General features: G+C 40.7%; 1 protein-coding gene and 1 non-coding gene across 5 annotated transcripts; one reads left to right on the forward strand and one right to left on the reverse strand.

Annotated features, from left to right (window-relative positions):
* Positions 1 to 11,480: 11,480 nt before the first annotated feature.
* Positions 11,481 to 88,102, reverse strand: ATF7IP2 (activating transcription factor 7 interacting protein 2). 4 transcript variants are annotated; one of them, XM_070363174.1, is made up of 11 exons: positions 87,999 to 88,102; positions 63,775 to 64,628; positions 62,656 to 62,780; positions 56,732 to 56,866; positions 56,088 to 56,183; positions 53,022 to 53,179; positions 25,848 to 25,918; positions 24,612 to 24,673; positions 24,106 to 24,175; positions 13,598 to 13,683; positions 11,481 to 12,986 (listed from the first exon to the last, which is right to left on the reverse strand). In XM_070363174.1, exons 2-11 carry the CDS (start codon positions 64,616 to 64,618, stop codon positions 12,573 to 12,575), a joined length of 2,061 nt encoding a protein of 686 aa, XP_070219275.1. In that variant the 5' UTR covers positions 64,619 to 64,628; positions 87,999 to 88,102; the 3' UTR covers positions 11,481 to 12,572. The 4 variants fall into 4 exon arrangements, with proteins under 4 accessions (XP_070219275.1, XP_070219279.1, XP_070219276.1 ...); XM_070363178.1 differs by having other exon boundaries at positions 64,562 to 64,628; positions 87,999 to 88,064; XM_070363175.1 differs by lacking the exon at positions 56,088 to 56,183.
* On the forward strand, positions 48,164 to 48,269 carry LOC138985653 (U6 spliceosomal RNA). The gene has a single exon (XR_011462699.1). It is a non-coding gene; the product is annotated as a U6 spliceosomal RNA (small nuclear RNA).
* Positions 88,103 to 144,179: the final 56,077 nt, after the last annotated feature.

A 144,179-nucleotide genomic window follows, 5' to 3' on the forward strand; every position in this document is an offset into this window, starting at 1 on the left:
GGTTGGTGAGGTAACAGGGAGATGTTTAGGGAATCTTAGCCATCAATCTTCTGACTCCAACCAGTCTGGCGTCTACGTGCTGGTGGTCAGCAGTTTCTATCCAGTGAGGCCCTGGTTTCTGTGAACAGCTTGACATACATGCCAGATTGTTATCTATATCCCTGGAGGATGAACCGCGGTGCTGTGACTGTTTTATGGCTGACCTGTTGTTCAAGCTATCACTAGCTTTCTGGCTTGACTGCCTTTGCCTTATTTTTGCATTCCCTCTCTTCTCTAATTAGCAACTGCTTGAGTCTGCTCTTTGGATTCTTGGGAAGACCTGTGAGGTTAAAACCTTTCTCCTGCAAACAAAAAAAAAAAACATGGGACATAGAAGAATCTGCCACCAGGAAGTACCCACGGGGTCCTGTTCAGTTTCAATCTCACGAATCTTTGGCCCTAATTTCAAAATTCCTGTTGCCGGCCAAAATCATTGGCCTTCTCTGCCCACTGAAGCCAAATGAAAAATATGGAGACAGAGTTCGGAGGACACAGAAAGTTGGCTGCAATTCTCAGCCAGCGGAGAGCGGGAGACAGTAGGCTCGTGCCTCAAGAACTGCACCCCCCAACACCCTTAAGGAGTCTAGGGGCTTATATAAGGCAAGGGCTCACCGTCAGGAGTTGGTGATGAGGAACAAGGTGGTGGGATCTTGGTTTCTTCTTGCATTGTTTCAAAGACAGTCATAAAATGGCACCAGTAACCCAGTGATTGAGTCTGGTGGTTTGATGGCTCCACAGCCTTCCTTCTGATGTGTAACTGCAAGGGGAAGAGTGTTGTAGGCGTAAACATCAGATAGGGGATGTATTTAGCATTGAGTCAAAGGAGAAGATGTGAATTGTAGCTCCTGCAGAGTTAGGGGGCAGAAAAGCAAACTTAGTTACATGCAGAGTTAGGAGTGTTACAGAAGTCGTATCGTTGAGAAACCAAGCACCACACTTGGAGAGTTGGAGAACTCAGGTTTATTACGCCGGTGGGCCCAGAGGAGTTAGCACGCCAAGCTCTGAGTCCCCGAACAAAGGGGTTACAGAGTTTTTATAGGCAGTGCGTGACATCAGGCTATAGTGGGCAATGCTAACTGTTAATAGGCTAGTTTGAACTAGGGGTTTCGCGCACAGGAACACTGGTTAGGATCGGGGCGGCGGGTGGGGAGGGTGGGGGTGTGGAATGCCTGACCTTTTACACAGACCAAGCATGGTTAAGGAGGATTACAGGGGCTGGGTAATTGCAAAAGGGGGGCAAAGGTGAGTGAGAGAGAAGTTTCAGTTCCTAGCATTGTTATAAGTCCCCATTTTCCCGAGACTACGTGACCTACGTGATCCAGACTTTGCAAGGAGCAAACTAAATTACAGAAGCAGAAAGAGCAGGAAGTTACTGTAAATTTTAACTTTTCCTCTTCATGAGCAGTTAAAGTAAAAAAAAAAAAAAAATAACTAGGAATGCTCAGCCCTGCTCACTGTTCTCTTTATCTTCTTTGTTCTCAGGAAAGGGACAGAAAACTCATTTCTCTTTTCGCCTTTTCACTGCAACATTCCTTTCAACGAAATTTGAGAAAAACATCCTAGTGTCTGGAGTATTATTTGTTGTGTGTAAGAGCTGTTGTTGTTGACTAGTGATGGTTTGAGTTTTAACTAATTTTTGTCCTTTTCCACCATCTAAAGAGCCAACCTGTCAAGATCTTCCACCACCCATAATTCCTGTGGTCTCTATCGCCAGGTGGCACGAGTGGTAAAGAATCCACCAGCCAGTGCAAGAGACACGGGTTCAATCCCTGGGTCAAGAGGATCCCCTGGAGGAGGAAATGGCAACCCACTCTAGTATTCTTGCCTGGAGAATCCCATGGACAGAGGAGCCTGGCAGGCGACAGTCCATGGGGCCCAAAGAGTCGGACATGACTTAGCACATACACACTGTTGTCTTAGAATTTACCTGTGCCTTTGGAGGCTTAGATTCTGGTGTGTGAGTTATTGCAAATGTGTATATCTGATGCACAGTAAGGCCAAACTGAAACACTGGAATTTGAGCAGAGCAAGATTTATTGCAGGGCCAGGCAAGGAGATGGGGTTTGGCTCATGACCTAAAAAGCCCCAAGCTCCTTGAAGGGTTTCAGCAAAGCACTTTTAATAGCCAGGTTGTGGTGGAGATGGGGATGGGATGTCCCAGGGTCTGTGGTTAGCTCACACACAAGTCTCTGACTGGCTAATGGTGAGATAGCAAGGTGATGTCAGAGTGAGGTAGAAACTGCTAGGCACTCAGCATAAGACACTGAGACCTCGGTCTTTTTTTTCCATAAACATCTCGCTCCATTAACCTAAATCTATATACCCTTTATTCCAATTTCCTGGCATTCTGAAGAATGCCTCCCTGGTCTGGCGGCTCATAAAATATCCAGAACCAGGACAGGACATCTATTAGCTGCTGTCCAGCTTATCAGGAAGAAAAATACCAGGTGGACCATTAACTCTTAGCCCCTACATCTGGTCCCTAAATAATGGCCTGGGATCATGAGAAAGGGTCACAGGATGGCGACTCAGTGTCTGAGGAAACTTAGGAACTGGGGACCAAAAGAAGCCATAAAGATGTCAAACTGGATATGGTGGCCTTTAAACTGATTGCTTAGAAATTACGTACGTTAAGGGCTTCCTAGGTGGCGTTAGTGGTAAAGAACCTGCCTGCCAATGCAGGAGACATAATAGATGTGAGTTCAATCCTCGGGTTGGGAAGATCCCTTGGAGAAGGGAATGACAACCCATTCCAGTATTCTTGCCTGGAGAATCCCAAGGACAGAGGAGCCTGGCGGGCTATGGCCCGGGGGGGCACAAAAGAGTTGGACACGACAGTTACTAACACACACAGACTAGGAAATATATAGTAAATAAGGCAGTCCATGGGGTCGCAAAGAGTCAGATGCGATTTAGGGACTGAACAAAAACAACAAAGGATTTGCTTAGTAGGGTCTGTTATGCAGATTGATCTCAGGTCTTCTAGGTACTGGAGAGGGAAATTTCCATCTTTACAAATGGAAATTTATGCCCTGATTTTAGGCAGATGGGGGAAGGCAGTGAGTTCTTCCCGTGTCTTCGGTTTTCTCTAATGCCTTCTGCTCAACATAATCCATTCTATGGTGAAGTGGCATATTTGTTGTAGCAAATGCTGATCCCTTTCAACATGGGATTAGCATTAAAAAAAAATCAAGTAGCTACAATCCTCCGCCTGAGAAAAATCTCAGGAGGCTAAAAGGTAGGAAGTGACTGAATTAGATTCGTCTGCGTTACAGGACTCCTGTTTTTTAAAATTCAATGATTTAACTCCATCCTCTGGATTTGTGGTAATAGCTAACATAAGAGTATGTCTAAGAAGGCAATGGCACCCCACTCCAGTACTCTTGCCTGGAAAATTCCATGGACAGAGGAGCCTGGAAGGCTGCAGTCCATGGGGTCGCTGAGGGTCAGACACAACCGAGCAACTTCACTTTCACTTTTCACTTTCATGCATTGGAGAAGGAAATGGCAACCCACTCGTGTTCTTGCCTGGAGAATCCCAGGGATGGGGGAGCCTAGTGGGCTGCCATCTATGGGGTCACACAGAGTTGGACACGACTGAAGTGACTTAGCAGCAGCAGCAAGCTTTATCCACTTCAGCTCTGTCAAAGGGACATCAAGATGGAGGGAGGAGCTTCCCAGGCGGCTCAGAGATAAAGAATCTGCCTGCCGATGCAGGAGACACGGGTTTGATCCCTGATCTGGGAAGATCCTACATGACGCAGAGCAACTAAGGACACGAGCACAGCTATTGAGCCTGTGCGTGGGAGCCCAGGAGCTGCAGCCACTGAAGCCTGGGTCCCCCCCTGCTCCACAACGAGAGAGCAACCCCCCCGCTCGCTGCAACTAGAGAAAAGCCCGCACAGCAGCGAAGACCCTGCACAGCCAAAACCAAAAATAAATAAAATTGTATTTAAAAAAAGATGGACTGAGCATTGCTAAGAAAGCACTGCTCTCTGATGGAGCCGGGAGGCCATCGGGGGAGTGGGACTCATGCACGTCTCATTCTGGTTGGAATCTGACCTTTTGCTCACTTACTCTCTTAATGCAGGCACCCAGGGCATCTGCACGATGCTCCAGAAACTCTAGATAACTGCCAGCCCTGGAGCCGGAATAACCTTGTGACTTTTGTCTTTCTAAGGCCCCGATGCCCTCTTCCCCAGAACACTTCTGATTTTACCTGAATCTGTGTCTCCTGAATTGCAGTTCTTAGGACCCTAAATAAGGCTCTTTGTTCTTTGAAGCCTTGATGGGAATTATTGTTCAATAGCTGCTGCCAACTAAAAAAAGAGGCACAATGTGAGAGTTGTGAGTTAAGTTTTATTTGGGGCAAAACGAGGACCACAGCCCAGGAGGCAGCACCTCAGACAGCTCTGAGAGATGGCTCCAAAAAGGCAGTGGGGGAAGGTCAATATATAAGGTTTTGGTGAAGGGGAAGTTCAATACCATTAAGCACTCATTTTACAAAAGATTTTCTGCTGGTCACAAGGATCTGACGTCACCATGAAGGGATATAGCGCTTTTCTAGATATGAGGAGATGCAAGAATTGGGAGCATAAAATCAATTCCTGAAAATATCTGACTATCTAAAGACTTGTCCCACTGGATACCCTGGAGCACCGAGTGTCTCAGTCCACCCTGAACTCCCTCAGGGGCTGCTGAAGGTCAACAGCTACAGTAGCACAGTGCTCAGTCTCCCCAGAGGCAGACAGCAAATGCCCTTGCTTTTCAGTTGCTAGCAATGCTCTTGGCAAGTGCCAATTTGTAGTTGACATTGCCATCTACTAGTTGAAGATAAAACCACCACCTGACTTCATGGTGTTAGACATATCTCAGTGATGGGAAGACATTGTGAAATGATTGACAGGGGCTTTGAGTCTTCCAAGTTTAGGACATAACACCACCTCATTGACTACGCTAAAGCCTTTGACTGTGTGGATCACAACAAACTGGGGGATATTCTTCAAGAGGGGAGAATACCAGACCACCTTACCTGCTTTCTGAAAAATCTGTATGTAGGACATGAAGCAACAGTTAGAACTGGACATGGAACAACAGTGGTTCCAAATTGGGAAAGAAGTAAATCAAGGCTGTATATTGTCACCTTGTTTATTTAACTTATTGGCAGAGTACATCATGAGAAATGCTGGGCTGCATGATTCACAAGCTGGAATCAAGATTGCCAGGAGAAATATCAACAACCTCAGATATGCAGATGATATAGCTCTAATGGCAGAAGTTGAAAAGGAACTAAAGAGCCTCTTGAGTGAAGGAGAGAGTGAAAAAGCTGTCTTAAATCTTAACATTCATCATGGCATCCAGTCCCATCACTTTATGGCAAACAGCTGGGAAAAAGTGGAAACAGTGTCAGATTTCATTTTCTTGGGCTCCAAAATCACTGTGGATGGTGACTTGTAGCCATGAAATTAAAAGACACTTGCTCCTTGGAAGAAGAGCTATGACAAATGTAGACAGTGTACTAAAAAGCAGAGACATATAGTCAAACCTATGGTTTTTCCATTAGTCATGTATGAATTGGACCATAAAGAAGGCTGAGCACCAAAGAACTGATGCTTTCAAACTGTGGTGCTGCAGAAGACTCTTGAGAGTCCCTTGAAGAGCAGGGAGATCAGTTCAGTTCAGTTCAGTGCTCAGTCGTTTCCAACTCTTTGTGACCTCATGAATCGCAGCACGCCAGGCCTCCCTGTCCATCACCAATTCCCGGAGTTCACCCAAACTCATGTGCATTGAGTCGGTGATGCCATCCAGCCATCTCATCCTCTGTCGTCCCCTTCTCCTCCTGCCCCCAATCCCTCCCAGCATCAGGGTCTTTTCCAATGAGTCAACTCTTCACATGAGGTGGCCAAAGTATTGGAGTTTTGGCCTCAGCATCAGTGCTTCCAATGAATACCCAGGACTCGTCTCCTTTGGGATGGACTGGTTGGATCTTCTTGCAGTCCAAAGACTCACCAGAGTCTTCTCCAGCACCACAGTTCAAAAGCATCAATTCTTTGGCACTCAGCTGTCTTCACCATCCAACTCTCACATCCATATATGGCCACTGGAAGAACCATAGCCTTGACTAGATGGATCTTTATTGGCAAAATAATGTTTCTGCTTTTTAATATGCTATCTAGGTTCTTTTCTTCCAAGGAGTAAGCGTCTTTTAATTTCATGGCTGCAATCACCATCTGCAGTGATTTTGGAGCCCAAAAAATAAAGTCTGACACTGTTTCCCCATCTATTTCCCATGAAGTGGTGGGACCAGATGCCATGATCTTCCATTTCTGAATGTTGAGCTTTAAGCCAACTTTTTCACTCTCCTCTTTCACTTTCATCAGGAGGCTTTTGAGTTCCTCCTCACTTTCTGCCATAAGGGTGGTGTCATCTGCATATCTGAGGTTGTTGATATTTCTCCCAGCAATCTTGATTCCAGCTTGTTCTTCTTCCAGCTCAGCATTTCTCATGATGTACTCTGCATAGACGTTAAATAAGCACAATATACAGCCTTGACGTACTCCTTTTCCTATTTGGAACCAGTCTGTTGTTCCATGTCCAGTTCTAACTGTTGCTTCTGACCTGCACATAGGTTTCTCAAGAGGCAGGTCAGGTGGCCTGGTATTCCCATCTCTTTCAGAATTATCCACAGTTTATTGTGATCCACACAAAGGCTTTGGCATAGTCAATAAAGCAGAAATAGATGTTTTTCTGAAACTCTCTTGCTTTTTCCATGATCCAGAGGATGTTGGCAATTTGATCTCTGGTTCCTCTGCCTTTTCTGAAACCAGCTTGAGTATCAGGAAGTTCACGGTTCACATATTGCTGAAGCCTGGCTTGGAGAATTTTGAGCATTACTTTACTAGCGTGTGAGATGAGTGCAATTGTGTGGTAGTTTGAGCATTCTTTGGCATTGCCTTTCTTTGGGATTGGAATGAAAACTGACCTTTTCCAGTCCTGTGGCCACTGCTGAGTTTTCCAAATTTGCTGGCATATTGAGTGCAGCTCTTTCACAGCATTATCTTTCAGGATTTGAAATAGCTCCACTGGAATTCCATCACCTCCACTAGCTTTGTTTGTAGTGATGCTTTCTAAGGCCCACTTGACTTCACATTCCAGGATGTCTGGCTCTAGGTGAGTGATCACACCATCGTGATTATCTTGGTCATGAAAATCTTTTTTGTACAGTTCTTCTTGCCACGTCTTCTTAATATCTTCTGCTTCTGCTAGGTCCATACCATTTTTGTCCTTTATTGAGCCCATCTTTGCATGAAATGTTCCCCTGGTCTCTCAAATTTTCTTGAAGAGATCTCTAGTCTTTCCCATTCTATTGTTTTCCTCTATTTCTTAGGATTGATTGCTGAGGAAGGCACGGAGATCAAACCAGATCAAGCCAGATCCTGATGCTGGGAAAGACTGAGGGCAAGAGGAGAAGGGGGTGACAGAGGATGAGATGGGTGGATGGCATCACTGACTCAATGGACATGAATTTGAGCAAACTCTGGAAAATAGTGAAGGATGGAAGCCTGGCATGCTGCAGTTCATGGAGTCACAAAGAGTCAGACATGACTTAGCGACTGAACAACAGCTAATGAGAGTGTCTTACGGGCACTTGTTATGGGAAACACTGACTGAGACCACTCACCTTGGCCAGGCTGCACAGTGACCATTTAGGTGAGTTATTTCACAACAGGAGCTCCAGATAAGGAACATAGAACTAACAAGCCAACATCAATGGAAAAATTCAGGAAAGGTCAAAAGGAGATGCCACGTGTCCTGCTACCTCCCAGAATCCTTCTCACTGGCATCCATCTTGGCTCAGTGATGTGTATGCTACCAGAAGGACCCTGAATCAGAATGAATTAGAATGATTGGCTTAAGGCAACCTGGAAACTAATCCCATCACCATGAAACCCTAGAGCCACGAGGCGGGGCAGGCCTCCTGTGTTCCCTCCTCCTCCTGCTCTCCAGCTGGGCACCACTTCCCTATAAAGTCTCTTGCTTTGTGTACACATGTGTCTACTTAGACAATTCATTTCTGAGTTTTAGACAAATGCTCCCTTTGGAGCCGTGGAAGGGGTCCTCCTTCCTGCAACACACCTTGGAAGTCCCAGCTCTACAAATTATAAGGCCAGGCGTCATTGTTTTAAACAAATCGTGGTCCCCAGTGATGAGTGACTGGATTAATTTTCCTAAGGCTGCTTAACAAATTACCACAAACTCGGTGGCTTGGAACAACAGAAATGGATTTTCTCACAGCTTGAGAGGCTGGAAATCTGAAATCAAGAGGCTGGCAGGGCTATGCTCCCTCTGAAGTCTCTGGAGGACCATCCCTCCTCCCCTCTTCCAGCTTCTGGTGGCTCCACAGTTCCTTGGCTTGTGACTGCCTCACTCCAGGCTCTGCCTCTGTCTCCGCTCCTGTCTCCATACTAGAAACATGTTCACACTGTTGTTGTTGTTCAGTCACTCAGCTGTGTCTGACTCTGCAACCGCATGGACCACAGCACGCCAGGCTTCCCTGTCCTCCACTATCTCCCGAAGTTTGCTCAAACTCATGTCCATTGACTTGGTGATGCCACCTGACCATCTTGTCCTGTTGTCCTCTTCTCCTCCTGGCATCAGTCTTTCCCAGCATCAGGGTCTTTTCCAATGAGTTGACTCTGCACTGACTGGCAGAGTATTAGAGCTTCAGTTTCAGCATCAGTCCTCCTAATGAATATTCAGGGTTGATTTCTGTTAAGATTGACTGGTTTGATCTCCTCGCAGTGCAAGGGACTCTCAAGAGTCTTCCTGAGAATCTTTAAAAGGATTTAAAAATCTTTAAAAGGATTTTCTTCTATGTCCACAGCCACCTCTGAGTGACATGCCATCTCCTGCTGACCCTTGCACCCCAGTAAATTAGTGGTTACCTCAGAAACAAGGTATTTCTAATTTCCCTAGCCCCTAGCATAGACTTAAATGTTTTTGATTTCAACTATTTGCTAATAAAGGACTTGCTTTATCCAAGGTATTCTATGTTACATTGTTAACTCCTTACAATGACCCTGAATCTCTCACAGTTCTTGAGCTCAGGCAGCAGAGCCCCAGTTAAATAATGAAAGAGGAAGAAAGAGGGAGAGGAAGGAGTCAACATGTTGAGAAACAGGAGGCTCAGATGCTAACCTCACAGTGAAGAAGGCTGGAACTGGCTTTCAGACTCAAGGGTCTTTTTGTGAATTCCTAATTCCACAAGAACAACATATAAGACACTCCGTTTCTAGGACAGTTGGACAAGCTACTGCCCTACTCAGCTCCTGGGGTGAGAATGCGCCTCTGCTGTGTGGGGGCCTCATGGTCTCAGTGAGGGAGCCGTCAAAGCTGTACAACTGGCTAGACCTGGCCCGCTGTGGGAGAGCTCATGGAGAAGTCTATGCAAGCTGTTCCCTCCAAGTCTACTCGAGTCTGGCATCGCCAGAGGTCAGCCAGGTGGTCGACAGGAAGGAAGGACATGGACAAGAGCAAGTACAAACTGGAAGCACGTCTCTGTGTCACCACCTCCAGCCTTGAAGCCACAGGAAACACGCCCAGTAAGAAGGGCCCAGGGCAGCACACAGACGTGCCCTGTACTTGGACAGGCGCTGGTGGAAGTGGCGGGAGCTGAGAGTCTGTAGCCAGCAGAGCCTGGGAGCCACCACACCCTGATGCCCTGCATCCATTTTTAGAACTTACAGTAGGGAACTGATGCTGTGCTTCTGCTCTGAGTCTCATGCAGTGTCTCGTGACACTAAACCAGGACCAGCCAGGGAAGGACATCCTGGGAAGGCAGTTCCAGCCTAGAGATGCAGACAGGACCCAAAGCCAGCACATCTACCCTATTAAGAGCAGCAGAGTGCACCTCTCATGGACTGCAAATGCCAGAGGAGATGTGTGTCTGGGGTTTTGACTCTGGAGCCATAAGGCAGCAAGGACAGTGTGGAAGGTTTCGTTTCACCTGTTGTCCCCTCTGGGCAGCACAACCGGTGTGTATAGGCGGAACCCAGGACCAGAGCACCGCGTGTAAATGGGCTGGGTCTCCATGCCTTGGGCAAGCCAACGTAGCTCCCAGGGGCTGTTTCCACATCTTTAAAATGGGCAGAAAATGTCTTCATGTCAACTACAAATTGGCACTTGTCACCTATAAGGATTAAATCATGTGCTGCTGCAGCTGCTGACCTTCAACCCCCCTGAGAGTTCAGGGTGGAGATGAGAAATGAGTCCCTCTGTGCTTTGAGGGGTTGGGGAACTGGCAGAACAGGTCTTCACATAGGTATTTTCAGCAGGTGATTTTATGAGCCCAATTCTTGTATCTTCTCGCATCTAGAAAACCACTAAAATCTTTCATGGTGACTGTTCTTCATGACTAGCAAAATCTTCATAAGACTATAGAAACCTTTTGGAAGTGTAGTGCTTGGTTGCATGTATTTCCCCTTCACCCAAATCACACCCCCTGCCTCTTTGGGGCAGTTTCGCAGAGCTACCTGAGATGCTGTCTCCTGGGCTGCAGTTCTCATTTTACCCCAAATAAGACTTAACTCACAACTCTCACATCGTGCATTTTTTTGAAGTTGACGTATCACAGTTGTGCATTTTTAAAAGTCAACATATTATTATGTGGTAGAATATAAATTGCATAAACCATCTCAAGTCTGAAACCTCACGGGAATTTGTTGCAAAGTTATCTTTTCCCCTTTCCTGTTTTCCAAGCCAGAGTCTTTCAGCTCCCTGGAATTCCATAAACTACCCACAGCCTTTTCTCAATATAGTCAATTTTAGCCTGTCAATCAGTTTGGTTGGTTCTGTGGCTTAAGAGGCATAAAGATTTCCCACAAAAAGAACATGAGACTTTTCCTGGGTGGGGGTGGGGTGTTTACTTTGTACTGTGTAACTGTACACGTCCTGGTCTTGTCCCCAGGCCGGGTCTGTTCTGGTGTCCCTGCTGGATAACAGTTGAGAATCTTGCCCTTGATCCAGAAAAACGCAACAAACACTAATGCTTTTTGAGCCAGCAGTTTGAGGATGCTTGCCATCTGCATGCCTCCTCTTCCTGTTATTGTGAACAGTTCTCTTCCTGAAGGCTTGTTTACCTATTAGCAGGCCAGAAGATCCGCTGGGTGGGGCGCAGTTTCACTCTGCTGATGCACACGGAAGTCCTGCTATGGGGTCAGGGCGCTGGGCCTCGCTTGGTGAAGTCAAACTCCAGCTGATGCCAACCCAAAGGTGCCCTAGGTGAAGTCCTTGTCCTCTGCTGCAGCATGCCCTCCACCGCTCTGGGCCGGAAACAGGACCTCACAGGGGGCGCTCATCTCTTCAAATTCAGTTCAGAATCTGGCTCTCCCAGTCATACTGTTTGAAAAGGTAAAGACACAGGAGACTGAAAAACAACATCTTTATTTATGACTGAAGATGTGACAGCATTCACAAAATGCCAAGGAAAGCCATTCCCTGGTTCAGTTTTTTAAGTCTCAGAGCCTCTGACATCTGAACTTTCACTACATACCAGCCAGGAATGCCTCTTTGTGGGAACAGAGTTTCCCACTAACAGCTATTTTTCTGTTTTCTTAACATACTAGTGTTACTAATTCAGTTTTTCCCCTTGGGTCCTGACTGACACTTGTCCACTGTGCTCACCTGTTGTGTTTCTTAGGCTATCTGTAGGAGCTGCAACATCACAGCAGTGATCCCTAAGACAGAGGTAAGCAGGATACATCTATGGGAGCCCTCTGTGTTATATTCTTTTTCTGAGTAATGATGGCAGCCAGGAAATGAACAAAGGGGTTCAGCAAATTAAAGCCTTAAATTTAAGGCACACAACTTCATTTTCCTCAATTCAAATAGCTGGTTGGATTTTTTATTTTACAAAAGCTATTTTATTTTTTGTGTACACAGCACACAACGTTTAACTAGCTTTATTACACGTTAAAGTATACAAACTGATTTAGGGAAAACCTCTAAACTGTTTCCCCAAATGATTGACATGGCCCAAAACAAAAGGGGGGAGTTGAGGGGGTACAAATTCATAGCCCTTCAAATATGAACAGAATGGGAAGACATCTAGTCTCATAAAACCTTGGTGGAGATGCACCCTAGCGGATGATCTGGCCTCAGTAAACAGCTGAATTTCCCTGTGCCTGTATGGGAACACAAAAAGTCACCAAAAGTGGACTGTCAACAGAGAAAATGGGGGCTGCTTGCATCCTAGGGTTTCTCATAGAAGCAACAGCTCCATAGTACCAAAGTTATTGTACCTACGGCTGAGTGGCATGGGTCCATGATATCTATTGAAGTACTTCCTGAACGTCAATCAGAATTCATTAAACAAGAGGCCACTTACAACATGGGAAAAAGGACTGTCCCGGTATGAAGGGTTCACAATCTGAACTGGCCCTTTAAGACAATGAATAGTGTTACAGAAACATTGTAAACAAATAATTCAAATATGAAAACGCAAAATGTACAATTAGCAAATACATTTTTTTCTTTTAGGTAAGATTTTCAGAAAACCCAGGAATGGATTTTATATCACAAAATGGTCCATATCGCCCAAAAATGTCTTTCGATTGGACAGTAAAATAATACTTGCTGGAAGCTAAAAACTTAGATAAAGTACAGGCCATTGGGAGTGGTAAAGCTTTAATTTCTCCAATTTTCTTCCAGATCAGCTTATTACTAGGGTTCTCATGGCACAGGAAGAGGTGGTAGCTTTCCACGGGGGCACACTTGGGGTTGATTTTGGTGATGTTCCACGTCAGGGCGATGCCCCTGGGCCGCAGCACCCGTTTTACTTTGAGCTCAGGCTTCTGAGGAGGAAGCGTGTCGCGGACTTTGTCTGCCAGCTCCGACAGCGGTAGCGGTGGCTCCGGGAGAGGTGGCAGGTGCTCAAAGGACTCACAAACCTGAAACACGTTCACACAAAGTTCAGCAAGCGGGGCGGGTGGGTTCTGATTGTTTTTAAAGTGGTCAACCACAGTTCTACAATATGTTTCCCATTCCTCAATCCATTTATCAAAATCATAAGAGCAAAAGGATGCTTCAGGGATTTGTGAGGCTGGTTCCAGATTTTTCAAACATTAGCTTCTTTTCGAGTTAAGATCTGTACACTTTGGAATATCACTAATCTAGAATGGGTTAGGTCCCAGACCTTCTGGAGAAATATTCCATCTCATTGCCAAACTGTGTTCCCAAACACTGTGCCAATTTACATGAAAAGTACAAGTGTAGGAGAACACCCATTTCCCTCCACCCTCATTAACAATGGCAACTACTCTTAAAAATCTTTTCCAATTGGTTGGATTAAAAAATGGACTTGTTTTAATTCTGTAGCTTCTGGAAAATTCAACTACATTATTTTAATTGAGTAAGTAAGTAGATTCATAACAGCACACTTAAAAAGCACACTAAAGTGCTTTCGAAGCTGAAACATGACCCAATGTTTCTTCATTAGTGAAATGGGTGCTTTCATTCAACTTGGAACAAATAACCCTTACAGAACATTTTGTATCAGTACCTGGGCTGCATTTTGTGACACTGGAGTGGTCTCTTTTGAGACTGAAACAGCTTTCACAGGTGACTCAAGGGTGGATACTGGGCTTTCTGTGAACAACACAAAGTTTAAAAGTAAAATTTATCTGCAATAATCAATCCCATAACCTTTAAAGCCAACAGTTTACATCTTGTGTAATAAATAAATGTAAATTAAAATTATAAAACTGTGAAATAAGAAGATAAACTTTTGCTAAAAGTTCGAGACCCAAAGGTATCAAATATAGATAATTTTTCTTTTATATGACAAAAAGTCCCCCTTTAAGGTAAACATGCACATCGTGGTGCAGTTGGGAACTAGGAAACATTACCCACAGAAGAGGGATTCCTGCTTAGCAGTCTTAGGGGCGGATGCTGCCGTCAGGTCAGCACGATTGTCTGTAAACACAGAACGGTTCACAGTCCTGTATGAAGGTGCGATACAACCAAGATCTGCGAATTCAGACTAGAACTCACGCAGACCTGGGTTGCAAGTATATCTACTGCTGAGGGCCATGTAGCCCAGGGGGGAATAAGACATAAACTGTGTGCTGTTGAAAGGGAGGGGAGGAAGAAGAGACAGAACAGAGAATGGAAGAAAGAGAGATGGTTAGAAGAAGAAAGAAAAGGAGAAAAATAGAGAAAATGTGGGTGTGAGGGAGAGAAAGTTTAGTAGGTACAAGAATAGTTTGAGGACAACCAGGGAGAGTATTAAGAGGATAGTAAGAAAAAGGGCTTCACGTTGGAAAGCAGGGTCCGACAGCTAGAAATTTCAGAAATTTGAACATAAATAAGCAGCAAAAACCATTTTAGATTCATTGTGTGTGCTGTGATATATTAATAACTTTAATATATTTTATGAATCTCCTCAAATAAAATTTCTTTCATTTGTGTTTTCCTTTCAACTGACAAGGATAATTAAGATTCTACATAGTGTTTCAAAGATACCTTATTAGTCACATTATTTACTGGTATTAAAAAGTCTTTCTAGAAGAGGTAATGATTTTATGCTTTTAATTCTAAGATAATCTGCACAGCCTTTTTAATGGGTTTGTTAATTAGAACTAGACTTGTGAAATCATAATCTGCAGGTTTATCGACGCACAAGAGCTGATACAAATAACCTTCTTTATATTTTCAAGTGAATAGTTTCATACAAAAAAAAAATTCCAACAGATAATAGCTTTCCATAACTAACATTCCTTCTTTCAAGGTGGTAGGTCAACAAGCCCTTAGCAAATTTAAACAGGTTAGAAACAAAGCAGGACTTTTATCCCAAATCAGTTAATGTTTAGATCCTCCGCACCATCAATGTCAATGTCTTGTGAATACTCTGCAGCTTTTATCCTTATCTACATAAAAATGCGTAATGGTTACTTTAGAACTTTGTATTCTCAAAACAACAGTAGCAAGCACCCCATTATTTTAACATTCTTTCTCATTAAATTGCTAGGGGAGAATTGTGGCTTCCAGTTTCAACTTAATCCTTTGGTGTTTGACCTTCCAGACCCTTTGCTGCATGTATTCACTTGTAAATATTTATATTATAGACATGATTTTTAAAGTTTGCATTTAAAAGACAAAGTGGAAGTCGCTCAGTCGTGTCTGACTCTTTGTGACTCCATGACAATAACCCCACCAGGCTACTCTGTCCATGGAATTCTCCAAAAAAGGATACTGAAGTGGGTAGCCATTCCCTTCTCCAGGGGATCTTCCTGACCCAAGGATCAAACCTGGGTCTTCTGCACTGAAGGCAGATTCTTTACCATCTGAGCTACCAGGGAAGCCCATCAGATCAGATCAGATCAGTCACTCAGTCGTGTCCGACTCTTTGCGACCCCATGAATCCCAGCACGCCAGGCCTCCCCGTCCATCACCAACTCCTGGAGTTCACTCAGACTCACGCCCATCAAGTCAGTGATGCCATCCAGCCATCTCATCCTCTGTCATCCCCTTCTCCTCCTGCCCCCAATCCCTCCCAGCATCAGAGTCTTTTCCAATGAGTCAACTCTTCACATGAGGTGGCCAAAGTACTGGAGTTTCAGCTTTAGCATCATTCCTTCCAAAGAAATCCCAGGGCTGATCTCCTTCAGAATGGACTGGTTGGATCTCCTTGCAGTCCAAGGGACTCTCAAGAGCCTTCTCCAACACCACAGTTCAAAAGCATCAATTCTTCGGCGCTCAGCCTTCTTCACAGTCCAACTTTCACATCCATACATGACCACTGGAAAAATCATAGCCTTGACTAGACAAACCTTTGCTGGCAAAGTAATGTCTCTGCTTTTGAATATGCTATCTAGGTTGGTCATAACTTTCCTTCCAAGGAGTAAGCGTCTTTTAATTTCATGGCTGCAATCACCATCTGCAGTGATTTTGGAGCCCAAAAAATAAAGTCTGTCACTGTTTCCACTGTTTTCCCATCTATTTCCCTTGAAGTGGTGGGACCGGATGCCATGATCTTCGTTTTCTGAATGTTGAGCTTTAAGCCAACTTTTTCACTCTCCACTTTCACTTTCAGCAAGAGGCTTTTGAGTTCCTCTTCACTTTCTGCCATAAGGGTGGTGTCATCTGCATATCTGAGGTTGTTGATATTTCTCCCGGCAGTCTTGATTCCAGCTTGTGTTTCTTCCAGTCCAGCGTTTCTCATGATGTACTCTGCATATAAGTTAAATAAACAGGGTGACAATATACAGCCTTGATGTACTCTTTTTCCTATTTCGAACCAGTCTGTTGTTCCATGTCCAGTTCTAACTGTTGCTTCCTGACCTGCATACAAATTTGTCAAGAGGCAGATCAGGTGGTCTGGTATTCCCATCTCTTGAAGAATTTTCCACAGTTTATTGTGATGCACACAGTCAAAGGCTTTGGCATAGTCAATAAAGCAGAAATAGATGTTTTTCTGGAACTCTCTTGCTTTTTCCATGATCCAGCGGATGTTGGCAATTTGATCTTTGGTTCCTCTGCCTTTTCTGAAACCAGCTTGAGTATCAGGAAGTTCACGGTTCACATATTGCTGAAGCCTGGCTTGGAGAATTTTGAGCATTACTTTACTAGCGTGTGAGATGAGTGCAATTGTGCGGTAGTTTGAGCATTCTTTGGCATTGCCTTTCTTTGGGATTGGAATGAAAACTGACCTTTTCGAGTCCTGTGGCCACTGCTGAGTTTTCCAAATGTGCTGGCATATTGAGTGTAGCACTTTCACAGCATCATCTTTCAGGATTTGGAATAGCTCAGCTGGAATTCCATCACCTCCACTAGCTTTGCCATAAAAGTGAACTATTCAGATACAATTTACATACAGTATAATGTACCCATTTAAAATGTGCAAAAACTCTTTTTGAGTTTTGACAAATGTATTATTGTGAAACCCTCACCAAATTCAAGATACAATGTTTATATTACACCAAATAGTGTCCCTTTTGATAATACAAATGAATCTGAGTCCATATTGGATCTATTTTACTTGAACCTTTGTATGCTACTGCTTTTGCTATAAGTTAAAAATGTTGCTGATGGCCTGAAATATACAGGAGCCCTCATTCTCAAGGGCTGACCTTTAAAGTTATATAACACTTTCCATTTACATAGAGATTAAAAAGTTGCAGAACAGAGGATAACATTTGTCTTGCTGGAGGTTTATAGGAACACTGTGAAGGGACCTATATGAACAAATAGCTGCCAAGAACAAAGGATTCTGACACCAAGAAGTCTGTAGCAACCAACCACATTCCCTCCCCTTTTAGTATAAAAGAAGCCTGAATTCTAACCCAGAGGAGATGGTTCTTTGGGACACTAGTCAACCATCTTCTTAAGTTTCCTGGCTTTCTGAAGGAAGTTGCCACTCCTTGCCCTAACAACTCATCTCTCGATTTACTGTCCTGTCATGCGGTGAGCAGTACAAACTTAAACTCAGTAATATTCACAATCCCTCTCTCATCACTGGCCCCATGAAACCACAGGTCTGTTGTCACTAACAATTAGATAGCTTTTTCTAGAATTTGTTAATTCTAATAAACCATGTTAATTCTAATAAACCGAATTAACATGGTTTTTGTTCAACATTTTGTTTCTGAGATTCATCAACGTTGTTGTATATAATAATATATTTCATTCATTTTTATTGTTGAGTAGTATTTAGCTCTATAGACAGTTATGTCACAACCTACTTATCTATTCATGGACATTTGGGTTGTTTCTAGTTTGGGACTATTATGAACAAAGTTGCTATGAACATTTGTGTAAAAGTCTTTGTGTAGATGGGCTTCCCCAATGCCTCAGTGGTAAAGAATCCACCTGCAGTAGAGGAGACAGGTGAGATGCAGGTTTGATCCCTGGGTTGGAAGATCCCCTGCACAAGGAAATGGCAACCTATTGCAATATTCTTGCCTGAAAAACCCCATGGACAGAGGAGCCTGATGGGCTACAGTCCACAGGGTTGCAGAGTCTGAACGACAGAGCATTTTGTGTAGATGTAGGTTTTCATCTCTCTTGATAAATACCTAAAGGTGGAATAATAGTGTCAATTGCTAGTGTGTTTAGAAACTGCAAAACCACTTCCAAAGTGGTTTTACCATTTTACATTCCTACCAGCAAAACAAGAGAATTCCAGGTTGTTCCACATCCTTATCAGCACTTTGTATATTTTCAGTTGTTTTCATTTCAGCCATTTTAGTGGCGTGTTGTAGTATCTCATTATGGTCTTAACTTCCCTAGTGATGAAAAATGTTGAGAATGTCTTCTTCTGTTTATTTGTGATCCCCTTATCTTCTCTAGTGATGGGTCACCTACTTGCTTTGGGTTTAATTTGTTCTTTTTGTACTAACATCTTAAGGCAGTTGCTGTTGTTCAGTTGCTCAGTTGTGTTCAACTCTTTGCAACACCATGGACTGCAGCACGCCAGGCTTCCCTGTCCATCACCATCTCCAGGAACTTGCTCAAACTCATGTCCATTGAATCGATACCATCCACCCATCTCGTCCTCTGTCATCCCCTTCTCCTTCTGCCTTCAATCTTTTCCAGCATCAGGGTCCTTTCTAATGAGTCAGCTCTTTGCATTAGGTGGCCAAAGTATTAGAGCTACAGTTTCAGCATCAGTCCTTCCAATGACTTCCAATTCAGGGTTGATCTCCTTTAGGATTGACTGGCTTGATCTTCTTGCAGTCCATGGGACTCTCTCAAGAGTCTTCTCCAACACCACAGCTCAAAAACATAAATTCTTTGGCACTTAGCCTTCTTTACGGTCCAACTCTCATATCCATACATGACTACTGGAAAAACCATAGCTTTGACTAGCAGACCTTTGTTGGCAAAGCAGTGTTTTAAGGCAGAATCTTATGTTATTCACGTTAGACTTTCATTTTACTTTCTACCTTTCCTAATATAAATATTTAATGCTAGTAATTTCCTCTAAGCACTGTTTAGTTGCATTTCTTCAGATTTTGATATGCTGTTTTTTCATTCAGTTCAAAATATTTTTGAACTTCCCTTTTGATTTCTTTGACTCATGGGTTATTTAGAAATGTAATCTTTAGTTTCCAAATATCCAGGTATTACCCAAATAGCTGTTACTGATTACTTGTTGTATCGTATCTGTAATCATAGAATATGTTCTCTATCCTTTTAAATATACTGAGATTAGTTTTATGGTCCAGAACCAGTTTTATGGTATGTTTCATATGCACTTAAAAAGAACGCATTTTCTTCTGTGACTGCGTTTGAGTGTTCTATAAATGTCAAGTAGATTATTAAGTTGGTTGATAGTGTTGCTCAGGGTTCTATAACTTCACTGACTATATATTGTATCAACTACTGAGAAGGGAGTGTTGGAATCTCAAATTATAATTATTTTTCTATTTATAACTTCAGTCCAATTAGTTTTTATATTAGGAATCTTGAAGTTCTACCATAATGTGCATTAAGTGTAGATTTGTTTTTTGCATGCACTGGGTCAGCCAAAACAACTGCTTTGTTTTTTGGTTGCAGCGTGTGGGCTTCCTCTAGTTGTGGTGTGGATGGACTTTTCCTGTTGTAGTGCAAGGGCTCAGTAGCTGTGGTGCACAGGCTCGTAATTGTGGCATGTGGGCTTAGTTGCTCCACAAGTTCCCCTACCCAGGACTGAACCCACATCCCCTGCATTGGAAGGCAGATTCTAACCACTGGACCACCAACGAAGTCCCATAAACACAGGTTTAGTGTGCCTTTCTGATGAAATGAGTGTTGCACTGTTATGAAACAGCCTTTTTTTCCCCTGGTAATATTCCTTGTTCTTAAGTCTGTCTGATAATAATATAGCCACTCTAACTTTCTTATGATTAGTGTCTGCATGGCTTACCTTCTTACAGCCTTTTAATTTTAACCTAACCATATATTTATATTTAATGCACATCATGTAGCTGTTATAGTTGGGTCTTGTTTTGTTATCCAGTCCAACAGTGTGGTTGCTTAATATGCTCTTTATTCTATCCACTGAACTTTGAGTAGTTTCTTTTTACTTCATTTGATTTTCTGTCTTTTATTTCTCTTATTTATTCATGTTTTCCTTGAAAACTTTGAGTATATTTCTATCAATTCTTTTAAGGTCTTAGTCTGTTAATTCTGTTATCTGTCAAAAGTCTTTCTTTTGACAAATTTTTCTCCTGGTTTTGGATTCCATTTTTCTTCCTCATATCTCAAGTGACTTTAAAATCTGATGATGAATATTATGAATTTTACATGGTTGTGTGTTAAATTCTATTGTCTTCTTTGAAAAAAAGTAGGCTTTGTGTGATTAGCCACTTATTTTGGTTTTATTAGGGCAAAGCTAGAGTTGCCTTTGCTCTAAGATGAGTTTAGACCCATATATTCAGTGAGAATCTGCCACTGTGGTGTGTAAGATCTGAAACATTTCAAACCACTGCTGTTTGAGCTCTGGAAAATGTTTAGTGTAAAGCTCGTTGGCCTCTCTTTGCCCAGTTTCATGCAATTTCACTCATTCATGTGTGACTTGATATTTCAGCAGACTCAAGAGGACTCTTATGCTACCCTCTTGGAACTCTTTCTCTGAGTGGCTTCCTCATCTGATAGTATTCTTCATCTCATTCCAGCTGCCTCAGCCTCTCTGAATGTCAATCTCTGCCTCTGCCTGAGCAAGACAGCCTCTCTCTGCTTGGGATTTCCATCAGAGGACGGCAATCTAGGAAGAAAGCTGGGGCAACTCATAGGGCTCATCTCATTCATTTCCTTCTCTCAGAGACTGCAGTCCTGTACTGTAATATGTGAAAAAAATTTTCCTATATCTTGTTTAGTTTTCTACTAGTTTAAGTCTGATCCCATTAACTCCACCCTGAGTCTACATATGTACTTTCATAACTTTTTTCTCTTGATATATTATTAACATGTTTATGTAAATATATATACTTCTTTGATATTATTTTTAGTGGCTGAATATGGTTGTACCACATAAATCTAATTTTTGCAATGAATCTCTTATTTCTAGAAATTTAAGGGTTTCCAGTTTTATTTTTCATGAATAGCACTGCAATGAACATTTTCATATTTCCTCTATACTTTAGGCTTTTCAGATAATTATCCAAAGAACTGAGTCATAAGGCTTGCATTTTTGTAAAGTTTTGATGTAACAAAATGTCTTCCAGAAAAATTAATTTACAATCCTGTTCACAGTATATAAACTTACATTTCTTTTAAAACTATTTAATGCAAAATCTGCATTAATTCAACATTTTTTTGGGAAAAGTACACTGTGTGCCAAGCACTGTGCTAAAAAGATGAAAATGGTAGATTAATAAAAACATTAAAGTTGCTGCAAAGAACGTTAAGTCTTTTTAGGAAGACAGGTATGTGCAGAAACAATTATAGAACAGAAAAATAAAGGTATAATATAGGCATGCACAAAATACCACGGTAAGGAGAGCCAATATTGCCAATTTCTGCCTGGAAGGGATCAGATCAGATCAGATCAGTCATTCAGTCGTGTCCGACTCTTTGTGACCCCATGAATCACAGCACGTCAGGCCTCCCTGTCCATCACCAACTCCTGGAATTCACTGAGACTCACGTCCATCGAGTCAGTGATGCCATCCAGCCATCTCATCCTCTGTCGTCCCCTTCTCCTCCTGCCCCCAATCCCTCCCAGCATCAGGGTCTTTTCCAATGAGTCAACTCTTCGCATGAGGTGGCCAAAGTACTGGAGTTTCAGCTTTAGCATCATTCCTTCCAAAGAAATCCCAGGGCTGATCTCCTTCAGAATGGACTGGTTGGATCTCCTTGCAGTCCAAGGGACTCTCAAGAGTCTTCTCCAACACCACAGTTCAAAAGCATCAATTCTTCGGTGCTCAGCCTTCTTCACAGTCCAACTCTCACATCCATACATGACCACTGGAAAAACCATAGCCTTGACTAGACGAACCTTTGTTGGCAAAGTAATGTCTCTGCTTTTCAATATGCTATCTAGGTTGGTCATAACTTTTCTTCCAAGGAGTAAGCATCTTTTAATTTCATGGCTGCAATCACCATCTGTAGTGATTTTGGAGCCCCCAAAAATAAAGTCTGACACCATTTCCACTGTTTCCCCATGTATTTCCCATGAAGTGATGGGACCAGATGCCATGATCTTTGTTTTCTGAATGTTGAGCTTTAAGCCAACTTTTTCACTTTCCTCTTTCACTTTCATCAAGAGGCTTTTGAGTTCCTCTTCACTTTCTGCCATAAGGGTGGTGTCATCTGCATATCTGAGGTTATTGATATTTCTCCCGGCAATCTTGATTCCAGCTTGTGTTTCTTCCAGTCCAGCGTTTCTCATGATGTACTCTGCATATAAGTTAAATAAACAGGGTGACAATATACAGCCTTGACAAACTCCTTTTCCTATTTGGAACCAGTCTGTTGTTTCATGTCCAGTTCTAACTGTTGCTTCCTGACCTGCATACAAATTTCTCAAGAGGCAGATCAGGTGGTCTGGTATTCCCATCTCTTTCAGAATTTTCCACAGTTTATTGTGATGCACACAGTCAAAGGCTTTGGCATAGTCAATAAAGCAGAAATAGATGTTTTTCTGGAACTCTCTTGCTTTTTCTATGATCCAGCGGATGAACAGTTCAGCACAAGTGTCTAAACTGAATATATTAAAGTATGATAAGTGGGGTCATCAGACAAGCCTGGGGAGGCACAGAGCAGAGAGCATTCCTGGCAGAGAGAACAGCATATGCAGTGATGGCAAGGAGAGGAGCAGCACTGCCTATTGAGATGCTATTAAGGCAGAGGGAAGGAATTTGTAGAAGATAAAGCTAAAAAAGTTTTCAACATTTAAGTCATTAAAAATTCTGTTATAGGGTGAGAGGAACTTTCAAGAGGGAGGGGACATATGCATACTTATGGCTGATTTATGCTGCTGTATGGCAGAAACCAACACAGCACTGTAAAGCAATTATCTACCATTTAAAATTTTTAAAAATATTTAAAGATATTTAATAAAAGAATTCTGTATATCTTGTTAAGGAATTTGGATTTTACTCTAAAGACAAAAATATAACCAGATTCATTATGGACTCCAATTCATTTTAATCTTTTTGAAATTGGAAACTGAAGGGTTTTTGATTCTATCATGAAGTTCCTGAAGATTTCAATGGTTCCAACCTTTGTCTGGATCCACAGTTGTGATGGGAGAATGAACTGGACTGTATAGTTCCTATAGTAATCTCTGTTTTTAAGTATTACATAATTTCCCAATCCTAATAAGTGGAATTTAAATATTTAAAGCAGTACCATAAACACACAAGTGCAATTAAGAGATGAAACCTTGTAATTTATTAGCAGCCCTGCTGCTGCTACTGCTGCTAACTCACTTCAGTCTTGTCCGACTCTGTGCAACCCCATAGATGGCAGCCCACCAGGCTCCCCCGTCCCTGGGATTCTCCAGGCAAGAACACTGTATTTTACTTCTTTTTGTTTTAATCTGAGAAAGAGGGCACTGCTGTCACATTTTCATATTATGCCCTAGCATCCCCTCATAGCCACTATTGTTTAAGGAACAGGTGTGTCTCACAGGTAAAACAGAGATTTCCAATAGCCCCAGGCAACCCAGATAAGTGAATGGATAAATTACTGTACATTCACACCATGGAATACTACTCAGCAATAAAAAGGAATACTTGCTCAAAAACTTAAATGACCCTTGGGAGAAATTATGCTGAGTGAAAGAAGGATACATATTATATCATATTTATAAAACATTCACACAATAATATAATAGTGAGGAACAGATTAGCGGTTGCCAGGGTTTAGGGACTGGGGGAAAACCCTAAAAAAATCCTTACGGGTAGTATGAGGGAAACTTGGAGTGATGTAACAGCTGTGTAATTTGATTGTAGTGGCAGCCCCATAAATCTACACGTGATAAAATTAATGTACACTAACACACACAAAAAACTTCATAAATGGGTCAAATGTATTTTGAGTTGTTACCCTTTCCCACTTTCTTGAAAAAGTAAAACCCTTTACCTGTGCTGCAGTTTGACAGGTCGTCTTTCGTCAGATCAATCACAGAATCATGTTTCTTCTTCTCTATAGCCTGGAAAGTTGTTAAAAAATAAGATTTTGCCTCAACAGAAAATGTTTTTTTAAAAATAAAACATGTTATTTCAAATTACCATTTATAAGCTAGAGATTGAACATTCTTTAAGTTTTACAGTTTAGTTCAACTCTACTATGAAAGAGAAGCTCGTAAAATACTATCCAGTTTCTGTGAGGATGACAGGAGAGTCTAAATGAATTAATCTGGTAATAAACACAGTTGTGAAACATGTTTATCATTAGCTACTTGCTTTTTAATGTTTAAACTTTACTGGAACCTGGTCATACTAACTAATCAGATATTAATTTCTCAGAGAATGACTCTCCCAAAGAATGAATGACATAGATGAGTCATCCAACATGTAGCAACACTAAAGTTCCTAGAACTAACATATTCAAATAAATAATATTCAGAGACAATGTTTACTACCTACCATAGCTCTCTTTTCAGCATCAGCTGAATTGTTAGAATTTCCTGATGCAATTTTTCCAGTAGCTGAAAGAAAATTATTAAAATATGAACATTTTACAAGTTTACTAACTATTCAATATTTATGGACTTTATAAGATACAAATGCTGAAACAATAATAATGGGGATGCTAACTAACCATTATATAATCATAAAAATTTGTAACTCAACTGACGTATTCCAAAGACCAATGGACCAGTCCAAAAAAAGCACAATCTAATTTTGGTTCAAAAGGTTTTGGTACCTTTACAACTGTATTAGTAACTCTTTTTTGAGTATCTGTCTCTAAACTACTGTAGCATTTGAGGAAATAAACTTGGAAATGTACACATTTTTAAAATTTATAGTATCTTTAGACCACCTGGAATGGCTGAAGAGGATTCTTCATACAACCAGTAAAGGCATCAGATAAATGCATAATATCCCTTAACTATCTGATTTACAATCTTAACAGCCCAAATCATGAGGGCAATTAAGTAGTTATGTAAGTGGAGATAAAGTTTTCTGAAAATAAGATGCAAATTAAATTCTCTTAATATATACTAAAAATGAAAACGAAATGGGGAATTTTGAAGAAGAAATTATGAGCCAACAGATAGCTATTTTAAGGGAAAGGAAATTGATTGGGAATCTAAGGTTAAAGATTTTTACCTAAGTATAATGAGAAACTCTAAAAAGTAACATAGGTGTTATTTTTTTTAAGTTAAAAGAAATCAAAGATTAACTAAACATTAGCCAAACTTTATTTTTTGCTTTTTTGGCTGTGCTGTGCAGCATGTGGGACCTTAGTTCCCCAGCCAGAAATCAAACCTGTTCCCTCTGCATTGGGAGACCAGTCTTGACCATTTAACTGCCAGGGAAGTCCCAGATTAGCCAAACTTTAAATCCAAAAGTACATCACTACCACCACCAAGATCAGAGCAAACAAGTACAAATAACAGATATGAAAGTATTTTTATAATTTATAAAGCCACTCAACACAAGTAAACAAAGAAACAACAAGTAAAGAAAGAAAAGGCCATAGATTGATTAACACAAGGTTAAAAAGAACCTCAACTTTATTAAACAATCAACTGATTTATTCAGGTTAATCACAGATATAAATTAAACATTTTTAAGAGTAGAATTTTCAATTCTGTTTTAAATACTGTTTTGAGGCTTTCTGATTTGACAGATCATATTTTAATCAACTTAACATACCTGTTGGATTTGATGCAACTGGAGTTGTCAAATTAGGACTTTCCACAGAAATCAACAGGACGTCATTATTACTAAAATGAAACAAATATGTATTATTATGTTGAGACATGTAATCAATGGTTATAATTATTCTATTTTACCATTTCATAACTGATATGTTTAATCTAAGAACTGGTGGGGGGAGTCAGAATGATGATTAACCAAGTACCGAAGAAACCCTGGGTATAACCAATTATTTATATAATCAAAAGTTCACGATACACAATGAATTCAGTAGAGATCCTTAAAATTTAGTAGAGATTCATTTACAATAAAGCCAAATGTACAATCTATAAGTATACAAGATCTATACATGTACAAAATATACAAATGTCACTCTAGCACACATATGTGCCTTCGTGAAAATGAAACAATGTATAAAAGAAACAAACTCTTTGTTACAGATGAAGAAGTATAAAAATATACTTAAAAATTAATTCTGCCACTACTTTACATTGTATTACAATAGTAGCAACATTTACCACAGGTAAGAAACTGAGGAAAGGATGATAAATGATGCTGATTATGGTTACAGAATATTCTGAGTCAGAAGACTGTCTTCTGCTCCATTTTACTCTGACTGCATTTTTTTGAATCTGACATTTAAAATCGGAATTTTTGTTAAGAAAAATCTTAACACAAAGTTTAGTAAGCCAATTTAATTTGCTACATTAATTTCACGTGACTGGTACACAAGGTTGTGCCATTTTCTTATAGATGCTCTTAATTCTTAGCTTTGCTATTTGGTCTATGATTCATTTCAAGTTATTTTTGTATATGTTGTAAGAGGTTCACTTTCCCTCTCTGGTTACTCCAGCAACATTTGTTGAAAAGACTACCTCTTCCTTATTAAATTATTTTGGCAACTTCATTGAAAACCAATGGACTCTCTGTATACTTTAATTTGTCCACTGATTTATATTTCTTTCCTCATGCCAATACCATTCTCTTAATTCTTATAGCCTCACAGTTAAGTCGAACTCAGGTAGTATATGTCTTCCAACGTTATTCTTTTATAACACTGTTTTCACCTTCTAGGTCTTTTGCATTTCACACAAGTTTTTTTTTGTTGTTGTTGTTTTTGTTAGTTTATTTTCGGTTGTGCTGGGTCTTCAGTGCTGTACAGGCTTTTCTATAGTTGTGGTGCATGGGCGTCTCATTGCTGTGGAGCACAGGCTCTACGATATGAGGGCTTCACAAGCTATAGCACATGGGCATAGTAGTTGTGGGTCTTGGGCTCCAGAGCACAGGCTCAATATTTGTGGTGTATGTATGGGCTTAGTTGCTCTGTGGCATGTGTGATCTTCCTGGACAAGGGATTGAAACCATTGTCTCCTGCACTGGCAGGCAGATTCTTTACCACTGAGGCACCAAGGAAACACTTCACACAAGTTTTGGATCCGTTTGTTACTTTCTACAGAAAAGGATGCCAAGATTTTAAGAGTGCACTAAATATATAGAACAATCCGGGTGAAGTGACATCAACAATGAATTTTCTGATTTGTAAACATGGCATCTCACTATATATTTATACCTCCTTCGTCTCAGTAATATTTTGTACATTTAAAAATTACTAAATAACTTTTCCAATAGCAGTTTTACGTTTATAGTAAAGTTGAGTAGAATGTACAGTGTTTTCCCATATACCTCCTAACCCCTCCCACACACCCTCCCACAAAATCCTGTACCACAGTGGTACTCTTGTTACAACTGATGAAACTATGCTAACATTACCATTATTGCCAAAGTTCATAGTTTACAACAGCATTCACTCTCTTTTACAACTATTTGGCTGTATGGGGTCTTAGTTGTGGCACGGGGATCTTTAGTTGTGGCAGGCAGGATATCCAGCTGTGGCATAGGCACTGCACTCTTCGTTGTGGGATCTGGTTCCTTGACCAGGGATTGAACCCGGGGTCCCTGCATTGTGAGCACAGAGTCAGCCACTGGACCACCAGGGAAGTCCCACAGTAGCATTTATTCTTAGTGTTAGGATGTTCTATGGATTTTGACAAATGTATAATGACAAGTATCCACCATTACAGTATAATATAAAATAGTTACACTGCCCCAAAATCCCCAGTGCTTTGCCTGCCTATTCATCTCTCCCTACTAACTTCTGACAACATTTGATTTCTTACTATCTCCATTCAGTTCAGTTGCTCAGTCGTGTCCAACTCTTTGTGACCCCATGAATCGCAGCATGCCAGGCCTCCCTGTACATCACCAACTCCTGGAGTTCACTCAGACTCACGCCCATCGAGTCAGTGATGCCATCCAGCCATCTCATCCTCTGTCGTCCCCTTCTCCTCCTGCCCCCAATCCCTCCCAGCATCAGAGTCTTTTCCAATGAGTCAACTCTTCACATGAGGTGGCCAAAGTACTGGAGTTTCAGCTTTAGCATCATTCCTTCCAAAGAAATCCCAGGGCTGATCTCCTTCGGACTGGACTGGTTGGATCTCCTTGCAGTCCAAGGGACTCTCAAGAGTCTTCTCCAACACCACAGTTCAAAAGCATCAGTTCTTCAGCGCTCAGCTTTCTTCACAGTCCAACCCTCACATCCATACATGACAACTGGAAAAACCATAGCCTGACTAGACGGACCTTTGTTGGCAAAGTAATGTCTCTGCTTTTGAATATGCTATCTAGGTTGGTCATCACTTTTCTTCCAAGGATAAGCACCTTTTAATTTCATGGCTGCAGTCACCATCTGCAGTGATTTTGGAGCCCCAAAAAATAAAGTCTGACACTGTTTCCACTGTTTCCCCATCTATTTCCCATGAAGTGATGGGACCAGATGCCATGATCTTCATTTTCTGAATGTTGAGCTTTAAGCCAACTTTTTCACTCTCCTCTTTCACTTTCATCAAGAGGCTTTTGAGTTCCTCTTCACTTTCTGCCATAAGGGTGGTGTCATCTGCATATCTGAGGTTGTTGATATTTCTCCCGGCAATCTTGATTCCAGCCTGTGCTTCTTCTAGCACAGCATTTCTCATGATGTACTCTGCATAGAAGTTAAATAAGCAGGGTGACAATATACAGCCTTGACGTACTCTTTTTCCTACTTGGAACCAGTCTGTTGTTCCATGTCCAGTTCTAACTGTTGCTTCCTGACCTGCATATAGGTTTCTCAAGAGGCAGGTCAGGTGGTCTGGTATTCCTATCTCTTGAAGAATTTTCCACAGTTTATTGTGATCCACACAGTCAAAGGCTTTGGCATAGTCAATAAAGCAGAAATAGATGTTTTTCTGGAACTCTCTTCCTTTTTCCATGATCTAGCGGATGTTGGTAATTTGATCTCTGATTCCTCTGCCTTTCCTAAAACCTGCTTGAACATCTGGAAGTTCACGGTTCACATATTGCTGAAGCCTGGCTTGGAGAATTTTGAGCATTACTTTACTAGCACGTGAGATGAGTGCAATTGTGCGGTAGTTTGAGCATTCTTTGGCATTGCCTTTCTTTGGGATTGGAATGAAAACTGACCTTTTCCAGTCCTGTGGCCACTGCTGAGTTTTCCAAATGTGCTGGCATATTGAGTGCAGCACTTTCACAGCATCATCTTTCAGGATTTGAAATAGCTCCACTGGAATTTCATCACCTCTACTAGCTTTGTTTGTAGTGATACTTTCTAAGGCCCACTTGACTTCATATTCCAGGATGTCTGGGTCTAGGTGAGTGATCACACCATCATGATTACCTGGGTCGTGAAGATCTTTTTTGTACAGTTCTTCTGTGTATTCCTGCCACCTCTTCTTAATATCTTCTGCTTCTGTTAGGTCCATACCATTTCTGTCCTTTATCCAGCCCATCTTCGCATGAATTGTTCCCTTGGTATCTCTAATTTTCTTGAAGAGATCCCTAGTCTTTCCCATTCTGTTGTTTTCCTCTATTTCTTTCCATTGATCACTGAGGAAGGCCTTATCTCTTCTTGCTATTCTTTGGAACTCTGCATTCAGATGCTTATGTCTCCATAGTTTTACCTTTTCTAGAATGTCATGTAGTTGAAATCACCAGTATATGGCTTTCTCATATTGGCTTCTTTTCACTTAATAATACACATTTAAGTTTCCTCCAGGTCTTTTCATAGCTTGATAGCTCATTTCTTTTCTTTTTTTTTTTTAAGCACTAAATAGTATTCTATTGTCTGAATGTACCACATTTGTTTATCCCTTCACTTACGGAAGGACATCCTGGGGCAAGTTTTGGCAGTTATGAACAAAACACATTTTATATTATTCTATTTTCTCTCCTTTTTTAGCATATTATACTATTTTAATTAGTAGCTTCCCTAGAGTTTGCAATATACATTGACAACTACTCCAAGTCAGTTGTCAAATAAATTCTACACTGCTTCAAAAGGAGTACCTTCGTTCTCAGTTACATCCGACTCTTTGTGATCCCATTAACTGTAGCCCATCAGGCTCCTCTGTCCATAGAATTTCCCAAGAATATTGGAGTGAGTTGCCATTTCCTCTTCCAGGGGATCTTCCCCACCCAGAAATTGAACCTGCGTCTCCTGCATGGCAGGCAAATTCTTTTCTGTTGTGTCACTGATAAAAGCCCCTACAAGTACCTTATAATAATAAAATATTCCTAATTCCTCTTTCTGTTCCTTGAATCAGTGCTGCCATTCATTTCACTTATAGTAAGTGTGTTAACAAGCACACACATGCATACACAATCAAATACACTGTTGCTATTAATTTGAACAAACTCTTATCAGTTAAATCAACTAAGAAGAAAAATAAAAGGTTCTACTTTATGTTCATGCATTCCTTTTCTTTATGTAGATCTGATTTTCTGACATACCATTTTCCTTCTCTATGAAGAATTTTTAACATTTCCTGTAAGGCAGATCTATTGGCACCTAATACCCTAAATTTTTGTTTGTCTGAGAAAGACTATTTCTCCTTCAACTTTGAAGGATGTCCACAGTGCAAAGCATTTTAGGTTGGTAAATTTTGTTCTCATAACACTTGAAAAACTTCACTCTACTTTCTTATTGTTTGTATAGTTTAAAGAAGTTGATGTAACTCTTACCTTAGCTCCTCCATAGATAAGGTGCTTTTTCCTTGGCTTTCAAGATAGCTTCAATTTTCTGAAGTTTAAACTATATTTAGGTGTATGTGTTTGGTATTTATCCTGCTTGGTGTTCTCTGAGCTCCCTGGATTGTGGTTTGGTCTCTAATGTTTATTTGGGAGAAATTCTTAGTCACTGTTACTTCAAACATTGCTTTTGTTCCTTTCTTTCTTCCTTCTGGAATTCCCATTATGCATATGTAATTCCCTTTGTAGTAGGCGACCTGAGCTCTTGGATATTCTGGGTTGTTATTGTCATTTTTTTCCCCTCTTAGTCATATTATTAAAGTCAGTCATCGCTTTTCTTAGCAATGTCTAACTAATAAACCCATAAACAGCTTTCTTCAATTCTGTCAGTAGTTTTTATCTCAAGCATTTTTCTTAGAATTTCCATCTCTCTGTTTACATTACCAACCAGTTCTTGGATTTTGTCTCTTTCCATTAAAGTACATTAATCATAGTTTCTAAAAAATTCCTGGTTTGATAATTTCAACATTCCTGCCATATCTGACTCTGGTTCTGATGCTCGTTTGGTATCTTCAAATTGTTGTTTTTGATTTTTAGTCGGGTCATTTTTTTGTTGAAAGGTAGACATGATGTACTGGTTAAAAGGAACTATGGTAAACAGGCCTTCAGTAATGCAGTGGTAAAATGTGCGGAAGGAGGAGGCACTCTACTTTTCTTATGATTAGGCCTTTTAGTGAGCCTGTGCCCCTAGAATGTGAAATTCACTAGTTCGTCTCTGTCCCCACAGCCCTCTTAGGTGGGACAGGATGGCGAGAAGGGGCTGGAGTTGTCTATTTCTCTTCCTCCATGTGTAATGCTAAAGGGAGCACATGTTGGATGTTTTCTTTCCCCCAGGTAGGTTAATCTCTGGTAATAGTTTCTCCTGAGGGTTCAGTTCAGCTCAGTTCAGTCACTCAGTTGTGTCCAACTCTTTGCGACCCCATGAATCGCAGCACGCCAGGCCTCCCTGTCCATCACCAACTCCCGGAGTTCACTGAGACTCACGTCCATCGAGTCAGTGATGTCATCCAGACATCTCATCCTCTGTCGTCCCCTTCTCCTCTTGCCCCTAATCCCTCCCAGCATCAGAGTCTTTTCCAATGAGTCAACTCTTTGCATGAGGTGGCCAAAGTACTGGAGTTTCAGCTTTAGCATCATTCCTTCCAAAGAAATCCCAGGGCTGATCTCCTTCAGAATGGACTGGTTGGATCTCCTTGCAGTCCAAGGGACTCTCAAGAGTCTTCTCCAACACCACAGTTCAAAAGCATCAATTCTTCGGCACTCAGCCTTCTTCACAGTCCAACTCTCACATCCATATATGACCAGTGGAAAAACCATAGCCTTGACTAGACGAATCTTTGTTGGCAAAGTAATGTCTCTGCTTTTCAATATGCTATCTAGGTTGGTCATAACTTTTCTTCCAAGGGGTAAGCATCTTTTAATTTCATGGCTGCAGTCACCATCTGTAGTGATTTTGGAGCCCAGAAAAATAAAGTCTGACACTGTTTCCACTGTTTCCCCATGTATTTCCCATGAAGTGGTGGGACCGGATGCCATGATCTTCCTTTTCTGAATGTTGAGCTTTAAGCCAACTTTTTCACTCTCCACTTTCACTTTCATCAAGAGGCTTTTGAGTTCCTCTTCACTTTCTGCCATAAGGGTGGTGTTGTAGGGTATTCAAAAGCTTTTTTACCTTGCCCATTGCTGGAAACATGAAAGAATTTTTTTCCAGTGAAGATCAGTAGAGCTCATATAGGTAAAACTCACAAAACTGTGCCTTCTCCAATACCAGGACACTGCCCCCCTTCTGCCTTCCTCCTGCCTTGGAGTTTTTAACTCTGAGATTTATCTACTCTGAGCCTTCAGCAATTACAATTTGGGATTCCCTACCCCAGCAGTGGTTGCCGTGGAGGTTTCTGATCCTGTTCCAGGATGTTTTGATTCTCCATTTTTGCCTGATTCTATCTCCAATTTGAGGGGCAGTAGTTTGCTCAATGACCTTACTTCTATGGTGGATCAGAGATGAGTGGTTGATTTTTTTCAGTTTGTTCAGCTTTTTACTTGTTAGTATGGAGTGATGACACCTCACATGCTAGATCAGAAATCTGAAGTCTACTTTGTAGTTCTGAAATTAGGTCTTATATATATATTCTGGTAATTTACTCCTATGAATACCACATTCTTTGATGATATTATGTTCATAAGTGGCATTAATTTAAAATTTTAAATTGTTTATTGCCTGTATATAGAAATACTATAAGAAAACAGTATTATATATAACATATATACACACAGCACATAGTACAGAGGAAGGGTGTGATATATACACAGACATAGACCCTATACGGGTCTTCCCAGATGGAGCAGTGGTAAAGAATCTGTCCACCAATGCAGGAGATGCAAGAGATGTGGGTTTGATGCCTGGGTCAGGAAGATCCCCTAAAGCAGGAAACGACAATCCACTACAGTATTCTTGTCTGGAAAATTTCATGGACAGAGAAGTCTGGCAGGCTACAGTCCATGACTGAGCACACACAGATACCCTATACAGAAACACAATAAAATATTTTATATTTATCCACATAGTTATAACTTCTAGCACTCTTCATTACTTTACCTTTGCATAGATCCAATTTTCCATCTGGTATTATTTTCCTTCTACCTGATGAAGCTCCTTTGTATTCCTGTAGTTCAGGTCTGCTGCTGAGGTATTTTCACTTTTTTTTTTAGTGTGAAAAAGTCTGTTTTTCTTGTACACGTCTGAAAGATATTTTCACTGAGTGTAGAACTGCAGAAACTGAGACAGTTTCTCTTTTAATCAATTAGAGATGTCGCTCCACTTCAGTACTTTAGAGACGTCTTGCTTTCAACATCTTTAAAGTTTGAATAGTTTACAGTGAGAATCCACATTCTATTTTTGTTCCTTTCCATGTAATGTGTCTTTTCTCTGGCTGCTTTTAAGATTTCCTTGTCAACACTGATTTTTAGCAATCTGGTTTGATGTGCTTTCCTTTTGCTTCTTCTTCTTAGGTTTGTCAACCTTTGTTCTTTTCTACTTATGGGTTTAGAATTTTCATCAAATTTGGAAAAATTTTAGATATATTTTCCTGCCCCCCACCTAGTGATGACTACAATGATATATATATTAGACTGATTGATACTATTCTTCAAGTTTCTCATGCTCTGTGCTTTTTCTCCTCATGCTTTTGTTTGAACAGTTTCTGATGATATTTCACTGATTCTTAAAAAGTCAGTAGTTATCTATTTTGTTATTAATCCTATCCAATGTATTTTTCAATTTAGTCCGTTTCATCTCTAGAAGTACATTTGCTTTTTTTTATATCTTCCATTTCTCCTCTCATGGTGACATTTTGCTCCATATTGTTGGATATGAAGAATATATATTGACAATTGCTATTTTATGTTGTTATCTGGTAAGCCCGTCAACCATGCTAATTCTAGGTTTGTTTCTATCATTTTGGTTTCTCCTTGTTATGGGTTATCTTTCATATTTTGCATGCCTAGTAATTTTCTAGCAGATGTCAGACAGTGTAAAATTCACACTGTTGTATGATGTTTCATTCCATCAGAGTGTATTGGACTTTATTCTCACATAAAGTTAAATTACTGAGGATTAGTTTCACTCCTCTGAGGCCTTTTAGCTTCTTGGGATAGGTCCACTGCAGTCTTTTAGTCTAGGACTAATTTAGCCCACTACAGCTATACACGTCCAAGAACTCGACCTGTTGTTCCATTTAAGTCTCTTCATTATAGCCAGTGAGAAAGAAAAAATGTTCCCAGCTCTGTGCAATCACCAGAAAATGTCTGGCCCTCTTCCTTACATTAGTACTTACCTAACCCTCTCATTTTTCTATTCTTTGCTTGTATAGATCTGTGATCAGTCAATGATTTAATGGGTTCCCTTTGGAGACTGAATTCTGCCTTTATGTAATTACCTCTTCTTCATTATTCTGCTTCAAAACTTCTAGGTAATTCAGATTCTCCAATATCTGATCTAAATGTACTAAGACCAGGCAGGCTGTTTGGGCTCCTCCCACCCCTGTTTTTCAACTTGGAAAATCCCTCCAGGCAGAGTTGGCATAATTGTTTAGTGCATTTCATTTGTTTCCTTTCTCACAGGAATCAAGTCTTGTATTCCTTGTTGAACAATGTCTGAACACAATTTTTTTATTTGGTCTAGTCTTCTGGATGTTTACAACAAAAGAACAATTCCTTTAGCAGTTAATACTTCATGAACAGGAGACATTTCCCCATACAGTGACTTCCACTTCTGTGAAATCAACTGTTTTTTAAGTACACTTTTGAACTCAGATTTAATTGAATAATTTTTATATCAAAATTATCAATAAGATATTCTGACAAAAGCTATTATTCCTAAGTTCAATAAATAAAAGTGTTCAGATCCAAATTTTTTATCAATGATATTTTACTCTTCTATTCATTTTTGGCCTCGAACAAAACTTACAAAGTTTATTTTGTATATATTTTTTTCTACTAGTCATATAGTATATGGAAGACTAATAGCTGTATTTAACTCTGTTGCTTAACTACAAAAAACTATAAGCAACTCTTTTCAGATATTCATTACACTACAGACAAAACTCTCTTTTCAAGCTCAAAATGCTTAATTTGATATCTCTACTGTTTTTAATATTTGCTGCTATAGTAGATCAAACATAATGTTATTTAAGAGTCTAAGACATTAAGCAGAAAGACTTTAAAAAGCAGAGTAAAATTTTTGTCAGTCTCATTGAAATTTTGGTTTGGGGAGGTAAGGTAAAGATTTAGAAGCCACCAAAGAGGAGAGGCCCTGGTGAACACTACAAGCTTTCAGCTGGAGAAGCCACTGAGGGCTACATCTCCAAAGTCAGAGTGAACTAGATGTAGAAGCAGACTAACCAAAGTAACAGGCCTGAATTTATACCATTCTCTGAGCAGATTAGGTGACCAGGCCCTACTCTATCTGCCAGAAGACAGAATAAATCTTGTCTATAGGAAGATATTATCCAGAGCCTCACCAATTCTTCAGAAATTATCAAGTACACTGACAGAATCAAATGACTGGAAACTGAGAGAAAAACATATACACAGATGATTGTGATACTAGAGTTATAAAACAAGAACATAAAAAAAAAAACAAACTATGAAAGTTAGTTTTTAAAATATTGAGGAAAGATAGAGAAAATAGTTAAAACCAGATGGAAATTTATCAGAAAAATAATAATCTGCCTGCAATGCAGGAGATCCAGGTTTGATCTCTGGGTCAGGAAAATCTGAAAAGCTGAAAACCCAGGAAAATCTCTAAGCCTAGAGAAGGGAATGGCTACCCATTCCAGTATTCTTGCCTGGAGAAGTGGAAAGACTTGGAAAGGGAAAAGATATTCTTGGTAAATAAATCTGACAAAAATTTAAGACAGGCAACTCAAAAGGAAAACACACAAAAGTCTTAGAGAAACTTAATGAAGGAAGTTAACCAAATTACTATCAAACATAAAGTATTTAATTTCATTATTAGAAAGAAACAATTAAAACAAATACAGGCATACCACAGAGACATAGCATGTCTGATTCCAGATCATAGTAATATTAAGTAAATACTTCAATAAAGTGGATCACATGAATTTTTTTTGATTTTCCAGTGCATATAAAAGCTATGTTTACTATACTATACTGTGCTGTATACTACACAGTAGTCTATAAAGTGTGAAAAAGCATTATGTCTAAAAAAATAATGTACATGCCTTTATTTAAAAATATTTAATTGCTAAAAGATTCTAACCCATCATGTGAGCCTTCAGTAAGTTGTAATCTTTTTGCTGATGGATGATCTTGTGTCAATGTTGATGGCTGCTGACCGATCAGGGTGGTGGTGGTTGCTGAAGGCTGGGGTGTCTATGGCAATTTCTTAAGATAATAGTTAAATCTGCTGCATGAATTAACTCATCCCATCACAAAGCAACTGGTGTTTCTGTAGCATTTTATTAGCATTTTATCCACAGAAAAACTTCTTTAAAAATTGAGTCAAACTTCTCAGACTTAGTCACTGCTTTATCAACTAAGTTTATGTAATATTCTAAATCCTTTGTTGTCCCTTCAACAGTCTTCACAGGATCTCCAACAAGAATAGATCCATCTCAAGAAACCAATTTATTTGTTTGTCCATCAAAGGTTATCATGAGATTGCAGCAATTCAGGCTCTGCTTCTAGTTCTCTTGCTATTCCACCACATTTACTCTTACTTCCTCCACTGAAGTCCTGAACCCCTCAAAGCCATCCATGAAATTTAAAATCAACCTCCTCCAAACTTTTGTTAATGCTGACCTTTTGATTTCTTGTCATGAGTCATGAGTGTTCTTAATGTATCTAGAATGGTAATTCCTTTCCAGAAAGTTTTCAAATTACTTTGCTCAGATCCATTGCAGGAATCACTATCTATAGCAGCAATAGCTAAACAAAATATGTAAAATAATAAAAGTTGAAATTACTTCTTGATCCATGGGCTGCAGAAAAGATGTTCTGTTAGCAGGCATGAAAACAACATTAATCCCATTGTAGATCACCATCAGAGCTCTTGGGTGGCCAGGTGCATTGTCAATACGCAGTAAATTTCAAGAGGAAACTTTTTTCTGAGTAGTAGATCTCAAACATGCAGTTCAGTAAAACTTTCAGTAATTTAAGCCTGGGTATGCTGTCAGCCAGGCATTGTTGCTCTACTTATACAGCACAAGCAAAGTAGATTTAGCCTAATTCTTAGGAGCCCTGAGATTTTTGGAAGGGTAAATGAGCACTGGCTTCAATTTAAAAGTCACTAGCTACATTAGGCTTCAAAAAGAGAGTCAGCTTGTTCTTTGAATTTTTTTTTCTTTTAAAAGTCAGGGCCCAAGGAGGTCAGACTTTTAAAAATTAATTAATTAGGCTGCACTGGGTTTTAGTAGCAGAACTCGGGATCTTCAATCTTCATTGCAGCATGCAGGATCTTTTAGTTGCAACATGCAAACTTAGTTGTGGCATGTGGGATCTAGTTCCCTGACCAGGGATCAAACCTGGACCACCTGCATTGGGAGGTTGGAGTTTCAGCCCCTGGACCAGCAAGGATGTCCCAATGTCCTTTGAAATTTTGAAGCCAGACATTAACTTCTCTGTTATGAAAGTCCTAGATGTCATCTTCTTGCAAAATAAGATTGCTTCATCTACACTTTTGTTTAATGTTACCATCTTTGTTAATTATCTTTGGCAGATCTTCTGGATAGTTTACTGCAACATCTACATCAGCACTTGCTGCTTAACCTCACACTTTATGTTATGGATATGGTTTTTTTCCCTTAAACCTCATGAACCAACCTCTGAAACATTTTTTCTGCAGCTTCCTCATCATCACTCTAATCCTTCATAGAACTGAAGTTAGAGCCTTGCTCTGGGTTAGGCTTTGGCTTAAGCTAATGTTCTGGTTGATCTTATCCAGGCCTTTAAAACTTTCTCTATATCAGCAATAAGGTCGCTTCTTTCTTGTCATTTACGTGCTCTGGAGTAGCACGGTTAATCTCCTTAGAGAACTTCTCCTTGGCACTCATCATTCACAGCTTGGCCAACCATTTGGTGCAAGAGGCCTAGTTTTCTGCCCATCTCAAAGCTTCTAACATGCCCTACTCACTAAGCTTAATCATTTCTAGCCTTTGACTTACAAGTGAGAGATATGTGGGTCTTCTTTTCACTTCAACACTTAGAAGGCCATTGTAGGGTTATTATTCATTAGCCTAATTTCAATATTGTTAAATCTCAGGCAGAAGGAAGGCCCAAGGAGAGGGAGACAGATGGGGTCAGTGCAGCAGTCAGAATGCACATATTTATTAAGTTTGATGTCTTATATGAGTATGGTTTGTGGCAACTGAAAACAAATAGAATAGTAATATCAAAGATCACTGATTACAAATCACGATGACAATATAATAATAATGGGAAAGTATGAAATATTGTGAGAACTGCCAAAATATGACACAGACACAAAGTGAGCAAATGCTATTAGAAAAATAGTGCTAACAGACTTGTCTGATGCAGGGCTGCCATGAACTTTCAATGTGTAAAAAAAAAAAACAATATCTGTGAAGCAAAATAAAGCAAAGCATGATGAAACAAGGCATGCTCATAAGTGACACTATAAACATACTGTGAGGCTAAAGTGAAAAGGGCAGATAATACCAGTGTTGGCAAGGACATGGAATAACAAATACCTCATATACTCTCATTGGGAGAGTAACTTGATACAACTTCTTTGGCAAAGTGTTTAGTAGAATCAAATCTGAGAATACACATATTCTATGACCTACCAGTTCCACTTCTAGTCAAACGTCCAACAGAAATGTGTATATATATATACACACATTCACCAACAGACATGCAAAAGAATGTTCAGAGCAGCACTAATCATAATTTTCCCATCTGCAAATAACTTAGATGTCCATCAAGAGTTGTGAATGGAGTAAGTTGTGGTATATTCATATGATGGACATTATACAGCAATAAAAATGATCAAATCATTGTTGCTAAGCAACAGCATGGATGAATCTCTCAACACACAAATCTGGGTAAAAGAGGCAAGAAACCAAAGTTCATTAAGTATGATTCCATTTACATAAAGATGAAAAGGAAATAAAAGCAATCCAGGGGGTCAGAAGTTAGGATGGTGTTTACTGGTATCAGTGTGGTAAGAGTGGGGCTGGTGACTGGCATGAAGCAGAACAGATGTCACTGTTGTTTTTTTCATCTGGGTGATATTTCAACATGTGTTTACTTTGTCAAAGCTATACATTTACTATTTGTGCACTTTTCAGTAGGCATTATATGTCAATGTTATTTTAAAATTTGTGAGTACATGTGAAGTTGCTAATGCTTATCTTGAGAAATTCATTTATACATCTAAATGAATTCCACTAAAGACTACAATTCCACAAGCATTTAATGATATGTAACTTTCATATGTAACTGTTCCACTGACTGGTTCCAATGATGGCTCTTTTTTTAAGAAACCATACCTGGGAGGAAAACTGAGGACACTGATGATTTTCATGGTCTTCTAGACGCACCTATGTTTCTACTTATACTCTACCTTGGAGAAAAACTTCTGTGTCTAAAATTAGTAATTAAAGTTCTCCAGGTAATGTTACAATAAAGTAGCCTAATAGCAGGGATCTGGAGACAAAATTGGGTCTAAATCCTGGCTCTGCCATTTATTTAACTAGCTGAGTGTTTTGGGGGCAGGAAACTTGGTTAAAGAGAGATATGTAAGATTAAATAAGTATTAATCATGAATAGGAAGGAGCACATGCAAAATAGCGGAAAGTTTTATACTATGGCTGGTAACTACTATTTTCTCCTTTGTATCTCTGCAAACATTTCTTCACATGAAGTTCAATGTAAGGCTTATTTTTTAGACTATAGTAATGTTTCATTGCATCAACACTGGTGAAGTGGTCTGTTTTTGAGTGCCTTAGACCGTGATGCTTTTCATCTTTGGAAATGATTGCATATAAAGGCATTTTCTTTCATTTACACAAGTTCCTTTTGCATCAGATACATATTCTGGTTCACAAGCCTTCTCTTCTATGAGTTTTCTGGCTCAGCTGTTACTGCCTTTTTTTTTTTTTTCACACTCTAAAAAGAAAATACTTAAACCATTACTATAAACACAGAAAGTTAGAAGTGGCACTAATTCCTTCAACACCTGAGGTATCAGAAGAAACAAATATAAAGTTTCATAGCTTTCTCTAGAGTTATAAAAAAGAAAGAATATTTTCCCTTTACTTTTTAAAAAGCTCCTTTATTTCTCAAATATTCTAAAAATTTTTAAATAAATTACTATGTATAGAAAATTTACATACATAAATTGCTACGTAGAATAGCTACGATGGAGGGAGGCCCCACATTTGAACAATTTAAGAAGCTATATTAAAAAATTTTTTTAAGAAAGAAAAATTAAAATATCTGTTTGAAGACATCAGAAAGCTCTGATGAAAGCCAGGATATAAGGAACTATAAAGATCCCAGAAAGAAGTGAGCTAGACACTTGCCACTGATGTCTTCTCAAGGCATCTGCCAACTAAACCACACAGGAATACAAAGATGCCAAGAACAAAGTGACTGATATCAAAGTGAACTGTACTGGGGAGACAATATTGGAATACCAAGATCAGCTTAAAAAAAAACAACAGCTAGACCACAGGAATGGAGGAAAATCAGAATAAGTTGAGTCCAAAAACTGGAAACCAGCCTCAGTTCTGCTCAATTCCCAACTGGATTGAAATGTTGTACTATTTACCTATTGCTATATAACAATTTATCCCCAAACATAATGGCTATAAAAAATAACATTTATTACCTCACAGTTTCTGCAGGAAAAGTACAGAACTGTATAGTTGCGGGGTTTAGGCTCAGGATATCTCACGAGCTCACAGTCAGCATGCTGGCAGGGGCTACAGTCACTGGAAGACATGACTGGGGTGGCACGTCCAAAGGGCTTACTCACATGGTTGTTGGCAAGGTGCTTCACCATGTGTGACAGCACAGGCTGCTTGACGTCCTCAAGAAACCTATCTTGTCCCCATATCATTATGGTATTTAACCTGCCCCAGAGCAAGCAATCCAAGAGAGAGAAACCTACAATGTCTTTAGTGATTTAGTTACATAGTGTCACTTTGCCACTTTTGTATCCTACTTGCTGTCACTACTAAGTACAGCCCAAGCCAGGAATTAGGCTCTACCTTATAATGGGAAAGTTCAAGTATTAGACGCTCAGTCATGTCTGACTTTTTTGGACCCCATGGACTGTAGCCTGCCAGGCTCCTCTGTCCATGGGATCCTCCAGGCATGAATACTGTGGTGGGTTATTGTCTGAGCCACCAGGACTATCAAAGAATTTATGGGTACATTTTAAAACCAGTAAAAGAGGCTGTGTCCCTGTCTCTGCCTCCTGCCAGAATATAGGGTGAATTCACTCTGATAAAAGATAATATCATTTAGAGCCTCCATAATTTTTAATACATAATGTCCAAGATTCAAACAACAAAAATCAGTAAGTATAATAAGAAATAGAGCGGACTTCCCTGGTGGCACAGTGGATGAGAATCCACTTCTCAGTGCAAGGGACAAAAGTTCGACCCCTGCCTGGTCCAGGAAGATTCTACATGCTGCAGAACAACTACACCTGTGTACCACAACTACTGAGCCTCCATGCTGCAACTACTGGAGTCCGTGGGCCTAGAGCCATAAGAGAAGCCATCACAATGAGAAGCCAGGGGACCACAGCAAAGAACAGCTACCGCTTGCCACAACTAGAGAAAGCGTGCGCAAAGCAATGAAGACCCAGTGCAGCCGTAAAAGAAACAAGGCAAAGACGACATTCACCAAACAGAAAGAGCTCAGAGTGACCCAGATACGAGTAATAAAAAATAAATCAGAAAATAATAGCAATTAAATGTTCAACATGTGATGACAAGATGAAGAATTTTACCACAGGACTTACTTGAATCTATTAAAAATGGATCCAATGGGAAGAGGAGATTGGAAAATTAAACTGAAACTAAGAACTAAATACATGAGTACTTAACAGCCACTTGGATACAGTTGAAGAGAGAATAAATAAATTAGAAAATAGTGGAACTAGCACAGAGAACAAAAAAGATGGAGTGTACAGAGAAGAATATAACTGGAATACCAGAAGGGGAGAAGAGACAGGATGGTGCAAAACCAGTATCTAAAAGGAAAATAGCCAAGAAGTTTTCAAAGATAATGAAAAGACATGAAGTTACAGATTCAAGAACTTTGAGCTCCAATCAGGATAAACTATTCTCCCTCCACATGACAGAATATGACTGATGAAAATCAAAGATATATACAGACTATCTTGAAAACAGCTACAGAAATACACACTATCCTCAAAGAATGAACAATAAGATGGATATCTAACTATTCAATAGCAATTATAAAAGTCTGAAAACAAGGTAATGACATCTTGAAAGTGCTAAAAATAACTGCCAACTTACAATTCAATAATACCAGGTTAAAACATTTAAAAATAAAGACATATGAAATTTTCTCCAGACAAATAAAATGTCCTGGGCAGAATTTTAAAAATAAATTTTAAATGGAATTTAAAATTAAAATTTAAATTAAATGGAATTCTTGAGGCAGAAGAAAAAGTATCCTTGATGGAAATACAGGAAGAAATGAAGAGCAACAGAAAAGGTCAATACAGTTCACTCTTACACAATGAGGGTGTTAGGGGTGCCAGTCCCCCTTGCAGTTGCAATCCAAGTATAAACTTCTGACTCCCCCCAAAACTAGTAATGGGCCTCGTAGGTGGCTCAGTAGTAAAGAATCTGCCTGCCAAGCAGGAGACCTACGTTCGAGCCCCAGGTTGGAAAGATCCTCTGAGGAAGGATATGGCAACCTACTCCAGTATTCTTGCCTGGGAAATTCCATAGACAGAGGAGCTTGGTGGGCTACTGTCCATGGTGTTGAAAGACCTGACTTTCGACTTTATGATGAAACATGGACATGACTTTTTGACTGCTGCTGCTGCTGCTAAGTCGCTACAGTCATGTCGGACTCTGTGCGACCCCAGAGACGGCAGCTCACCAGGCTCCCCCGTCCCTGGGATTCTCCAGGCAAGAACACTGGAGCAGGGTGCCATTTCCTTCTCTAATGCATGAAACTGAAAAGTGAGTGTGAAGTCGCTCAGCCGTGTCCGACTCCTAGTGACCCCATGGACTGCAGCCTACCAGGCTCCTCCATCCATGGGATTTTCCAGGCAAGAGTACTGGAGTGGGGTGCCATTGCCTTCTCCAGACTTTATGACTAAACAACAACAAAAACAAAAGCTAGTAATAGACTACTATTGACAAGAAGCCTTACTGGTAACATAAATAGTTAACATATATTTTGTATGTTATATTATATACTGTATTCTTTCAATAAAGCAAGTTATAGAAAATATTAAGAAAATCATAAGGAAAATACAGTTATAGTACTCTTCTGTATTTACTGATAGTGTAAATTTACATAGTCTGTTTACAAGATGAATTGTCTGTCAGTACCTACATCAATATTTGTCCTATAAGATACAAAATACCATAGATAGTATATGTATTATTAACAATAGACATCAAAAATGAAACTGAGAGATTCATATTTGCTTACAGGTATAATTTTTACTGGGAAAAAATCCATTATATCCACGTATATAAGAACACTGAGCAGTTCAAACCGTTATTGTTCAAGAGTCAATCATATTTGAGGAACTCTTTAAGTGAATGACCTACCTCTTGAGAAACATATATGCAGGTCAGGAAGCAACAGTTAAAACTGGACATGGAACAACAGACTGGTTCCCAATAGGAAAAGGCTGTATATTGTCACCCTGCTTATTTAACTTATATGCAGAGTACATCATGAGAAACACTGGGCTGGAAGAAGCACAAGCTGGAATCAACATTGCCGGGAGAAATATCAATAACCTCAGATATGCAGATGACACCACTCTTATGGCAGAAAGTGAAGAGGAACTAAAAAGCCTCTTGATGAAAGTGAAAGAGGAGAGTGAAAAAGTTGGCTTAAAGCTCAACATTCAGAAAACGAAGATCATGGCATCTGGTCCCACAACTTCATGGGAAATAGATGGGAAACAGTGGAAACAGTGTCAGACTTTATGTTTTGGGGCTCAAAGATCACTGCAGATGGTGATTGCAGCCATGAAATGAAAAGATGCTTACTCCTTGGAAGAAAAGTTGTGACCAACCTAGACAGCATATTAAAAAGCAGAGACATTACTTTGCCAACAAAGGTCCATCTAGTCAAGGCTATGGTTTTTCCAGTGGTCATGTATGGATGTGAGAGTTGGACTGTGAAGAAAGTTGAGTGCCGAAGAATTGATGCTTTTGAACTGTGGTGTTGGAGAAGACTCGAGAGTCCCTTGGACTGCAAGGAGATCCAACCAGTCCATTCTGAAGGAGATCAGCCCTGGGATTTCTTTGAAAGGAATGATGCTAAAGCTGAAACTCCAGTACTTTGGCCACCTCATGGGAAGAGTTGACTCACTGGAAAAGACCCTGATGCTGGGAGGGATTGGGGCCAGGAGGAGAAGTGGATGACAGAGAATGAGATGGCTGGATGGCATCACTGACTCGATGGACATGAGTTTGGGTAAACAACGGGAGTTGGAGATGGACCGGGAGGCCTGGTGTGCTGCAATTCATGGGGTCGTAAAGAGTCGGATACGACTGAGCGACTGAACTGAACTGAACGACTGTACAAAGTAATGATATTGTCTTATGAGATTTAAAATAATGTAAAACTCAAATGCATGAAACAAACAAGGGAAGGAAGCAGTGAATGGAGTTAAAATGTGTTCTAAGGTCATGCACTGTCTATAAAATGGTAAAAGTAGCAATTCATATTAGACTCTAATGTTAGAGTCAAGAATACATATCATGATCTTCAGGAAAACTTCTAAAGGTTATCCTTTAGGTTGAAAGATGTGTAATTAATGAGGAAATGTGGAATGGAAAAAAAAAGAAATCTAAAAGAAGAGTCATGTAAGTAGAGAAAAAGACATAGATAAGGGAAAAGTATCAAAAATAATGGACAAATAGAAAACAAGTATTAAAGATTACAGTTATGAGCTAACATAAAGCAGTAATATTACGTTAAACATAATCTAAAATTTCTAATTAATAATTATATTCAGGTTGGATTAAAAATATATGCTCAGGTTAATAATTATAAAGCTAGTATTCACATAGCCCCTACTCAGATAAATATATTTGAAACTATTAGCACTGCAGAAATCCACATGCCTCTATCCTGAATCATAAATCTCCTCCATAAATAGCATTTGTGGTACTAATCCCGTTTTTTACTCTTTGGATTCACTATCTACCTCTGAATCCATAAATAACATAGTTTTTGCTGGATGAACTTCATTTGAATTGGAATCACACTACTCCTTGTATACTCTTTTCAATCATGTTTGTTGTGCAAGTATTCATGTGGTTACATGTGACTGTAGTTCATTTTTGTTAATGTACAGAATTCCACTGTATAGATTTATAGCAATTATTCTTCTGTTATACTGTAGATGGACTTTTTTCCTTCTGGTTTTTAGTTACTATGGAAAATGCTGCTAATAAACATTCCTACATATATATATATATATATATCCTATTGCACATGTGTACATGTTTCTAGCTAGGGTATTTATCAAGGGATAAAACTGTTAGGACAAAGGACATTCATATCTTCAATATTTCTATATAATGCCAAATTTTTTCTGAAGAACCATACCAATTTACTCACCCAACAACAAAATATTAAATAAAACCAATTCTCTATCTCAAACCCTCACCAATACCTGGTACTGTCAGAATTTAAAATGTTTTACTTTTTCTTGAAAGTAAAAGTCACTCAGTCGTGTCCGACTCTTTGCGATCCCATGGACTATACATAGACTGTAAAATTCTCCAGGACAGAACACTGGAATGGGTAGCCTTTCCCTTCTCTAGGGGATCTTTCCAACCCAGGTCTCCTGCATTGCAGGTGGATTCTTTACCAGCTGAGCCACAAGGGAAGCCCATGAATACTGGAGTGGGTAGCCTATCCCTTCTCCAGTGGATCTTCCCAACCCAGGAATCAAACCAGGGTTTCCCGCATAGCAGGTGGATTCTTTACCAACTGAGCTATGAGGGAAGCTTTTCCTTAACCAATATGAAATGGTATCTCAATGTGGTTTTGATTCACATTTCCCTGATTACTTAGTTAAGATGAGCACCTTGTCATATGTTTATTGACCATTTATAGAAGACCCCCTCTTCCAACATGAGAGACAGCTCTACACATGGACATCACCAGATAGTCAATTCCAAAATCAGACTGATTATATTCTTTGCAGCCGAAACTGGAGAAGCTCTATACAGTCAGCAAAAACAAGACCAGGAGTTGACTGGCTCAGATCACAAACTCCTTATTGTAAAATTCAGACCTTAAGTGAAGAAAGTAGGGAAAACTACTAGGTCATTCAGGTATGATCTAAATCAACTCCCTTACAAATATACAGTGAAAGTGACAAATAGATTCAAGGGATTAGATCTGATAGACAGAGGGCCTGAAGAACTATGGGTGGTGGTTCTTAACATTTTATAGGAGGTGGTGATCAAAACCATCTCCAAGAAAAAGAAATGCAAAAAGGTAAAATGGTTGTCTGAAGAGACCTTACAAATAGCTGAGAAAAAAAGAGAAGCAAAAGGCAAAGGAGAAAAGGAAAAATATACCCATCTGAATGCAAAGCTCCAAAGAATAACAGGGAGAGATAAGAAAGCCTTTCTAAGTGAACAGTGCAAAGAAACAGGAAAACAATAGAATGGGAAAGACTAGAGATCTCTTCAAGAAAATTAGAGATACCAAGGGAACATTTCATGCAAAGATGGGCTCGATAAAGGACAGAAATCGTATGGACCTAACAGAAGCAGAAGACAGTAAGAAGAGGCAGCAAGAATACACAGAAGAACTGTACAAAAAAGATCTTAATGACCCAGATAACCATGATGGTGGGATCACTCACCTAGAGCCAGACATCTCTGAGTGTGAAGTCAAGTGGGAATCAGGAAGCATCACTACGAACAGAGCTAGTGGAATTCCAGTTGTGCTATTTCAAATCCTAAAAGATGATGCTGTGAAAGTGCTGCACTCAATATGCCAGCAAATTTGGAAAATTCAACAGTGGCCATAGGACTGGAAAAGGTCAGTTTTCATTCCAATCCCAAAGAAAGGCAATGCCAAAGAATGCTCAAACTACCACACAATTGCGCTCATCTCACATGCTAGCAAAGTAATGCTCAAAATTCTCCAAGTCAGGCTTCAACAGTACATAAATCGTGAACTTCCAGATGTTCACACTGGATTTAGAAAAGGCAGAGGAACCAGAGATCAAATTGCCAACATCCGTTGGATCACAGAAAAGGCAAGAGAGTTCCAGAAAAACATCTATTTCTGCTTTATTGACTACGCCAAAGCCTTTGACTGTGTGGATCATAATATACTGTGGAAAATTCTTAAAGAGATGGGAATACCAGACCACCTTACTTGCTTCCTGAGAAATCTGTATGCAGGTCAAGAAGCAACAGTTAGTGCTTGCTTCGGCAGCACATATACTAAAATTGGAACGATACAGAGAAGATTAGCATGGCCCCTGCACAAGGATGACACGCAATTGGTGAAGCGTTCCATATTTTTAATCAGTTCTAATGAGGTGGATGAAACTGGAGCCCATTATACAGAGTGAAGTAAGCCAGAAGGAAAAACACTAATATAGTATACTAACGCATATATATGGAATTTAGAAAGATGGTAACAATAACCCTGGGTACGAGACAGCAAAAGAGACACTGATGTATAGAACAGTCTTATGGACTCTATGGGAGAGGGAGAGGGTGGGATGATTTGGGAGAACGGCATTGAAACATGTAAAATATCATGTATGAAACGAGATGCCAGTCCAGGTTCGATGCACGATACTGGATGCTTGGGGCTAGAGCACTGGGACGACCCAGAGGGATGGTATGGGGAGGGAGGAGGGAGGAGGGTTCAGGATGGGGAACACATGTATACCGGTGGCGGATTCATTTTGATATTTGGCAAAACTAATACAATTATGTAAAGTTTAAAAATAAAATTAAATTAAAAAAAAAAGAAAATTAAATTAAAAAAAAAAAAAAAAAAAAAAGCAAACAGTTAGAACCAGATATTGAACAATGGACTGGTTGCAAATTGGGAAAGGAGTACATCAAGGCTATATATTGTCACCCTGTTTATTTAATTTATATGCAGAGTACATCATGGGAAATGCTGGGCTGGATGAAGCACATGTTGGATTCAAGATTGGGTGAGAAATATCAATAACCTCAGATACGCAGATGACACACCCTTATGGCACAAAGCGTAGAGGAACTGAAGAGCCTCTTGATGAAAGTGAAAGAGGAGAGTGAAAAAGCTGGCTTAAACCTCACCATTCAAAAAACGAAGATCATGGCATCTGGTCCCATCACTTCATGGCAAATAGGTGGAAAAAGACAATGGAAACAGTGACAGACTTTATTTTCTTGGGCTCCAAAATCACTGCAGATGGTGACTGCAGCCATGAAATTAAAAGATGCTTGCTCCTTGGAAGAAAAGCTATGATCAACCTAGACAGCATATTAAAAAGCAGAAACATTACTTTGCCAACAAAGCTCTCATCAAAGCTATGATTTCTCCAGAAGTCTTATATGCATGTGAGAGTTGGACCATAAAGAAAGGTGAGTGCTGAAAAACTGATGCTTTTAAACTGTGGTATTAGAGAAGACTCGAGAGTCCTTTGGACTGCAAGGAGATAAAACCAGTCAATCCTAAAGAAAATCAGTCCTGAATATTCATTGGAAGGACTGATGCTAAAGTTACAATACTTTGGCCACCTGATGCAAAGAACTGACTCATTGGAAAAGACCCTGATGCTCGGAAAGACTGAAGGCGTGAGGAGAAGTGGACGACAGAGGATGAGATGATTGGATGGCATCACCGACTTGATGGACATGAGTTTGAGCAAGCTCTGGGAGTTGGTGATGGACATGGAAGTCTGGCATGCTGCAGTGCATGGGGTCACAAAGAGTCGGACACGACTAAGACTGAACTGAACTGAAACGTTAATCATTTCCCCAATGATCTGCTGTACAATCTCCAACACAAACCACAAATATATCGATGTAGAGGTTTCCAGGTACTGTTACATAGCTCTATTCCAGCACTTGCCAATATCACATTATCCTAATTACTGCAGTTTCATAACGTTCTGATGTCTGATGCCAAACTCCTTTTAGTTTGTTTCTCTGTTTAAAAGGTATCTTGACCTCTTAACCTACTGCATTTATCTTACCATTTTAGAATTATATCAACTTGTCAAGTTCCATAAAATTGCACACTATGAAACTTATTGAAATTTTACTCTATAAATTAATTTGAATGAAAGTAACAGCAATTTCAAATACTGCATTGTCCAAAGCATAAACATGGTACATTTCTTAGTGAATTCTTCTTTAATATCTCAAAGTTTTGTAATTTCCTTCAGAGTTATTGGCTTCCCTGGTAGCTTGGACGGTAAAGCGTCTGCCTACAATGTGGGAGACCCGGGTTCGATCCCTGGGTCTGGAAGATCCCTTGGAGAAGGAAATGGCAACCCACTCCAGTATTCATGCCTGGAAAATCCCATGGACCGAGGAGCCTGGTGGGCTACGGTTGCAAAGAGTCGGACACGACTGAGCAAATTCTCTTCTCTTCAGAGTTATTACATGCCTGATAATTGTATTTCTAGGTACTTGATATATTTAATACTATTATGTTAAAATTTTTTTCATTTCCTAATTTTTTATATCTCGTACGTGTGCTAGCCATTCAGTCACGTGTCCAGCTCTTTACGACTCCACGGACTGTAGCTTACCAGCCTCCTCTGTCTATGAAATTCTCAAGGCAAGAATACTGGAATGGATTAGCCATTCTTTTCTCCAGGGGATCTTCCCAACACAGGGATAGAACCTGGCTCTCCTGCATTGCAGGCAGATTCTTTACTGTGTTGGCCATCAGTAAGCCCATATTTGGTATATAAGAATACAACTGATTTCTTATATACTTGAGTTTAGCAATTGTGCTAAACCCTAATTAATCCTAATAATTTATCTGTAAATTCCATTGGATTTTCTACATATATATAATACCCCAATCATCTCTGCAGTAATATTTACTGTTTTTTTAATATTTTATATTTTTCTTTCTTTCTTTTTTGCATTAGCCAAGATATCAGTATAACATTAAAGTGGTAACAGCAGGTACCCTTCTATTTTTATCTCAAAGGGAATATTTCCCATATTTCACTATCAGATTAGTTTTAGGGTTTTTATAGATACTCTTTCAGAGAAGGCAATGGCAACCCACTCCAGTACTCTTTGCCTGGCAAATCCCACGGATGGAGGAGCCTGGTAGGCTGCAGTCCATGGGGTCACTAAGAGTTGGACACAACTGAGTGACTTCACTTTCATGCACTGGAGAAGGAAATGGCAACCCACTCCAGCATTCTTGCCTGGAGAATCCCAGGGATGAGGGAGCCTGGTGGGCTGCAGTCTATGGGGTCGCACAGAGTCGCACAGCACTTCATGACTGAAGTGACTTAGCAGCAGCAGCATAGATACTCTTTATTAGATTAAGGAAGTTACCTCTTATTCCAAGTTTGTTAAGAATTTGTTTTTAATCATAAAACAGATATTTTATCAAATCCTACATCTATTGTGAGCTGATGATGACTCTCCTAGCACATTACTTAACTTGTTATTGTTAAACCAACATTGCAGCATTCCTGGAACAAACTCAACTTTTATATATTGTTGAATTTGGTTTACTGATCTCTTGTTTAGGATTATTTGAATCATTCTGTGGGTAAAAATAAACTGTAATTTCCATCTCTGTAAAATTCTACAATTGATTTCATTATCAATGTGTCAGAGTTAACACACTTTAGTATCTAGTCTCATGAAATGAACTGGAGAATTGTCCCTTTTATTTTTATATTTGGTATGGTTTGTTTAAAACTGGTATTATTTCTTCCTTAAATGTTTTCTAAAACTCACCACTGAACCTCACCTACTTACTTACAGGGTCAAGTTGCACATTTCTTGTATACATCTATTCTCACACTCACCTTGGGCTGAGAGTGCTGCCTAATATAGTTTCATGCATTGTACATTCTGCTTTCATTATAGAGCATGGAAAGGTGACTTGTTCAGTATCATAGATATAAGCCATTGATAAATTTTGCATATCAGCATATAAAATGTTATTTTAATGGTGTCTTCACGTTTTTTCTTCTATTAATAGCATTTTATTTTTCTTTTTTTGTCACTTTATGAGTCTCAGCACAGGCATCAGTAAGTGGCAGTAATAAAGACTCATTGAAATGTGACTCTTTTCTTTGCCAACTAAGTACATGCCTTCTTCACAGCAGCTTCCTGACTCAAACTAGAATGCAGACCTCAATATCATGGAACATTAGGATTTCTTCTCAAGAGTCAGAACTGCATGTAAATGGCGTAGATCTGAAATGCTTCTCTTCAATTTTACAGCATCCTTGAGTATGCACAGTCATTTGGGGGAGAAGAGTGATAGTCTCTATTCAACGGCCATTATTTAACTCACTTATTTTTGGTTATATAGTTTCCTCTTTTTAAAAGCTGTGGTATAATTTACCATATAAAAGCAAAATCATAGGATATTTTAAGGAGTGAATGTTAAGTAAATAAATAATATTATAAAGCTCAAAAACTGTTTAGAGGCACCAGTGAAAATAATTCATTAAAATGTCCCCACCCCTCTACCCTTGAACATCAATCCAGGCCAAGATCACTAATCAAGCTTCTCTGTTAAACTAAATTACTTCTTCCCTGGCAGTCCCAAATCTTTTATTAAACTAGACTGCAGATCAGGTGTGTCTCAGTTGCTTTGTGATCAATTAGATGAATAAGTTAGTCTATTCACTCTAATTTGACATTATCGTGATACTATATACTTCCAACATGCAGGGAACTAATTTTAGTCACTTTTTCCCTTGTACTATTTTCCTAATCTTACTCTTTTGTGTAATTTTTTTGAAATCACTGTTTCATAGGGTCTTGATTCTTCTATGTGTAGAAGTGGAAACTACTAGAATGATCCAGTTTATCACTCTGGTTGCCATATCAAAGATACAAATCATCACAGTGAAAAACCTGATCATCTAACCAATTCAGAGTTTTATTTAGTAGTTAAAACAACAATTAAACTTCTGAAGAACCAATTTTTTCATGACGGACAAAAATAGTTTTCATATAAATAGGAAGCTTTAAGCTATTTTACATTGAGAAAAAGAGTACATGTGTTTACAAACACATTTAGATAAGCAAGTTCATGCATTTTTATAGATACGCTTACCTTTCAGAAACAGCTTCATTAGGTTCCCGTGACCAATTACTCTTTTCACTTGCTTTTTCTGAATAGTTAGTAGTTTCAGATTTCACAGTTTTCCTTTCCTGTGGACTATTAACTGACTCTGGATTCTTATCCAAATTCATTGTTTCTGAATTTGCAACCTGTTAATTGGGTGAGGAAAAAGCAGCTGAGGGGAGGGTTACCAACTGTGGTCTTCTACACAAAATTGATAGGTTAAAATTTCACTTGGAAATTGTTCTCAAACTATTTCTGCATACATATGGTAATCAATGGCTGATGATCATGATTGCAGTTACTCTGCCAAAATAAATTAAAAAAAATACATCAAAAGAAATAAAAATAATGACAACATGAAGCAACTTCTTAGCTTTAAAAGAAGGAAAAACAAATACCTAAGTACTTAGACACAGAAGAATGAAGAATATATTTTATTCTTATTACACTGAATTTTAGGAATTAATAAACATTCGGCTTTAACAAAGAAAATTTTATTTTTTATACTTATAGTAATAAAGTGAAGACCAGAAATGAATCAATTTTCCAACTTGTTCTTCTCTAATTGATGAGTTTGGGATATCTAATAATTTCCCAAATCAAATACTGGTTCCTTTTTGCTAAACAGTTTCTCCTTCAATTTATCTCTTCTCTCTCACATTTTACTGTAAGAAGCAAGAAACCAAGCCAAACTTTCAACACTTAGCTCAAAAATCTCAACAGCCTAATAAAAATACAAGCTATCACTTATAAATTATGCTTTCCATGTTATATCACTGTAGGTCACATTTCAGCTAAGCTTTCTCCAACAATGTAACAAGAACTCCCTCCTCCCCAATTTCCAATAATATGTTCCTTATTTGAGTTCACGGACAGTGCTTTTAAATGTCCATATTTCTACCAACAGTCTGTTTATGAAGATTTAGGTATTTTCTTAAAATATATAAAGTTTCTCTAAGATGTTCCTCATTTCCTCCTGAGCCCTTATTTGCAGACTTTAACATCTATATTTCTACTAAGTCTGTTCAAGGCAATCCAAGCTTTTGAAAAATCATGTTCCTCAATATTCCTCCAGCCTCTACCATTCCAAATCCACTTCCACATTTTTAGGTATTTGTTACAACAGCACACCATACTTACTGGTACCACATCCTGTATTAGTTTTTGGAGGCTGTGGTAACAAATTACCACAAACTAGGTGGTTTAAAACAACAGAAATTTATTCTATCACACTTCTGAAGGCCAGAGGTTCGAAACTGGTTTTATTAAGATCAAGTTGTTAGCAGGGCTGGATCCCCTTCTGGAGGCTTCAGGAGAGAATCCACTTCCTTTTTTCCAGCTTCTAGGAGCTGTCAGCATTCCTTAGCTTGTAGCCCTTGCCTCCATCTTCAGTGCAATCATCCAACCTCTGCTTTCATTGTCCCATCTCTATTTTCTGTCTTTAACCTTCACTCCTTTTTATAAGGACCCCAGTGATCATATTGAGCCCACTAGGATAATCTTCTCATTGATAAGCTTCTTTTAATAACATACTCACAGGTTCTGGGAATTAGGTCAGGACATCTTTTGGGAGCCATGATTCACCACTATGAACCATCTTGATACAATTAGCACTGATGTGAAACTTACAGAATATTACACCCAATATTCTTTTCAAGTGTACATGGAACATTTACCAGGGGAAAGCATATCTTGGGCATAAACTAAGTGTCAATAACTCAAGGTTCAAATTTTACATAGTATGTTCTTTGACCAAAACAGATATCAATAAAATTAAGATAGCTAGAAATGTCTGAAAATTAAACACATACTTCTAAATAATCCACAGATCAAAGAACGATACCACAAGAGAAATAAATTATTTTGAACTAATGGAAAACAAAACTACAGTATAATACAATTATTATACTCTCCACGCTGAGAAGTATATAAGTGCTAAGAGGATGCTTAGAAAAAGCAATGCTTAGAAAAAAACTTGTATCTTTAAATATTTTCTAGTAGAAAAGAAGGTTAAAAATTAAAGCTCTTTCTCTTTTAAGAAGCTGAAAAAAGAAATATCTAAAATAAGATTGATCAAAAAAAAAAAAGAAAAGAAAACATGGATTATACAAGTAACAGAAATGAAAGAGTACATCACTACAGATTTACAAGTATTAAAATGACAAGGGAATTTTATCAATAACTTTATGCCAACAAAACCAACAACTTAGATAAAATGGACAAATTCCTTGCTAAGATAACTTACAAAACTAATACACAAGATGAACCAAAAATCTTAATTGCTTTATACTATTAAAGAATTATATTTTCAGGAAAACGTCTTCTTATAAGAAAACTTTTGGCCCAAATGGTTTTCAGAGGTGGATTTTATCAAATATTTAAAGAAGTAATAAAAATCTTACACAAACTTTCAGAAAACAGGGAAGAAAATGCTTTGCAATTGAGTTACTGAGGCTAGTGCATATATGATACTGAAGGGAACAAAGATAGAAGAAAAAAATTCAGTGAATGTATACTTAAGATTATTTTAAGTTTTATATAAAAACTATAAACAGATCCTAAACTCTATTTAATGACACTCATGTTAAGATATTTTGAAGTGGACACTGCAAAGCGTATTTTGATATAAAATATATTAGTACTTATGAATGGACCAAATATAAAGATGGCTTGGGGGATGAGTAGAATGACAGATACATGACAAGTATAAATATATTAAAAAAATAAAGGTAGAAGATAGACATTGACTATACAAGCATTCACTGTAAAATTCTTTTAGCTTTTCTGTGTATGTTTGAAATTTTTCATCCTGATAAAATGACAGAGAGGGAGGCAGTCTAGGCAATCACAAATCGCCTCTCTACTCATTTTATAAAAGAAATACAAGTGGCATTAGTTTTGGCCACTTCTCCAGAGTCATAGGAATTTCTTAAGTATAAATTTATTATCTTTTAAACCCATGTCTTCATCTGGAAGTACATTCTCTTCTTATAATCCAACTACTTATAATGTGGGTCAAGTAAGTTATTAAAACTCCTATACATTTATACCAACCTTACAAACTGTATTGTTGGATACCACATTTGGTTCCACAAAATGCCTTTGAGATAACACCGCTTTAACACGTCTTTGAAGTTTTGCTATTTTTGCCTAGGAAAAAAACAAACAAACCGGAGTACCAAAATATATATATCATATAGAGACGGCGAGAAAACTATTTGCCCATGTAGTTTTGTGAGACTTAGGCATCCATCAAATATACGAGAAATTCTTACGTAAGACAAACATTTAAATCAGGTTTGATGCTAGTATAATATGTCCAAGAATGGAAGATTAAAAAAGAAAATGAAACTTCTAATTAGTTCACCATAAAATTAATGGTGATAGAAATGCCAATCCACAAGTAACCCTAGAAGAGTAAAACAAAACAAAACAAAAAAAACCCTAAAGAAAGTCTGAAACGGGTTATACAAATGCTAATACAAAATGTTTTTGAACTGACACCAAATGGCTGATGGCTCTACAAGTATTTTTCAAGGACCAAACAGCTGAGGTATAATAAATTCTATATATAGTATTAATATATCAGGTTGTGGCCAGGAATCAGATTTCAGTATACCTTTATTTTTTTTTCCTAACATGTACAACATCATTAAATTCTACTTTTTAAAAGTACTTGAATGAAATTAGAAACTTACAAAGAGTTCATCCGCTATTGCTTCATGTTTATTCTTGCACTGTGTCTTCCCAATGCGTTCAGTCAATTCTCTCAGTTTGTTATCAAATAGTTTGTAACTTATACTATAGATCTCCTGTCGAACCAAATGTCTGACCTAGAATTTAAAAATACAAACCACCACGTTTCAAATTTAAAAGCAATTATTTTCTACTTCTTGAAAACAGCTTTGCTTTTTTCTAGGTTTACTGTAACTAGTAAAATGTACTTTATTTATATATTTGTATTACTGTATCAGTAAGTTTTATAAAAGTTAAAAATCAAATTCAGCAGAACACACCTAACATTTAAATATATGGATAAGTTAGAAATTAAGTTTATCCTCCCAATACTAATTTTAGTTTCCTACAGTTTCAGTTGAATTCCATAATACAAATTAAAGCCTATTTAGTCCCATTTATATATATTTTTAATGACCATAACTGAAACCTAGTACTCTATGAAAAGAGACTGTATTTATTTCAAATGGCTGGTCGATCTGTAGTAGATATAAAGCAAATTATGAAAATCTGAGCCTTGACCCTGTTATTAACAAGCTGTATCACCTTTGGGAAGTCACAACACCTCTGAGCTTCATTTGCCCTGTCCACAAATGGACAGATGTCATACAGTGTTGCAAAAGGGATGCTCGTAGGATTTTCATAAGAACATAAAAAGATAATATGCATAAGAGCTCTATAAAATGGAAAACACTGAATTTAAAAAAAGGACATAAATATGCAAAATAATCTCCATACATAGTTTTATGTTGGGGGTGGGGATGCGGAGTAGGGAGGACTTCTTATTGTTAAAATTGTAAGATACTAGTGACAATTATGTGACTAGTGCTATCTGGCATAATGCATGCTATTCTATCAGATTATAGTAGTTGGCACATGAAACACTAATGAATTTCATTATCTGGCTGGTTTTCAGAAAATAGATTGGCCTATTTTCAGGGAGCATAGTTAATCTCAATGCCCAAGGAAATGAACAGCTCTGCTGAGCCATACGTTCAGAAATATTCACTACAGGTGTTTGCTCAATGTATATGCTCCTTTAAGCAACTCTCACAACAGAGTAGTCTCTTTTAGTACAAAACCTGTCATGACATAATTAAGGTATTTATTAGCAATATTTATATCTTCCCCTAATATCTTGTAACTTGGGGTTCAAAATTAGAACAGTTTCTATGTTAAACTCATTTATATTTATGTCACTTGGATGACTAGTCTTAATCAAAAATTTACTTTTGATTATTCCCAAGGTTTTCCCTTCTCATTCCCAATTGTTCTTGCTCCTCAAAATTTCTGTCTACTCTATTTCTTCTGTAGTGCTTCATTAACATTTCTTCAGTGGTTTTTCAACATTATCAGACATGATTATCACTTGTACTCTTACAATTTTTGAATATCTGATTAAACTAACTGCTTAAAATAAACGAATTATGTAAGTAAATGCTCAAAAACCCATACTATTTTTACTGACAGCCATTACCTATCAACCCATGTAAGGTTTTTATGCATTACTGCATGCTTGCCAGTTCACTGACTAAGGTCAATATGTGAAGCTCATACCCCAATGAAATTTTGGAAAAACATGTCAGTTCTGTTTAGGGAAATACTGTTTTGTTAGAAACAAAAGGAACAGTGTTCATCAAACTTTCCTGGTAAGGAGCATCAATCACATGGAATACTTGTTAAAAATCACAAATTCTTAGGCCCTGACCTGGATTCATTAATTTCCTGGAAAGGGGCCTGGAAAGTTGTATAGGCACCACTACTGATTCTCATCAGGTACGTTTGAGAAAAAAGAAGCTTAAAACAATTATTAGTGAGCTCAGTGTAAAATAAACACAATTTAAACAAGTACTCTTGATGATTCAGATGAAGGCAGACCCTTAAAACTTCGTTATTTTGGACTAACTGCTCATTAAGGCATGATTCCTATGGTGTAGAGAGATATTCGTTCTCACTTAGTGGTGACATTCTTCATACAGAAGGCAGGCACAATAACCTCCACCAAATACCTCATTACTGTCTTCTACCGATGGTAATGTGACTAAAATTATGGAATCAGATGAAGTTCTAGCTACAATTTGCATATGGCAGGCAAAGTGGCCTAAATATTAGAGAGAGACTGGCAATTATGTATCTGACTCAACTTTCTACAATGGTGCATAGGGTGAATAACTTAGACTTCAGAAGAAAACCCCGTCTACTTCAGTAATTTAATTGGAATATACCAGGACAAGATCCTTTTGAAACCTCAAAAGATGAGTCAACAGCTTTTGGACTCTCTCAGTAGGAAAGAACAATGTCAGAATGGGAAGCCCTATTCCACTGGGACTCAAACAAGGAAAAAAGATGTGGTTTAGAGAGTCAACTGTTTAGACAGGAATTAAAATATCAAGTGAGTGAGAGTTAGTTACTGGGAGACAGATAAAAGGAATTAGCTAAAAACCTTTGTCTCTGGACAATGCAAGAAACTTCTGGTGGTAGTGGCTCGGGAGGATAACAAATAAACGGCATTGTCTAAACCTCAATGGGAAAGGACCGTATTCTGCGTCAATGTGGACCAACTATTTTGTGAGGCAGATAACAGCAGTGAATGAAACTCTGATTTTTCCATGCCAGAAAAATTAAAATGTTAAAAGAATAAATTTTGTCTTTATATGTCCACATCAGAACTTATTACTGAATTCAGCTACTAACTCACTGGGAACAACACATCTGCAATCCCCAACCTCTTAAGCTATATCCACGCAAAAGACATGGGTTGGATCCCTGGGTCAGGAAGATCCCCAGAATAGGAAATGGCAACTCATTTCAGTATTCTTGCCTGGGAAATCCCATGGACAGAGGAGCCTGGTGGGCTAAAATCCATGGAGCTACTTACGATTGAAAGACAGAGCATGCATGCACATGTGCACGTACACACGCACACACACATGCACGCATGCTTAACCTAATTCTGCTACCTCATTCTTGCAAACAACAGAATATTTACGTTTTTTTTTAATGTCTCCTTTGCCTTGCAGAAGAAAGTAAGAGGTAGAAAGGGTGAAAGTGTTGCCTCATCTTTTAAGCTGATTCTATTTGAGTCTTTCAAAAGGTTTCCATTTATTATGCAAATGTATATTCATATAATACATAACTATGTAATTGTAATGGCCTGTGTTAGAAACAGTAGTGTTTTTGTTTCTGAAACAGTAGGATAGTTTGGATTGAGACATTTTGATCCATTATTGCTAATGACAGACATTAATCACATAATGACTTTTAGTTGAGGCATTTCAGTGGTAATAAAATAGCAAAACATGACCATACAAGTCCTGATACAGGACCTACTAAATTTGAAGCTCACTGACAGGGATCAAGACCATCCCCATGGAAAAGAAGTGCAGAAAAGCAAAATGGCTGTCTGGGGAGGCCTTACAAATAGCTGTGAAAAGAAGAGAAGCGAAAAGCAAAGGAGAAAAGGAAAGATATAAGCATCTGAATGCAGAGTTTCAAAGAATAGCAAGAAGAGATAAGAAAGCCTTCCTCAGCGATCAATGCAAAGAAATAGAGGAAAACAACAGAATGGGAAAGATGAGAGATCTCTTCAAGAAAATTAGAGATACCAAGGGAACATTTCATGCAAAGATGGGCTCGATAAAGGACAGAAATGGTATGGACCTAACAGAAGCAGAAGATATTAAGAAGAGGTGGCAAGAATACACAGAAGAACTGTACAAAAAAGATCTTCACGACCCAGGTAATCATGATGGTGTGATCACTCACCTAGAGCCAGACATCTTGGAATGTGAAGTCAAGTGGGCCTTAGAAAGCATCACTACGAACAAAGCTAGTGGAAGTGATGGAATTCCAGTGGAGCTATTTCAAATCCTGAAAGATGATGCTGTGAAAGTGCTACACTCAATATGCCAGCAAATTTGGAAAACTCAGCAGTGGCCACAGGACTGGAAAAGGTCAGTTTTCATTCCAATCCCAAAGAAAGGCAATGCCAAAGAATGCTCAAACTACTGCACAATTGCACTCATCTCACATGCTAGTAAAGTAATGCTCAAAATTCTCCAAGCCAGGCTTCAGCAATACGAGAACTGTGAACTTCCTGATGTTCAAGCTGGTTTTAGAAAAGGCAGAGGAACCAGAGATCAAATTGCCAACATCCACTGGATCATGGAAAAAGCAAGAGAGTTCCAGAAAAACATCTATTTCTGCTTTATTGACTATGCCACAATATTGACTATATCCACAATATTATGTGGATCACAATAAACTGTGGAAAATTCTGAAAGAGATGGGAATATCAGACCACCAGACATGCCTCTTGAGAAATTTGTATGCAGGTTAGGAAGCAACAGTTAGAACTGGACATGGAACAAGAGATTGGTTCCAAATAGGAAAATGAGTACGTCAAGGCTGTATATTGTCACCCTGATCATTTAACTTCTATGCAGAGTACATCATGAGAAACGCTGGGCTGGAAGAAGCACAAGCTGGAATCAAGATTGCCGGCGGAAAGATCAATAACCTCAGATATGCAGATGACACCACCCTTATGGCAGAAAGTGAAGAGGAACTCAAAAGCTTATTGATGAAAGTGAAAGAGGAGAGTGAAAAAGTTGGGTTAAAGCTCAAAATTCAGAAAACAAAGATCATGGCATCCGGTCCCATCACTTCATGGGAAATAGATGGGGAAACAGTGGAAACACTGTCAGACTTTATTTTTGGGGGCTCCAAAATCACTACAGACGGTGACTGCAGCCGTGAAATTAAAAGACGCTTACTCCTTGGAAGGAAAGTTATGACCAACCTAGATAGCATATTCAAAAGCAGAGACATTACTTCGCCAACAAAGGTTCATCTAGTCAAGGCTGTTTTTCCTGTGGTCATGTATGGATGAGAGAGTTGGACTGTGAAGAAGGCTGAGTGCCAAGAATTGATGCTTTTGAACTGTGGTGTTGGAGAAGGCCCTTGAGAGTCCCTTGGACTGCAAGGAGATCCAACCAATCCATTCTGAAGGAGATCAGCCCTGGGATTTCTTTGGATAAAGCTGAAACTCCAGTACTTTGGCCACCTCTTGCGAAGGGTTGACTCATTGGAAAAGACTCTGATGCTGGGAGGGATTGGGGGCAGGAGGAGAAGGGGACGACAGAGGACGAGATGGCTGGATGGCATCACTGACTTGATGGACATGAGTCTGGGTGAACTCCAGGAGTTGGTGATGGACAGGGAGGCCTGGCGTGCTGCGATTCATGGGGTTGAAAAGAGTCGGACACGACTGAGCGACTGAACTGAACTGAACTGATACTCAAACTCAGAGTAAATCAGACATGTATAGAAACTGTAATACAATGAGATGAAATAGGCCAAAAAGAAAAGAAAAAGTACATTTAATGATGCCAGAAAAGCAAAATGTCAGATAATGCAACATTATCTGTACAAACTTGGAAATGACAGCAAGTGAACCCAAAGACTTTACAATGAATGTCTGGGCTGCCTGACTCTATTAAGTATCAACTGTGATAACAAACAGCTATAGCTGGAAATCAAAGAATCCCATGACCGGTACAAAAGAGACAGAATGAAACTCAAGGTCATGTGGTATCTGACTTGAAAGATTTGAGCAAAATACTGACTGAAAAGCCTATTCTATATTAATACCACAGCCTCTCCCTTCACATGATTCTGTAGGCTTCTCTGTAAAGGACCATTTTCAAGGATCTAGAGAGGTGATGTAAACAATTATTTTTTCCTAATACCTCCACCTGCTAATTCAGTTTTCAAGTACCAGTCCTTCATCATGAAAGTTATGTGTACTCATCATGTAGATCAATTAACTTTTACTATCTTTTAAAAAATAAGCTTCTGAAGCAAATATTTAAGCCCAATATTTTACCTGTTCCAGCAAAGCTGTTTGCTTTTCCAGAGCTACAGAAATATTTTCATTAATTTGCTCTGAAGTTTTCATACGCTTAACATTTTCTTTGTTTTCTGAAAACATCCTCTTCTTTTGATTATGGCCTTGGGAAGATGAAAAGATCAGAGATAAAAATTTTCCTTCTAATGAAAGAAACAGGGGGATTTTCTAATTTAGGGACCCCTAAGCAAATTTAAAAACTAAAATGTGACCACAGGACCATTTTTCAGAAAATGTAATTGTATAAAAAATTCCAACAAATTAAAAAATCTTAGTACTGGTCTGGGATATACTTTCCTCCCATCTTACTTAATACACATTTAATAATAATAATAACTGAATAAATTATAGCATTAGATCTTCTATTTACAGTTGAGTGGTCTTACATTATTTTTAGTTTTTAGGCAGTCCAACATATTTTTAATAGGTGACCCTATATTACTTCTAAGCAATTTAAAATTCACCTTGTTAAATGATTATTCTGTAGCCTAGACAAGAAAACAAATATATTTTTCCTATGAAATAATTTTTTTCTTATATCTCATTAAACTATAAAACACCCTACTTTTAATAAACTTCTGCTATTTTAATAATTTTATAATCCTAAAACTCCATTGGTTAATTATTTGACATATTTCTTACACTACATACACACAAACCTGTATGTATATGTATGCTTATTATCTATCAGCTTATACTTGGCCTGTGATATATAGGTCAATTCTACAGAAAGAAATGGGTTCATCAACTATTTTAAAAACCCACTCTCTCAAATAGCCTTAATAAAACTCCAAAACAGAAAAGGTGTCAATGAAGCAAACAATCTCTATGAACCACCTTTTAATCCTGTTGTACTTTCAAAGGAAAGTGGTTGTTTCCTTCTTTGCCAGAACTTACTTCCCGTTGGAGACAGAGGATACCATTCCCCATCACTGCTAAGAATGGTTCAGAAACAAGATACTCTGAAATAATTATTGTCATCATTTACTGTTTTCCTGTCTGTAAGGATTCTACTGTATCTATATCTGAGATAATGAAATTCCCCCAAGCAAAGTAACTATTTTAATTTCTCCAAGAGATACATAAGTATTCACTTACTGTTATTACTATCAGTGTCAAGTGAGGACAGCCACTCTGCATCTATATTTTCACAACTTAAAATGCTGGAAAGACAGGTTCTATAGGATTCTTCACTTTTCAAAATGTCATCAGCACAGTTACTTGAAATGACTGAATTCACCAACTTAGGTATTTTATCACCAGGCACAAAAGGGTCATCTGAACTGAAAACTGAAATGTCACTTTGCTTTTTATCATATAACTCAGCACTGGAATTTGCTTCTAAATAGGAAACTATCTTGTCAATTCTCTTATCATCCAAGGTATTTGTTTTTGTAGACTTCGGAATTTGAACTATATCACTCAATACACTGGATAAATGGCAAATGGATTTCAGATTACAATCTTCTTCATGTTCAAAAAAGGATCTTGTTACACTTGCCTGACATTCAAAATGATTTTCAGAAGTATTTTGTGAAGCTTTTGCCTTGTGTATAAAGAATTTCCCAGGAAATTCTGTTTTACTTGGCTTTTCATAAGGGTACACAACTTGTTCTTCTGTGTATTCCAATCTTGCTTCCGAATCAGTAATTTCTAGTGGTTTTATTAAATTCTGAGAAAATTCTTTACTTTTTGGTCCACATACTGAATTTTTGATGGAGTTCAATGAGGAAGCATCATTTTCAGAATGTCTACATTTGCTACTTATGAGATCAGTACTTGACTTCTGATTACCACTTGATATATTATTCTCAATTGCTGCTGTTTTTAGTGCTTCAACATTCCTTGACTTATTCAGGATCTCTACTTGCTTCCGGCAACTTACAGGCATTGTTTTCTTGGCTTTTAAAATCTTCCGTTTACTTCTATCTGGACTTGCCATCTTTCATATCCTGGAATGTAAAATACTATATTTGAATGCATTTCTCTAACAGACAAAAGCTAACATTTATTTACAATATTAAAATAATGTTGAGACTATGTGCCAGATTTAGATAATTATTTTTATTGAAAATTATATCCATTTTCATCTGTGTCACTGATAATTAAACGTTGTTCTATAACTCTAACTATATAAAGTCAAAATTTATACTGCCAGTAAGCCTTTATTTGATACTAAGTCTGATCATTTATCAGGCCACTTTTTGTTATGACACCTCACTACTATAACCATTGAGTTCTAATTTAAATAATCCAAGCAGGCCATACTTAAAACATTTTTTCATAAAAACAGATAAACAATGTTTTGTATGGAATATTCCATTTTCTGTATCACGTGGCACCTTTATTAAAGCTTTCCTAATATTCCAATTTTCAAATTAATGGTATTGCAAGAGCTGATTCCCAACAGTTATCAGTATGAAATGAGCACTAAGATACACAACATGATGCTAGTTCAAATAAGAAAACCAAGTTAGGTTTCAATACATTCTTAATCCTGAATTATTTCTGTTAAATAAAAATCTACTACATAGCAGAGAAAAACAGTATTTATTTGTATTTCTCATTATTCACATTAAGTATTCACATTAAGTCCAATCTAAACCATAGATAGGTAGATGGTTTAGAAGAAAACTGCCAAATTACAAGGCAAATATAAGCAAAACAAACAACTATATAATACATGGTAGACCAGTTACCTAACAAACTATAGCGCACACTAAATTCAAAGACACAGTCTATGAGGTAGAAAGCATTTGTACTTTCAAGGTACAAATAACCCAGTGGGGTGGGGTAAGGTCCATGGGATTGCAGAGACTTGGACACAACTTAGCAACCCATTCAAAGCTACCTGAGTAATTTTTTGATTTATCCTTATCTATTTTCCTACTTGAAGCTTTCATTGACTATATATATTCTTTTCATTCAGTATATCATTTGATCAGGAACAATTCCAGGATTTTTGAGACCTGAAGGCTAAGTGAATCTTACTTAAAAGAAGGGGGAAAAAAAAACCCCATAAATTCAAATTTCAAAAACCTGTCATGCATACTTAAAAATCAGAAAATCCAGAAAAATAGCACACTTTCATTAATTAAGGGCCTGATACAAGATAGAATTCTACTTTCCCTATTTGACTATATATTTGATTGCCTCTTTATGAATACAGTTTTTGTAATATTCACCATAGAAAAAATGGAGAAACCAAGTCTTTCCTAGGGCAAGGTTGATTAATTTTTAATTCTTTTGAGTTTTTGTTGTTGTTTTTTTCTTTTTCAAACTTTACTGAGTATAGTACTACAGAAAAGTGCACATATCATGTGTACACAATTAAAAGAATTTTCACAAACTGAATACACCCCTTTAACTAAAATCTAGATCAAAAAGAGAATGATTCATAGGTTCATCAATTACAACAAATACAACACACTCTGGTAGGGAATGTTCATAATGGTGGAGGTTATACATGTATGGGGCAAGACATCTAGGAGAAATCTATTATTTTCCTCTTAACTGTGCTGTGAGTCTAAAACTGTTCTTTAAAAAGGTTATAGAAATAAAAGAATAAAAAAAATAATTCCAGTCCCCTGGAAGTCCCCTCATACTTCTCCTTCTAGTCACTGGCTCCCCGTCTCCCAGGGATGATCAGTAGCCTGCAATCTAACAGCATAGATGAATTTAAGCCACTTTTTATATTTTATATAAATGAAATTACATAATAAGCACATTTTAGTGTCTGGCTTCAGAGAAGGCAATGGCACCCCACTCCAGTACTCTTGCCTGGAAAATCCCATGGACGGAGGAGCCTGGTGGGCTGCAGTCCATGGGGTTGCGAAGAGTTGGACACAACTGAGCAACTTCACTTTCACTTTTCACTTTCATGCATTGGAGAAGGAAATGGCAACCCACTCCTGTGCCATTCTTCTTGCCTGGAGAATCCCAGGGACGGGGGAGCCTGGTGGGCTGTGGTCTATGGGGTTGCACAGAGTCGGACACGACTGAAGGGACTTAGCAGCAGCAGCAGTGTCTGGCTTCTTTCACTCTTGCTTATATTTGTGAGATTCATGCATGCTCTGTTTAACTGTAGATCATTCTTTCTCATTGCTGTACAGTAGTCTATCATTTGAATATGCCACAGTTTGTCCATCTGTTCTGGGTTGATTAATTTTAAACCAAAAATCAGGATGTATACAACAATCAACTTCATCTAAAAATATAAATTCTTATTGATAATGCTACAGCTTTGTGTCATTTAAAAACAAACAACAAAAAAAAATCTTTTATTTGAAAGGTAGGGTTCTATCAAAAGGAAAAATATGTATAGTGAATTTCTCTACTTGAATCTGTTATTGAATATATTTCTAATAAAAGTTATCTTTTGAGGGGAAATCTATGAGAATTAAATTCCCTAGTTAAAATTTTAAACATCAAATAATTGGAAAAAATTTTCCTTATCTTCTGACTTCATAAATTACAATCTTTAGCTTCTTCATTACTCAGATAATCCAGGTGCCAGGCACCACAGAGCACATTCCCACCACAATAAAGCTGATAGCAGTAACTGAATACACTCAAAAGTGACTGTGAGCCACAAAGGTATCCTATTAAAGACACACTAAGTATATCCCCAATCACAAAATGCCTGAAGCAATTCTTTTGCTGGGTGAAGCAAGGGTAAGATGAAATTAAAATGAGACAACAGTCTTATATGATTACAGTTAAACTATCTTACTTTTGTAAACCTTGCAAACACCAACTAAGGGAACACATTCCTGTGGTCCTTTTCAGGGCCTTTGGAAAAGTCCCAAACTTCTTGCCTGGAAAATCCCATGGACGGAGGAGCCTGGTGGGCTGCAGTCCATGGGGTCGCTAAGAGTCGGACATGATTGAGTGACTTCACTTTCACTTTTCACTTTCATGCATTGGAGAAGGAAATGGCAACCCACTCCAGTGTTCTTGCCTGGAGAATCCCAGGGACAGGGGAACATGGTGGGCTGCCGTCTATGGGGTTGCACAGAGTCGGACATGACTGAAGCAACTTAGCAGCAGCAGCGAAAAGCTGTGAAAAATTTTGAGATAAAAATGCTTCTACATTTGATGCATAAAGACATGTATTGTATAGTTTCCCTGGTGGTCTAGTGGTAAAGAATCCACCTGACAATGCAGGAGACACAGGTTCAATCCCTGGATTGGGAAGTTACCCTGGAGAAGGGAATGGCAACCTACCCTAATATTCTTGCCTGGAAAAATCCCATGAACATAGCAACCTGGTAGGTTAGAGTCCATGAGGTCCCAAAGAGTCTGACATGATTGAGCATGCACACACGCACACCAGGAAGATCCCACATGCTGTGGAGCAAATAAGCCTCTGTGCCAGAACTACTAAGCCAGTGCTCTAGAGCCAGTGAGCCATAACTATTGAGCCCACACCACAGTTACTGAAGCCCACATACCTAGAGCCCATGTTCCACAAGAGAAGTCACCGCAATGAAAAGCCAACGCTTGCTGCAACTAAAGACTACACACGGCAGTGAAGACCCAGCGTGGTAAAAAAGAAACAAATTAAAAAAAAATACATGTAATATATAATGTATAACAACATTCTGAAGATACTGAGTATCTTTGATCCATCCACCATTTAACCAAATACAACTAGCAACTTGCATTTACCTATGTTTTCCATACCGTGCCCCTTCCCTCTTCTCTATCCTGAGGTAATCTGTAACCTGACTGTTGAGTTTATATATCTATTGTCTCTTACGAATTATAGTTTCATTACAAATGTCATGCAAAAACAATGAAGTTTGATTATACTTGTTTTTGAGCAAACTATAGTTTCCTAATACTTGTTTTTTCACTCATATTCTAATTTATGCATGTGATTATATACAGCAATACTTCATACATTTTCATGATATTATAATAAAGCACTAGGTCAGTAAAACAAAATTTGTTTATTCAATTACCTATGAAGGATATTTGAGTCATTTCCATCTTTTTTGTTTTTCTTAATAACACTGTTGCTGTGAACATATTTGCTTCAAGGTGTATATCTGTAAGCATTTCTTGAGTGGGTTTGTTGGGTAGCTATAAGTTACACAAAATTTCAAGTTCTCAAGAAAGCCAACTTACCTTCCCAAGTAGTTGTACCAACTTACATCCCTGCAGGAGATGTGTACAAGTAACCATTATTCACATCCTCTTGAGCCCCTGGTATTGCTAGACCTAATTTTTATCAATCTACTTGGATATAGATGCGTATCTCACTGCCTTAATTTGCATCTCACTAATTACTGGTATTTTTTCATGTTTACTGGTTATACCTGTTTCCCTGTCCTGCAAAATTCCTAGTTATGTTTTGCTCATTTTCTTCTACTGGGTTGTCTTATTTTTAAAGAGAACTCAATAAATTATGAATATACTATATATATGAGAGGAGCTACCCCACATCCGAGGTCAGGGGCAGAAGCTGGGAGGACCCCACGCCCGAAGGGTGGTGGCCAAGAGGAGTTACCCCACGTCTGAGGTCAGGGGCAGTGGCCGAGAGTGCCTGGCTGTGACAGCGCAGGAACGGCCAAGAGGAGCTACCCAAGTCCGAGGTCAGGGGTGGCGGCTGGGCAGAGCTACCTCACGTCCGAGGTTAGGGGCAGCAGCCGAGAGGAGTTACCCTGTGTCCGAGGCCAGGGGTGGCGGCTGAGAGGAGCTACCCAAGTCCGAGTTCAGGGGCTGCGGCCGGGAGGAGCTACCCCACGTCCGAGGTCAGGGGCGGTGGCCAAGAGGAGCTACCCCGCGTCCGAGGTCGGGGCAGCAGCCAGGATGAACTACCCCGTGTCCGAGGTCAGGGGCGGCCGGGAGGAGCTACCCCACACCCCCACACCTGAGGCCAGGGGCGGTGGCCGGGAGGAGCAACCCCACATCCAAGGAGCGGTGGCAGAGCTATCCCACGTTGAAGGTCAGGAAGGCAGCGGTGAGGAGATACCCCTCGTCCAAGGTAAGGAGCGGCGGCTGTGCTTTGCTGGAGCAGCCATGAAGAGATACTCCACGCCCAATGTAAGAGAAACCCGAGTAAGATGGTAGGCGTTTCAAGAGGGCATCAGAAGGCAGACACACTGAAACCATACTCACAGAAAAATAGTCAATCTAATCACACTAGGACCACAGCCATGTCTAACTCAATGAAACTGAGCCATGCCCATGGGGCCACCCAAGACGGGAGGGTCATGGTGGAGAGATCTGACAGAATGTGGTCCACTGGAGAAGGGAATGGCAAACCACTTCAGTATTCCTGCCTTGAGAACCTCATGAACAGTATGAAAAGGCAAAATGATAGGATACTGAAAGAGGAACTCCCCAGGTCAGTAGGTGCCCAATATGCTACTGGAGATCAGTGGAGAAGTAACTCCAGAAAGAATGAAGGGATGGAGCCAAAGCAAAAACAATACCCAGCTGTGGATGTGACTGGTGATAGAAGCAAGGTCCAATGCTGTAAAGAGCAATATTGCATAGGAACCTGGAATGTCAGGTCCATGAATCAAGGCAAATTGGAAGTGGTCAAAAGAGATGGCAAGAGTGAATATCGACATTCTAGGAATCAGCGAACTAAAATGGACTGGAATGGGTGAATTTAACTCAGATGACCATTATATCTCACACACTAGTAATGCAATGCTCAAAATTCTCCAAGTCAGGCTTCAGCAATATGTGAACCATGAACTTCCTGATGTTCAAGCTGGTTTTAGAAAAGGCAGAGGAACCACAAATCAAATTGCCAACATCTGCTGGATCATCGAAAAAGCAAGAGAGTTCCAGAAAAACATCTATTTCTGCTTTATTGACTATGCCAAAGCCTTTGACTGTGTGGATCACAATCAACTGTGGAAAATTCTGAAAGAGATGGGAGTACCAGACCATCTGACCTGTCTCTTGAGAAATTTGTATGCAGGTCAGGAAGCAACAGTTAGAACTGGACATGGAACAACAGACTGGTTCCAAATAGGAAAAGGAGTACGTCAAACTGTATATTGTCACCCTGTTTATTTAACTTCTATGCAGAGTACATCATGAGAAACGCTGGGCTGGAAGAAGCACAAGCTGGAATCAAGATTGCTGGGAGAAAGATCAATAACCTCAGATATGCAGATGACACCACGCTTATGGCAGAAAGTGAAGAGGAACTAAAAAGCGTCTTGATGAAAGTGAAAGAGGAGAGTGAAAAAGTTGGCTTAAAGCTCAACATTCAGAAAATGAAGATCATAGCATCCGGTCCCATCACTTCATGGGAAACAGATGGGGAAACAGTGTCAGACTTTATTTTGGGGGGCTCCAAAATCACTGCAGATGGTGACTGCAGCCATGAAATTAAAAGACGCTTACTCCTTGGAAGGAAAGTTATGACCAACCTAGATAGCATATTCAAAAGCAGACACATTACTTTGCCAATAAAGGTCCGTCTAGTCAAGGTTATGGTTTTTCCTGTGGTCATGTATGGATGTGAGAGTTGGACTGTGAAGAAAGCTGAGGGCCAAAGAATTGATGCTTCTGAACTGTGGTGTTGGAGAAGGCCCTTGAGAGTCCCTTGGACTGCAAGGAGATCCAACCAGTCCATTCTGAAGGAGATCAGCCCTGGGATTTCTTTGGAAGGAATAATGCTAAAGCTGAAACTCCAGTACTTTGGCCATCTCATGCGAAGAGTTGACTCATTGGAAAAGACTCTGATGCTGGGAGGGATTGGGGACAGGAGGAGAAGGGGATGACCGAGGACGAGATGGCTGGATGGCATCACTGACTCGATGGGTGTTGAGTCTGAGTGAACTCTAGGAGTTGGTGATGAACAGGGAGGCCTGACGTGCTGCGATTCATGGGGTTGCAAAGAGTCGGACACAACTGAGCCACTGAACTGAACTGAACTGAACTGAACTGAGTTATGGGTATATTCTCTCATTCTGTGGTTTGTCTTTACTCCTAATTTTAACAGAGAAAAGATTTATTGACTACTTCCTTTCATGCTAAAATGTAATCTCTCTTCTTTGAGAACTTCTTCCCTACCCCATGTATATGTGTGAAATAGGGAGGCCTATTGGTGGTAGAGAAGCTTTCTGATTTAATTTATTGGAGAACATGGAGCTACACTATGGGCTGCACAATGATAAAAATATAAGAGGAATGCAGAACTCAAAATGAACATATAATTGGTATGATTTTTCACAGTGAATTACTTATAAAGTTTACCAAAAAAATACTTCATCATAACAGTCTGAAATGTGTAGTTGATAAAACTTTAGATACGTAGGAAAACCTCTGAATCAAAATGCTTAAGGGTACAAACAAAACTTTTAAAAGGCTCAGAAAAGTACAGCTGACACTTGGACAACATGTGTTTGAAACAAGTGGGTTCACTTATACTCAGATTTTTTTCACTGAATATATACTACTGTACTACTGGATTTATCCACAGTTGGTTGAGTCTGAGGATATGGAGTGCCAACTATAAAGTTATATGGTGATTTCTGACTGTGTGGAGAGTCAGTACCTCTAAACCCAAAGTTGTCAAGGCTCATCTGTACTGGTAACTGCCCACAACGTGAAGAAATGGCTTACATATTGTAGAGAGATTGAGAGAATGAAATTTGTTACTGGGAGCATAAAAAGCAATGCGTGAATGCATGTGTGCTAAGTTGCTTTAGTTGTGTTCAACTCTGTGTGGCACTATGGACTGCAACTGCCAGGTTCCTTTATCCATGGTATTCTCCAGGCAAGAATACTATGTTGCCATCCCTTCTCCAGGGGATCTTTCTAACCCAGGGATCGAATCTGCATCTCTGATGTCTCCTGCATAGGCAGGCAGGTTCTTTACCACTAGTGCCACCTGGGAAGCCCATAACTCAGTCTAATTGGGCAATACTGACATCACCATGCTGACTTTTCAACCACCTTGAATCCTTTGCTGAAAATAAGCCTGGAATGGGTTGCTGTGCCCCCCTCCAGGGGATCTTCCCAACCCAAGGATTGAACGCAGGTCTCTTAAGTCTCCTGCATTGGCAAGTGCGTTCTTTACCAGTAGTGCCACCTGGACAATTGAGTCTGGCAGGCTACAGTCCATAGGGTCAAAAAGAGTCAGACATGACTGAAGCAACTTAGTACGCATGCTTAGTGTATGACAGACTACAAGAACAGTGTACATACCTTAATTTTAAAATACTTTACTCCCCAAAATGCCAAAACAATTCCAATAGGAATATCAAAGGTCAATGATCATAGATCACCATAACAAATAAAATGATGAAAAGGCTTGAAATATAATAATAACCAAAATATGACAGACACCATTGGACAAAGGCTGTTAGATAAATGGTGCTCACAGAGTTGCTCAAGCAAGGATGCCACAACCCTTCAGTTTGTAGAAAACACAGTATCTGTGAAGCAATGATTAAGTGCAATAAAGCAAGGTATGCCTATAACTTTGAAAATATTCTGTTAATTTTAAACTTTAAAAACATAACCTAATTGCCCCTTTTATTCTATTTTATCTGACGATGTAATTCAGCTGAATATATTGCTTTCCATACCACCAAATTGTTTTAGATGTTCCTTACAAAATTTATTGAGAATATTTTAAACAAATGAATCTTTTAATAGGAGAATTTAATCCAATTTGTATTTATCATATTAATTAATCACACATTAATACTTTACATTTGGTTTTATGCCCTTAGATTTTTATAACTTGCTGCTGTTATGTTTTACATTTTCTGTTATCTCCATGTCATTTTAGTGTGAAAACATCCTATTTTTTAAGGTCTACATTTGCTTTCCATAGGTTTATACATGCTTAATAAAGATATGAGCCATGCTGTGCAGGGCCACCCAAGATGGACAGGTCATGGTGGAGAGTTGTGACAAAACGCAGTCCACTGGAGAAGGCAATGGCAAACCACTTCAGTATTCTTGTCTTGAGAACACCATGAACAGTATGAAAACACAAAAAGATATGACATGGGAAGATAAGCCCCCCAAGTCAATAGGTATCCAATATGCTACTAGGGGACAGCAGAGAAATAGCTCCAGAAAGAATGAAGACAATGGGCCAAAGGAGAAAATGCTCAGTTGTGGATAGGTCTGGGTGGTGAAAGTAAAGTTCGATGCTGCAAAGAACAATACTGAATAGGAACCTAGAATGTTAGGTCCATCAGTTCAGTTCAGTTCAGTCGCTCAGTCGTGTCCGACTCTTTGTGACCCCATGAATCGCAGCATGCCAGGCCTCCCTGTCCATCACCAACTCCTGGAGTTCACTCAGACTCACGCCCATCGAGACAGTGATGCCATCCAGCCATCTCATCCTCTGTCGTCCCCTTCTCCTCCTGCCCCCAATCCCTCCCAGCATCAGAGTCTTTTCCAATGAGTCAACTCTTCACATGAGGTGGCCAAAGTACTGGAGTTTCAGCTTTAGCATCATTCCTTCCAAAGAAATCCCAGGGCTGATCTCCTTCAGAATGGACTGGTTGGATCTCCTTGCAGTCCAAGGGACTCTCGAGTCTTCTCCAACACCACAGTTCAAAAGCATCAATTCTTTGGCACTCAGATTTCTTCACAGTCCAACTCTCACATCCATACATGACCACTGGAAAAACCATAGCCTTGACTAGACGGACCTTTGTTGGCAAAGTAATGTGTCTGCTTTTGAATATGCTATCTAGGTTGGTCATAACTTTCCTTCCAAGGAGTAAGAGTCTTTTAATTTCATGGCTGCAGTCACCATCTGCAGTGATTTTGGAGCCCAGAAAAATAAAGTCTGACACTGTTTCCACTGTCTCCCCATTTATCTCCCATGCAGTGATGGGACCAGATGCCATGATCTTCGTTTTCTGTATGTTGAGCTTTAAGCCAATTTTTTCACTCTCCACTTTCACTTTCAGCAAGAGGCTTTTTAGTTCCTCTTCACTTTCTGCCATAAGGGTGGTGTCATCTACATGTCTGAGGTTATTGATATTTCTCCCGGCAATCTTGATTCCAGCTTGTGCTTCTTCCAGCCCAGTGTTTCTCATGATGTACTCTGCATAGAAGTTAAATAAGCAGGGTGACAATATACAGCCTTGATGTACTCTTTTTCCTATTTGGAACCAGTCTGTTGTTCCATGTCCAGTTCTAACTATTGCTTCCTGACCTGCATATAGGTTTCTCAAGAGGCAGGTCAGGTGGTCTGGTATTCCCATTTCTTTCAGAATTTTCCACAGTTTATTGTGATCCACACAGTCAAAGGCTTTGGCATAGTCAATAAAGCAGAAATAGATGTTTTTCTGGAACTCTCTTGCTTTTTCCATGATCCAGTGGATGTTGGCAATTTGATCTCTGGTTCTTCTGCCTTTTCTAAAACCAGCTTGAACATCTGGAAGTTCACGGTTCACGTATTGCTAAAGCCTGGCTTGGAGAATTTTGAGCATTACTTTACTAGCATGTGAGATGAGTGCAATTGTGCGGTAGTTTGAGCATTCTTTGACATTGCCTTTCTTTGGGATTGGAATGAAAACTGACCTTTTCCAGTCCTGTGGCCACTGCTGAGTTTTCCAAATTTGCTGGCATATTGAGTGCAGCTCTTTCACAGCATCATCTTTCAGGATCTGAAATAGCTCCACCGGAATTCTATCACCTCCACTAGCTTTGTTTGTAGTGATGCTTTCTAAGGCCCACTTGACTTCACATTCCAGGATGTCTGGCTCTAGGTGAGTGATCATACCATTGTGATTATCTTGAATCAAGGTAAATTAAATGGGGTCAAGCAGGAAATGGCAAGAGTGAATATCAACATCTTAGGAATTAGTTAACTAAAATGGACAGGAATGGGCAAATTCAATTCAGATGACTTACATCTACTACTGTGGTAGATGATAGATACTGCAAGAATCCCTTAGAAAAAAATGGAGTAGCCCTCGTAGTTAACCAAAGACTTCAAAATGCAGTTCTTGGGTGCAATCTCAAAAACAACAGAATGGTCTCACTATGTTTCCAAGGCAAATGATTCAATGTAACAGTAATCCAAGTCTATGCTCCAACCACTAATGCCAAAGAAACGGAAGTCAAACAGTTCTATGAATACCTACAAGACCTAGAAGTAACACCAAAAATAGATGTCTTTTTTATAAGGGACTGGAATGCAAAAGCAGGAAGTCAAGAGATACCTGAAGTAACAGGCAAGTTTGGCCTTGGAGTACAAAAGGAAGCAGGGCAAAGGCTAACAGAGTTTTGCCAAGAGAACACAATGGTCAGAGCAAACCCCCTCTTCCACCAACACAAGACAGCACTCTTCACATGGACATCACCAGATGGTCAATATTGACATCACACTGATTATATTTTTTGTAGCTGAAGATGGAGAAGCTCCTTACAATCAGCAGAAAAGACCTGGAGCTGCTTGTGGCTCAAATCATGAACTCCTTATTGCAAAATTCAGGCTTAAATTGAAGAAAGTAGGGAAAACCACTAAGATGATTCAGGTATGACATAAATCAAATCCCTTACGCTTATGCAGCAGAGATGACGAATAAATTAAAGGAATTCAATCTGGTAGAGTGCCTGAAGAACTATGGATAGTGGTTCACAACACTGTACAGGAGACAGGGATCAAAAACATCCCCCCAAAAAAAGAAATTTAAGAAGGCAAAACGGTTGTCTCAGGAGACCTTACAAATAGCTGAGAAAACAAGAGAAGCAAAAGGCAAAGGAGAAAGGGAAAGATATACTCAAATGAATGCAGAGTGCCAGAGAATAGCAAGGAGAGATAAGAAAGCCTTCCTAAGTTATCAACACAAAGAAACAGAGTAAAATAATAGAATGGGAAAGAACAGAGATTTCTTCAAGAAAATTGGAGATAACAAGGGAACATTTCACGCAAAAATGGACACAGTAAAGGACAGAAAGGGCAAGGGACTAACAGAAACAGAACATATTAATAAGTGGCAAGAATACACAGAACTATTAAAAAAAGGTCTTAATGACTGTTGGGAGGCACAGTGCAAAACAGCCTTGAAGGAGAAGATCCTTGGGAAAATGGTGAGGGGCCAGAAGTACCCAGGCATTGTGTACTGATAGTTGAAAAACATTTCCTGCCTTTGGCTATGCTCGGCGCCAAGATTTAATGATTATACACTAAAGACGTTGCTTGAGAAAAATGGGTCATGGGATAAACACATGGGTCATTAAGAACGCGCTGGTCCTTGAAATATCTTTTACTGATTATATCTTAACTTTGTACGTGGTCTGCTCGCCGTATGCTCTGAGCTCTTTGTTCCTTGCTCCTATAAAAAGGCTTGACTGCAGAAATAAAATTGTCAGTCCCTGCAGAGACTGTCCGAGTGTTGTTCTTTCAGGCTTGCCGTTTCCAAGTCCCGGGAACAGAATTCCCACAATGACCCAGATAACCATGTGATGGGCTCATTCATCCAGAACCAGGCATCCTGGAGTATGAAGTCAAGTGGGCCTTAGGAAGCATCACTACAAAAAAAGCTAGTGGAAGTGATGAATTCCTGCTGAGCTATTTCTAACCCTAAAAGACGAAGCTGTTGCAGTGCTGCACTCAATATGCCAGCAAATTTGGAAAACTTAGCAATGGCCACAGGGCTGGAAAAGGTCAGTTTTCATTCCAATCCTAAAGAAAGGCAATGCCAAAGAATATTCAAACTACCATACAATTTTGCTCATTTCACAGGATATTAAGATACTTAAGCTCAAAATCCTTCAAGTTAGACTTCAACAGTACATGAACTGAGAACTCCTACATGTTCAAGCTGGGTTTAGAAAAGGCAGAGGAACCAGAGATTGAATTGCCAACATCTGTTGGATCATAGAAAAAGAGAATTCCAGAAAAATATCTAATTCTGCTTCACTGACTACTCTAAAGCTTTTGACTCCATGGATCAAAACCTGTGGAAAACTTTTTGAGAGATGGCAATACCAGACCACCTTACTTGCCTCTTGAGAAACCTGTATGCAAGTCAAAAAGCAATAGTTAGAACCAGATATGGAACAACAGACTAGCTCAAAATTGGCAAAAGAGAACAAAAATGCTGTATATTGTCATCCTGTTTATTTAAGTTATATGCAGAGTATATCATGCAAAATGCAGGGCTAGATGAATCACAAGCTGAAATCAAGATTGCCAGGAGAAACATCAACAACCTCAGATATGCAGATATCATCCTAATGGCAGAAAGCGAACAGGAACTAAAAAGGCTCTTGATGAAGATGAAAAGAGGAGAATGAAGAAGCTGTTTAAAACTCAACATTCAAAAAACTAAGATCATGGCATCCGGTCCCATCACTTCACGGCAAATAGATACAGGAGAAAGTGACAGATTTTTCCTGGGCTCCAAAATCACTGCTGACAGTGACTTCAGTCACAAAATTAAAAGATGCTTATTCCTTGGAAGAAAAGTTATGACAAACCTAGACAGCGTACTAAAAAGTAGAGACATCACTTTGCCAACAAAGATCCATATGGTCAAAGCTATGGTTTCTGCAGTAGTCATGTACAGATGTGAGAGCTGAACCATGACAATAAAGAAGGCTGAGCACTGAAGAAAAACATGCTTTCCTGGTATAAATCTCACATGGTCATGACACTGATGGATTCAAATTGCTAGCATTTTGTTGACAATCTTTGCACCATATTGCTCTGTAGTTTTCTTGTAATCTCTTTTTGTTATCAGGATAATACTGGCCTGCGTTCCTCTTTTATTTGTTGGAAAAATTTGTAAAAAATTGGTATCTTTAAACGTTTGTTAGAATTCAACAGTAAAACCATTTGATAATGGCTTTTTGTGTTTTAATTCAATCTCTTTTCAGATTTTCTATTTCTTCTTGCATCAGTTTTGTTCATTTGAGTCTTCCTAAGAATTTGTCCAATTTATTAATTAATTGGTATATAAGTGCATCATTCTATAGTAGTCTCTTACAATCTTTTTAACTTCTATAAGATCAGTAGTAATACACCCTTTCATTCCATATTTTAGTAATTTGAATCTTTTTCATGGTCACTCTAGGTAAAGGTTTGTCAATTTGGTTTATCTTTTTGAAAACAACTTTTGGATTTCCTTAATTTTACTTTTTTCTTCCTTGATTTTATTAATAATTTCCACTCTAATTTTTTTTTTAATTTTATTTTTAAACTTTACAATATTGTATTAGTTTTGCCAAATACCGAAATGAATCCGCCACAGGTATACCCGCGTTCCCCATCCTGAACCCTCCTCCCTCCTCCCTCCCCTCCCCTCCCTCTGGGTCGTCCCAGTGCACCAGCCCCAAGCATCCAGTACCGTGCATCGAACCTGGACTGGCGACTCGTTTCATACATGATATTATACATGTTTCAATGCTATTCTCCCAAATCTCCCCACCCTCTCCCTCTCCCACAGAGTCCATAAGACTGCTCTATACATCGGTGTCTCTTTTGCAGTCTCGTACACAGGGTTATTGTTAACCATCTTTCTAAATTCATTCTATTTAGGTTTAGTTTCTTCTTTTTGTATTAAAGTTAAAAGTTAGTTTGTTGAAGTCTTAAAAAAAATGTGGGCATTTATCACTACAAATTTCCTGAGAAACTATTTGCATCTGAAATGTTTTGTTGTCTTCTCTTTAATGTCAAAGTATTTTCTAACTTCTCTCATGATTTTTTCTTTGACCTACTAGTTATTAATATTTAGGAAACCGTTGCTTAATTTCCTCATAGCTGTGAATTTCTCAAATTTATTCTGCTTCTTCAATTCTAATTTCATTCCACTGTGATCAGAGAACATACTTTGTTGTGATTTCAGTCCTTTAAAATGTGCTGAAGTTGTTTTACAGCTTAACTTAATATCTACATTGGAAATTTTTCTATGTACATTTGAGAAGAATATATTCTGCTTTCATTTGGCTGAATGTTCAAAAGATGCTTCTTCAGGCTAGTTGGTCCACAGAATTACTCAAGTCTTTTCTAACTGATCTGTTACTTATAAAGTGTTTTAGTCTCTAACCATTATTGTTGAATTTTCTATTTCTCCATTCTTGTCAGTATTCACTCCACCTATTTTAGTGTTGTTCTTAGTTGCATATTTTTCTCATTGTTTTAACTACCTATGAGACAGCAACTTTTATTATAAAATGTCCCTTTCTACATCTAATCTTGAAAGACTATTTTGTTTTAAACTAGTATACCTAGATTCCTTATGATTGCTATTCACATGGCTTTTAAAAATCCTTTTACTTTCAACATAATTGTATCTTTCAATCTAAGTGTGTCTCCTATAGATAGCATATACTTGGATGTTATGTTTCATTCAGTCTGACAATCTGGTATTTGAATTGTCTAATCCATTCACACCTGATATTGATATAATTGGATTTATGGCTGCCATTTTACTTTTTGTTTTATATGTCTCACATCTGTTGTTCCTCTATTCCTTTACTGCCATATTCATTTTTTAATGCTTTGTATGTGGCATCATTTTAAATTTCATTTTTTTCTGCCTCATATCGCAGAGAAATATAATTGCCATCTCTAATTCATTAAACTCACTTCAGTTCAGTTCAGTCACTCAGACACGTCCTACTCTTTGTGACCCCATGAATTGCAGCACGCCAGGCCTCCCTGTCCATCACTAACTCCCGGAGTTCACCCAAACTCACGTCCATTGAGTCAGTGATGCCATCCAGCCATCTCATCCTCTGTCGTCCCCTTCTCCTCCTGCCCCCAATCCCTCCCAGCATCAGAGTCTTTTCCAATGAGTCAACTCTTCACATGAGGTGGCCAAAGTACTGGAGTTTCAGCTTCAGCATCATTCCTTCCAAAGAAATCCCAGGGCTGATCTCCTTCAGAATGGACTGGTTGGATCTCCTTGCAGTCCAAGGGACTCTCAAGAGTCTTCTCCAACACCACAGTTCAAAAGCATCAATTCTTCGGCACTCAGCTTTCTTCACAGTCCAACTCTCACATCCATACATGACCACAGGAAAAACCACAGCCTTGACTAGACAGACCTTTGTTGGCAAAGTAATGTCTCTGCTTTTGAATATGCTATCTAGGTTGGTCATAACTTCCCAAGGAGTAAGCGTCTTTTAATTTCATGGCTGCAATCACCATCTGCAGTGATTCTGGAGCCCAAAAAATAAAGTTGGACACTGTTTCCACTGTTTCTCCATCTATTTCCCATAAAGTGATGGGACCAGATGTCATGATCTTCGTTTTCTGAATGTTGAGCTTTAAGCCAACTTTTTCACTCTCCACTTTCACTTTCATCAAGAGGCTTTTTAGTCCCTCTTCACTTTCTGCCATGAGGGTGGTGTCATCTGCGTATCTGAGGTTGTTATTTCTCCCGGCAATCTTGATTCCAGCTTGTGCTTCTTCCAGCCCAGTGTTTCTCATGATGTACTCTGCATAGAAGTTAAATAAGCAGGGTGACAATATACAGCCTTGACATACTCCTTTTCCTATTTGGAACCAGTTTGTTGTTCCATGTCCAGTTCTAACTGTTGCTTCCTGACCTGCTCATAGGTTTCTCAAGAGGCAGGTCAGGTGGTCTGGTATTCCCATCTCTTTCAGAATTTTCCACAGTTTATTGTGATGCACACAGTCAAAGGCTTTGGCATAGTCAATAAAGCAGAAATAGATGTTTTTTTCTGGAACTCTCTTGCTTTTTCGATGATCCAGTGGATGCTGGCAATTTGATCTCTGGTTCCTCTGCCTTTCCTAAAACCAGCTTGAACATCTGACGTTCATGGTTCACGTATTGCTGAAGCCTGGCTTGGAGAATTTTGAGCATTACTTTACTAGCATGTGAGATGAGTGCAATTGTGCGGTAGCTTGAGCATTCTTCGGCACTGCCTTTCTTTGGGATTGGAATGAAAACTGACCTTTCCCAGTCCTGTGGCCACTGCTGAGTTTTCCAAATGTGCTGGCATATTGAGTGCAGAACTTTCACAGCATCATCTTTCAGGATTTGAAATAGCTCCACTGGAATTCCATCACCTCCACTAGCGTTGTTCGTAGTGATGCTTTCTAAGGCCCATTTGACTTCACATTCCAGGATGTCTGGCTCTAGGTGAGTGATCACACCATTGTGATTATCTGGGTCGTGAAGATCTTTTTTGTAGTTCTTCTGTGTATTCTTGCCATCTCTTCTTAATATCTTCTGCTTCTTTTAGGTCCATACCATTTCTGTCCTTTATCGAGCCCATCTTTGCATGAAATGTTCCCTTGGTATCTCTAATTTTCTTGAAGAGATCTCTCATCTTTTCCATTCTGTTGTTTTCCTCTATTTCTTTGCATTGATCGCTGAGGAAGGCTTTCTTATCTCTTCTTGCTATTCTTTGGAACTCTGCATTCAGATGCTTATATCTTTCCTTTTCTCCTTTGCTTTTCGCTTCTCTTCTTTTCACAGCTATTTGTAAGGCCTCCCCAGACAGCCATTTTGCTTTTTTGCATTTCTTTTCCATGGGGATGGTCTTGATCCCTATCTCCTGTACAATGTCACGAACCTCCGTCCATAGTTCATCAGGCACTCTATCAGATCTAGTCCCTTAAATCTATTTCTCACTTCCACTGTATAATCATAAGGAACTCACTTATTAAACCTAATAAATTCTTTTGAACTTCCTGCTGCTGCCGCCAAGTTGCTTCAGTCGTGTTCGGCTCTGTGCGGCCCCATATACGGCAGGCTACCAGGCTCCCCCATCCCTGGGATTCTCCAGGCAAGAGTACTGGAGTGGGTTGCCATTGCCTTCTCCTCTGAACTTCCTATATTTGTACTAATTATCATTTTCTTACTGCATTAGTTAGAACCTACAGTGGTCATGTATGAATGTGAGAGTTGGACTGTGAAGAAAGCTGAGTGCCGAAGAATTGATGCTTTTGAACTGTGGTGTTGGAGAAGACTCTTTAAGAGTCCCTTTGACTGCAAGGAGATCCTGCCAGTCCATTCTGAAGGAAATCAGCCCTGGGTTTTCTTTGGAAGGAATGATGCTGAAGCTGAAACTCCAGTACTTTGGCCACCTCATTGGAAGAGTTGACTCATTGGAAAAGACTCTGATGCTGGGAGGGATTGGGAGCAGGAGGAGAAGGGGATGACAGAGGATGAGATGGCTGGATGGCATTACCGACTTGATGTACGTGAGTCTGAGTGAACTCCGGGAGTTGGTGATGGACAGGGAGGCCTGGCGTGCTGCGATTCATGGGGTCGCAAGGAGTCAGACATGACTGAGTGAACTGAACTGAACAGTATGCTATGAATAGGTATGCTGTTAATGGGTATCGGTCTCTCATCATCAATCCTGAAGAGGGTATGTGGTTTCACTAACACCATTAAATATAAAATATCCTTCTATTCCCAGAAGATTTTATCATTAATATATTTTTGATTTTATCCTTTTCATATGTTTAGATGATCATATAACCTCATTTTCCCAATTTGTATCATATTGGTTGAGCTCTCAAAATATTAAACCTAGATTATTCCTGAAATAAATCTCAGTCAGTCATATGTCCTTTTTAAAAAAAATTGCTTCATGTTCCTGTATTCAACTTGGTAACATTTTGTTTAGGAATTTGTATCAATATGACAAGAATGATGAGTCATCAGGTTTTAAAATCAAAGTTATTCAGGATTCATATAAAAACTGTTAAAGTCTTTTTTTTTTTTTTAATTCTGATGAGTTTGTCTTTGCAAGTAGTATTACTCCTTCCTTAAATTTTAGAAATAATTCATCATAATGCCATCTGGGCTTGGAGTTAAGTTTGTGATAAAGGTTTTAAATTATGAATGAATTTTTTAAAATACAGGATCATCCATATTTTGCCTTTCTCTGTTAATTTTGTTTCTCCATACTTCAAAACTTAACAGAATTCCTGGTTTATAAGGTTCTTCATAATATCCTCTAATTACACTTGTAATGTAATCAAGATCTGTAGTGATGTCTCTTTTTATTCTTGATATAAGGGATGTGTTTTTTTCCTTTTCTTGGTCACTAGACTTTTATCCATTTAATCAATAATCTCATAGCACTGACTTCTAGTTTTCTATTACATGTAGTGCTCTAAACATTTCATCATTTCCTGTTAGTTTTATGATTCAAGTTTTTCTTTTTTCTGGGCTGAGTCTTGTTGGTGCATCGTAGGCTTTCTCTAGTTGTGGTGGGCTGTCTTGTTGTGGAGCACAGGCTCTAGGGCTCAAGGGTTTCAGAATTTGTGGCAAGTATGCTCAGTAGTTGTAGCTCATGGGATCTAGGCTAGTAGTTCTGGTGCATGGGCCTAGTTGCCTCATGGCATGTGGATCTTCTGGACCAGGGATTGAACCTGTGTACCCTGCACTGGCAGGAGGATTTCAAGCCACTGGACCACCAGGGATGCCCAATGATTCAGTTTTCTTCAGGTCTGATTTTCTTCTAGATTAAGACGAAAATTTAGATCTTTTAATTTTCAGTCACATTCCCGTTTTCATTTTTTTCTTTTGCATTTAAAGCTACAAAATTTCCTAAGCTCTACCTTAGTTGAGTCTCATAAATTCCAATAAACCCTCTTGATTCTCATTTGAAATACTTTCTAATTTCCATTGTAATTCCTTCTGTGGAGGTAAATAATGATCTGTCCATTATTTAGAAATACATTAATTCCCAGGGAATTGCAGATTTCTAAGTTGCATTTTTGTTGTTGAAGGTTAGCTTCTTTTAATTCCACTGTAATTAGAGAATCTTCTGAATAATTTCAATCCTGTAATATTTGTTGAGGCTATTTTCATGGCTAATTTTTCCAAAAGGTCCACCTGTATCTGAGTAGAACACATATTCCAACATTGCTGGGTGCAGTGTTATTCTATGTCGATGTCAACCAGTTCAAATTTCTTTGCTGTGTTGTCCATATTCTTCCAGCTATTAAGAGTGTTTTCAGAGTGGTCTACTACTGTTGTCAATTTGTCTATTTCTTTCAGTTAAATCACTCACTCCACCTTATAAAGTTTAAAGGTACGGGTACATAAGGATTGCATTTATTTTCTGTACTTCTGGTGGTGGATTGGTTTTCTTCATTACAAAATATCTCTCACTTGGGTTGCTTCTTGTTGAAATTCTACCTTAATATATTATCAATACTAAATAAAGCACAATTGTTATATTTTACATTTAAATTATCAAAATGAATCTAAGATAGGTTGTATAACTTTAAAAAAGTTTAAAAACACACACATACTCACACAGTTCAGGAGCCAGTATTTAAATCAAGGATCTTGAGATTCAAAGAAATCTCCTATCACAAGTAAAAATCAGATACTATGATGTGACAAGGTTACTGTTAAGGGATATACAGTGATCAAGAAAATGACAAAACATGACCAACTTGTGTCAGGTCTTACAATGAGCATGAATATTATTACTACTCTAACTGTGGTCCACGGACCAGCAGCATTAACATCTAATAGGTGCTAGGAGAATTTTGCTTTTACTTAAAAATTTTCTTTATCAATGTAATAGCATAAAATTAAGCAGTATATAAAATGTTCACAATGAAACAGCTGGTTGTCAATACTCACTCCCTATGGCAATCACTTTTAATATAACTTTTTAAAAATTAATCTCAGTATTTTAAAATATGCTCACTTGTATTTCACTTGAGTTACAAATTTTTATTTGTATAGGACCACTATCATGGTCCTATACTTACAGATGAGAATTTACCTCTTTTCTATACCTATACACTTTTTTCATCACATATAATTAAATCAATACTTGAGTTGTTACAAGCAAATAACCAGAGAATCATGATTGCATTATCTTCTTTGTATTTCCTTTTCCCTAAAGCTATCAAATTTTATCTCCAAATTTCCTACAAATTTAGCCTTCACTTTTTTCGAACTCATCAAAACTGCCATATACCAACATTCTCCCTTATTCTCCACTCGCTTTTAGGTCATGTTTAAAGATCATTTCTTCAGCAAACATCTTTCCCTAAGAGAACTACTTCTTCATCTGAATTTCCCATTAGAAATACATATTTTAGTCATGATCTTTGTGGGCTGAGATGTGTCTTATTTTTAAATTCTCAGCGAGATGCTTTTCATGTAGAAGCTTTATTTAATGCTGCTACTTTTTCCTTAATAAAAAGGACAAGAACAGACCTCAGTAACTTTGGCAGTAACTATACCATAAGCAGCACTATACACCGTAGAACCTCAAACATATACTAATGGTACCACTTGTAACAGATACTATAATACCTCTACATAGTTTTCTATATACAAACCCCTTATACCTCTAGAAATTTAATGAGAAGTTCAAATTTTCACATTATATTCAATTATCTACCCAACTGAGAGAGTTATGGTTACTTCCCTCTAGATATGGCCTGACTACAAGCTTTCTGTCCTACTTAGATCGGTAAAGCTAAAAAGGGATACAAAGTTACTTGACTCTATACTAATGCATTTGAAAGGTATGGGTTGAGGTTTAATTAAGCCTCAGAGAATAGAATAAGTATTTAAATGATGTAAGAATATGAGACAGAATAAGATAGAATATGGTTATTTGTATTTTATATGTAATAATCTCATTTAACTTAATGAGAATACTCTTGTGCATTTAAAATCAAAGTATATTTTTATTTTTAACAACTATGTTATTTAAATTTGATTACATCAAATGAAATACATCTGTACACACCCACTATAACAGAACTACATGATATGCACAGGCAACAATGCAGGGATCATGCAATATTTTCAGACCAGAATTCAAGATTCTATGTAGCAAGTAAATACAGTAGAATTGAAGGTTGAGGTGAAGTACAAGAGTCAATAAGCAGAGCAGAAAATTCAAGATGTACCTAGATACACCAGTTCTTAAAGGACGCAAATCATTTCCAATAACAAACTGTTCATGCATTTCTGTTGAGGTAGAAGTCAATCTTAGGATGTAGTCTGTAAAAATCTGCAGATAAGACTGAGAGTTAAGTAGATTAATTTGCTTATGGTCAGACTCAACATTTCCAAAAATGTATTGATAGATGAACAAACTAAGACATACTTCAGGAGAGCTGAATTCAGTGTAATTAGTCCTTCAGTCAGACGCTTCATTTTTGTTTTTTCAATAGCTTTCCTGTGACATAAATTATCTTGAATGTTCTTCCCCATTTGTTTGGCAAATACTTATGTCGTCGATCATTTTACTGGCTATAAGTAAATATATGACAAAATCATCATGAAGAGAGTATTAAATCCCAATGTAGTATAACAGCCCGCTTAACTGGATTTCACATAATTCTTCTACTTTTTAACATTTTGTTTCTAATGAATTATTCTGTACGATCATCTTTTCCTAGGTCTTGACCATACTCAAGTCTTTAGAGCAGTGAATACTAGCTCTTCACAAAAGAAGCAACACGTGCTGGCTTACAATGTTGGAAATTTCATCTTCAACATAGCAGTTTTCCAAGCACAGTGAGGTTTTAGAGAGAAAAAAAGCAAAATAACTGCTTCCTCTGTACAGAACACATTCTTGAACTTTGCCAAAAAGGAGAAAGTAGGTGGGAGAGGGGCGTTTGGAGAAAGTAAGTAGGGGGGCGGGGGGGGGGTGGCGAGAAGCAGGATATGGTCTTTTTTTTTTTTTAATTTACTTAAAAATAAACTGTGTTAAAGAACCACGCCTGCTGGTACACGGCTTTCATCCTTCAATCACAGCATCCCTACATGGATGAGCTCCACAGGTGTACGTCACACGTTTGTGCTCCAGGTGCTTTAATTTAAAAAGGCATTTGGGCATCAAATGTTCTAGTGCCTTCGAACAACATACATCAAGGAAAGCCTCCCCGCCGCCAGGACAAGAACACAACTTCTGGCCCCTGGTTTCTTCAGATAAATTATAACTAAAACAACTCCTGGAAATGTGGCAACGGAATCCCAAAGATGGGGAGGGGAACTACATTTTCTCCGTCAGTTTCTAAAAGTGGTCCCGTCAGGTCCCAAGCTTGTACTTACTCGCCGAGTACCAAACCCTGAGGGGACGTGCCTCTGCGACCCCGACTTGCACACGCGGCCGCCCGCCACTCCCGCTTCGCTAGCCGCCCACTCCGCTAGCCGCCCACTCCGACAGCTGGAGGAGACACGTCCTCTCGCCCTTCGCCGGCGTTTACCCAGCCAGGTCGGCGCTCTAGCGACTCCATAGACTCCTTGGAGTCAACCCCGCCACAACCGCCCAGCTCGCGCGGGGCTCCGAGGCTTCCGGGGACCGGCCCTCAGGGAGGCACGCGGCGCCGGAGAAACTGCCGTCCCGGCCAACCGCCGCTCGCGCGGGGCTCTCGCCCGGTTCCAACGTACCTAGAGCGGCGCCGCGCTGGCCGCTTCTGCACAAACTCTACCTCCGGGGACTGCAACCGCCGAGCACAATGACGCTCTTCAGGAAAGCGGCCGAGGTAAGTCTCTCTGCGCCCACCTCCGACGGACTTCCGGCCAATGGCGGAGCGAACTTGCGGCAGCCCAGCCAATCAGAGGCGACCTGTTGGAAGGGGCAGGTAAGTGGAAGTCGGCTGAGGGGTGCAGAGAGTTCGCCTTCAGGCAAGCGACTTTCTGTCAGCGTGTTGCGTCACTCGCGAGTCCCGCGACTAGCCTCCTGAGCCAGGCCTTGCATTTGAGTGACTGAAAGTTTTCCGAAAATCACTTTTTACAAAAACAGGCGGCTCGTCTGCAGGCATTTAAAGTTTTAAAATACTTAAATAAAATTCTGTAGATCTCAATTTCGGTTTTTTTGACAACTTAAATTTTGTGACACAGGCCAGTGGTCATATTTTCTTGCGTTGCCTAAACGGATTTGCCACGCTAGGCCGCGTCAAACGTCAAGAGACCTACTCCGCTGCCGATAACCTCTTTTTTAGCGATTAAAGTGAATTATCTAATTAAGCACCCTCGATCTAGTTTAAGGCCTCCTCATCACGGAGGACAGAGCTGCTTATTTGTACTAGTAACTACTGGCTACGAGAAAAAAGAGCAAAAATTGGACGATCTAGAAATAGATTATTCATAGAAATAGGTACTGTAATCCAGTTGGTTCCCAAAAATGTGATCCAGGGATCCCTGGAGGTCTATAAGGTCAAAGCTATTTTCTTAACAATAGGAAGATGTTATTGGCCTTTTTTATTCACATAATCTCAAGAAGTTAAATCGAATTTTCCAGAAGCTTCTAGAAAATTAACAAGTCTTTTGCTACAAGTTGAATGCAGAAACGAATATAAGAATCCAGCTGTTTTATGTCAAACACTAGGGAAACTGGAAAAAATGTAAAATATTGCCATCCTTTGCACAGTTTTTTTTTGCTTCATAAAATAATTTTTCTTCCGTTTTACTGAGATATAATTGACATACAGCCTTGTATAAATTTAAGGTGTACAGCATTACGATTTGACTTACCTAGAGAAATGATTACCACAATAAATTTAATGGACATCCGTCATATATAAATACAAAATTAAAGAAATAGAAAAAGTTATCTGTGTGTGTGATTAGAACTCTTAGAATTTACTTTTTAAAAACTTCATGTATAGCTTAGTTTAGTTCAGTTCAGTCACTCAGTCCTGTCCAACTCTTTGCAACCCCATGCACTGGCCCACGCCAGGCTTCCCTGTCCATCACCTACTCCTGGAGCCTACTCAAACTCATGTCCATCATGAAGGTGATGTCATCCAACCCTCTCATCCTCTGTTGTCCCCTTCTCCTCCTGCCTTCAATCTTTCTCAGCATCAGGGTCTTTTCCAATGAGTTGCTTCTTTGGATCAGGTGGCCAAAGTACTGGAATTTCAGCTTCAGCATCAGTCCTTCCAGTGAATATTCAGGGCTGATTTCCATTAGGATTGACTGGTTGGATCTCCTTACAGTCCAAGGGACTCTCAAGAGCCTTCTCCACACCACAATTCAAAATCATCAATTATTCGGTGTTCATCTTTCTTTATAGTCCAACTGTCACATCTACACATGACTACAGGAAAAACCACAGCTTTGATTAGATAGACCTCTGTTAGTAAAGTAATGAACTTGCTTTTTAATACGCTGTCTATGTTGGTCATTGGGAGAAGGCAATGGCACCCCACTCCAGTACTCTTGCCTGGAAAATCCCATGGACGGAGGAGCCTGGTAGGCTGCAGTCCATGGGGTCGCTAGGAGTCGGACACGACTGAGCGACTTCACTTTCACTTTTCACTTTCATGCACTGGAGAAGGAAATGGCAACCCTGTCCAGTGTTCTTGCCTGGAGAATCCCAGGGACAGCGGAGCCTGGTGGGCTGCCGTCTATGGGGTTGCACAGAGTCAGACTCGACTGATGCGACTTAGTAGCAGCAGCAGCAGCAGGTTGGTCATAGCTTTTCTTCCAAGGGCAAGCGTCTTTTACTTTCATGGCTGCAGTCACCATCTGCAGTGATTTTGAAGCCCCCCAAAATAAAATCTCTCACTGTTTTCATTGTTTCCCGATCTATTTGCCATGAAGTGATGGAACCAGATGCCATGATCTTAGCTTTCTGAATGTTGAGTTTTAAGCCAGGTTTTTCACTCTTCTCTTTCACCTTCATCAAGAGGCTCTTTAGTTCTTCTTCACTTTCTGCCATAAGAGTGGTGTCATCTGCATATCTGAGGTTACTGATATTTCTCCCAGCAATTTTGATTCCAGCTTGTGCTTCATGCAGTCTGGCATTTCACATGATGTACTCTGCATGTAAGTTAAATAAGCAGGGTGACAGTATAAAGCCTTGATGTACTCCTTTCCGGGTTTGGAACATATAGCAGTGTTGTTTGTATTTAGCATGTTGTATGTTACATCCCTATACTTATTTCTCTTATAACTGGAAGATTGTACTTTTTGACTTGGTTCATCTTATTCCTGCTGCTTCTCCACCCCTTTTCTTGCCCCCCCCCCACCCCACCCACAAATTTGATCTCTTGAGAAAATAGCAATTTTGAATATAGTTAAAGACTACATATAGAGTTGCTGAGAGAGAAGGGTGGTGTGAGAGAAGCATGGGACAAGTGAATTGGAACTGGATACGGAATTTAGAATGATTTCAGTCACATTACTGAAATCAGGGATGATTGTGGTAACATTATTACATCCTTATAGATGTCAACTGAAAAAAATGTACAACCTGAGAGTTGAGAAGTATGTTTTATTTGGGGCTTTACTAAGCATGTAAGCCTGGATACAGCCTCTCAGATAGCTCTGAGGGACTTTTCCAAAGAGGTAATGGAAGAGCCAAGATACATAGGAGTTTTTACAAAAACACAAGTAATAATTTAGGCTTTGTGGGCTACCAGGTCTCTGTTATAATTACTCAGATCAGCTCCTCTAGTGTGAAAGCAACCATAGGCAATATTTAATTGAATGAGCATGTCTGTGTCTCAATAAAACTTTATTTACAAAAACAGATAGTGGCTCTGATTTGGTCAGCAATCCATAATTTGCAGAACCCCAACAGTCAACAACATGGCGGTGATTCACATTTATGTTTCTTTTAAACATTTTATAACTATAGCTTTTATATATAGATCTAAATCAATGTTGAGTTACTTTTTGTTGATGGTATAAGGTAGGATCAAGGTTCACTTCTTTGTTCATGCTATTTTTCTCATTTCAATAACATTTTTGAAAAGACTGTTCTTTTCCTTCTTTGAATTGCTTGACATATTTACCAAAAAGCAATTTAACCATGTACAAGTCTATTTCTGGACTCATTGTTTGTTTCTATTGATTTATATAATTATCCTCATGCCAATATCCCATAGTTTTGATTACTGTGGCTTTATAGTAGGCCTCTAATTTAGCGAGTATAAATCCCCCAACTTTGTTCTTCATTTTCAGAATTGTTTTGCCTATTCCAAGTCCTTCTCATTTCCATATAAATTATAGAATCCACTTGTCACTTTACATAAGAAAACCGCAGTGATATTGATTTTGAGTGTATTGTATACATAGATAAGTATAGAGAATTGACATCTTAACAATATCAAGTCTTCCAATTCATGAGCAATTAACATGTATATGTATAATTTTTATTAAAAATATTAGTGGTAATCTTCTGAGGGCTGAGATTATAGAATATTTTTGTTCTTTTTACTTCTCTGTCTCAAAAATATTATTTAAAAATATTTAGTTAGACCAAAAAAAGATACTAATTTTGGTTATGCAACAACTCAATTTAATTTGAATGATTCAGAGACAAGTAACTATATTAGAAAAAGAGGATAATTGTTTCTTTCTAACTAAAATAGAAGATTCATTACCAAAAGAAAAAAATTATTTGATGATGTGTCCTTAGCAACTAAATTTTTAAAAAGCAACTGAAGAAAAAGAAGAATGGGAAACTGCATATTCATCACACCATGAAAGCACCATCATCCAAATAACTTTTTTATACACTGTGAATTCATAATCTATTTTCTCTTTTGAAAGCAAAAGAAATACACATTTCTAACTTTCCCCATTGAAAAATCCAAGAAATAATGACCAATCTAATGGCAGTGAACTCCCCCAAGGTTCAGTCTATGTGTTATTTTCCACTCCAAGAAGCTTGAGCTTCTGAGAAAAATAGTTGATTCCAGTTCTCAGCAGGAAAGTACAACTTAGCCTGGAGCATCGAGGGGAGGGGAATTAAATTTTACCTTTTAAATGGAGGAGTATTCTAGAAATTGTGGGCTGATTTTAAAATCATCACCACAAACCCATTAAATGATTTTGATTTTTTAAAATATACCCAATGACTATCTGTATGCATTGTTATGAAACACAAACCATATACAAGCGTATTCTATACAGTAAAATTTGAAATCCCCTGTTTGCATCTAATGGCTTTCCTGATGGCTCAGTGGTAAAGAATCTATCTGCAATGCTGGAGCCACAGGAGACCCAGGTTGGATCCCTGGGTCGGGAAGATCCCCTGGAGGAGGGCATGGCAACCCATTCCAGTATTCTTGCCTGATGAATCCCACGGAGAGGAGCCTGGTGGGCTACAGTCTCTAGGGTTGCAAAGAGTCAGACACAGCTGAAGCGACTTAGTATGCACTCACGCATGTTTGCAATTAAACTTACCTACAATCCCACTCTAAGCTTCCTACCATGACTTTACAGCTTTTTTCCTACTTACACGCATATATACACATATCTGTTCACAGGGCACGTACAAATTTAGAGCTTTTATTAGTACATGAATGGGCCTATCCTACCATTCTGTTTATCAGTCAAGACACAATACCCTGGGACTTCCCTGGTCCAGTGGCTAGGACTCTATACTCCCAATCCGGGGGGCCTGGGTTCAATCCCTGGTAGGAAAATAGATCCCACATGCTGCACATAAACGAATCTGTATTCTGCAACTAAAGATCCCATGTACGGCAACTGAGACCTGGCGTAGCCAAATAAATAATTGCTATTTGTTTGGTTTTTTTAAAAACATAATATCATGAAGTTCTTTCCATGTTTGCATAAACGTAGCTCATTCTTCTTAAAAACTAGGGCATCATATTCTGTTGTACAGATGTACAGTAACTTATTTAGCTAATTCCCAACTTTTAGACCTAGCATGATCCTCCCTCCTATTTTCCTTTATACACATTATGCAATGAATACCTTTCTGTCTTGTTCCCTTGTTCTGTAAATTAAGGAACCGTAAGTGGGCAAAAATGCTTTAATAAATGGTAACTGTGTATTAAAATTTGACAATAATTGCCAAATGTTGGATTCACAGGAAAGTTGGTCTAAAAGGGAAGTTGTTCCAGAAAGAAAGGACTAGACTTTTATTGGTTAGGATGTTTTGCAAGTGACAGAAAACCCTAAGTAGCCCAAATATTAAGAAAAAAAGTAGCAATTGAAAAATAGCGTTTCTTTTCATCTCCCTAGTACACTGACTAAGATCCTGTGGATTCAGAATAACTTGAAATTTTGAGGTGGAAGCATAAGATCATTTAATGATAACAACTTCGGCCGACTTTGTTAGCTCTGCTGCAGTTTAAAAAGGGGAAGGGGAATTTTGCCCCAATTTCTGGTAGACAAAAGATAAGAAGCCCAGCAAGACCTAGGGCTTTAGCTCCTCCCACCCCACCCCAGCCCTGCCACCTCCCACACCCATCCCCACCCATCCCTTGCATCCACCCCTGGGTCCCAAGGCAGCAGGGATTCCTCCACCCCTATTCCCTGGTGGCTGCAGGCCTCTGTGAGCCTGGCATCAAGTCGCAGAGGCTGCCCTGTCTGGGTTGGGCCGAGGTGAACCCCAACCAGTCTGCAGAGGACACGGGTCTTGGGGTGGTATGCTTGGTGGAGCAAGAACAAAGGTGACCACTGGAAGGACACCCAGGACAGAGAAGGCTGGTCTAGACTGGCATAAGCTTGGCCATCTCAGTATCAGGCCAAGTTATCACACCTATCCAGCACCTGGGGTGACTGACTGGTCCCAAACAATGTGGATGAAGCTTTTCAGGGCCCGGGAGTGAACTGTGGCAATTACAGTTGGGGCACTGGTGGCCCTTGGGTCTTGACACTGGAAGCTAGAGATAATAGAATAGCATACTGTGTTGGGCTGGGCTTCCCAGGTGGCTTAGCTGTAAAGAATCCACCTGCCAGTGCAGGAGACATGAGTTTAATCCCTCGGTCGGGAAGATCCTCTGGAGAAGGAAATGGCAACCCACTCCAGTATTTTTGCCTGGGAAATCCTATGGACAGAGGAGCCTGGAGGGCTACAGTCCATGGTGTTGCAAAGAGTTGGACATGACTGAGTGACTAACACACACACACACACACACACACACACACACACACACAGACTGCATTGGGCCAATAGGAGGTGCCATCCTTGAGGGAGATTTGCTGGCCATTTATGAAAGACCTGTACATAGATTATAGAAACGCTGCTCTTCACTTCTCTCCCAGCCTTTCAAAGGAAGACTTCTGCTACATCTAGGCCTTCCAGCTGTAAAGTGGTTGCCCAACATATGGTGAAGTAGGGTTAGAAAATCACATGACTTGGAGCCCTCCCTGGCGGTCTAGCAGTTGAGACTTCACTTTCCAATGTGGAGGGTGCAAGTTCAATCCCTGAATGGAGAGCTAAGATTCCACATGACTCACTGCCAAAACACCAAAACAGAGGCAACGTTGTAACAAATATAATAAAAACTTTAAACATGGTCTACATAAAAAAATTTTTTTTTTAATTTAAAGAAGGAAAGTCATTACAGAGCCATTTGTTTAAAAAAAATAATAAAATTGTCTTCTGGAATGGCTTTTTGAAATGGTGTTGTTAAGATGACCTCTAGAAGCCACGTTAGGTGCACACAATGTCCATGTTTTTTTCTGTAGTTTAGAGGACATGGAGCAGAAGGTGTGAGGAGGAAGAGAAGAAGCTTCTCTGCCAGACTGGCCAAATTTGGAAGATATTTTCCTAGTAAAACCACTGTTCCATATGTCCATTTTATTCCTCACTATATATAGTTGACAATGCTAAGTACTTTTTAAAAATATCTAGTCTTTCTAGATGTTCTGAAGTGCCTAATATATATTAAAAGTAGAGGTAGTAAAATAACATTTTGTAAATTACTTTTTGTTCAGATTAATAAGAAATATTAATTTGGCCAAACTACTCCTTTGAGCATATGTATGTGTTTGTGCATTGGTTTGGGGGAGGATAAAGGAGATATAAATACAAAGGGTTGTCTAACCAAGTGTGTTTATTCTTAGGCAAGATTAACTATTGCCCTTTAGGGTCCTACCTTTCATTTGTATTGCCGTGTATGTTATAGTGCATGTAATGAACAGATAATATGGGGTTTACAACAACTAGGCTTCCTAGATGTCAAAGATACTGCTAGTCTGTGACTGACCAAGGTTCTTGGCCTCCTTAGTTAATAGAAATTTAAGAGGCCAGACATGAAATTCAGACATGGCTATATTGGGGCTGCTACTGCAGCAGCATTCATGCTTAAAATCTTGCATGCTAGGCTTCAGCATTATGTGAACCAAGAACTTCTGGATGTCCAAGCTGGATTTATAAAAGAAAGAGGAACTAGAGTTCAAATTGCCAGCATCCGCTGGATTACAGAGAAAGCGAGGGAATTTCAGAAAAACATCTATCTCTATTTCATCGACTACACTAAAGCCTTTGACAGTGTGCATCATGACAAACTGTGGAAAGCTCTTAGAGAGATGGGAGTACCAGACCATCTTCCCTGTCTCCTGAGAAACCTGTATACGGATTAAGAAGCAACAGTTAGAACCCTGTATGGAACAATTGGTTGGTTCAAGATCAAGAAAGGAGTATGACAGGGCTGTCTACTGTCACCCTATTTGTTTAACCTATATGCTGAGGACATTATGAGAAATGCCAGCTGGGTGAATTACAAACTGGAATCAAGATAGGTGGGAGAAACATCAACAACCTCAGATATGCAGATGATACCACTCTAATGGCAGAAAGCAAAGAGGAACTAAAGAGCCTCTTGATGAGGGTGAAGGAGGAGAGTGAAAGCCAGCTTAAGACTCCATATTAAAAAAACTAAGATCATGGCATCTGGCCACATTACTGCATGGCAAATAAAAGGAGAAAAGGTGGATGTAGTGACATATTTCCTCTTCTTGGGCATTAAAATCACTACAGACGGTGACTGCAGCCATGAAATCAGAAGATGATTACTTCTTGGCAGAAAAGTGATGACAAACCTAGATAGTGTTTTGAAAAGCAGAGACACTACTCTGCCAACAAAGGTCCACATAGTCAAAGGCTATAGTATTCCCAGTGTTCATGTACAGTTCTGAGAGTTGGACTGTAAAGAAGACAGAACACCAAAGAATTGATGCTTTCAAACTTTGGTGCTGGAGAAGACTCCCTAAAGTCCCTTGGACAGCAGGGAGATAAAACCAGTCAATCTTAAGGGAGATCAACCCTGAATATTCACTGGAAGGACTGATGCTGGGGCTGAAGTTCCAGTATTTTGGTTATCTGATATGAACAGACAACTCACTGGAAAGGTCCCTGATGCTGGGAAAGATTGAGGGTAGAAGGAGAAGAGGGCATCAGAGGATGAGATGGCTGGTTGACATCACTGATGCAGTGAACATCTGTTCAGTTCAGTCTCTCAGTCGTGTCCGACTCTTTGCAACCCCATGGACTGCAGCACACCAGGCTTCTGTGTCCATCACCAATTCCTGGTGTTGGGGGCCACTGGGAGGAGAGCAAGAGGGACTCCATCTTGGAGACTGTCAGCCATCTTAAGGCAGGATGTGAACTGGGCCTGAACCTTGTTCAGGAATGAGGAAACCATTGTTAAAAAAAACCAGGTCTCTATGGAAACCCCCTCCTCACAGATGGCAAACAAAGATTGGAAGTAAAGCTCTGGTTGTCTCAGTTAGATTAATCTCTGATTAGATTAATCTCTGATTAGACTAATCTCTGCTTAATCTCTTAGATTAATTAATCTCTAATTAATTAGATTAATTGTTAATCTGTTAGATTAATGATAGCAGTGTCCCTTTGACGTAAAGTCCCTTTTAATTTAATTAATTCTCCATGTAATTGTTAATTCTCCATGTAACTTCATGTTGTAAAACGGAGTACATGTAACCAGTCACATAATCGGGGTATAAAACCAAGCCCTCCTAAGTCATCGGGGTCCTTGTTGGGAGCCGATTCCCCTTGGACCCACTGGCATAATAAACTGTACTCCTCTGTCTTGAGTGTGCTCCGAGGTGTGTTTTGAGACTCTTGATTCCACAACACCGTAGCTTGCTCAAACTCATGTCCATTGAGTCGGTGATGCCATCCAACCATCATATTCTCTGTCACTTCCTTCTCCTCCTGCCTTCAATCTTTCCCAGCATCAGGGTCTTTTCCAATGAGTCAGTTCTTTACATCAGGTGGCCAAAGTATTGGAGCTTCGATGAGCATGAACTTGGGCAAACTCCAGGAGATGGTGAAGGACAGGGAGGCCTGGGGTGCTGCAGTCCATGGGGTTGCAGTGAGTCAGACATGACTGGGCGACTGAACAACAACAACTGAAGCAGGAGGGAGTAAAAAGAAATAAAGCTTCCTTGGTCACTCCCTGAGGGGTTGGGGGTAGGGTGGGTTGGGACTTGGTCAGGGGTTGTGAGCTGCTTCCTTATCTGAGGCTGAGGCAAGATAGATAGCATAGCCTGGCTGAGGCTCCAGGCTATGCATTTACAAATAGCATTTATTTACATATCCTGAGGAAAGAGGAAGGTGGGGTCCAGGCTAAGAATTTACAATCAGCCTCTCATCTGCACTTCAAAATAGAAATAACAACAGTTTAGTTCAGTTCAGTCACTCAGTCATGTATCACTCTTTATGACCCATGCAGCACGCCAGGCCTCCCTGTCCATCACCAACTCCCAGAGCTTGCTCAAACTCATGTCCATTGAGTCGGTGATGCCATCCAATCCTCTCATCCTCTGTTGTCCCCTTCTCTGCCTGCCTTCAACCTTTCCCAGCATCAGAGTCTTTTCCAGTGAGTCAGTTCTTCACATCAGGTGGCCAAAGTATCGGAGTTTCAGATGCAGCATCAGTCCTTCCACTGAATGGTCAGGACTGATTTCCTTTAGAATGGACTGGTTGGATCTCCTTGCAGTCCAAGGGACTCTCAAGAGTCTTCTCCAACACCACAGTTCAAAAGCATCAATTCTTTGGCACTCAGCTTTCTTTATAGTTCAACTCTCACATCCATACATGACTCCTGGAAAAACCATAGCTTTGACTAGATGGACTTTTGTCGGCAAAGTAATGTCTCTGCTTTATAATATGCTGTCTAGGTTGGTCATAACTTTTCTTCCAAGGAGCAAGCATCATTTAATTTCATGGCTACAGTCACTATCTGCAGTGATTTTGGAGCCCCCCCAAATAAAGTCTGTCACTGTTTTCATTGTTTCCCCATCTATTTTCCATGAAGTGACGGGACCGGATGCCATGATCTTAGTTTTCTGTGTAAGGTATAGTTCAGGCCGAGGCAGAAAAGAAGGAGAGACGATCTCAACGTAGGTAGGTTACCTTTATTCAGACAAGGAGGGGTGACAGTTGGCCTAACGATCAGGCTGAGTATGAGAGGGATCAGGGAGGCTTCATATTTAAAGGGAGGTTTGTGGAAGCGATAAGGGAAACGTTAGTCAGGCAGGACATTTTGGGTAATCTTTAGTTGAGATGGCATTTGTAGTTGAACAGGGGTTGGGAGGTTTGGGGCAGGGGGTGATAAGTCCCAGGTACATGCAACTGGCCTGGAGCATCGGGGTGGGACTTAAATTTTAGTTTTGTTTTCACCGAAGTTAGATGATTCAGAAAGGGCCTTTGAGACCGTTGTTTTCTTTTCTAGGCCCAAGGACTCCTTCATTCCAGACCCTGAAATCATAAAAAATGGGAAAAAGGGCGCCGTATCTCCCTGGCTACTTCCTGCTGGATAGGGGCGATGGTTCTGGGTCTGGAACAGAGGATTGTCCTAGGGCCCAGGGTCTCCTTCTCCTTTTCCTGGGTGAAGCTCTCAAGAAGAAGAATGGTCTTGACCTGGTCTCAAGAGATGGCTCGAATCTGTTCTTGGAGAAACCTTTCAAAGAGATTGAAGAGACAGGGTCCAAATAAGAGAAATAGAATGATAAGTACCAGTGGTCCCAAGAAAGGGAGCAACCAAGGCAGGGCCAGTTGGAACAGGTTTTGGGGAGTGTAAAGGTTTTGTAACTCTTTTCTGCAGCATTGGATTCTGTCTCTAAGTTCTTTGACTCTGCCCTGGACTATGCCTGTTCCATTAACAAAGTAGCAGCAGTCCTCTCCTAGGAAAAGGCAGGTCCCTCCCTTTTCCACTGTGAGAAGGTCCAGGGCTAGCCTATTTTGTAGGGCCACAGAGGCTAATGAGTTAATTTGTCTTTGGACCAAAACGAAGGACTCCACTACCTGCTCCATATCCTCATTAAGTTCTTGGGACAGCTTGTAGTAGAAATGGGCTGAGGTCAAGATGCCCCCAATCCTGGTGCCTAGGGCTACTGCTGTGCTGGTCCCAATCAGGAGCGGCTCTTTTTTTTTTTCTGTGGGAAAGTTCCTCTTGGGGGTAGACTAGTTGTTCTATCTCTGCTTCTTTGAGGAATGTTAGACCTGGGGTCAGGAAGACCAAGATGCAAGGTCCAGGGAACTCAAGGGGGAGACAGGTATATGCGTAGGTCCCGCAGAGAATGAAGATTCCTGGGTTGGTGCAATTTTTTGTGCTGTTCCAGAGAACCCAAGTGGAGCAGAAGGAGGGAGCGGAGTTTGTAAGACCAGCGTAGTTGGGACTAGAGTAGTTGATACAAGTTAGGTTTGAAGAGGCTGAGAGAAGGACATTGTCAGAGACTGGCTGAGTGAGTTGTGTAGTTTTTTGTTGGGGAGGGGAAGTATAGTTGCCCTATGATAGCCAGGTTGAGGGTAAGGGAATTGCTATGTGTGGTGAGGGAGACAGTGACATGCATGTCCAACACTGGGATGTGTGTTGTGTGTACTGGAAGAATTGGAAGAAGAGTTGAGAAGGTGGGTAAGGTATTGGTTGCCAGAGGGAGGTTTTAGGAGAGGCTGTAATTGGGAAAGGAGGTCTAGGCGTTTGTAAGCCTCAAGGGTCACCTGTAACTTAGAAATTATGTTCTTTATGACTTGTTCTTCTTTCTTTTCCCAATATTGATCTGGTACCCTACCTCATCTGAGTACCCCCAGTGGGTAATGGGGTAGAAACATATGTTTCTTCCATTTGGCTTATGGCAAGTGCTCACGAAACTCCCTCTCTTCTGTACTTTAACAGTGAATAGGGATTTGGACCTCCGCCCTGAGGTTCATGGTGCATGGTCTTGGAGCCATATTATAACATGAGGAATGAACATAGGAATAAATGTCTGAGCAGGGGCAGGGACCAGCCAGAAGGCAGGGGAGTGCAGCAAGGATAAGGAACAGGGGAGTCATGGGTCTGTTAGTTAGGCAGTGCAGAGGAAATAGCACCCTAGGAGTAGAACACAGCTAACAACCTAGGCAATACCGACGAAGAGACAAAGGCTAGGTGACCAGTCCCGAGGGGAAACAGTTACTAGGCCTATAGCAAGGACTAAGATTAAGAGTGCAGTTATGGTTAGAGAAACAGGGAGAGGCCAGTCAGGATGAGGGGCGGAAGGCCCCAAGTTGGTGGTTGCTTGAATCTGAGGAGGAACAGTGTTCATTAGGATGTAGAATTATGTAGAGAATGAGAGTAAAGAAATCAATTTTGTCTGCACTCAGGTTGTAGAACGTCCTCTGGAGCCACAGATGAAACAACTGTGTGGTCAGATCTTTAAAGGAGGTTCCGGTCAGGGCAGAGGTCTTGTAGTAGTTGGGTCAGGAACAGTTGTAGGTTAAGGAGTGTCCAGATCATTCAGTGTCCTCTCGGATGGTTGACAGGGGTTGTTGCCAGGTGATTTTTAAGGAGGTGGGCCCTGTGAGGGAGATCTTAAAGGCGTCAGTTAAGGACGGCTGTGCAGGATCAGAGGTGACCTGTTTTAGGCGAGAGAGGTATACCTAGGAGGTGACCTTCTCGAGTTAAGCTGCAGTCGGGGTAAGGAGGATGATTTTGAATGGTCCCTGCCACTTTGGGGTTAGGTCACCCTGGGGATTATCAGACAGGTAGACCATGTCCCCAATTTGTAAAGAAGGCAAGGGGCCTTGAGGGTCAGGGGCAGGCAAGTTATGGTTGATATATATCCTGAGGGCATTGTAGAGTTCCATCAGAGGGGAGTGTAGGAAGCTTGGTATGGGAAGAGGTTCGGGGGGAGTCCAGGAGGGAGCGTGGGCCTCCTTTACATCACCCCAAAGGTGCTCAGCCCCAGGGGCTTTCTGGGCAAAGCCCGTACTTTGAGAACATCGGCAAAAGTTTAGTTCAATCCAGACGTACCTCGAGGGATAGTTTGGTAAGAGTTTCTTTGATTATTCTATTCTTCCTTTCTACCTTTCCCGAGGACTGGGGACGATATGGAATGTGAAATTTCCAGGGTATCTGTGAGGATTGGACAAGTTGTTGGGTGACCTTGGATGTAAATTCCAGGTCATTATCAGACTGTAGGGATGAAGGTAGGCCAAACCTGGGGCTAATTTCAGTGAAGAGGATTTGGGCCACAGTGTAGGCTCTTTTGTGTGTGGTGGGAAATGCTTCTCAGCTCAGTTCAGTTCAGTTCAGTCACTCAGTCATGTCCGACTCTTTGCGATCCCATGAATCGCAGCATGCCAGGCCTCCCTGTCCATCACCAACTCCCAGAGTTCACTCAGACTCACGTCCATCGAGTCAGTGATGCCATCCAGCCATCTCATCCTCTGTTGTCCCCTTCTCCTCCTGCCCCCAATCCCTCCCAGCATCAGAGTCTTTTCCAATAAGTCAACTCTTCTCATGAGGTGGCCAAGTACTGGAGTTTCAGCTTTAGCATCATTCCTTCCGAAGAAATCTCAGGGCTGATCTTCAGAATGGACTGGTTGGATCTCCTTGCAGTCCAAGGGACTCTCAAGAGTCTTCTCCAACACCACAGTTCAAAAGCATCAATTCTTCAGCGCTCAGCCTTCTTCACAGTCCAACTCTCACATCCATACATGACCACAGGAAAAAACATAGCCTTGACTAGACAGACCTTAGTTGGCAAAGTAGTATCTCTGCTTTTGAATATGCTATTTTGGTTGGTCATAACTTTCTTCCAAGGAGTAAGCATCTTTTTGATTTCATGGCTGCAGTCACCATCTGCAGTGATTTTGGAGCCCAAAAAAATAAAGTCGGACACTGTTTCTCCATCTATTTCCCATGAAGTGATGGGACCAGATGCCATGATCTTCGTCTTCTGAATGTTGAGCTTTAAGCCAACTTTTTCACTCTCCTCTTTCATTTTCATCAAGAGGCTTTTTAGTTCCTCTTCACTTTCTGCCATAAGGGTGGTGTCATCTGCATATCTGAGGTTACTGATATTTCTCCTGGCAATCTTGATTCCAGCTTGTGCTTCTTCCAGCCCAGTGCTTCTCATGATGTACTCTGCATAGAAGTTAAATAAGCAGGGTGACAATATACAGCCTTGACGTACTCCTTTTCGTATTTGGAACAAGTCTGTTGTTCCATGTCCAGTTCTAACTGTTGCTTCCTGACCTGCATACAAATTTCTCAAGAGGCAGATCAGGTGGTCTGATATTCCCATCTCTTTCAGAATTTTCCACAGTTTATTGTGATCCACACAGTCAAAGGCTTTGGCATAGTCAATAAAGCAGAAATAGATGTTTTTCTGGAACTCTCTTGCTTTTTCAATGATCCAGCAGATGTTGGCAATTTGATCTCTTGTTCCTCTGCCTTTTCTAAAAGCAGCTTGAACATCTGGAAGTTCATGGTTCACATATTGCTGAAGCCTGGCTTGGAGAATTTTGAGCATTACTTTACTAGCGTGTGAGATGAGTGCAATTGTGCGGTAGTTTGAGCATTCTTTGGCATTGCCTTTCTTTGGGATTGGGATGAAAACTGACCTTTTCCAGTCCTGTGGCCACTGGTGAGTTTTCCAAATTTGTTGGCATATTGAGTGCAGCACTTTCACAGCATCTTCTTTCAGGATTTGAAATAGCTCCACTGGAATTCCATCACCTCCACTAGCTTTGTTCGTAGTGATGCTTTCTAAGGCCCACTTGACTTCACGTTCCAGGATGTCTGGCTCTAGGTGAGTGATCACACCATTATGATTATCTGGGTCGTGAAGATCTTTTTTGTACAGTTCTTCTGTGTATTCTTGCCACCTCTTCTTAATATCTTCTGCTTCTGTTAGGTCCATACAATTTCTGTCCTTTATCGAGCCCATCTTTGCATGAAATGTTCCCTTGGTATCTCTAATTTTCTTGAAGAGATCTCTAGTCTTTCCCATTCTGTTGTTTTCCTCTATTTCTTTGCATTGATCACTGAGGAAGGCTTCCTTATCTCTTCTTCTACCCATCCCGAAAAGGTGTCCACAAGGACCGGGAGGTATCTGAATCTCCAAACCAGGGGCATATGAGTAAAGTCTATCTGCCAATCCTGTGCTGGGAGGTTGCCTCTCATTTGATGGGTTGGAAAAGATATCAGTTTAAGGTTGAAATTGGGATTAGTATGTTGACATGTCTGACAGGAGCCGGTAAGGTTATCTAAATATTGTTGGTCAGCAGTCTATATGGGGAAGTGGTTACAGAGGAAGTTTTGGAGTGTCTTGGATGAGGGATGAAAGAGTGAGTGTAGATAAGACAGGATTTCTCTGGTGGTGGGAGGGTCAGATGGAGTCAGGGCTAAGATGACAGGGGACTGGAGAGAGGGATGGGGCAGGGCTATCTCCTTTGTCTTCTGGTCTGCAGCATTCTTGTAAGTTGATATGAGACTTCCCTTTTGATGTCCCCTACAGTGGAGGATGGTGGTTTTGTTTGGTAAGAGTGCTGCCTCTAGAAGTTTGTGGATCAGGTCTCAATTAATAATAGGGGATCCCTTTGGGGTTAGGAAACCTCTTTCTCTCCATATTAGGATGTTTGAGTGAAGTATGTTATAGGCATATTTGGAGTCTGTGTGGATGTTAACCCTTCGATTTTTAGCCAGAGTCAAAGCTCTGGTGAGAGCTATCAGTTCTGCCTGTTGGGAGGTGGTGTGAGGTGGCAGAGGTGAAGCTTCAATTGTCTGGGTCCTGTGATTGTGACAAATGTGACATGCCTGGATGATGGCATATCCTGCTGCAAAGGGTGGGGAGTTTTGAGAGCTGCCATCAGTGAACCAGTGTGGGGTGTCTGGGTCTAGGATGGGCTGATCTGTTAAATGTTGGAAGGGGTTTTGCGTAAGATCTACTGTTAGGCTGCAGCTATGTAGGAGAGGGTCTGTTATTAGAGCACGTGGGTAATAAGCTGGTGGGGTTAAGGGGAGAGCAGGGGGAGAATGAGAGCTAAGGAGGCCACCCTTGGTCACCATGTCAAGCTGTTTTGATAGATAGGCTATGGGAGTCCAAGTGTCTCTGGCCCGCTGACATAGAAGTCCCAGGGCCTGTCCTTGGTTGGAATGGGCAAAGAGAAAGAATGGTCTGGTGTGATCTGGCAGGTGGAGAGTTGGCACTCAGAGGAGGCTTTGGGTAAGCTGGCGAGAGGATTGGCTAGCAAGGAGGGGTTAAAGAGGGGCTCACCCAGACATCCTTTAGTTGCCTCATAGAGCAGCTTTGCAATGAGGGAGAAGTTAGGGATCCAGATACAGAAAAAGTTGAGGAGGCCGAGGATAGACAGGAGCTCCCTTTTCGTTTTTGGAAGTGGACAGTTAATTAAGGCCTGGATTTTATCTGGGGCAATAGTTCTCTGTTGGTGGGATATGGAGAGCCCCAGGTAGGTGACATTTGTCTGTACTACTTGGGCCTTTGATCGGGACACCTCATAACCTCAGGATCCCAGGGCCCGAAGGAGTTTGACAGTATGTTGGAGGCAGAATTTTCGGGTTGGGCTACAAAGGAGGAGGTCATCTACATATTGGAGGAGATGACTCGGGGCTAGATCGAGTGTCTATAGGTCCTTTTCTAAAGCCTGTCAAAAAAAAGTGGGGGCTGTCTCTGAACCCCTAGGGGAGAACTGTCCATGTTAGTTGTTAGGAAACATGAGTCTTGAGTGTTGCCAGGTGAAGGCGAAAAGGGCTTGGGAGAGCGGGTGGAGGGGGATGGTGAAAAAGGCGTCTTTGAGATCTAATACCGTGAAGTGGGTTGCAGTCGGGGGTATGGTGGACAGAAGGGTGTAAGGGTTAGGGACTACTGGGAATGTTGGCATGACGGCCTCATTGATTTTTCCCAGATCCTGGACCAGTCTCCAAGAGTTTGGTCCCTTCCTTACTGCCAGAATAGGGGTGTTGTGTAGTGAATGGGTAGGAATTAAGATGGAAGCTTGAAGAAGATGGTCTGTGATAGGCTTAAGTCCCTTGTGGGCCTCCGGGGTGAGAAAGTACTGTTGTTGGGTAATTATAGTCAAGGGGTCTTTTAGGGTGATGTGGACTGGGGGATTGTGTTTGGCTATGGATGGGTGATCAGTGTCCCAGACTTGGGGGTCTAAGGCAGGTAGATCCAAGGGAACGTCAGGGGTGAGGTATAGGGATGGTCCAGGTGCCATCTGCATGCAGAATATAGAGACTGTATCGAGGAGGGGTATGGTAATAAAGGCCCCCAATTTTGATAACAAATCTCTCCCTAGGAGTGCCATCGGACACTGAGGCATTATGAGGAATGAGTGTATGACGGTCGATTTTCCAAATTGACAGAGTAATGGAGAGCTGATTTTTGGTCTTAAGGGAACTCCAGAGACCCCCTTGATTGTGAGTTCTGAGTCTTGAGTTGGGCCAAAGTAGGAAGTTAAGAGCCAGAAAGCAGCTCCAGTGTCTACTATAAAGGAGGTCTTTTTCCCAGCCACTACCCCATCTACCCAAAGTTCCGAGCTCGTGTCTGGGACATGGGCAGGGGTGCTGGAACCCAGGTCCTATCATTGAAACAACTCTCGTAGGGTTGGGCTGGGGTTCTGGGGAGATGTGGGGATCTTGCCAGGGGCCCCAGGGCATCCCTGTGGACATTCCACTCTCCAGGTTTGGGAGGTGGGGACATCCCTGGAAACAGTCCATCTTCCAGTGTCCCCATTGACCACAGATTGGGCATGCTTTTGTGGGGGGCCATGAGTTCAGGCATGCCTTTACCCAATGTCCTGACTGGTTGCATTGGAAGCAGGGTCCCGGGGGATCTTAAGCCCCACTTTGGGATGACTTGGGCTGGGCTGATCTCTTCCCTTAATTGCTGTCACCAAAAAGACATATTTAGCTTTTCTCTCATGGTCTTTTTCTCTCTTAGCCTCCTCCTCTCTTTTATTGAACATCTTGAAGGCTACTTCTAGAAAGTCTCTTTGGGGGGTCTCAGGGCCCTTCTCTAGTTGTTGAAGCTTGCGTCTAATGTCAGGGGTGGACTGGCTGATGAATTGAACATGAAGGTAGAATACCCCAGCAGGGGTAGTTATATCTAGGTTGGTATACTTCTGGACTGCCTCTCTGAGGCGTGCCAAGAATAAGGCTGGATTTTCATCCACTCCTTGGATGATTTCCCTGACTTTATCATAATTGACCTGGATGTGAGTATTTTTCTGCATTCCTTCTAGAAGGCAGGTAATCATAGGATTGAGTCTCCTGACACCTGGGTCACTGGGCTGGTACGTCTGGTGGGGATCTAACTGAGGCACTGCCTCATCAGCAACTGGTCTATCCTGGTCTTGGTTATGTAAGTGATTGGCATGGGCTTTCACTGCTTTTCACTGGGGTGAGAGTGGAATTTAGGATATATATATTTTATTCCATGTGAGGTTATAGGCCTGGGAGAGTCTCAGGAATTCTTTTCTGTATCTGGTAGGATTTTTAGAAAATGATCCTAACTTTTCTTCTATCTGGCTCCGTCTGACAATGAAAATGGCACGTGGACTTGAGTGGGGCCCTCTGGTCCTGCCACCTCTCTTAGGGTACACATGTGTTGGGTATGTGACCCTGTTGTGAGGGGGGGGAGGAGCGAAGTGGGGAGGGGGAGTTGGGGAGATGGGGTAGCGGGGTTGAGGGAGGGTCAGGAGAGGTTTCAGAGTCAGTAGGTGAGTTGGATGGAGAGGGTTGGCAGTGTGGCTGGTAGGGAGGGGGCTCGTCCATGGTGTTGAACTCCAGCGGTGCAGAAGGTCGCGATCGGCAGTTAGTTGAAGAAGGAGAGCCCTTTTGCTTGGGAGGCCAGGTGCATAGAAGGACCTTGTGGGTGGAGGAGGCCTTGCATAGGGAGGGCCTGCTCTGAAGGACCCAAAAGTCTTGGGTATATGGGACCCCCCACCACTTGCCATTCTGTTTAAGGAAGTCGGTGAGATTTTGAAGAATGTTAAAGTCAAATGTGCCGAATTCAGGCCAGCAGTCTTAATTGTCCAATTGGTATTGAGGCCAGATCTGTATACAGAGTTGTTTTAAGCGGTTAGTTTTGAGTTCAGTGAGTAAGAGTGGTTTGAGATTTTTGAGAACACAGGCCAGAGGGAAATCTTTTGGGACAGATTGGCCAGACCCTATAATTGAAAGGCAAGCAGAGGCTCCTATTGAGAGTTCGAATCGTCACCCATAGTCGCAATGAGTTATGAAAAGAGAGCTCTGTGACGAGGTGGAGCATCCCCCAACATTGTCTACAGAGTGGCCTTAGGCCGGAAGTCCCCGGGACCTGGAGAGGACTGGGTTCTAGAGCACCTCTAGAACACCATCCAGATCTTACCTTAATCTAGGGGCCAGCTTGAGTGGAGTGTTGCATGTAGAGCAGTCGAATGGCAAGAATTCCCTGTTCCAGAGGTCTTCAGAGAGAGAGAGAGAGAGAAAAGAGGATAGAGCCGGAGGCCTGGAGGTACGTAAAGCACCAATAAAGTCTTAGGACAAGGCTTGCATCGCTCACAAAGGCACTAGGCGTCCCCGAGGGGAACTTATGAGCCCTGGCAGAAAGGGAGCTCTGTGGGTGTTCACGTTCCCAGATTCCAGGAAAAGGGAAAACAATGAGAGGGGGAGAGAGAGAGAGAGAGGATTGCCTCGCCCTCTCTCCTCGGTTTCGGCACCAAGAATGAAAGGTATAGCTCAGGCTGAGGCAGAAAAGGAGAGACAACCTCAGCGGAGGTAGGTTACCTTTATTCAGGCAAGGAGGGGCAACAGTCGGCTAGCACGAGAGGGACCAGGGAGGCTTCATGTTTAAAGCAAAGTTGTGGAAGCAATGAGGGAAATGTTAGTCAGGCGGGACGTTTTGAGTAATCTTTAGTTGAGATGGCGTTTGTAGTTGAACAGGGGGTGGGAAGTTTTGAGTGGGGTGTGATAAGTCCCAGGTAGATGAAACTGGCCCGGAGCATCAGGGCGGGACTTAAAGTTCGGTTTTGTTTTCCCCAAAGTTAGATGATTCAGCAAGGGCCTTTGAGACCCTTGTTTTCTTTTCCAGGCCAAAGACTCCTTCACGTTCAGTTCAGTTCAGTCACTCAGTCGTGCCCAACTCTTTGTGACTCCATGGACTGCAGCACACCAAGCTTCCGTGTCCTTCACCAGTTCCTGGTGTTGGGTGCCACTGGGAGGAGAACAAGAGGGACTCCATCTTGGAGACTGTCAACCATCTTAAGTCACGATGTGAACTGGGCCTGAACTTTGTTCAGGAATGAGGAAACCATTGTTAAAGAAAAACCAGGTCTCCATGGAAACCCCCTTACAGATGGCAAACAAAGATTGGAAGTGAAGGTCTGGTTGTCTCAATTAGATTAACGATAGCGATGTCCCCTTGATGTATAGTCCCTTTTAACTTTAATTGTTAATTCTCCCTGCAATTTGATGTTGTAAAACTAAGTACATGTAACCAATCACATAACGTGAATATAAAACCGAGCCCTCCGAAGTCATTAGGGTCCTTATTGGGAGCCGATTCCCCTTGGACCTGCTGGCGTAATAAACTGTACTTCTCTGTCTTGAGTGTCCTCTGAGGTGTGTTTTGCAACTCTGGATTCCACAAAACCGTAGCTTGCTCAAACTCATGTCCATCGAGTCGGTAATGCCATCCAACCATCTCATCCTCTGTCGCCCTCTTCTCCTCCTGCTTTCAGTCTTCCCCAGCATCAGGGTCTTTTCCAATGAGTCAAGTGGCCAAATTTTTCAATGAGTCCAGTTCTTCACATCAGGTGGCCAAAGTATTGGAGCTTCGATGAGCATGAACTTGGGCAAACTCCAGGAGATGGTGAGGGACAGGGAGGCCTGGGGTGCTGCAGTCCATGGGGTTGCAGTGAGTCAGACATGACTGGGCGACTGAACAACAACAACTGAAGCAGGAGGGAGTAAAAAGAAATAAAGCTTCCCTTGGTCACTCCCTGAGGGGTTGGGGGTAGGGTGGGTTGGGACTTGGTCAGGGGTTGTGAGCTGCTTCCTTATTTGAGGCTGAGGCAAGATAGATAGCATAGCCTGGCTGAGGCTCCAGGCTATGCATTTACAAATAGCATTTATTTACATATCCTGAGGAAAGAGGAAGGTGGGGTCCAGGCTAAGAATTTACAATCAGCCTCTCATCTGCACTTCAAAATAGAAATAATAACAGTTCAGTTCAGTTCAGTCTTCTGCAGTGTCGACTCTGTGACCTCATGGACTGGAACATGCCAGGCCTCCTTGAACATCACCAACTCGCAGAGCCTACTCAGACTCATGTTCATTGGGGCTAGTGATACCATCCAACCCTCTCATCCTCTGTCCTCCCCTTCTCCTGCCTTCAATCTTTCCCAGCATCACCGTCTTTCCCAAGGAGTCAGTTCTTCACATCAGGCGGCCAAAGTATTAGAGTTTCAGCTTCAACATCATTCCTTTCAATGAATATTCAGGACTGATTTCCTTTAGAATGGACTGGTTGGATCTCCTTGAAGTCCAAGGGACTCTCAAGAGTCTTCTCCAACACCACAGTTCAAAAGCATCAATTCTTCAGCGCAGTCTTGATTCCAGTTTGTGCTTCATCCAGTCCAGCATTTCTCATGATGTACTCTGCATAGAAGTTAAATAAGCAGGGTGACAACATACAGCCCTGACGTACTCCCAATTTCGAATGAGTCTGTTGTTCCATGTCCGGTTCTGTTGCTTCTTGACCTGCATACCAGTTTCTCCAGAGGCAGGTCAGTTGGTCTGGTATTCCCATAACTTTAAGAATTTCCCATAGTGTGTTGTGATCCACACAGTCAAAGGCTTTGGCATAGTCAATAAAGCAGAAGTAGATGTTTTTCTGGAACTCTCTTGCTTTTTCAACGATCCAGCAGATGTTGGCAATTTGATCTCTGGTTCCTCTGTCTTTTCTAAATCCAGCTTGAACATCTGGAATTTCATGGTTCACGCACTGTTGAAGCCCGGCTTGGAGAATTTTGAGCATCACTTTGCTAGCATGTGAGATGAGTGCAGTTGTGCGGTAATTTGAGCATTCTTTGGCATTGACTTTCTTTGGGATTGGAATGAAAACTGACCTTTTCCAGTCCTATGGCCATCACTGAGTTTTCCAGATTTGCTGGCATATTGATTATGGCTCTTTGACAGCATCATCTTTTAGGATTTGAAATAGCTCAACTGGAATTCCATAACCTCCACTAGCTTTGTTTGTAGAGATGCTTCTTAAGATCCCCTTGACTTCCCATTCCCAGATGTCTGGCTCTAGTTGAGTAATCACACCATCGTGATTATCTGGATCATGAAGATCTTTTTTGTACAGTTCTGTGTATTCTTGCCACCTCTTCTTAATATCTTCCGCTTCTATTAGGTCCATACCATTTCTGTCCTTTATTGTGCCCATCTTTGCATGAAATGTTCCCTTGGTATCTCTAATATTCTTGAAGAGATCTCTAGTCTTTCCCATTCTGTTGTTTTCCTCTATTTCTTTGCATTGATCACTTAGGAAGGCTTTCTTATCTCTCCTTGCTATTCTTTGAAATAACAACAGAAACAGGTCAATAGCCAGGCTTTGTCTCTTGAGGACACTTTAAGATAACAGCCATGGAAGAGATCAAAAGGGATCAAGAGATCAAGAGGTCACATATTTCCCATCCTTGGGGCAAGGGAGACATTGCACATATGCAGAAAGGCTCCTTGGAGGTCAAAAAGGAGGAGGGGCACCACCCCATAATAAATGCTGCGAAGCCCTCACCACCTCCATTGTCCTCTGAGCTGGAATCCATCTTGGGAAAAAAGAGTGCAGGCATTTTGGCAAGGGTCCTAGGGCAGGACAAGGCCTGCGGGGTTGGACTTCAATAGAAGGTAAAGCAGCGAACAAGGGGAAGAGGGCAAGAGTAAAAGTCAGAGGCCTAAAGGAACAGATGGAATAAGCTGGGTTTACTTTGAATTCCCAGTTTTGGCACCAATAAGATCACAGGTGACCTCCACCTGTGGCATCTTGAAGCAGAGTTTCAGTTCCCAGCCCAAGATTGAATTCAGGCCATGGCAGTGAGTGAGCTGGATCCTAGCCACTCAACCACCTGGAACAGCTGCCAGTGAGAAGGCCCTGGCCCATCAGCTGTGTAGAAATAAAGTAAGGCGAGTGCAGAGAAAAAGAGAGCAAGCCAGGCGGTCAGGCAAGAAAAGGGAAATTTATTAGAGGGAAAAGAGAGGGTGACTGGCCCTTAAGGAGAACCAGCATCCTCCCTTTCTGACAGGGTCTTTCTTACACCCCACCAATGAAAAATTCTCTGAAGGGGTGGTTAATTTTTAGCCTGTAGTTGAGTCCTGTGGTCATGTAGCTGGAGGTCTGGAATCTGGTGGTCTTGTAGCTTTGAGAAGGTAGGCACCAGTGAGAAAACAGAATGTCATTTAGAGCAGTTTGGTCAGTCTCAAGGATCTCTGTGATTTTATTCTTAGTTTGCAAGGTCAATGTAATGAGCCATCTTATCAATGAGCCCCTATGGGGCCCTATCTTCCCAGCTTTTTTGATTTAGGATAAGGGGGGAAGGTCAGTCTTCTGTAACTGCAAGAGAGTTCCAGAAAAACATCTATTTCTGCTTTATTGACTATGCCAAAGTCTTTGACTGTGTGGATGACAATAAACTGTGGAAAATTCTGAAAGAGATGGGAATACCAGATGACCTGACCTGCCTCTTGAGAAACCTATATGCAGGTCAGGAAGCAACAGTTAAAACTGGACATGGAACAACAGACTGGTTCCAAATAGGAAAAAGAGTACGTCAAGGCGGTATATTGTCACCCTGATCATTTAACTTCTATGCAGAGTACATCATGAGAAACACTGGGCTGAAAGACGCACAAGCTGGAATCAAGATTGCTAGGAGAAAAATCAATAACCTCAGATATGCAGATGACACCACCCTTATGGCAGAAAGTGAAGAGGAACTCAAAAGCCTCTTGATGAAAGTAAAAGAGGAGAGTGAAGAAGTTGGCTTAAAACTCAACATTCAGAAAGCTAAGATCATGGCATCTGGTCCCATCACTTCATGGCAAATAGATGGGGAAACAGTGTCAGGCTTTATTTTAGGGGGCTCCAAAATCACTGCAGATGGTGATTGCAGCCATGAAATTAAAAGACACTTGTTCTTTGGAAGGAAAGTTATGACCAACCTAGATAGCATATTGAAAAGCAGAGACATTACTTTGCCAACAAAGGTCCATCTAGTCAAGGCTATGGTTTTTCCAGTGGTCATGTATGGATGTGAGAGTTGGACTGTGAAGAAAGCTGAGTGCCGAAGAATTGATGCTTTTGAACTGTGGTGTTGGAGAAGACTCTTGAGAGTCCCTTGGACTGCAAGGAGATCCAACCAGTCCATTCTAAAGGAGATCAGTCCTGGGTGTTCATTGGAAGGACTGATGCTGAAGCCGAAACCCGAATACTTTGGCCACCTCATGTGAAGAGTTGACTCATTGGAAAAGACTCTGATGCTGGGAGGGATTGGGGGCAGGAGGAGAAGGGGATGACAGAGGATGAGATGGCTGGATGGCATCACCGACTTGATGGACGTGAGTCTGGGTGAACTCCAGGAGTTGGTGATGGACAGGGAGGCCTGGCGTGCTGCGATTCATGGGGTCACAAAGAGTTGGACGTGACTGAGCGACTGAACTGAACTGACCTGTAGGGCCTGATGAATATCTGTAAGAATCTGTGTGGCCTGAGATTGGGGAAGGACATAGCGGCCCTGTTTTTGTAACCAGTCTCCTTGTGGTTGTGGTCCCTCTTGTCATATCATGTTTTTCCCTCAGGGAGGTAAAGGGGCTTTATGTTGGCAATTATTATATGTTGTTGAGCTGATGATCAAAGTGAGTCTTGTTTTGCTTCTCTGTCTGCAGCATCATTGCCCCAGGAAATGGGGTCTGAGGCCGCCTGGTGACCTCGGCAATGAGTGATCCCTACTTCAGTTGGTGTGTTAGCTGCTGTTAAAAGTCGAAGTACAAGTGGGGCATTAGTTGTAGGAGAGCCTTTAATAGATAGGAGCCCTTGTTCCTTCCAGATGGCAGCATGTGAGTATATCGTGTGGAAAGTATGTTCAGAATCAATGTATATGTTTGCTCTCTTGTTAGCTGCGAGGGTAAGGGCTCTAGTTAGTGCAATAAGTTCTGCCTTTTGGGAAGAGGTTCCCAAGGGTAGAGATTGGGATTCAGTAATTTCAGTGTCAGAGACAATTGCATTATCCAGCTACGTTTTTTCCTTATGATGTTGAAGAGGAACTGCCATCAATATACCAAGTAAAGTCAGGGTTATTTAAAGGAGTTGAGGAAATGTGGGAGAAGTAGGGCATCAGGTCTTCTAATGCCTCTTTGCAAGTATGGATGTGGGGCTCAAAAGTAGAGATAAGGGTGGCAGGATTGAGAGTAGGACTGTGTTCAAAGGAGAACTCGGGAGATTCGAGAAGGGTGACATGAATTAGTTGGATGTGTGAAGGAGATAGGAAGGGTCATGGATTTGTGAGAAAGTAAGTCCTTAAAGTCTTGTGGTGAACAAATGACAATGGGTGCTCCAAAAGTCAGATTTTTACTTTCCCGAGTGAGGCGCACAGCTGCTGCCAGAGCATGTCGGCAGGCCCGCCATCCTCTAACTGTGGAATCTAATTGCTTCGATAGATAAGTGACAGGGGTGAAGGAGGGGCCCTGGTTTTGTCCCCAAACTCCTACGGCAATTCTTTGTCTCTTAGTAGTGTGGAGTATAAAGGGGTGAGAAAGGTCAGGAAGTGTTAGATCTGGGGCTGAGACAATGGCTTGCCTAAGGGACATTTGATTTTAGCTCTAGGGGTTCTGAAAGATCTCCTTGGGTGGCTGGATATAGGGGTTATGCCAAGAGGGCAAAATTAGGAATCCAGAGGTGTAGCTATCCAGCTAACCCCGAGAAGGACAGGATCTCTGTTTTTGATGTAGGGAGTGGTAGGGTGGATATAAGGGACTTTCTATCGGTAGTAATATATCTTTTTGTTGGTGTTAAAAGGACTCTGAGATAGGTGACTCTAGGAAGAGAGAGCTGAACCTTGGTGGCAGACACTCAATAGCCTCGATCACCTAGAAAATTGAGAAGTTGTATAGTGTGTTGTTGAGAGTGTGTAAGTGAAGGACTACAAAAGAGGAAATCATCCACATATTGGAGGACAGTACTCGGAGTAAGATCAAAAGAGGTTAGGTCTGATGCGAGACCTTGGCCAAAGAAATGAGAGCCATCATGAAAGCCTTGTAGGAGGACTGTCCATGTCAGATGTTGGGAGCAGTGATTGTCTGGATCAGTCTAGGTAAAGGCACAGAGGTCTTGAGAGTGAGTGTAAAGGGATAGTAAAGATGTCCTCTTTGAAGTCTAGAACAGTGAAGTGGGTGCTGGAAGAGGGACTGAGAGAGAGGAGTATAAGGATTTAGAACTACTGAGTGTAGGGATAATGGCCGCATTGATAAGTCTCAGGTCCTGGACCAGGTGATAGATGTCATTTGGCTCTTTGACAGGTAGGATATGGGTGTTAATAGGGAGAGTGAGTTGGGTGCAAGAGACCCTGATGTAGGAGTTTAGTGACGATAGGCTTTAATCCTTGTTGATGTTTTTGGGAGATGGGGTGTTGTAGTTGATTGGGGAATTTAGAGGGGTCTTTGATATAAGCATCTGAATGCAGAGTTCCAAAGAATAGCAAGAAGAGATAAGAAAGCCTTCCTCAGTGATCAGGGCAAAGAAATAGAAGAAAACAACAGAATGGGAAAGACTAGAGATCTCTTCAAGAAAATTAGAGATACCAAGGGAACATTTCATGCAAAGATGGGCTCAATAAAGGACAGAAATGGAATGGACCTAACAGAAGCAGAAGATATTAAGAAGAGGTGGCAAGAACACGCAGAAGAACTGTACAAAAAAGAGCTTTAAGAGACCCAAATAATCATGATGGTGTGATTACTCACCTAGAGCCAGACATCCTGGAATGTGAAGTCAAGTGGGCCTTAGAAAGCATCACTACGAACAAAGGTAGTGGAGGTGATGGAATTCCAGTGGAGCTATTTCAAATCCTGAAAGATGATGCTGTGAAAGTGCTACACTCAATATGCCAACAAATTTGGAAAGCTCACCAGTGGCCACAGGACTGGAAAAGGTCAGTTTTCATTCCAATCCCAAAGAAAGGCAATGCCAAAGAATGCTCAAACTACCGCACAATTGCACTCATCTCACACACTAGTAAAGTAATGCTCAAAATTCTCCAAGCCAGGCTTCAGCAATACATGAACCGTGAACTTCCTGATGTTCAAGCTGGTTTTAGAAAAGGCAGAGGAACCAGAGATCAAATTGCCAACATCCGCTGGATCATTGAAAAAGCAAGAGAGTTCCAGAAAAACATCTATTTCTGCTTTATTGACTATGCCAAAGCCTTTGACTGTGTGGATCACAATAAACTGTGGAAAATTCTGAAAGAGATGGGAATACCAGACCACCTGACCTGCCTCTTGAGAAATCTATATGCAGGTCAGGAAGCAACAGTTAGAATTGGACATGAAACAACAGACTGGTTCCAAATAGGAAAAGGAGTACGTCAAGGCTATATATTGTCACCCTGCTTATTTAACTTCTATGCAGAGTACATCATGAGAAATGCTGGACTAGAAGAAACACAAGCTGGAATCAGGATTGCTAGGAGAAAAATCAATAACCTCAGATATGCAGATGACACTACCCTTATGGCAGAAAGTGAAGAGGAACTCAAAAGCATCTTGATGAAAATGAAAGTGGAGAGTGAATAAGTTGGCTTAAAGCTCAACATTCAGAAAACGAAGATCATGGCATCCGGTCCCATCACTTCATGGGAAATAGATGGGGAAACAGTGTCAGACTTTATTTTTCTGGGCTCCAAAATCATTGCAGATGGTGACTGTAGTCATGAAATTAAAAGACGCTTACTCCTTGGAAGGAAAGTTATGACCAATCTAGATAGCATATTCAAAAGCAGAGACATTACTTTGCCAACAAAGGTCTGTCTAGTCAATGCTATGTTTTTTCCAGTGGTCATGTATGGATGTGAGAGTTGGACTGTGAAGAAGGCTGAGCACCGAAGAATTGATGCTTTTGAACTGTGGTGTTGGAGAAGACTCTTGAGAGTCCCTTGGACTGCAAGGAGATCCAACCAGTCCATTCTGAAGGAGATCAGCCCTGGGATTTCTTTGGAGGGAATGATGCTAAAGCTGAAACTCCAGTACTTTGGCCACCTCATGCGAAGAGTTGACTCATTGGAAAAGACTCTGATGCTGGGAGGGATTGGGGGCAGGAGGAGAAGGGGATAACAGAGGATGAGATGGCTGGATGGCATCACTGACTCCATGGACGTGAATCTGAGTGAACTCTGGGAGTTGGTGATGGACAGGGAGGCCTGGCATGCTGTGATTCATGGGGTCGCGAAGAGTCGGACACGACTAAGTGACTGAACTGAACTGAACTGAGATGGATATGAATTGGAGCATGGTGAGAGGCAACAGATGGGTTGTCTGTATCCCAAACTATGGGATTTATAGACCAGGAAGACAATGGGGCAGGGGAAGAGGAGGTGGGGTTGAGGAACTGTAACCAGGCTAGATCAGATGGTAGGCTTGGGATAGTAATAGAGGCTTTGAATTTTAAGAGAATGTCTCTCCCAAGAATAGGAGTGGGGCCTTTTGGGAGGATGAGAAAAGAATGGGAAAATGGGGTATCTTGAAGTGTGCAAGGTAGAGGTTCGGTTTTTCGTGGTGTAGATATTAAACTGTCAACCCACATAACAGACCTGGGAGACCTTGGTTTTTCTGGAGTAGGCAGGCATTAGCAGAATCAGTGGCCCTGTGTCAATGAGACAGGAGATTGGCTTGCCTGCCACTGTAAGAGTTACCCTGGGCCCTGTAGAGGTGATGAGAGTTGGGGCCTGGGTCCCTGGGCACCTTCAGTCTTCAGCAGTGAGTCCAAGGAGGCTGGGCAGAGCTGGGTTGGAGGACTCCTGCTCGGGACCAGGAGGGGATGTCCAGATCCCTGGAGGGCGATTCGGGCAGTTGACCTTCCAGTGTCCCTTTATGACTCAGCTGGGACCTGGACCTGGAAGGGGCCTTGACTCTAGGCATGAATGGGCCCACTGGCCTTCTTTGCACATTTGAAGCAGGGCCCAGGCGGCTCCCTTTCTTTGTTGGTTGATGGAGGTTTGGAGCCATGTTGGGCAGTGGCTAAAAGGTGGCTTTTGGCCTGATCTCATTGGGCCTTCTCTAGCTTTGCCTGTTTTTCCCGGTTATTGAAAATCTTGAAGGCTAAATTTAAAAGGTCTCGTTGAGGGATTTGAGGGCTTATTCTGCCTTTTTTAGTTTCTTTCAGATATCTGAGGACGACTGGGAGATAAAATGAGTGTTAAGGACAATGGTGCCCTCTGCTGAAGTGGGGTCTAATTTTGTATATTTTTGTAGTGCTTCTGTTAACCTGGCTAGAAATTGTGCTGGGTTTTCATCTAGTCTTTGTTATTTCCCGGAGCTTATCAAAATTGACAGCTTTATGCCCTGCCTTTTGAAGGCCCACAATAAGGCAAGCAACCATATGATTACAGGCTGCTCATCCAGGTCTCCCTGCCTGATAATCCCGGTTGGGATAATCTCGGTGGACAGCCGTCACCCCTACAGGCTTAGTGCCCTCTGTCCTGTGTATCTCATCAGCATGCGCCTGAGACACTTGCCATACTCGTTCCTTCTCTTCTGGGAGAAGAGTGGAGGAAAGGATGATGTAAATACCGTGCCAGGTTAAGTCATAAGACTGGGTAAGATACTTGAATTCTTTTAGATAATTATCTGGGTCTGAGGAGAAAGAGCCAAGATGCTGTTCAGTCTGACATAGATCGTTGAGGGAATATGGGACATAAACCTGAACAATGTATTTTGCTCTGGCTACTTCCCATAAAGGGAGGGGTGGAGTTGGGAAAGGAGTAGGGTCCTGTTGTGAAGTTTCCTGTTTTAAAGTTGTTCCTGACCTGGTACAGGGAGGGGATATAGGGAGGTCAGGGTAAAGCCCTGGGACCCTCGGGGTAGAGGGTGGAGCTGAGGTCTCAGAGCTTGCCTCTGGCACAAGCAGGGGAGGAGGGTTGGGAGCTGCAGGTGGTGGTGGTGGTGGTGGTGGTGACTGCCCACACTTGAGAAGGAGGGAGGGAGGGGGTGTAAGGTGGAGGTTGTGGATGTGGATCTGGAGCGGCTGCAAGGGGATTGGGAGCAGTAAGGGATGGGCTGTGGTCCGAAGGGGGTCGAAAGAAGAAGAAAAGTCTGAACAGGGATTGGGAGACATTGTGTTAGGAGGATGCGGCCCAGAGTGGGCTAAGAGTATTTGAGAAGTAGAACAGGATTCACAGAGGGAGGCTTGAGAGTGGAGAGCAAAGAAAGCCTGAACGTAAGGGATTTCTAACCACTTGCCATTGCGCCAGCAGAAGTTATTGAGGTCCCGTAGAGTATTAAAATCAAGAGTTCGGTTTTCTGGCCATTGGGACTGAAGAAAAGCTACATGGCTCAAAAATAGCCTGGAGTTAAAACTCGCATCTGGATCCCCCCCCCCCCCCCCATTCTATAAAGAATAAAGAACTTTCTCCCCCGAAGAAAGGAATGAACATTAAGATTGATTACGTTCAGCTCCCAGCTGGTCCCAGTCTCTGGCTGGTCTTAGGAATTCCTTGCCCCAGTTGTTAGAAGCTAACTAATCAAAATAACCTTGAGGAAAAACAGTTCAGTTCAGTGGCTCAGTCGTGTCTGACTCTTTGCAACCCCAGAGACTGCAGCACACCAGGACTCCCTGTCCATCATCAACTCCCGGAGTTTACCCAAACTCATGTCCATTCAGTCTGTGATGCCATCCAACCTACTCCTCCCACCTTCAATCTTTCCTAGAATCAGGGTCTTTTCCAGTGAGTCAGTTCTTTGTATCAGGTGGCCAAAGTATTGGAGTTTCAGCTTCAACAGAAGTTCTTCCAATGAACACTCAGGATTGATCTCCTCCAGGATGGACCGGTTGGAACTCCTTGCAGTCCAAGGGACTCTCAAGAGTCTTCTCCAACACCACAGTTCAAAAGCATCAATTCTTTGGCGCTCATCTTTCTTTGTAGTTCAACTCTCACATCCATATATGACTACTGGAAAAGCCATAGCCTTGACCAGATGGACCTTTGTTGGCAAAGGAATGTCTCTGCTTTTGAATATGCTGTCTAGGTTGGTCATAATTTTCCTTTCAAGGAATAAGCGTCTTTTAATTTCATGGCTGTAGTCACCATTTGCAGTGATTTTGGAGCCCCCCAAAATAAAGTCAGCCATAATTTCCACTGTTTCCCCATCTATTTGCCATGAACAATGGGACCAGATGCCATGATCTTAGTTTTCTGAATGTTGAGCTTTAAGCCAACTTTTTCACTCTCTTCTTTCACTTTCATCAAGAGGTTTTTTAGTTCTTCAATTTCTGCAATAAGAGTGGTGTCATCTGCATATCTGAGGTTATTGATATTTCTCCCAGCAATCTTATTTCCAGCTTGTGCTTCATTCAGCCCAGTGTTTCTCATGATGTACTCTGCATAGAAGTTAAATAAGCAGGATGGCAATACACAGCCTCGATGTACTCCTTTTCCTATTTGGAACCAGTCTGTTGTTCCATGTCCAGTTCTAACTGTTGCTTCCTGACCTGCATAGAAATTTCTCAAGAGGCAGGTCAGGTGGTCTGGTATTCCCATCTCTTTCAGAATTTTCCACAGTTTATTGTGATCCACACAGTCAAAGGCTTTGGCATAGTCAATAAAGCAGAAATAGATGTTTTTCTGGAACTCTCTTGCTTTTTCAATGATCCAGCAGATGTTGGCAATTTGATCTCTGGTTCCTCTGTCTTTTCTAAATCCAGCTTGAACATCTGGAAATTCATGGTTCACATATTGCTGGAGCCTGGCTTGGAGAATTTTGAGCATGTGAGATGAATGCAATTGTGCAGTAGTTTGAGCATTCTTTGGCATTGCCTTTCTTTGGGATTGGAATGAAAACTGACCTTTTCCAGTCCTGTGGCCACTGTTGAGTTTTCTAAATTTGCTGGCATATTGAGCGCAGCGCTTTCATAGCATCATCTTTCAGGATTTGAAATAGCTCCACTGGAATTCCATCACCTCCACTAGCTTTGTTCGTAGTGATGCTTTCTAAGGCCTACTTGACTTCACATTCCAAGATGTCTGGCTCTAGGTGAGTGATCACACCATCATGATTATCTGGGTCATTAAGATCTTTTTTTGTATAGTTCTTCTGGGTATTCTTGCCACCTCTTCTTCATATCTTCTGCTTCTGTTAGGTCCATGCCATTTCTGTCCCTTATTGAGCCCATCTTCGCATGAAATATTCCCTTGGTATCTCTAAATTTCTTGAAGAGATCTCTAGTCTTTCCCATTCTGTTGTTTTCCTCTATTTATTTGCCCTGATCACTGAGGAAGGCTTTCTTATCTCTCCTTGCTATTCTTTGGAACTCTGCATTCAAATGGGTATATCTTTCCTTTTCTCCTTTGCTTTTTGCTTCTCTTCTTTTCACAGCTATTTGTAAGGCCTCCTCAGACAGCCATTTTGCTTTTTTGCATTTCTTTTTCGTGGGGATGGTCTTGTTCCCCATCTCCTGTACAATGTCATGAACCTCTGTCCATAAAGTGAAAGTGAAGTCGCTCAGTTGTGTCAGACTCTTTGTGAACCTGTGGACTGTAGCCTACCAGGCTCCTCCGTCCATGGGATTCTCCAGGCAAGAACACTGGAGTGGATTGCCATTTCCTTCTCCAGCTGTCCACAAACAGACCCCCTAATAACAATGAATCTCCGCATGTATATGTTTTCTATATATACCTACTCTTTTCTTGACTTAGTGCAGCAGCTCACTGATCTGACTGCTCCCTCTTTTCACCTCATTAAAGTTGATCTGTTCCTGTACAGTATCAGTCGTGTTCTTTCTCCGAACCAAGCCTTCTCTAGTTCCCTTACCTTCAGTCAGTTCAGTTCAGTCGCTCAATCGTGTCTGACTCTTTGCGACCCCATGAATCACAGCACGCCAGGCCTCCCTGTTTATCACCAACTCCCAGAGTTCACTCAGACTCATGTCCATCGAATCAGTGATGCCATCCAGCCATCTCATCCTCTGTCGTCCCCTTCTCCTCCTGCCCCCAATCCCTCCCAGCATCAGAGTCTTTTACAATGAGTCAACTCTTCTCATGAGGTGGTCAAAGTACTGGAGTTTCAGCTTTAGCATCATTCCTCCCAAAGAAATCTCAGGGCTGATCTCCTTCAGAATGGACTGGTTGGATCTCCTTGCAGTCCAAGGGACTCTCAAAAGTCTTCTCCAACACCACAGTTCAAAGGCATCAATTCTTCGGCACTCAGCTTTCTTCACAGTCCAACTCTCACATCCATACATGACTACTGGAAAAACCATGGCCTTGACTAGATGGACCTTTGTTGGCAAAGTAACATCTCTACTTTTCAATATGCTATCTAGGTTGGTCATAACTTTTCTTCCAAGTAGTAAGCGTCTTCTAATTTCATGACTACAGTCACCATCTGCAGTGATTTGGGAGCTCCCAAAAATAAAATCTGACACTGTTTCCACTGTTTCCCCATCTATTTCCCATGAAGTGATGGGACCAGATGCCATGATCTTCGTTTTCTGAATGTTGAGCTTTAAGCCAACTTTTTCACTCTATACTTTCACTTTCATCAAGACGCTTTTGAGTTCCTCTTCACTTTCTGCCATAAGGGTGGTGTCATCTGCATATCTGAGGTTATTGATTTTTCTCTTGGCAATCTTGATTCCAGCTTGTGCTTCTTCCAGCCCAGCATTTCTCATGATGTACTCTGCATAGAAGTTAAATAAGCAGGATGGCAATATATAGCCTTGACGTACTCCTTTTCCTATTTGGAACCAGTCTGTTGTTCTATGTCCAGTTCTAACTGTTGCTTCCTGACCTGCTTATAGATTTCTCAAGAGGCAGATCAGGTGGTCTGGTATTCCCATTTCTTTCAGAATTTTCCACAGTTTATTGTGATCCACACAGTCAAAGGCTTTGGCATAGTCAATAAAGCAGAAATAGATGTTTTTCTGGAAGTCTCTTGCTTTTTCAATGATCCAGCGGATGTTGGCAATTTGATCTCTGGTTCCTCTGCCTTTTCTAAAACCAGCTTGAACATCAGGAAGTTCACGGTTCATGTATTGCTGAAGCCTGGCTTGGAGAATTTTGAGCATTACTTTACTAGTGTGTGAGATGAGTGCAATTGTGCGGTAGTTTGAACATTCCTTGGCATTGCCTTTTTTGGGATTGGAATGAAAACTGACCTTTTCCAGTCCTGTGGCCACTGCTGAGTTTTCCAAATGTGCTGGCATATTGAGTGTAGCACTTTCACAGCATCATCTTTCAGGATTTGGAATAGCTCCATGGAATTCCATCACCTCCATTAGCTTTGTTCATAGTGATCCTTCCTGAGGCCCACTTGACTTCACATTCCAGGATGTCTGGCTCTAGGAGAGTGATCACACCATCATGATTATCTGGGTCATTAAGATCTTTTTTTGTATAGTTCTTCTGTATATTCCTGCCACCTCTTCTTAATATCTTCTGCTTCTGTTAGGTCCATACCATTTCTGTCCTTTTTTTGAGCCCATCTTCACATGAAGTGTTCCCTTGGTATCTCTAATTTTCTTGAGGAGATCTCTAGTCTTTCCCATTCTGTTGTTTTCCTCTATTTCTTTGCATTGATCGCTGAGGAAGACTTTCTTATCTCTTCTTGCTATTCTTTGGAATTCTGCATTCAGATGCTTATATCTTTGTTTTTCTCCTTTGCTTTTCATGTCTCTTCTTTTCACAGCTATTTGTAAGGCTTCCTCAGACAGCCATTTTGCTATTTTGCATTTCTTTTCCATGGGGATGGTCTTGATACCTGTCTCCTGTACAATGTCATGAACCTCTGACCATCATTCTTCAGGCATTCATATCTATCAGATCTAGTCCCTTAAGTCTATTTCTCACTTCCACTGTCTAATCATAAGGGATTTGATTTAGGTCATACCTGAATGGTCTAGTGGTTTTCCCCACTTTCTTCAGTTTCAGTCTGAATTTGGCAATAAAGAGTTCATGATCTGAGCCACAGTCAGCTCCTGGTCTTGTTTTTGTTGACTGTATAGAGCTTCTCCATCTTTGGCTGCGAAGAATATAATCAATCTAATTTCGGTGTTGACCATCTGGTGATGTCCATGTATAGAGTCTTCTCTTGTGTTGTTGGAAGAGGGTGTTTGCTATGACCAGTGCATTTTCTTGGCAAAACTCTATTAGCCTTTGCCCTGCTTCATTCCATATTCCAAGGCCAAATTTGCCTGTTACCCCAGGTGTTTCTTGACTTCCTACTTTTGCATTCCAATCCCGTATAATGAAAAGGACATCTTTTTTGGGTGTTAGTTCTAAAAGGTCTTGTAGGTCTTCATAGAAACGTTCAACTTCAGCTTCTTCAGTGTTACTGGTTGGGGCATAGACTTGGATTACTGTGATATTGAATGGTTTGCCTTGGAAATGAACAGAGATCATTCTGTCGTTTTAAAGATTGCATCCAAGTACTGCATTTCTTACTCTTTTGTTGACTATGATGGCTAGTCCATTTCTTCTAAGGGATTCCTGCCCACAGTAGTAGATATTATGGTCATCTGAGTTAAATTTACCCATTCCAGTTCATTTTAGTTTGCTGATTCCTAGAATGTCAATGTTCACTCTTGCCATCTCCTGTTTGACCACTTCCAATTTGCTTTGATTCATGGACCTGACATTGCAGGTTCCTATGCAACAGGGATCTATTATCAAGTCTGTGTTGCAGCCAGACAGTGTTAGAATAGTAAGTAAGTCTTTTTGGTCTTATCTCCCCTTGGAAGCCCGAGGCTTTTAGGTTTCGGAGAAGGCATCCCAGAAGAGTCAATTTTGAGGCCTGGGATTGAGAATTTCCCATTGCAGCTGAATATGGAGGTTAGACAAGGGCGAGAGAAAGTGAGGAGAAAGGCCTGAGAGAAAAGGCTCCCTGTTCTCAGGACTTTCTCAGAGAGTAATAATAGTCTGCTTTGAAATGGGCATGCCCCATTTCAAAGTCCGACGGGGCACAAGGCCGAGGACCCAAGGGCCATGGGGACCCTCCAGCCTAGCACTAGGATGGACACGACGCGAGAGAGACAGGATCCAAGGGAATGGGATTTCACTCACCCTTGTAACTAATGGGTGAAAAGTGGGCTGGTGTGTGGATGTCAGTCCAGCAAGGCAAGTGGAGAGTCTCTTCCAGGAGCTCATCTCAGTTTCTCAGCAAGGTCCAAGGGAGGGGACCACTGGAGGTGGGCTTGTGAGAGGAGCCCACACAGATGCGGTGGATCTTCTCTCCCAGGTTTCGGCACCAGAATGTAAGGCAAGTGCAGAGAAAAAGAGACCGAGCCAGCAGTCAGGCAAGAAAAAGGAAATTTATTAGAGAGAAAAGAGAAGGTGACTGGCCCTTAGGGAGAACCAGTGTCCTCCCTTTCTGACAGGGTCTTTCTTATACCCCACCAATGAAAAATTCTCTGTAGGGATGGTTAATTTTTAACCTGTAGTTGAGTCCTGTGGTAGCCGGAGGTCTGGAATCTGGTGGTCTTGTAGCTTTGAAAAGGTAGGCACCAGTGAGAAAACAGAATGTCATTTGCGCAATTTGGTCAGACTCAAGGATCACTGTGATTTTATTCCTTGTTTGTGAGGTCAACATAATGAGCCATCTTAACAGTGAGACCCCATGCGGGCCCTATCAGTTTCCACATAGAGCCAGAAAGTTAGTGAAACGTGTGAAGTGTTTATTAGGGAAAAGAGTACATGTGGATCGATACCTAGGTGGACCTAGAGAGAAAGTCACGCCCTTGTAGTTTTAAGGTAGGAATTTCTAGGCAGTTAGTGTTGAATCCCTGAGATCTCAACCTTTTAAAATAAATATCCCATTCCATTAACCTAAAACTACACTGTGCGTCCTGATTTCCTGGCACTCAAGGGAATGTGTCCTTGGTCTGATAAATTACAAACCCTCAGATCTGGGAAAGGGTAAGAGTTAACTTCTGCCCAATATATCTGAGAGAAAAACAACAGTGAACATTAACTTTTAGCCCATACATCTCGTCCATTGTGAAATGGCCAGGGGTCATAAGAAAAGTTCACAGGACAGGGACTAAATGAAGAATCTGAGAATCAAAGGAAATCACAGAAATGTTAAAATAAACATTATAACTGACAAAGGTCCATATTTTCAACGCTATGGTTTTTCCAGTAGTCATGTATAGATGTGAAAGGTGAACCATAAAGAAGGCTGAACACTGATAAATTGATGCTTTTGAACTGTGGTGTTGGAGAAGACTCTTGAGAGTCCCTTGGACTGCATGGAGATCAAACCAATTCATCCTAAAGGAAACCAGTCCTGAATATTCATTGGAAAGACTGATGCTGAAGCTGAAGCTCCAAAACCTTGGCCACCTGATGCAAAGAACTGACTCATTACAAATAACCCTGATACTGGGAAAGATTGAAGGCAGGAGGAGAAAGGGATGAAAGAGGATGAGACGGTTGGATGGCATCACTGACTCGATGGACATGAGTTTGAACAAGCTCCAGGCGTTGGTGATGGACAGGAAATCCTGGCGTGCTGCAATCCATGGGATCTCAGAGTCAGACATGACTGAGTGACTGAACTGAACCTTTACGTTAATTGGTTAAAAATGACATATGCTAAGGGTAAGAACCAAACAGAAATATACAGATCAATACTAGTAAGGGTATAGACTACTATGGATTCAGCTTTCATGGGCATTTCACCCCTCTCAGTGTCTGTGCTGAGAGCTTTGTACTTTTGTTCTCTTTGAAATAAATCCTGTCTGCTCGCTACCTTGAGTGTTTGCCAAGTTCATTCTGTGGCTCCACAAAGAACTTGGATCCCCATTTCAGTTTGAATCACTTTTATGGGGCATTTCTTCTGGGCTTCCTTTGGCCAGTCATCTTGCTGTGCCTGGTATTTCGTATATCCCAGTGTCCTCCCAGAAGAAGGCAATGGCACCCCACTCCAGTACTCTTGCCTGGAAAATCCCATGGACGGAGGAGTCTGGTGTGCTGCAGTCCATGGGGTCGCTAAGAGTTGGACACGACTGAGCAACTTCACTTTCACTTTTCACTTTCCTGCATTGGAGAAGGAAATGGCAACCCATTCCAGTGTTCTTGCCTGGAGAATCCCAGGGACGGGGGAGCCTGGTGGGCTACTGTCTATGGGGTCGCACAGAGTCGGACACAACTGAAGTGACTTAGCAGCAGCATAAAATCTAATTAAACTTTTGAGCTTTTTTTCCCCTCAGTCATAATTTTTAGTGTTGTCATAAACCTCTGTTTGTGCTTTAGTTAGTTTTGTTCTTAAGTGGTAAATATAATTTTTGCTTTCCTTTGTTTGCTGTGTCAATCTATTGTACTTTATTTTGTTGGACTGTTTTGATTTTGCTTATATATATATATGTGTATATTCAGTCACACTTTTTATTGTTATAAACCTCTGCCTCTACCTTAGGTTTTTGCAGGAGTTTTCCTCTTTTTTTCTTTCTTCTTACTATTTTTTTTCTCTTCTCTTTTTTATAATTTTAATTTTTTTAAACCTATTATATTTTTTCTATATTTATTCCTTTGTTTTTCTTTCCTATTGTTCTTTTCCCCTTGCAGTTAATCCTTAATGTATATAAATCTTCATTATCTACCTCTATTTAACTTTGTATATCTATTCTTGCTTTCTTTTCTTTCTTTCCTTTCCTCTCAACATATTTGTTAGTTTTGTTTTATTCCTTTATTCCCCAGTTAGCACCTTGCTTCAGTTTTGCTTTCCAGTTAGTTTTGTTCTTAAGTGGTAAATATAATTTTTGATTTCCTTTGTTTGCCAGGTCAATCTACTGTACTTTATTTTTGTTGGACTGTTTTGACTTTGCTTACAGGTGTATATGTATATGTGTATATTCCATTATTTTAATTATTATTTGCCTGATAGTGTAACTACCATTTGTCTGAGGTTCATCTTTGATTTCTTGTTTTTGGGTATTTGTTTTAATCTCACTTTATGCCATAACAAACCACTTGTGCTATCTTTGTTCTAACCAGAGATCAAGCCCTGAACCTTTGGAGTAGGAGCATTGACTCCAAGACCCTAGACTACCAGAGAACTATCCCTAGGGAGTATCAAATAGTGAGAACTCACACAAAGGAAACCACTTGAATATAAGACCCGGCATCACCCAATCACCAGTAGCACCCTGTGGAGGATTCCTCATCTAAAGAACAAACAAACAAAAAATACAAACCCAGTCATCAGCAGACAGGATTGCCACCTCACTCAGTCTTGCCCATCAGAGGAAAAACAAACAAACAAACAAAAACTCAGCACAAATCTCACCCTATACGAAGCTTACACAAACAACTGGACCAACCTTAGGAGGGTGGAAACCAAAAGGTAGAAAGAATTCAGCCTTGAAGCCTGGAAAAAGCAGACTTCAAACACAATAAGTTAAAAAAAAAAATGAAAAGGCAGAGAAATACTACCCAAATGAAGGAACAAATTAGAAACACAGAAGTAAAAACAAATGAAGAAGAAATAGGCAAACTACCTGAAAAAGAAGTCAGAATAATGATAGTAAAGATGATCAAAAACCTTGAAAACAAAATGATAAAATGCAAGAATCAATTAACAAAGTCCTAGAAGAATTAGAGTAAACATACAGAGACAAACAAGACAAGTACTGAAGTTAAAAATACTCTGGAAGGAATCGATAGCAGAATATCTGAAGCAGAAGAATGAATCAGTGAGCTAGAAGATAAAATGGTGGAAGAGCAGAATAAAGTAAAAAGAATGAAAAGAATTGAGGATAGTCTCAGAGACCTCTGGGATAATATCAAGTGCACCAACATTCAAATTATATGGGTCCCAGAAGAAGAAGAGGAAGAGAAAGGATATGAGAAAAATTTTGAACAGATTATAGTTGAAAATTTCCCCAGTAAGAAAAAAGAAATAGTCAATTAAGTCCAAAAGGCACAAAGAGTCCCATACAGGATATACCCAAGGAGAAACATGCCAAGACACATACTAATCAAACTAACAAAGACTAAACACAAAGAAAGAATACTGAAAGCAGCAAGGGAAAAGCAACAAGTAACAGACAAGGGAAACCCCATATGTTTAATAGCTGATATTTCAGCAGAAACTCTGCAGGCCAGAAAGGAATGGCAGGACATATTTAAAGTACTGAAAGGGAAAAATATACAACCAAGATTACTGTACTCAGCAAGGATCTCATTCAAAATTGAGGGAGAAATAAAAAGCCTTTCAGACAAGCAAAATTTAAGAGAATTCAGTACCACCAAACCAGCATTATAACAAATGTTAAAGGGACTTATATAGTCAGAAAATTCAAGAGAAAGAAAAAATCTACAAAATCAACCCCAAACAATTAAGAAAATGGCAATAGGAACATATATATCAATAATTACTTTTAATGTAAATATATTAAATGCTCCAACCAAAAGACACAGACTGGCTGAATGGATACAAAAGCAAGACCCATACATATGCTGTCTACAAGAAACCCACTTCAGACCTGAAGACACATATAGACTGAAAGTGAGAGGATGGAAAAATATATTCCATGCAAATGGGAAGCGAAAGAAAGCTGGAGTAGCAATCCTCATATCAGACAAAATAGACCTTAAAATAAATAATATTACAAGAGATAAGGAAGGACATGACATAATGATCAAGGGATCAGTCCAAGAGGAAGACATAACAATTGTACTCAGCCAAAAAAAGGAATGCCTTTGTGTCAGTTCTAATGAGGTGGATGAACCTAGAACCTATTATACGAAGTGAAGTGAGTCAGAAAAAGAAAGATAAATATCGTATTCTAATGCATATATATGGGATCTAGAAAAATGGTACTGAAGAATTTACTTACAGGGCAGCAGTGGAGAAACTGGCATAGAGAAGAGACTTGTGGGCATGGGGAGAGGGGAGGAGAGGGTGAGATGTATGGGAAGAGTAACGTGGAAACTTATATCGCCATATGTAAAATAGATAGCCAATGGGAATTTGCTGTATGGCAAAGGAAACTCAAACAGGGGCTCTATATCAACCTAGAGGGGTGGGATGGAGAGGGAGATGGGAGGGAAGTTCGAAAGGGAGGGGATATATGTAAAATAGCTGTGAAAAGGAGAAGCGAAAAGCAAAGGAGAAAAGGAAAGATATAAACATCTGAATGCAGAGTTCCAAAGAATAGCAAGAAGAGATAAGAAAGCCTTCCTCAGTGATCAATGCAAAGAAATAGAGGAAAACAACAGAATGGGAAAGACTAGAGATCTCTTCAAGAAAATTACAGATACCAAGGGAGCATTTCATGCAAAGATAGGCTCAATAAAGGACAGAAATGGTATGGACCTCACAGAAGCAGAAGATATTAAGAAGAGGTGGCAAGAATACCCAGAAGAACTATACAAAAAAGATCTTCATGACCTAGATAATCACGATGGTGTGATTGCTGACCTAGAGCCAGACATCCTAGAATGTGAAGTCAAGTGGGCCTTAGAAAGCATCACTACGAACAAAGCTAGTGGAGGTGATGGAATTCCAGTGGAGCTATTTCAAATCCTAAAAGATGATGCTGTGTAAGTGCTGCGCTCAATATGCCAGCACATTTGGAAAACTCACCAGTGGCCACAGGACTGGAAAAGGTCAGTTTTCATTCCAATCCCAAAGAAAGGCAATGCCAAAGAATGCTCAAACTACCGCACAATTGCACTCATCTCACACGCTAGTAAAGTAATGCTCAAAATTCTCCAAGCCAGGCTTCAGCAATACGTTAACCGTGAACTTCCTGATGTTCAAGCTGGTTTTAGAAAAGGCAGAGAAACCAGAGATCAAATTGCCAACATCTGCTGGATCATTGAAAAAGCAAGAGAGTTCCAGAAAAACATCTATTTCTGCTTTATTGACTATGCCAAAGCCTTTGACTGTGTGGATCACAATAAACTGTGGAAAATTCTGAAAGAGATGGGAATCCCAGACCACCTGACCTGCCTCTTGAGAAATCTCTATGCAGGTCAGGAAGCAACATAGAACTGGACATGGAACAACAGACTGGTTCCAAATAGGAAAAGGAGTACGTCAAGGCTGTATATTGTCACTCTGCTTATTTAACTTCTATGCAGAGTACATCATGAGAAATGCTGGACTGGAAGAAACACAAGCTAGAATCAAGATTGCTGGGAGAAATATCAATAACCTCAGATATGCAGATGACACCACCCTTATGGTAGAAAATGAAGAGGAACTAAATAGCCTCTTGATGAAAGTGAAAGTGGAGAGTGAAAAAGTTGGCTTAAAGCTCAACATTCAGAAAATGAAGATCATGGCATCTGGTCCCTCACTTCATGGGAAATAGATGGGGAAACAGTGGAGACAGTGTCAGACTTTATTTTTTTGGGCTCCAAAATCATTGCAGATGGTGACTGCAGCCATGAAATTAAAAGACGCTTACTCCTTGGAAGGAAAGTTATGACCAACCTAGACAGCATATTGAAAAGCAGAGACATTACTTTGCCAACAAAGGTCCATCTAGTCAAGGCTATGGTTTTTCCAGTGGTCATTATGGATGTGAGAGTTGGACTGTGAAGAAGGCTGAGTGCCAAAGAATTGATGCTTTTGAACTGTGGTGTTGGAGAAGACTCTTGAGAGTCCCTTGGACTGCAAGGAGATCCATCCAGTCCATTCTGAAGGAGATCAGCCCTGGGATTTCTTTGGAAGGAATGATGCTAAAGCTGAAACTCCAGTACTTTGGCCACCTCGTGCAAAGAGTTGACTCACTGGAAAAGACTCTGATGCTGGGAGGGATTGGGGGCAGGAGGAGAAGGGATGACAGAGGATGAGATAGCTGTATGGCATCACTGAATCGATCGACGTGAGTCTGAGTAAATTCCGGGAGTTGGTGATGGACAGGGAGGCCTGGCGTGCTGGGATTCATGGGGTCGGACATGACTGAGCGACTGAACTGAACTGAACTGATGGCTGATTCATGTTTAGGTTTGACAGAAAACAGCAAAATTCTGTAAAGCAATTATCCTTCAATAAAAAATAAATTAAAAAAAAAAAAGCAGAGACATCACTTTGGCTACAGATGTCCGTATAGTAAAGCTATGGTTTTTCCAGTAGTCATGTATGGATGTGAGAGTTGGACCATAACGAAGGCTGAGTGCTGAAGAATTGATCCTTTTGAATTGTGGTGCTAAAGAAGACTCTTAAGAGTCCTTGGATGCAAGGAGATCAAACCAATCAATCCTAAGGAAAATCAACCCTGAATATTCATTGTCAGGACTGTTGCTGAAGTTGAAGCTCCAGTACTTTGGCCACCTGCTGCAAAGAGCCAATTCATTAGAAAAGACTGCGATGCTGGGAAAGACTGAGGGCAGAAGGAGAAGGGAGCAGCAGTGAATGCAGTGGTTGGATAGCATCACCAACTCAACTGAAATGAATTTGAGCAAACTCCTGGAGATAGTGGAGGACAGAGGAGCCTGGCTTGCTGCAGTTCATGGGGTCACAAAGTGTTGGATACGACTTAGTGAATCAACAGCAACAATAATGGATAGGCTATCATGAGTTATTTTGAGTGAGAGTCTGATAAGTATCTTGGGTTTCTGGAACATTGTGCAGATGTTCTAGATGTCTGCGTTAAGACAATAAATGGTCCAAAGGTAAGATTCCATCTGGCTGGATGAACATAAGTCACATTTCTTCAATGGCCGCCTAAATATCTTTTATTAATAGGGAGGTCTCTTGCCAATTCTAACTCCATTTTGATTTTCCTTTCATAGCAATATACTACTGTCTATATTGTTCAGTGGTTAGGAGGAGGTGGGAGAGAAGGAAGTGCAAAATATAATATGCTAATATGCTTATATTTGCATAATTACAGACAAAATCATTTTTGGTATACTTTATGCATTTTGTTTTACTGTGTATATAATGTATATAATAGACAAATGAGTCCTAATTTGGTAGCATCAAGTCTCTAGGCAGTTAAGAGATTACCAATATATATTGGGACTTCCCTGGAGGTCCGGTGGCTAAGACTCTGCACTCACAAGGCAGGGGGCCTGCTTCAATCCCTGGTCAGGGAACTGAACTAATCAATCCCTGGTCAGGGAACTAATCCTACTTGCCGCAACTTACATGCCACAACTAAAGATCCTGCGTGCCACCACTAAGATAGAAGATACTACATATGGAAACTAAGACCTGTTGCAGCCAAATACATAGATAAATATTAAAAAAAAAAGAAGTTACCAATATAGAACTGTTGAATATTCATTTGTTCGGCCACCTCTAAGCATTATATGTGCCTGAACTTGCCCACTGGATTGTGGTAGAGAGAAGAAAGTAAGGAAGAAATGGCTCAAGGTCAAAATGATCATATTTAAGAGATACCTCAGTTATAACCAGTGCTGTGTGTGGGTGTGTATGTGCCATTTTACTTAACAGTATTGTATATATAGTGGATAATTAAATTCTGATTTGAAGTATAATGTCTAATCTTTTAAGATGTTTAGAAATGTTTCATGTACTTAAAATTAAAAGTAGAATGACATTTTATAAAGAGCTTTTAAAAATCAGTGCTTACCTGGTGGTCCAGTGCGTAAGACCCCGGGTTCCCAGTGCAGGGGGCCTGGGTTCAATTCCTGGTCAGGGAACTAGATCCCACACGCAACAATCAAGAATTCACATGCCACAACTAAAGATCCTGCATAGCACAGTGAAGACCTGACAAAGTCAAATAAATAAATATTTTAAAAAAGTTGATGGGAATATTATATGACTCTGCTTTTATCAGGGCTTCCCAGGTGGCGTTAATGGTAAAGAACCTGCCTGCCAATTCAGGAGACTTAAGAGATGTGGGTTCAATCCCTGGAATCAGGAAGATGCCCTGGAGAAGGCAATGGCTACTGACTCCAGTTTTCTTGTCTGGAGAATCCCATGGATAGAGGAGCCTGGGGAGCTACTATCCATGTGGTGGCAAAGAGTTGCACACAAGTGAAATGACTTGGTGCGCACACACCACTTATGTGAGGTACTTAAAATAGTCAAATTCTTGGAGAATTTGACTTAGAGAAGGTACAATGTTGGTTATCAAGGGTTTGGAGGAGTGTGCTAATGGGGAGTTAATATTTAATGGCTACAGAGTTTCAGTTTGGGATAATACAAAGTTCTAGAGAGGGACTTGCTTGGTGGTCCAGTGATTAAGAATTTACCTTCCAGTTCAGGGCACTTGGGTTTGTCCCTGGTCAGGGAACTAAGTTTCCACATGCTGTACCACGTGGCCAAAAAAATTTTTATTTATAAAACATAAAATAAAATTTATAATAAATATCATTTGCAAATGAAATAGTTAAACCATCTCCAAACAGTCTACCTTTTGTACTTTTTCATTGGGTTGAGTGAGATGGGAGGAAAAAAATTACAAAAGATGTTTTGCTGGCATGTACTAGGAGATTTCATATTAACATTGCCCAGTGTGTTATGTGCATTTAACTTTAGCTGTATTGTACATAAATCCAGGAATGTCTTTTTCAAGGGCCTGGGAGCCATCTCTTTGAAATATGGTTATCAAGGAAGATAACCCCTATCCCCTAGTTCCTGTGAGAGAGTAGCAGCCCAGCTTCAGTGGGCTCTAACTAAGTTACAAAACTACCTTCCATCATAAATGCTCAGAATAAGTTTAATTTTCCTTTGATTAAATCCAATTAGCAAACACTGATGGTCACCTCAATTACCAGGTGAACTTAATCAGATGGACAATGTGTGATGAACAGTGCTATCAAGAAGTCCTTGCACTTGAACACTACCTTGCGAACATGTGTAATAGGTTGTCTGCGTGGCATGAGGGAGGGTGCCCTGAAGAAAAGGTGAGGTTTCTTCTTGTCCTTCCAACCTGCTGGTGGACTCCCTACAGTGAGCATCACATGCTTGTTTAATTCTTATCCAATAGTACAACTGTTTTCTTCTTCTGTTTGTGGAGAGGATTTCTGGGTTGGGAGATTTTATTCTTTTTTTTTTAAATTGGAGGGTAAGTGCTTTACGATACTGTGTTGGTTTCTGCTGTACAATAGCGAGAGTCAACTATATGTATACGTATGTCCCCTCCCTATTGAACCTCTCTCCCATCCCCTCATCCCGCCCCTCCCCCGACCCCGCCCCAGGTTGTCACGAGCACCGAGCTGAGCTCCTGTGCTATACAGCAGCTTCCGACCAGCTATCTATTTTGTACATGGTAGTGTATATATGTCAATGCTACTGTCTCGATTTGAAGAGAAACAAAAGTCAAGTTAGTAAAGAAACAAATGTTGTTCACTTTGGGTTAAAGTTCAGAGAAAGACTGTCTTCTGAAAATGTCTTTGGAAATTAAATCATAAAACTGCATCTCATTCAGCTGGTCCTTTTTGAAGAGAAGAAATCGATAGAAATGAAGGATTCTAGACTACAATGTTCCTAACTAGAAGTCATTCTCAGATACAACCATTGTTACATGACTGTCATTTATTCAACCCTATTGTGTATATGATGGACAAACTTAAGTCCTTATTTAAAACATCGAGCTTTTCTGGATGTTTAGAACTACATAAAGTATATTAAAAGTGGAGTATATTTTTAAAAGTACATTAATAAATATATAAAGAAGAAATTATTTTTAAGTATACCAATAAAAAGTATATTAAAAATGGAGATAGTGAAGTAAGACATTTTGCACATATCCGTTTGTTAAAATTCATATGAAGTGGTGTGTTTTGGGAGTGGAGTGGCCGAATTATCTCTCTGAGCAGAACACACGATATTTGTGCTGGTTCAGGGAAAAGGGAGGAGAGCAAAGGGCGAAGGGCCCGAGGCCAGTCTGTTTATAGTCAGGCCAGGTTAATCATCATTCTCTTGTGTTCTGTGCAGTTGGCTTTATTTCATGGTGTCTGTGGCATCACTGCCTCAATGGACACAAGTTGGAGCAAACACCAGGAGATAGTGAAGGACAGGGAAGCCTGGCCTGCTGCAGTTCATGGAGTCGGATACGACTGAGTAACAATAGTGTATGTAGAAGGGCTTTCCTGGTGGCTCATCTGGGGAAGATTCTGCCTGCAATGAAGGAGTTGCAAGAGATGCCGGTTCAATCCCTGGGTCAGGAAGATTCCCTGGAGGAGGAAATGGCAATGCACTCCAGTATTCTTGCCTGGGAAATCCCATGGACAGAGGAGCCTGGTGGGCTACAGTTCATGGGGTCCCAAAGAGTTGGACATGACTGAGGATGCATGCAGGGTATGGTGTATATAAAAGTCAAACGAGTTAAAAGTTTACAACAGCTAGTCTTTCCAGGTGTTAAAGAGGTTGCTAGTGTATGTCATGAGTAACATTAGTAAACTAGCTTTTTGTTCGTTTACCTTTTGACGCTGGATGATTAATTTCTATACTTGGTCATTAAAATGATGGGAGAGGAAGAAGATGAAGGATGGAAGGAGGGGCCTCTCCACTAGCATCTCCATATCTGGATGATAGTCTTGGATTATATCCATAGTTCTATGTGTACATTTTTTTATAAAGTGCCTGTGTTTATTGTGGATAAAGCCCATTCTTTTATTTTGTAGCATCTAAGCTTTTTGGATGTCTCAAACTGACAATGTATGATAAAAAGTGGAGTTAGTGAATTAATCAAGTAAATATCTTTAAAAAGTAATTAGTAGAAAGGAGTATCTTGGGTATGGCATTGTTAAACCACCTCTGAGCATTGAACGTTAGCACTTGCACATTAGGCTGGTGGTGGGGAGGAATGTAGGCAGGCAGATGTATTCATATTTACATTTCAATAATTTATGTGTGTATACAGTTCTTTTGGCTGTACTTTAGGAATGTACTGTTAAATAATTCAGTGAAAACATTCTTTCTTGATAATATTTCAAGAGAATATATATGATAATGAATTCTCTTAAGTCATTGTATTCTAGGGACTTTCCAGGTGGTCCAGTGGCTGGGACTCTACCCTCCAGCACAGGGAGCCTTGAATCCTGCATGCCACAAGTAGCAGTTGTATGCCATAATTAAAGATCCTGCGTGCTGCCACCAAAACCTGGTGCAGCCAAATAAATGAATATATAAAAATATTTTTAAAAAATTTATTGTACTCTATCACTTTATATCTCAATCACTACTGAGCATAAGATTGAGCATAAGAGAATGTAATATTTTAATTGTAATTTTTTTAGTATCTTTGTGTAAGAAATCTGTTATCATTTTTGTCTTCTGTGACAGTTTTGTCCTCAAGTTCTCCAGAGGAACAGAACCAATAGGATTGATTAACTTATTGGAATTGGCTCCAGAAACATCCAGAAACAATGTTTAGTCTGGGTACCCCATGACCAGTCAAGTTAATACAAAAAATTAACCATCACAGCAAGAAAAGAAATATTTTGTTTTTTCCTTATTGAGTTAGTGTAGAGTACTCATTTTAATTAACTGGTTAATTATCTAATTGGAGGATAGTTGCTTTACAATTGCTTTACTATACTTGTTGGCCTCTGCCATACATCACTGTGAATCAGTCACAGATATGCATATGTCCCCTTCCTCCTGAACCACTCACCCATCTCCCACCCCATCCCACCCTTTTAAGTTGTCACAGAGCACCAGACTGAACTCTCTCCTATAAAAAGAATGCATTTGAGTCAGTCCTAATGAGGCGGATAAACCTAGAGCCTATTATATGGAGTGAAGTAAGTCAGAAAGAGAAAGACAAATACTGTATATTAACCCACGTATATGCAATCTAGAACGGAGAAGGCACTGGCAACCCACTCCAGTACTCTTGCCTGGAAACTCCCATGGACGGAGGAGCCTGGTGGGCTGTAGTCCATGGGGTCGCTAAGAGTCGGACACGACTGAACGACTTCACTTTCCCTTTTCACTTTCATGCACTGGAGAAGGCAATGGCAACCCACTCTGGTGTTCTTGCCTGGAGAATCCCAGGGATGGGGGAGCCTGGTAGGCGCCCGTCTGTGGGGTCGCACAGAGTCGGACACGACTGACGTGACTTAGCGGCATGCAATCTAGAAAGATGGTACTGATGAACCTATTTGCAGGGCAGCAGTGAGGAAGCAGACAGAGAACATGCGGTGTAGGGTATTCTTGGTTATCAAAATACTTATGACTTTTGGACTTGAATTGACACATTTGCATGATCATGATGTGTGACAATGAATGATACATACTGTACAGTCTCAACCATGTAAAAGTATTTGCTTAGTTCTGTGTCTACAAGCATAGCACCTGCAAGGATACATCAAGCTGTGAAATACTTATGATTATGGATGATGTTTAACTGAGGAAGATTCTGAAAGAGATGGGAATACCAGACCACCTGACCTGCCTCTTGAGAAACCTATATGCAGGTCAGGAAGCAACAGTTAGAACTGGACATGGAACAACAGACTGGTTCCAAATAGGAAAAGGACTACGTCAAGGCTGCGTATTGTCACCCTGCTGATTTAACTTCTATGCAGAGTACATCATGAGAAACGCTGGGCTGGAAGAAGCACAAGCTGGAATCAAGATTGCTGGGAGAAAAATCAATAACCTCAGATATGCAGATGACACCACCCTTATGGCAGAAAGTGAAGAGGAACTCAAAAGCGTCTTGATGAAAGTGAAAGAGGAGAGTGAAAAAGTTGGCTTAAAGCTCAACATTCAGAAAACGAAGATCATGGCATCTGGTCCCATCACTTCATGGGAAATAGATGGGGAAACAGTGGAAACAGTGTCAGACTTTATTTTGGGGCTCCAAAGTCACTGCAGATGGTGATTGCGGCCATGAAATGAAAAGACACTTACTCCTTGCAAGGAAAGTTATGACCAACCTAGATAGCATATTAAAAAGCAGAGACATTACTTTGCCAACAAAGGTCCGTCTAGTCAAGGCTGTGGTTTTTCCAGTAGTTATGTATGGATGTGAGAGTTGGACTGTGAAGAAAGCTGAGCGCCGAAGAATTGATGCTTTTGAACTGTGTTGTTGAAGAAGACTCTTGAGAGTCCCTTGAATTGCAAGGAGATCCAACCAGTCCATCCTAAAGGAGGCCAGTCCTGGGTGTTCATTGGAGAGACTGATGCTGAAGCTGAAACTCCAGTACTTTGGCCACCTCATGTGAAGAGTTGACTCATTGGAAAAGACTCTGATGCTGGGATTGGGGGCAAGAGGAGAAGGGGACGACAGAGGATAAGATGGCTGGATGGCATCACTGACTCGATGGACGTGAGTCTGAGTGAACTCTGGGAGTTGGTGATGGACAGGGAGGCCTGGCGTGCTGCGATTCATGGAGTCGCAAAGAGTCAGACACGACTGAGCGACTGAATTGAACTGAACTGAAATGATGGATGACGTTTGTATACTTTGCTTCCTGTGTTTTTTTAGTTTCTGTAATGCACACATTAACTTTTAACCATTTAAAAAATAACACTAGCATCTTAATGATTTCCAACAACAGAGGTTAATTATTCACTTGCTCATGTTTACATTGGCTGCTGAATAGAGCTATCATAACAAAGTACCACAAACTGAGTGACTAAAGAATTCATGTATTCTCTCATGATTCTGGGGGCAGAGGTCTAAAACCAAAATGTTGGTAGGCTTGATTTCTTCTGGAGGTGCTGAGAAAGAATCTGTTCCATTCCCCTCTCCTGGCCTCTCATGGATGCCAGCAGTCCTTGGAGTTCTTATCTTCTAGCTAGAAAATCACTAACCTCTGCCTCTGTTCTTGCATGGCCCCCTTCCCTGTGTCTCTGTATTCTCTCTTCTTCTTCTTAGGACACCAGTTGTATTGGATTGACAGGACATCATAATCTAGTATGACCTCATTTTAACTAATTATATCTGCAGAGAGCTTATCTCCAAATAAAGTCCCATTCACAGTTACTGGGGGTTGTGATTTATCTTTTCGGGGGACCCAGTTCAACCCACAACAGTTACAAGTCAGCAGTGGTTCTACTGCCAGATGTGTCTTTGCATTCTTGGACTCAGAGTGAAGGAGTGGGCTCTACTTAGCAAGCATCATTCCCGTGGCAGGAATAAACAATAGCTCTCAAAACATCCATTCAGGTGAGGCAGGTATCACGTTTGATTACATGGCACATCTGATCATGCCATAACTTGCTCTGCATCACAGGTTCCTGCCTCAGGCTTATGTTTGTCCAAAATCTGCATCAGTTCTCAGTCATGGACTTCCTGTTAAAAGTCAATCTGGGACTTCCTCGTGGTCCATTGGTTAAGAATCTGCCTGATCCGGGAAGATCATGCAGACTGTGGGGCAGTTGAGCCTGTGCACCACAACTACTGAGCCCATGCTCTTGTGCTCTGCAGCAAGAGAAACCACTGCAGTGAGAAGCCTGCGCACTGCGAGTAGAGAGTAGTCCCCAGTCGCCACAACTAGAGAAAGGCTGCATGCAGCAAGGAAGACCCAGCACAGCCAAAAACAAACAAAGACATTTTTTTTAAAGAGTTAATCTGTTGCAATACCTGTTTTGTTTTGGTTTTAGTTGATTTATAGTTATGTTTTGTGGCCAGAGAAGACAATGGCACCCCACTCCAGTACTTTGCCTGGAAAATCCCATGGATGGAGGAGCCTGGTAGGCTGCAGTCCATGGGGTCGCTAAGAGTCGGACACGACTGAGCGACTTCACTTTCACTTTTCACTTTCACTTTTCACTTTCCTGCATTGGAGAAGGAAATGGCAACCCACTCCAGTGTTCTTGCCTGGAGAATCCCAGGGATGGGGGAGCCTGGTGGCTGCCGTCTATGGGGTTGCACAGAGTCGGACACGACTGAAGTGACTTAGCAGCAGCAGCATGTTTTGTGAAAAGTTTTACTTTTGTTTTGCATTCGAGGGATTCTTTAACAAAAGAAACCACTCATTCTACACAACAATTTCAATATTTAATAGAAGATTATTTGACTTAATTTCAATGTACAGTCATTAAAAGAAATGAAATATAAACAATAGAGAAAAATAACAGCACATACAACACCAATTTGAGCTGACCAACATCCAGAATTAAACAGTGCTGCGAATTCACTTGTTAACAGCAATCTGGAGTCCCAGTTGGGAAATGTTCCCAGGCAGTGTGTCCACTCCATGAGTGAGACTGCAGATTGCAATTTCAGGGGCTCCTGCTTATCATCCCAGGCCACAAACTGATATCATCATTAGTTTGTGTGCAAAAATGCAGCTCTGGTTTTACTTTAATTGTTTACAATGCAGTTTGTTTCTTGTGAGTCATAGGATTTCATTAGACCCCAGAGGGTTGACCAGACCTCCAGGAATTCAAGAATTCCAAGACCTGTTCTCCCGCTGCCTGGAAAATCCCATGGATGGAGGAGCCTGGTAGGCTGCAGTCCATGGGGTCGCTGAGGGTTGGACATGACTGAGCGACTTCACTTTCACGCATTGGAGAAGGAAATGGCAACCCACTCCAGTGTTCTTGCCTGGAGAATCCCAGGGACGGCGGAGCCTGGTAGGCTGCCATCTATAGGGTCACACAGAGTCGGACACAACTGAAGTGACTTAGCAGCAGCAGCAGCAGATCTCCCCCAACCCCCAACTTAAAAAAAAAAAAAATTTGTATTGGATACAGCTGATTAACAATGTCTGATAGTTTCAGATGAACAGTGAAGGGACTCAGCCATACATACACATGTATCCATTCTCATCCAGGCTGCCACATAACATTGAGCAGATTTCCACATGCTATACAGTATGTCCTTGTTGGTTATACATTTTAACAGCAGTGTGTACATGTCCATCCCAAACTCCCTAACAATCCCTTCCCCCTTCCGCTCCCCTTCTTAACTAAAGCGCCACATGACTTGCTGTGCTTGTGGGCAGGCACAGAATCTGGGCAGTGTTCAGGCAGGTCAGAAACAGGTCAGAGGCCTGATACTCTCCTGCTTCTGAAACCTGAACAAGACTTCTTCCATTTTAATTTCCTTAACAAGTCACTCCTCTTTTTGTAACTGTAACATAAGTATCCTCTCTTCTGTCAATCCAATCAAAGTCCACTTCTTGAAGGCATTTGATGTTTTTTCTTAAGAATTCAGATGTATCTTCAGCCAATTAAATGCAAGATGCACATAAAGCAAATCTCAGCACTTAAGATTCTCTTAAAAAATATCAGTTTCTGAAATATGATAAGTGAAATATTTTTACAGTGTCCACATCAGTGGGACAAACTCTATAGGTTGCTTTCAGGTCTTGGTCTACACAAAAACAAGGGGATTGTTCACTCTACATCTGGTTCCATTTTGCTAAGGAACTTAGGTGCAGGACTGTAGCTACGCCGTAGTGTTATCTGAATTGTGGAAACTGCACAGACCTTTCTAAAAATGGGAGAAACAGGAAGAGGTTCACCATATCTGAACTCTAGGAAGTGAATGAAGCTAACTATTAGAGGCAAGTGGTCTTTAAACCCATTGGTTAGAGGTTTCAGGGTATAAGTTAGAAGCTTGTGTTTTCTTTTTTGTTCATTTTTTTTGCCTTTGGGTTGAAGTTCATTTATTGTGTTTCACCATGGAGTTGTTACCAACCAGGGTTCCTGGCCTTCCTTAATCAATAGAAATTGATAAAAGGCCAGACAAAAAATTGAGGCAAGGCTTTATTGTGGCTCCTGTGGCAGCGGGAGGGAGTGTAAACAAGTAACAGATTCCCTTGCTCCCTCCCTAAGATGGTACGAGCTGGTTCTTTATATGGGGTAAGGGTATGGATGAGTCCAGGGCTCAGGTCAGAGGGATGGCTTAGGTGGCTTCCCCACCCCTTAGGTGGTGCTATGTATGGAGATCATGCTTCAGTTCAGTTGAGTTCAGTTGCTCAGTCGTGTCCGACTCTTTGTGACCCCATGAACCGCAGCACGCCAGGCCTCCCTGTCCATCACCAACTCCCGGAGTCCACCCAAACCCATGTCCATTGTGTCAGTGATGCCATCCAACCATCTCATCCTCTGTCGTCCCCTTCTCCTCCTGCCCTCAGTCTTTTGCAGCATCAGGGTCTTTTCAAATAAGTCAGCTCTCTGCATCAGGTGGCCAAAGTATTGGAATTTCAGCTTCAACATCAGTCTCTCCAATAAACACCCAGGACTGATCTCTTTAGGATGGACTGGTTGGATCTCCTTGCAGTCCAAGGGACTCTCAAGAGTCTTCTCCAACACCACAGTTCAAAAGCATCAATTCTTCCGCACTCAGCTTTCTTTATAGTCCAACTCTTACATCCATACATGACCACTGGAAAAACCATAGCCTTGACTAGACGGACCTTTGTTGGCAAAGTAATGTCTCTGCTTTTTAATATGCTGTCTAGGTTGGTCATAACTTTCCTTACAAGGAGTAAGCGTCTTTTAATGTCATGGCTTCAGTCACCATCCGCAGTGATTTTGGAGCCCAGAAAAATAAAGTCAGCCACGGTTTCCACTGTTTCCCCATCTATTTGCCATGAAGCGATGGGACCAGATACCATGATCTTCATTTTCTGAATGTTGAGCTTTAAGCCAACTTCTTCACTCTCTTCTTTCACTTTCATCAAGAGGCTATTTAGTTTTTCTTCACTTTCTGCCATAAGGGTGGTGTCACCTGCATATCTGAGGTTACTGATATTTCTCCCAGCAATCTTGATTCCAGCTTGTGCTTCTTCCAGCCCAGCGTTTCTCATGATGTACTCTGCATATGAGTTAAATACGCAGGGTGACAATATACAGCCTTGACATACTCCTGAGGTCGTGCTTAGTATCCTGTTTATGCTCCTGGCTCTTCAGAAGTGGCAGTTGGGCTTCTTTGGTCTTTTTTTATCTTTTCCATAATTTGCCACAACTGAGCATGCATTCAGTTATTTTCAGTCCCTTTTTGTTTTGTTGCTCAAGGAAATATTTGTCCAGGTATAAGCATTGCAGCAAAGGGTCCCAGGTCCCAGGTTCAGCCTGTCTCAGAATGATCTTTAAACATGTGAAAAAGTTTCAACATAGGTCATCAGGGTCATCAGGGAAATGCCACACAGAACTCTGATATCATTATACACCCTCTAGAATGTTGAAAAAAAATTTTTTGGGTATGATAGTTTTTATTTTCAAGTCCTTGAATGATACATGATGTTAAGCATACATTTCTCATTTTATGAAAATTTATGTTGATTTATAAACTTTATTTATTTATTTGCTATACAGTAGGTCCTTGTTGGTTATTGATTTTGAATATAGCAGTGTGTACCTGTCCATTCCAAACTATCCATTTCCCTTGGCGACCATAGGTTCATTCTCTAAGTCTGTGAGTCTCTTTCTGTTTTGTAAGTAAGTTCATTTGTATCATTTCTTTTTAGATTTCACAGGTAAGGGATGTCACACAATATTTCTCCTTCTCTCAGTCACTCAG

This window comes from Bos mutus, chromosome 25, assembly GCF_027580195.1.
Source record: "Bos mutus isolate GX-2022 chromosome 25, NWIPB_WYAK_1.1, whole genome shotgun sequence".
Lineage (NCBI taxonomy): Eukaryota > Metazoa > Chordata > Mammalia > Artiodactyla > Bovidae > Bos > Bos mutus.

What these genes read in the sequence shown, in the direction of transcription:
- ATF7IP2 (XM_070363174.1), bottom strand. Translation starts at nt 64,618, where the DNA reads ATGGCAAGTCCAGATAGAAGTAAACGGAAGATTTTAAAAGCCAAGAAA. An exon ending in AAACAGCTTTGCTGGAACAG is followed by an intron (nt 56,867 to 62,655) that starts GTAAAATATTGG and finishes TTTAAATTCTAG; the next exon opens with GTCAGACATTTGGTTCGACA. An exon ending in AATGAAGCTGTTTCTGAAAG is followed by an intron (nt 25,919 to 53,021) that starts GTAAGCGTATCT and finishes GTTTCATTTTAG; the next exon opens with TAATAATGACGTCCTGTTGA.